The sequence below is a fragment of the Apium graveolens genome, chromosome 6 (assembly GCF_009905375.1).
Source record: "Apium graveolens cultivar Ventura chromosome 6, ASM990537v1, whole genome shotgun sequence".
NCBI classification, from domain to species: domain Eukaryota; kingdom Viridiplantae; phylum Streptophyta; class Magnoliopsida; order Apiales; family Apiaceae; genus Apium; species Apium graveolens.
Window position 1 is genome coordinate 301,520,182 of NC_133652.1, and position 144,179 is coordinate 301,664,360.

Sequence of the window (144,179 nt, forward strand, 5' to 3'; positions counted from 1 at the left end):
ACAACACTGTTTGCTAAAAGATTTCAACTGCTTTTGTTTCTTTGTTAAATCGCAAATTTTTGAGATTTCCTCTTTAACAATTCTTTGAGCAGAGGCTAAACTATACTCTGCTGGACCAGTAGCTTCTAGATTAAATCTTTGTAGAGCTTTTAATCCTACCAGTGGAATTTTGAGGAGATAATATTTTACATACTTCACATATTCCGCTTGGTCATCTAATTGGTATAGATATTTTTCATAATCACAGAAAAATTGATCTAGGAAACATATATCGCAAAGATGCATATTGGTGATCCTAGTTCTTGCCTTTTCTTTTATTCTTAATAACTCCTGCAGTTTATCAGAAGCTTGATTAATTCCTAAGAACATTGTATAGATGCCATCTAATACATTTTCAAAGGCTGTAACGGGACTCATGACTGGTTCCCAAGTGGTGTTTTTAATAAAATTATTAATGACACCTAGTCTTATGTTCGATCAATAATAAAACTGTGTTTTGATCGTCATAAGCGTCTTTGTTAGTCTGAATAATAAGACTAATTTCTTTTGCCCAAGTGTCTATGAGCTCTTTTCTGAATAATTTTATCCTGGTCATTTTGATATATTATATGATGAATTTGGAGTTCAATAACATGTTCAAATGTGTGTTTGATTCTCGAATTAAAGAAATTAGGGTTTATATAGGTTGAATAATCTTATTTGATTTTTAGGGGTTTTTATTCTGTTGATAATGGGTTGAATCGAATGAAATCATTGAATAGATCGTTTCACAAGCAAACGATTGATATAAGCGGGACGAACAGAGAGTCTGTAATTCGAGTTCGTCGGAAAACCGACGGCGACGGTGACGTGAAATTTTGGCTGGATTTTCAGGCTAAATCATTAATGTATTGTTGAATTTGTTGAATGAAATGAGTTCCTGGCATCGAGTACTACGATTCTGCAGCTTGGTGCGAAGCTCTGTGCAAGGGCACGGCGGCGGCTTCGCCGGCCGCCTCGCCGCCGCCGTTGTAGTCGCCGGTGTAGTTGCCGGGGATGGCTAAATTGCCTTTCAACCCCCGAAGTCTCTCCTGTTTTATAAAATAAATACTCTTGTTTTAAAAAAATTCAAAAATAGGACTTATGTTTCACATTTTTATAAAAACAGGATTTCTGTTTTTATAATTTTCAAAAATAGTATTCTAGTTTTATAATTAGTTTCAGAAATTGATTTGTATTATTTTAAATTTCAAAAAAATCAATATTTTTAATTCTGAAAATTATTTTAATTCGAAAAGAAATCTAAATTATTTAGTTAATTAATTTTAGTTGATAATTATTTATTTAATTAATCAATTAATTTAAATATTAATTGATTAATTGATCTAATTAGTTATTAATTAATTTTAATTGATTATTTAATTAGATTTAATTATTTAATCTCATTTAAAAATTCCGAAAAATAGTTTTAAGCTTTAAAATATTATTTAAAATTATTTTCAAAGCTTGATAATTATTATTTAATTATTTTAAAATCAGATTCGGATATTCGAACCCTGTTATTTAATTATAAAATGATTCGGAGACCCGTTTAATTCCGAAAAATGTTCAAAACTTCGTATTAAATACCTGAAAAATCATTTTAACCCCGAATCTTGTTTGACAAATTATTTTGATTGAATATCTTACGTGCTATGTGCTACGTGCTATCTGATTGATGTGTTATATGCCAATGTGGTTAGTGTTTGACTGTTTTTGTGACGATTGAGAATTTTTGCGACATAATTAAGTCAATAAAGTATATTTTATGTGATGAGATTTTAATTATGTGACTAAGTGCTGATTAATTGTCTTCTCTGTATATTAGAATATAGGAGCGTAAATAAAAATGTTCCAATTTAAAGAGTCAGCTTAGGGGTTAAGCTGTGTCATCGGGTCGTCAGGTAGAATGGAATCCGTCCCAATAAGGAGTTAAAGAATATAAAATGTGAATTATGTGTGATTGAATGAAAGGAGCGTTTAAATAGAGTATTTCGTCCTAAGTGACGTGTCGATTGGTAATGATAATGAGAAGCGTAATCGAAACGCTGAGCGTCGGGCCGTCAGGCTGAACGTGACCCGGTACGCGTAAAAAGGGATAAAGATTAAAGAAGAATAAATTAAGTCGTTATGTGACTGTATATGTGTGATTGCTTATCTGTGTGCATGACTATGTGCTCTGTGACATTTTTATGAATTTAATGAAATGATGTGATTTAAATAAAGGTTTATTTAACCTTCGCGCATTTTTATAAAATTATCTGAGTAAGATAAAAACATGGGAATTGTTTTGTTATCTTCGTAATAATCCTGTAGACTTTCTAAAAATGATGGATGGATTTATTTGGTGATCGTTGCATTTTAAATTGATTTTTATATGGAAAAGTGTTATTATTAGCACAAACTTGTAAAAATCATATAAATTAAACCGTTCGCTCAAAAATCTATTATGAGTAATGGTTGGAAAGCTAATTTCGAGATTTACATGATAAAGATTTTTATTCAAAACAAATTCATCTTTCCGAGAGAAGTATTTGCAGATCAACACTATTTTCTTTTAAGGATAAAAAGAGAATCAAAACATAGAATAACCTAATTACTATATTACCCTCCCTTGGTAATATAAAACCACCCCACCTCCTCCTTCTTTCTTTTTTTGTCCGAGCCCTCCCTTCTTTCTCTCTTTTCTCTCATTTCTTCCTCTCTCTCTCTCTCTCGGATTTTCTCTCTCTCTCTCTCTCTCTCTCTCTCTCTCTCTCCTCTCTCTCTCTCTCTCTCTCCTCTCTCTCTCTCTCTCTCTCTCTCTCTCCTCTCATCTCTCTCTCTCTCTCTCTCTCTCTCTCTCGGTACTCTCTCTCTCTCTCTTCACTCTCTCTCACTTGTTCTTCATTCATATTCAGGTATAGAACCTTGATTATATGAGAAATAGAGATATCTACTTGTATTCATACATGCATGTAGCTATTTTCAAGTTCTTGAGAAAAATCAAAGTTAGGATTGGTGGTTTTTGAGTTCGGTTTTCATGAAAATAAAAGGGTTTGTGTTTTGAGTGAAGATATGTGTTTGCATGTGTGTATTACTTGTGAAAATGGGTGGTTGATGGTTGGAAACCCCCGAATGGGGGCACCACCGAGATGCCACCGCCACCGGTGATGAACTCCGGTGAACCGGTGGTGAGCCATGATGTTAAAAAAAACTAAGCTTTAGAATCTTTGAATCAAATATTTGTGTTTGCATGTGATATTTTGATAAAAAGGTCGAATGATTTTGTGGATTATACGTTGATAAATTGATTCTTGTTGGTTGTAATGATAATTTAGTTTGATTAATAGGATTAAAGATGCAAAAGTCTAGAAGTTGAGCTTGCATGTGTCTTTTCTTGAGGAAGGCCGAATGGCCCTTGCCATTTTTAGAAAACCAAGTTGATTTTTTTGCTAAAATGAATGAGTTGTTGATTTGATATATGATTATGGGTTGATTTGTGAATTAAGGATTAAAAAGATCATTTGCATGTATTGTTTTTTTGAAAAACCCGAATGGGATCTTGGTTTCAAAAGATCAAAAATGATTTTTAATAATGATCATGACTTGTTAATGTTTATTCTTGGAAATTAATAAAGATTGGGTGATAAAATTTCTTAATGTTTGCATGTATCAAAAAGGGGTTAAGTTCTTTTTTGAATTAAGTATGCTAACTAAGTTTCTATGATAATTGGACTTGTACATTTGTTTAGATGCGAAATTTGGGAATGCATGGTGAAGGTTTTGGTTCGACCTTGTGTTAATTAAAAGAAGAAATTGATTTTTGTGACTTGATTTTGGTATAATTAAGGTTTAACTAGAAAGTAATAAGATTGCATGTTGACTTAAAATAGGAATTATTAATGCATGTTTTGGTTTGATTATGTTTGTGGTTAAGGCCGAATAGGCAAAAGAAATTCAAAGTCAAAAATCTGATTTTTGGTAGATGATAGAATGATTGAGTGTTTATGTGTGAAAATCTTTGAATTTTGCTTGTTGGATTATGTTTTTGGTTCGAATTATGGATAAAAGAAAAGGGAATTGAGTTAATTAATGTTAAAAGCTATAAGTAATAGCCGTGCATGTCATTGTGTGTTTGTACGAGTTATAAATATTTGACCCGAGTCAAGGATAAAATCGAGTTATCATATTGAGTGATCATTCCGGGAACAAGAGTTGAGAAACTGATTAAGGTTTTGGTTTTTATTGTAGATTCGGAGCGTGAGGGTATTCAGGCTAGGAAAGGAAATGATATACTAGATGGCAGTAGTTCAACCTTCAGGAAAGCAAATTTAGGCAAGTAACTCTGATTACTTGTGTAAATGGTTATAAAGAGAATGTTGTTCATACCATGTAGAGTATTGAACTGTTTAATTATGAAACCCTGATATTGATTTGAGATACCTTGCCTTTGATCTTGATAAACTGTTATTGATAAGCTTACTGATTCAACCCTTTGATAATTTGTCCTTTCTGTTCAAGTTATTTATCAAGCCCTGAATTGTATTGAACCCTAAAATTGTCCTTGTGAACCCTGTTTAATGATACCTTAATTCCTGATCACCCTATTGATCCCTAAACAGATGTTAATCCTTCTAACTTAAGTGCCTTGTTATCCTTGATACAGCATCCGTAAGAATTGTTTCTTGTTTATCCTTGAATCGCTCCCTGAAGTTTGTTTTCTTAAAATCTGATTTAAGAATGAGTTTCGACTCAAAAGAGTCTGAATGATTTAATATTATTGGTAATGATAAAATGGATTTTAGAAAACCTAATTGTTTTTCCAACTCAAGTTTTTCCAAACGAATTCCCGATGGATTGGATTGGACGTAAGAGGCTAGTGGGACTAGTCCAGTCATGGTAAGAGGCTAGCGGGGCTAGTCCAACGTAAGGCTGAAATTATGCCGATTGGTACCTTAAAGACCAGATGGAGGTTGATACGGGCTGATCACCCGTATTATAATGAAATGGAAAGATAAAGTGATCCAATCAAGGGTTCTAAATGATTATTTAAAAGGGAACTGAAACTTCCTGGTCAGTAAATTGATTCTTGAAAATGAAAATGGTTTATATTGTTTTGAAAAGAGTTGATTATGTTGATGTGAAGCTTAAAGCTTGAGAACCCTGATTCTTAAATCTGTTGATCATATGATTGATCCCATATCATGAAATACTATTGCTTTCCTCTTTTGAAAGATCTATTCTGATCCTTTAATGATTTGTGTTGAATGTCGGCTTTCGTCCTGCATTGAGCCTTGTTCCTTGAAAGCCCCACATTATCCTTCAAAACATTTCCTTAACCCTAAAGCTGGAAATCTGCCACCTAGAACAAGTAAAGTAGAATGCCCTGAGTTTGGTAAAGTATATTGTGATTTGATATCATAAAACTACTTTATAGTTACTTGTTGAGTTTTATACTCATACATTTTGTTTTAATATAACCATGGCAGTTAAGCAAGAAGATGGCCAGTCTTAGGCGCACTGCTCGTAAGAGCGTACCTGGTGGTCCCTACCGTGTTGAGGGCTTCCAGTTGTCAGAGGAGGTAGTGGTATTTTTGAGTGAGCCCGCGCCTAGAAGGAAATGTTTAAAGATACAATGGGTTATCTGTCGGTTCCCAGCCGGAATCGATATTGTTTATTTAATAATATTTTGGGGTTGTAAGTTATATTTTTTGATTGGTAGTTGTAATCTTGTCTCATACTTTATCCTGTTGATCCTGTTAGTAGTTAATTAGGATTTATGCTTATTTAATTATTAGATTAAAGGTGTGTGAGTCCTCATTTCCTAACCCCGAGATTGAGGGCGTCACAAGTTGGTATCAGAGCTACAGGATCTAGTTCCTGAGACAAGTTAGGAATAAAAAGGGGTATTTTGGGTATATATCTATATCATGAGAGAGTTCGACTCATATAGAGTTGAGTTAGACTATTAGGCATAGTCTAAGAAAAAGTGTATATCAGTTAGAGTGAAAACTAGAGTTAGGGGGTGTGAGTTAGCTGGAAGCTTTATTTAACCCTAACATTGTTTCTTGGTTGCTGTTTTTTGTTTTCTCTCAGGATCCTAGTAGTGGTAGTGACTCGGACTCAGAGATTAGTTTGACTGGTACCCCAGTGGACCCCATTCCACCCTCTCCAGAGGAGCCTGTGTATGTTAGTTCAGACCCAGAGGAGGACCCTTCTGAGAGTAGTGAGACCCCTGCCCCTGAGCCAGAGTCCGAGATGCCTAAGACTGTACCTGTCAGTGTTGGTGGCAAGTTAACCCAGGATCGAGACTTTGTGTACTCCCGCATTTCTGAGTTGGGAGCTTTGGTGGATAGGTTGATTCGAGATTCTAGGCAGAGGACTTCGGTAGTGATGGAGGAGTGGAGAGCTAGGATTTAGTTGGTGGAGCTGGTTGCCAGAAGGAGATTGGATGAGGGACCATCCACTAGTGATGCTGATGCTGAGGCCCAGAGGCTGCATAAGATCATTCGCTGGGTGTTGGTCGTGTTGAGAGAGATTCTAGATGATTAGATGGGACTATTGGTTGAGCCCGTAGATTGTTGTTTTTCAGCGCCGGTAGGCTTTGGGATACTTGGTCAGATGCCGGGATCCCTTTTTCATTTATCTTGTTGTATTTCAGAACTGTATCGTAGTAATAGTTGTTAGAAGTTAGGGGTAGATAGGGGGATATTTTCCAGTTTTTCCTCTGTTTAACCCTGCTATATTATTGTACCTTATTTTAAAACCTGTGATAGCCAGAATTATCTTTATGTACCCTTTGTTTAAATAAATCCATTGCCTTGTTTTCCATTGTGCACCTTAAATATCTCATAAACTGTTCTCAATATCATGTTTCTATACAACCATGTTTCCGTATAACCATGTTTAAAGATCGTGAAACCATACCTTGTGCCATGATAAAACAACACTGATATGAGAATTATGTAGTAATAGGATTGCATGTGCAATTGGGTAAAACTTAAAACCCACAAAAGAGATTTTATTGAAACTGTTGTTATATATATGCCATGCCATCGTATTGCTAAATAATTGCTCAATCAGGTTTGTAAGAAATGGCCAACTCACCAGATCACCAAGAAGAAGAAATTCCCACCCAAGACCCAGAAGTAAACCCAGAAACCACCATGATGAGCAGACTTGCTCAGCTTTTGCAACAACCTGTGGCCCCTAAAGTTGGAAATTTCAAACACTTTCAATCTGTTCATCCCCCAAAATTCTTAGGTTTGCCAGACCCGATTAAAGCTCAGTCGTGGTTGAGAGAGATGGAAAAAGCTTTTGAGTTAGCAGAAGTTAAGGACGACAAGAAAGCTCAGTATGCAAGTTATTATCTGAAAGATGAAGCAAGTTTCTGGTGGGAGTGTTCAAAGGTGTTGTTGGAAGGCAAAGACTTAACATGGGAGAAGTTCACTGAGATGTTTCTGGAGAAGTATTTGCCAAGCTATATGCAAGATCAGTTGGAAATGAAATTTCTGGATCTTAGACAGGAGGATATGTCAGTAGCGGAATATGAAGTGAAGTTTTCGGAATTTTCTAGATTCGTACCTGAGTACGTGAATACGGAAGCGAAGAAGGCTAAGAGGTTCCAACAGGGACTCAAGTCGTGGATTAGGAGTCAAATAGTAATGTTGGAGATCAAGAATTATACTGCTTTGGTTCAAAAAGCAATGATAGTGGAAGGTGAGCGAGAAGCTGCAAGAAGAGAAAATGAAGGAAGAAAAAGGAAGTTTGAAAGCTCTGAGCAAGAGCAAGGAAGCTCAAAGTTTAGAGGAAGGTTTGGAAAGAATGGTGGAGGTCAGAACCAAAAGTTCTAGGAGTTTAAACCCGGTAACAGAGCTCAGAAGAACCATTTCCAGAAAACAGGACAACCGGGGAAGGATAACAGACCCCAAATTCAAGAATGCAGGAATTGTGGAAAGAGACACTTGGGAAGGTGTAATAAGTTGGATGTAACATGTTTCAAGTGCAACCAAAAGGGGCATTACTCTTCAGAATGCCCAAGTGGAGCGAGGAAGCCTGATTTGGCTTGTTTCAAGTGTGGTAAAGTGGGCCATATGGCCAGGAATTGCAAGGAGCCTGTTCAGAAGGCTAATGTTCTTAGAATTGCTGGACCGCCGTCTCTCCCAGCACCATCAGCTCAACCCAGAGCTAGAACCTTTAACATGACAATGAAAGATGCGGTGCAAGATGTGGACGTGGTAGCATGTATGCTTGTTATTAACTCAGTAGAAGTAAAAGTATTGATGGATTCTGGAGCAACTAGATCTTTTATCTCTAAAAGCATTCTTGATAAGTTAAATTGTGTTGCGTACCCTCTAGATCCTAATTTGATTATAGAGGTAGCGAATCAAGAGAAAGTTATTGCTAGCAAGATTTATCCCGATTGTGATGTGACTATAGAAGGTCGGCACTTTTCTGCTGACTTAATTCCCTTTAAGTTAGGAGAATTTGAGGTCATACTAGGAATGGATTGGTTGTCAAACCATGAAGCGCAAATAGAATGTAAAAGTAAGAAGGTGAAATTAAGAACCAAGGATGGTGAAGAGGTGATATTTAAAGGAAAGAGGTAAAAGAAGAAATTCTTAACGGCTATTGAGGTGAGAAGATTAATACGTCAAGGATGCGAAGTCTATATGGCTCATGTCGTGGATGTGGAGAAAGAATCTGTGAAGGTCGAGGATATTTCGATAGTAAGAGATTTTCCGGATGTGTTTCCTGATGAATTGCCTGGACTACCTCCAGACAGAGAAATCAAGTTTACGATTGATTTGGCTCCTGGAACGGAACCAGTGTCAAAGGCTCCCTATCGCATGGCGCCGGTCGAGATGAAGGAATTGGTAGCTCAGTTGCAAGAACTGTTGGACAAAGGAGTGATCCGACCGAGTGTATCCCCGTGGGGCGCACCGGTATTTTTGTAAAGAAAAAAGATGGAAGTATGAGGTTGTGCATTGACTATCGCGAACTGAATAAATTGACGATCAAGAATAAGTACCCTCTACCGCGGATCGATGACTTGTTTGACAGTTAAAAGGAGCTTCATGTTTCTCCAAGATTGATTTAAGATCTGGGTATCATCAGTTAAAGATCAAAGCGGAAGATATACCCAAGACAGCGTTCCGAACGAGATATGGACACTATGAGTTTCTGGTAATGGCGTTTGGCTTGACGAATGCGCCAGCCACATTTATGGATCTTATGAACAGAGTGTTCAAGCAATATTTGGATAAGTTCATTATTGTGTTTATCGATGATATACTGATTTACTCCAAGACGAAAGAAGATCATAAGGAGCATTTGGGGATTTCTTTGGAAATTCTGAGAAAAGAGAAACTGTATGCTAAGTTTTCAAAGTACGAATTTTGGCTAAAGGAAGTACAATTTCTTGGTCATGTAGTTAATAAAGAAGGAATCAAAGTGGACCCAACCAAGATAGAAGCTATAATGAATTGGGAAAGACCCAAGACTCCTACGGAAGTCAGAAGTTTTCTGGGATTAGCCGGATATTACAGGAGATTTGTGCAAGATTTCTCTAAGATTGCCGTTCCGTTGACAAAGTTGATGAGAAAGAACGAGAAGTTTGTTTGGACAGAAAAGTGCGAGGAAAGTTTTCAAGAGTTAAAGAAGAGGTTGGTAACCGCTCCAGTGTTAGTGTTACCAGATGATAAAGGGGAATTTGTGATATTCAGTGATGCTTCATATAAAGGACTTGGATGCGTGTTAATGCAACACGGGAAGGTAATAGCATATGCGTCAAGGCAACTCAAGCCGCACGAGCAAAAGTATCCAACGCACGATTTGGAATTGGCAGCAATTGTGTTTGCCCTTAAGATTTGGAGGCATTATTTGTACGGGGAAAAGTGCGAGATTTATACGGATCATAAGAGTTTAAAGTATATCTTTACTCAGAAAGAATTGAATATGCGACAAAGAAGGTGGTTGGAATTGATCAAAGATTATGATTGTGCGATAAATTATCGTCCTGGAAAGGCAAATGTGGTAGCAGATGCTTTAAGTCGCAAGGAAAGGTTGAATATGTTAACGTCATCAGAAGAATTGATCAAGGACTTTGAAAAGATGGAAATAGAGGTGCAGACTCCAGAATTTGGAGGTGAAGCTATATATGCAATGTCGTTTCAACCTGAAATTTTGGAAAAGATTCGATGCTGTCAAGAGTAAGTGATGAATCGCGAAAAGGATAAGTTGACGGGAGAAGAAATTAAAGCTCAAAAGGATGGAAAAGGAATATACCGTGTTAACTCACGTATTTGGATACGTAATGTCGTGGAATTAAAGCACGAGATTTTGCAAGAAGCGCATAACTCGAGATTTTCAATTCACCCTGGAAGTACGAAAATGTACCAGGATTTAAAAGAAAGTTATTGGTGGCCAAACATGAAGAAGGAAATTGCAGAATGGATAAGTAGATGTTATACGTGCCAAAGAGTCAAAGCGGAACATCAAAGGCCGAGCGGATTGCTTCAGCCACTGGATATACCCGAATGGAAATGGGAACATATAGCGATGGATTTCGTGGTAGGATTACCTAAAACCAAGTCAAATCATGATGCGATTTGGGTGGTAATCGATCGGTTGACGAAGTCAGCACATTTCTTGCCGATAAATAAAAGGTTTTCATTGGAAAAGTTGGTCAAATTGTATTTGGATGAGATTGTGATGCGTCATGGAGTTCCTGTGTCTATCGTGTCTGATAGAGACCCAAGGTTTAACTCGATATTTTGGCGACAATTCCATGATCATTTGGAACTAAGTTGAAAATGAGTACGGCATATCATCCGCAGACAGACGGACAAAGTGAAAGGATAATTCAGACAATTGAAGATATGTTGCGAACCTGCGCAATAGATTTCAAAGGAAATTGGGACGATCATTTGCCCTTAATTGAGTTTTCCTACAACAACAGCTATCACGCAAGTATCGGCATGCCGCCTTATGGAGCGTTGTATGGAAGAAAGTGTAGGTCCCCTACTTATTGGGACGAAGTTGGTGAGCGCAAATTAATTGGCCCAGAGCTAGTTCAACAAACGAAGGAAAAGGTAGAGATGATTCGAAAGAGAATAATTGCAGCTCAAGATCGACAAGAAAAGTACGCAAATCAAGAACGGAAAGACATGCAATTCAAATCTGGAGACAAAGTCTTGTTGAAGATATCTCCTTGGAAAGGTTTAACCCGATTCGGAAAGAAAGGAAAGTTGAATCCTAGGTATATCGGACCATTTGAAGTATTGCGTCGAGTTGGGAAGGTGGCATATGAGTTGGCGCTACCTCCGCAAATGCAACATCTGCACAATGTATTTCATGTATCTCTTCTGAAGAAGTATAATGCTGATGCGAGTCATGTGATCGAGTTGGAGCCAGTGGAAATCCAACCAGATTTGTCTTATGTGGAACAACCAGTTCGAATTTTGAACCGAAAAGAGAGGACGCTTAGGAATAAAGTTGTACCTCTAGTTAGAGTGTTGTGGAGAAATCCATTAGTCAAAGAATCGACTTGGGAGTTAGAAAGTGAAATGAAAGAGAAGTATCCCCATCTATTTTCTTAGATTAGATTCCGGGGACAGAATCCTTTTAAGGAGGGTAAATAGTGACGACTGAGAATTTTTGCGACGTAATTAAGTCAATAAAGTATATTTTATGTGATTATAATTATGTGAATAAGTGCTGATTAATTGTCTTCTCTGTATATTTGAATATAGGAGCGTAAATAAAAACGTTCCAATTTAAAGAGTCAGCTTAGGGGTTAAGCTGTGTCGTCGGGCCGTCAGGTAGAACGGAACCCGTCCCAATAAGGAGTTAAAGAATATAAAATGTGAATTATGTGTGATTGAATGAAAGGAGTGTTTAAATAGAGTATTTCGTCCTAAGTGACGTGTCGATTGGTAATGATAATGAGAAGTGTAATCGAAATGCTTAGCGTCGGGCCGTCAGGCTGAACGTGACCCGGTACGCGTAAAAAAGGATAAAGATTAAAGAAGAATAAATTTTGTGATCAGACCTGAGTCGTTATATGACTGTATATGTGTGATTTCTTGTCTGTGTGCATGACAATGTGCTCTGTGATATTTTTATGAATGTAATGGAATTATGTGATTTAAATAAAGGTTTATTTAACCTTCGCGTATTTTTATAAAATTATCTGAGTAAGATAAAAACATTGGAATTGTTTTGTTATCTTCCTAATAATCCTGTAGACTTTCTAAAAATGATGGACGGATTTATTTGGTGATCGTTGCATTTTAAATTGATTTTTATATGGAAAAGTGTTATTACTAGCACAAACTTGTAAAAATCATATAAATTCAACCGTTCGCTCAAAAATCTATTATGAGTAATGGATGGAAAGCTAATTTCGAGATCTACGTGATAAAGATTTTTATTCAAAAAAATAAAAAATTCATCTTTCCGAGAGAAGTATTTGCAGATCAACTCTATTTTCTTTTAAGGATAAAAAGAGAATCAAAACATAGAATAACCTAATTACTATATTACCCTCCCTTCGTAATATAAAACCACCCCACCTCCTTCTTCTTTCTTTTTTTTGTTCCGAGCCCTCCCTTCTTTCTCTCTTTTCTCTCGTTTCTCTCGTTTCTTCCTCTCTCTCTCTCTCTCTCTCTCTCTCTCTCTCTCTTCTCTCTCTCTCTCTCTCTCTCTCTCTCTCTCTCTCTCTCTCTCTCTCTCTCTGTACTCTCTCTCACTTGTTCTTCATTCATTTTCGGGTATAGAACCTTAATTGTGTGAGAAATAGAGATATCTACTTGTATTTATACATGCATGTAGCTATTTTTAAGTTCTTGAGAAAAATCAAAGTTGGGATTGGTGGTTTTTGAGTTCGGTTTTCATGAAAACAAAAGGATTTGTGTTTTGAGTGAAGATATGTGTTTGCATGTGTGTATTACTTGTGAAAATGGGTGGTTGATGGTTGGAAACCCCCGAATGGGGGCACCACCGAGATGTCACCGCCACCGGTGATGAACTCCGGTGAACCGGTGGTGTGCCATGATGTTAAAAAAAACTGAGCTCTAGAATCTTTGAATCAAATATTTGTGTTTGCATGTGATATTTTGATAAAAAGGTCGAATGATTTTGTGGATTATAAGTTGATAAATTGATTCTTGTTGGTTGTAATGATAATTTAGTTTGATTAGTAGGATTAAAGATGCAAAAGTCTAGAAGTTGAGCTTGCATGTGTGTTTACTTGAGGAAGGCCGAATGGCCCTTGCCATTTTTAGAAAACCAAGTTGATTTTTTTTTCTAAAATGAATGAGTTGTTGATTTGATATATGATTATGGGTTGATTTGTGAATTAAGGATTAAAAAGATCATTTGCATGTGTTGTTTTTTTGAAAAACCCGAATGGGATCTTTGTTTCAAAAGATCAAAAATGATTTTTAGTAATGATCATGACTTGTTAATGTTTATTCTTGGAAATTAGTAAAGATTGGGTGATAAAATTTCTTAATGTTTGCATGTATCAAAAAGGGGTTAAGTTCTTTTTTGAATTAAGTATGCTAACTAAGATTCAATGATAATTGGACTTGTACATTTGTTTAGATGCGAAATTTGGGAATGCATGGTGAAGGTTTTGGTTCGACCTTGTTTTAATAAAAAGAAGAAATTGATTTTTGTGACTTGATTTTGGTATAATTAAGGTTTAACTAGAAAGTAATAAGATTGCATGTTGACTTAAAAGAGGAATTGTTAATGCATGTTTTGGTTTGATTATGTTTTTGGTTAAGGCCGAATAGGCCAAAGAAATTCAAAGTCAAAAATCTGATTTTTGGTAGATGATAGAATGATTGAGTGTTTATGTGTGAAAATCTTTGAATTTTGCTTGTTGGATTATGTTTTTTGTTCGAATTATGGATAAAAGAAAAGGGAATTGAGTTAATTAAGGTTAAAAGTTATAAGTAATAGCCGTGCATGTCATTGTGTGTTTGTACGAGTTATAAATATTTGATCTGGGAAAATAGTCAAGGATTAGCGAGTATATGCAAAGTGATATAAGGCTATGAGTAAAGAATGTGCTATGTGCTTATGTGTATAAGCTATATTCGTATACCCGAGTCAAGGATATAATCGAGTTATCATATTGAGTGATCGTTCCGGGAATGAGAGTTGAGAAACTGATTAAGGTTTTGGTTTTTATTGTAGATTCGGAGCGTGAGGGCATTCAGGCTAGGAAATGAAAGGATATACTAGGTGGCAGTAGTTCAACCTTCAGGAAAGCAAATTCAGGCAAGTAACTCTAATTACTTGTGTAAATGGTTATAAAGAGAATGTTGTTCATACCATGTAGAGTATTGAACTGTTTAATTGTGAAACCCTGATATTGATTTGAGATACCTTGCCTTTGATCTTGATAAACTGTTATTGATAAGCTTACTGATTCAACCCTTTGATAATCTGTCCTTTCTATTCAAGTTATTTATCAAGCCCTGAATTGTATTGAACCCTAAAATTGTCCTTGTGAACCCTGTTTAATGATACCTTAATTCCTGATCACCCTATTGATCCCTAAACATATGTTGATCCTTCTAACTTAAGTGCCTTGTTATCCTTGATCCAGAATCCTTAAGAATTGTTTCTTGTTTATCCTTGAATCGCTCCCTGAACTTTGTTTTCTTAAAATCGGATTTAAGAATGAGTTTCGACTCAAAAGAGTCTGAATGATTTCATATTCTTGGTAATGATAAAATGGATTATAGAAAACCTAATTGTTTTTTCAACTCAAGGTTTTCCAAACGAATTCATATATGTTTGTTGTCCATATATGTTTATAAAAAAGCACTTACCTAAGTTTCCTTTTCCAAAAAATCGGGGATATTAAAAAATTTTGATTCATCTATCATTATAGACGGTACTAACAAAGATAAAGTGACAGGCGTATAAAAACCAATTGATTCATCAGTTACCACATCTACCCATCCCGCGATTTCAATCAACCGATTCATTGAGCAACTCTTAGGGAAAACTTATGTAAACTAATAAAAAGAACTGGGCCGTGGAACTTCACTCAAAAATGAAACCTTTTTCATTTTTAAAATGATTACATTCTGTTTAAAATGATTACATTCTGGAAGATTGGATTGGATGTAAGAGGCTAGTAGGACTAGTCCAGTCATGGTAAGAGGCTAGCGGGGCTAGTCCAACGTAAGGCTGAAATTATGCCGATTGGTACCTTAAAGACCGGATGGAGGTCGGTACGGGCTGATCACCCGTATTATAATGAAATGGAAAGATAAAGTGATCCAATCAAGGGTTCTAAATGATTATTTAAAAGGGAACTGAAACTTTCTGTTCAGTAAATTGATTCTTGAAAATGAAAATGGTTTATATTGTTTTGAAAAGAATTGATTATGTTGATGTGAAGATTAAAGCTCGAGAACCCTGATTCTTAAATCTGTTGATCATATGATTGATCCCATATCATGAAATACTGTTGCTTTCCTCTTTTGAAAGATCTATTCTGATCCTTTAATGATTTGTGTTGAATGTCGGCTTTCGTCCTGCATTGAGCCTTGTTCCTTGAAAGCCCCACATTATCCTTCAAAACCTTTCCTTAACCCTAAAGCTGGAAATCTGCCACCTAGAACAAGTAAAGTAGAATGCCCTGAGTTTGGTAAAGTATATTGTGATTTGATATCATAGAACTTCTTTATAGTTACTTACTGAGTTTTATACTCATATGTTTTATTTTAATCTAACCATGGCAGTTAAGCAAGAAGATGGCCAGGCTTAGGCGCACTGCTCGTAAGAGCGTACCTGGTGGTCCCTACCGTGTTGAGGGCTTCCGGTTGCTAGAGTAGGTAGTGGTATTTTTGAGTGAGCCCGCGCCTAGAAGGAAATGTTTAAAAATACAATGGGTTATCTGTCGGTTCCCAGCCGAAATTGATATTGTTTATTTAATAATATTTTAGGGTTGTAAGTTATATTTTTTGATTGGTAGTTGTAATCTTGTCTCATACTTTATCCTGTTGATCCTGTTAGTAGTTAATCAGGGTTTATGCTTATTTAATTATTAGATTAAAGGTGTGTGAGTCCTCATTTCCTAACCCCGAGATTGAGGGCGTTACAGTTTTGGTCATAACTTTCCATCCGTAAATCGGATTTGGGTAAAACGAAGGGTAGATGGAAGCTGATGACGTCTATGTGACGATTACAATAATATGAGATTGAATATTAAAAGATACTTATGATGCCTAACAGAGTAAGTGAGGCATAGAAAAAGATAGTCAGTGATCCGTAAATAGAACTGAAGCGTAGAAAGAGGAGGCTAGTGATTGATGAATAGAAGAAAGAAATATAAAAAGAAGGAAAGTGAGTGATGAGTAGAACTGTTAGATGAGTACAAGTAAGGTTGGAAATCATCTATGATAAGGCAAGTACTTCTGAACCTTCTTCAAAATACATTGCAAATATTTTTGAACTTCCTCATAACATGTTGCTAGTATTCAAAATATGTCATGTTTTATATTGTAAGTGCTTTAAACTATTCAACCTTGAACCCTGATCATATCATTGAACTTGTGCTGTAAGCTTTATTTCTTGTAAACCACCAACGGTTGATTTTTCAGATACTAAACCATAAAAATACAATACTACTCTACAAATACATACACAACATAAACCAAGTATTGCAACAAAATCCCTTGAGCATACAGAAACTTATATACCTTGTATTATTATTAAATCATTGCTCATCAGATACTTGATTCTTTATTAGGCTTGCAGCAGTCCTTCATATTTACACCTTAATATACCCTGGTGATACCTATGAAATGTCTTATGCTCTGAGATAAATGCTTTATCAATGTTAATTATGATTCTGTTTTTACTGAATTATATTAATTATCATATTGAATCATTTTAGAACTGCATGGTTTTATAAATGTGGACCAGATTCGTGGTCATATTAGGCCAATGCGTGCCTTGGATCCAGTATAGAGAGCATTGCTGTGTGCCTTGTTCGGGGTTAGTGCGTGACTGATCAGCAACCTAACCTTGGTTTTTAAGAATGAAAGTGAATATCCAATTCTAATCATTGCTTATCCAGAAACTTGATTTTTCTGAATCACTTTAATTGGTCATTGTTTAACCTCAATTATTGCTACTATGACTTGCTGAGCTAGTTAGCTCACTCTTGCAAACCTTTTTATGTTTTCAACAGTTGAGAAAGGAAATTGTTGGTAACGAGGATTTTCAGTCTAGTGTGCGAGCTACGATTCCAGGTTAAGTTGGATCGAGCTAGCAGGAGATGTATATTGTAGATGAGTTATGCAAGATTATAAGAAGGACATCATTATCAGTTGTAAGTTGAACTAGTTGGGATTTGGTACGATGTAATAAAAGTTAAGGTTGTGGCTTGTTTTCAAACTTTAACCTGTTGCGATCCGTGGTTGTATAAAGAAGGGTCAATGCAAATAATATTTTATACACAGGTTTATATATATATATATATAGCGTGTGTGTGTATTATGAGCCCCAAACTTCTGACCCGGGTTTGGAGGGCGTCACAAGTAGTCTAAGGTTGAGCGAGATGGAGCGAAACACACTCGTTCAGAAAATTAATGAAAAAAATAGAAAAAAGAAAGAAAGAATATGTGTTATGCATAATTGATCACGAGTGGGCTCTTTAATACTCGAGTTATTATGTTCTAGGGGACTTTGTTCCTAGTGACCTATGGCTTTTATTGTTTGGGATCCGCTAACCTAACGCTCGCTACATGGGAATTATTGTATAAGTCTTTTGTGGAACTCACTGATTGCACGATCAAATAAGCATATTTGTGTTTGTTATGTGTTTTCAATAAAAGCATGGATCCTTGTATAACTCTGATAAAAAAGAAGTGTTCTCGGTCATTTTGAGTTTATCGTTTATTCTATTTATAACCTTGTGATTGCCTTAATGAGTGGTGAGTTATGATTACTGATCTAGTTGTGAGAGTATATCTGTTAAGCATTTGCACACACACACATTTCTAGCTTGTGAGTTGAGTTATGGGATTTGATTGAACTTTGTGTGAATAATTGCATTTGTTGAGATGTTGCTTTTGGTTGGTTTAGTTATTCTGAGGGGATCATTGCATTCATCTCTTTTTATTTCTTGTTCTTTGAGTTTATTTATGCTTGAGGACATGCATCGATTCAAGTTTGGGGGGGGGTGTTAAGTGGTATTTATATCCACTTAGAATGCTTCATAAAGACTCAAATTGGTGTTTTGTACTCAAGTTATTTATGTATTTGATGTGTTTTTGTAGTGTTTTACATTTCAGGGCATAATTAGAAGCAGGAATGGTTTTTCAATGATTTTATTCTAGAAGAGTGTTATGATGGAGCCTTGAATGATTACGCAAGATAAGCCAGTAGTTTAAGTCAAGAAAAGCAGAAAATTCCAGATTTTCAAGAAGCTCAGCGCGGTCGCGCTACACTTGGGAGCGGTCGCGCCATACTCAGAGCGGCCGCGCCGTATCCCAGGGCGGCTCCGCCGTGTCGGTTTTCCAGAATCCTGATTTGAATAGAAGATCGATTTGCTGGGCTTTTGGATGGTTTGGGATGCTATATAATAACTCTTTGGAGACGTTTTTCAGAACGGAGACTAAGGAGAAGACGGCGAGAAGACCTAAGAGCACAAATACAACGAAGGAGAAGAAAAGCTTGTTTTTACTTGTGATTCTTTGATTGAGTTGTAATCTTGGATGCTAGTTTTCTTGTTTGTTGAACCTATTACTCTTGATTACATACTTTGATTATTTATTCAGTTTATAAAGACTTGGTTTATTATACCATGATTTCATTGTAACCCACGGTGATGATGAGTTCGGTTATGAACTAATCGTTATCGTGGGGTTCTAACGGATTTACTTATGGATTTCAATAGTTAATTTGTTTCGATATCTTAGTGTGTGGTGATTATATGATATCCTAGTATTGGTTGTGCTTATTCGTCTTATGAGCGTCGCGAACTTATAAGATAGCGTGTTAATCTCTATTGAAGTGACAGTGAATATAGAGGTTTAGAACTTACCATGCTAGCATAGGTTCATGTATTTACTATGCATAATTCGTAGGTAATTTTAACCATCTTACTTGCCCTATGTAATCATGATAGATAACTTGTGCATTAAACCTGTATGTTGTCAAATTCTATAGACATATAGGGTCTCAATATATTTGGTGTCTATTCAGCTTCTATCTCTTTTGCGGATGTCTGGTAGTAGGGTATTCGTGCAACGAAAGTTGGCGTTATCAGTTTCGTGTTATCTGGTTAGTGTCATCACCATTGCATGCTAAGGTTAAGAACAAAAAGGCTTTGAATGAAGTATTTAATGAAGTTAGAATCCCATGTCTGTCTCATATAATAATTCAACCCTTTATTCTCTTATTTAATTGCATGTTATTTAATATCTTAGTTATAAACAATCTCAACTTGTTATTCGTCTTAGCATTGAATAATAACCATACCATTGTTGCATAAGTACATTAATTGAAGTTAACCTAAACCAGTCTCTGTGGGAACGAACTAGAAAGAATTCTATATTACTTGTGAACGCATATACTTGCGTGTAATTTTAGCGCGTGTTGTCGTCCTAACAGTTGTTCCTTGCTAGCATGGGGTAGTTCAAGCCCACGGATCCTTCCTTTGATTTCTGTGTGTCCATCCTCGGCATGTATTTGGGCATTCACAGATTTAATCAAAGCATGATACCACAATGTTGAGACTACTTAATCAATGAAAGGTGTTTATATAAAACTGGGAAAAAAGAAACGAGCTGATTACATTAGCTAATAACAGATGAATACAAAATACATATATAACTGAAAATCCTAGCTGGGTTAGTTCCTCAAAATCAACAACTTCCCTTATTTGTCTCCACAACCTCTACTGCAACGTTTACTCCCTAAAAACTAGTTCCAGCATATGACCAAGTCACACATAAAAAATAAAACACTACATCTATTTTATTTTAAGACATAAAAACAAGTTTGGATTAAAAATAAAACCAACAATTATTGAAGGGTGGGCAGAAACAAATATCTAAGAAGAATTTTTAAATCTTAAGCTTTCATTAAGGCGGTACTAACCAAACACAAGGAATGATAGAATAGCAACGACTTCATGAAGCAGAAAATTCCTTCTATGGCCCAGTTGTTCATGGTAATGGTCTACTTCCTCATGTAACTGATCAGATGCTTTAAAAAATACGTAGAAGATTTTTTTATTAGATATGCAGGAGGGGAGGATCTAGTAAGGGGCATCGGGGAACACATGTCCTCCATAAAATTAAATTTTGCATTTTTTCTTGATTAATATTTTTTGAAAATATTTAAAAGTGCCCCTCAAAATTCACGAAAATAAAGGCAATTTAATCAAAATTTGCTCGGTGTCCCCCTAAATGAAAATTCTTGGATTCGCCCTTGTATGCAGGTATTCCGACTGCAGTACAAGACAATCTAATGTTTCTTAAAAGATCATGGCCTAAATTATGATAACACATAGCACAAATAATCAGATATCTATTTGTAACAATATTTTGGGCCTCTAGCATTTTCCTTTACTATATGTACTGCATTGTTTTGTTAACAATATGCATGCATGATTATTAAGGCCAGCAAGGAATATTTCCAATTTCCTGTTTTTCCAATTTTCTGTTTTTTGATATTTATCCTCTAGCACCAATGTGTGAGGGTGTCCAGATAGTTTGTTATAATCTTTTATCCTCTACTACAGCTATATATGTGCTGTCAAGAACCTTGTACTTGTATGATTGCTGAGACACAATATATCAATATATTTTTCTGTGCTCATTCTATTTACATCTAGTGATAATCATTTAGCTATCATCTATCTTTTTGATGAAGTTATCATGGTATCAGAGTATTACTAAATGCAGATTTGATTTGCTGCACATCTAATTCTTATTTCACATCTCCAGCATCATCAGTCAACCTACAAAAGATTGACATCTTCTTCAAGTAGTTTCTCCGATCTACTTTTTCAAAGCCCTGTATCTTCAAAACCAAAAACCCCTTTTCAATCCTCAAAGATTACCATTTAAAATGACAATAGTTAGACTTACCTTTCAAGATATGACCAACCCTATGTTTCTACACCTATTAGATTGACCAAGCTCCGTCTAAATCGATAAACTTCAAGGGTCATCAGACTTTAGAGCATGGAAAAGATCCATGGAATTAGCTTATCAGCAAACGAAAGCTTGGATTTTGTACTGGAACTGTCAACAAGCTAACAGATGATGAAAACCTAGCAGAGCTCTTGGAGAACAAAAACAACATGGTGATTGTGTGGCTCACTGGTAATGTATCTCCCACCGTAAAGCGATCTATTATGTTTTTATCTACTACTAAAGATATCTGGTCAAATCTAGAAAAATGATTTTCACTAACTAATGGCTCTAGAAAGTACAAATTGAACAAACATCTGTTTGAAATTAAGCAGAATAATATGTCAATCAATGATTATTAAACTGCGATGAAGAGTTTTGGGAAAAACTTGAAGCTTTAAACACTCAACCTACAGTATCTAACCCCACAGAGGAAGTGTAAAAACTCCTTCATACCATAACTGTTTATGAAGAAGAATCTAGGTTGTTCCAATTTTTGAATGGTTTAGATGAAATTTACAACGCTCAAAGGAGCCAGCTGCTACTATCGGTCCCATTACCATCGATAAAAATAGCCTCAACGTCACTTCAAAAAGAAGAAGCCCAACGAGAAATGCTGAATCTCAGTAAGGTGGACCATGACATCTCTGCCATGTACCACAAAGCTCCACTGGAAAGAACACATATCTGCACAGCTTTTGGAGTTAAAGGCCATAAAAGTGAAAGATGTTGAACTGTTATAGGCTACCCAAGATGGCATCCAAAGAACCCTCAACAAAACCCTACAACATCTAGACCAAGACCTCAATACAACAACTTAAAATGGAGTTCTGGAGCCAAACACTCAAATAACAAGATGGATGCTGTAGCAGTCCAAGTATCAAGCCCTGTATCTGCATATAGTCTTTTCTCTCCACAACAACTGGAACAGCTAGTCAAACTTATGCCCCAATTAATGACTCAAGCTAGAGGATCAGATACCGATGAAGAAATTGATATACCCTTCTCAGGGATGATTTCAACCAAGAGCCTCAATACCTCAACGACTGCCTGGATCATAGATTCAGGGGCTTCTGATCACATGACCCTTCATGTTGAAATTCTCACCAATCAGGTGCTAATGCAAGGTCAATCAAGTATAAATGTACCAACATGAGATAAAGCTATCATCTCACATATTGGTCAAGCTCACTTGCCTAATGGCTTGATACTGGACAATATAATCTGTGTTTCTCACTTTAAACACAGTTTACTTTCAGTCCAAAAATTGATCAAAGACAACAATTGCCAGGTCCATTTCTTCCTATCTCACTGTATGATCAATGATAGTCTTACTCAGCAAACTAAAGGCATAGGCTACATCAAGAATGGTCTATACTATCTCCATACCAAGGATAATAAGAAAATCCCCCCAACATGCCTCACAGCTGCCACAGAAAATATAAGTTCAGACATGACACCTTTTGTCCTAGACCTGCAGAACAGCACTGATGTGTGGCACCACATATTGGGTCATGCTCCTATTGCAAAGCTCAGACAAATCAAAGAAGTAAAAAGGTAGCTGAACTCTCAGAATAAGGTGTATCTAACTTGTCCTTTAGATAAATTCAGGAAATTGCCTTTTTCCATTAGTGAGTCACATGCTAAAGAACTATTTGAATTGGTGCACATAGATATTTGGGGACCTTATAAAGTATGCACTAAAGGCAAATTTAGATTCTTTTTTACTATAGTTGATGATTATAGTCGAAATACTTGGGTGTACTTATTGCAACACAAATCTGATTCTTTAAAGACCTTAGAGGAATTTCTGCAGTATGTCAAAACTCACTTTAATAATTCAATTAAGTACTTGAGGTCAGATAATGCCTTAGAATTTGATGTTCATATCGTTCAAAGGTTCTTTTCTAATCAAGGAATAGTTTACCAAACCTCTTGTGTGAAAAGACCACAACAAAATGGTAAAGTTGAAAGGAAGTATATGCATATACTAGAAATAGCAAGGGCAGTTAGATTCCAATCAGGGCTACCTCTTGAGTTTTGGGGTGGTTGTGCGCTGATAGCTGTTCATGTAATTAACAGGCTCCCAACCCCTGTTCTAAACCAAAAAATCCCTATGAACTACTGTTTGAAGAGCCACCAACCTATGGTCACCTGAAAATTTTTGGATGTCTGGCATTTGCTTATAATCCGGATTTCCCAACTGACAAATTTCAACCAAGAGGGGTTCCCTGTGTACTGTTAGGATATCCTCATCTGAAGAAGGGATATAGACTTCTTAACCTATTAATAATGTAACCCTTTGTTTCAAGGGATGTCACCTTCCATGAATATATATTCCCTTTCAATTTCAAGTCATCTAATATTTACATGGAACCCAAACCTTTACCTCATCAGCCATCTCCATCTCCTAACCCAACAGATGACCTACTATTTGAGTACTCAACCTCACACACTGCTACTCCTATGCCCACACCATATACCTCACCTAATTCACAAATACATAATACATCTCCAAGTCCTATACTTGAACCTGCACCTCTAAGAAGATCATCAAGACTTCACCAAATTCCTGTCTGGCATCAGGATTATGTCACACAAAACCCAACACCTCACATTTCCAATTTAGCTGACACAAGTATTGCCCCTAAATTTCACTGTTTCCTGTCAACACTAGTCAAAAATTATGATCTAGTTCATTTCAAAGATCCAGTTAAATAACCTCATTGGGTCAAAGCTATGAATGATGAACTAACAGCTCTAGAGTCAAAAAACACTTGGGATATAACCACTTTACCTGTAGGAAAATCAGCCATTGGATGTAAATGGTTATTTAAAACCAAGTATAATCCATATGGGTTAATAGAGAGATTCAAGTCTAGACTAGTAGTGCTTGGCTGTCATTCGAAATTTGGTGATACTTATTCTGAAACATTTGCTCCAGTGGCCAAGATGACCATTGTGAGAGCTATTTTGGCAGTAGCAGCTATCCAACAGTGGCATGCTTATCAGATGGACATCACCAATGCATTTCTGCATGGTGACCTCCAAGAGACCATCTATATGAAACTTCCCAAAGGTTACACTGCTGTTGGCTCCAGAATTATCTACATGCCTGATCCTACTAAGATTCCAGTACCACCTTCCAACCTAGTGTGCAGACTTAGAAAGTCTCTTTATGTCCTGAAACAATCACTAAGAAATTGATTTCATAAACTTTCTCAGTCTCTTCTCAACCTACAATTCACTCAATCAAGAGCTGACTACACCTTATTTGATAACAATCTAAGCAGTCAGTACTTCTGATACTAATCTATGTGGATGACTTGCTCATTTGTGGCAATGATATGTCACAAATCACTCACTTCCAGTCAATGCTGTCACATATGTTTTATATGAAAAACCTAGGGCCAATGAGCTACTTTCTAGGCATTGAGATTAATAGATCTCAAGAGGGCTTTTTCTTGTCTCAAAAGAAATATACAACTGAGGTTCTGCAAGAATTTGGTATAGTGAATGTCAAGCCCCTACAACTACCAACGGATTATCATCTAAAACTTACTCCAGCTAAAGGAGATTTGCTACCTTCACCTACTACTTATCAAAGGCTACTAGGGAAACTGATATATCTAACAATAACTATACCTAATATAGTGTTTACAGTTCAGTTATTGTCTCAATTTATGCAGACCCCTACTACATATGTAGGTAGCAAAAAGATTACTGAGGTATCTAGCTGACACTACTTTTCAAGGACTCATGTTAGCTTCAACTTCTGCTACACAATTGACTGTCTATTGTGACAGTGACTGGGCAAGCTGCCCCATCACAGGAGATCCACCACTGGCTATTGCATATTCCTTGGTGACTCTCCCATTTCCTAGAAAACTAAGAAGCATTCAGTGGTTTCCAGATCATCGACAGAGGCCGAATATAGAGCAATGGCTCTAACCTCACGCGAAGTTACCTGGTTGTCAGCTCTACTCAAAGATCTTGGTATCAAAAATCTATCCCAGCTATTCTGAAATGTGATAACCAAGCTGCTCTAGCTATAGCCGCAAATCCTGTCCTACACGAGAAGACCAAACACATCGACATTGACTGTCACTTTGTGAGAGATAAAATCAAAGAAGGATCTATCATCACTTCACAAGTATCATCTTCTGACCAAGTTACATATATCATGACTATGATTCTACCTGTCAAGCTACACAATAGTCACAATGCCAAGTTTGGAAGTAACCCTCTCAAGTTTGTGAGGGAGTATTAAGGCCAGCAAGGAATATTTCCTGTTTTTCGTATTTTCTGATTTGTCATATTTATCCTCTAGCACCAATGTATCAAGGTGTCCAGATAGTTTGTTATAATCTTTTGTCCTTTACTGCAGCTATATATGTGCTATCAAGAACCTTGTACTAGTATGATTGCTGAGACACAATATCAATATATTTTTTTGTGCTTATTCTATTTGCATCTAGTGATAATCATTTATCTATCATCTATCTTTTTGATGAAGTTATCAATGATTTATACCCCATAGACCATATACAAAACTCCATAAGCTGATTGTAAGGTCCAACATGTAACAAAACTCTGCTATAATAATCTTTTTGTTGAACTAGTTTCATGAAAGGTTTCACGTCTAACTTCTTAGCTACTCAATTATATATAGGAAAAACTTCTAGCTACTCAACAACACATATTGAAGATAGAAATATACGGTGATCACATAAATTCTAAGCTGAACTAAGTTTTCGTACTAAGTTACACTTAAAAGAAAACGATACTTACATTGTGACCAATAATAATTAGTCCTCCAATAAGAGCGCTTAAGACGGTAAGAGTTCTTATTGCTTGTTTGCAGAGTTTTTTTTTGTCATGTTTGCAGAGTTCTTGGGAGGCACACAGGTCAGAGAGGAAGCTGATGAATTTATAAATCTATGTGCTATGTATTTTAATCCATTAATACATGCAGTTTTGCTTTAGTCACAGACTCGAGTTTAATGAGAATTTGGTGATTAGGCAAGGCTTGTTATTAATTCTACTAATCCTCCGTACAAAGTGCTTTTAATTATCTTCGGTCCTTGAATTCCTTCTGTAGATATGTCTCTTTCTTCATTTATGTGGATCCGAGCCTCATAGTTGCAAATTTCCAATTTCTGTTGCATTAGTTAAATCCTGAACTTGTGCATCAGGCTCTTCAGTTTGACTGGTTTTAATTATTGTATCACTCACTGTATCAAATTTAAAATAGAATACTGCATCAGTAATTACTGAAAGCCTTAGCACTGATGAATTTTACGTAAATCTGACTCATCTAGAAGTGTCCGACACAGATACGTGTCCAAGTAACAGACACGTCAACATTTTAAAAAACACACATGTTTCTAGCCTAAAATATGTGTCCATGTCCGAGTGTCCATTTCCGAGTGTCGAGTGTCTAACAACTGACTCGGGTATTTGAAGGTAAAATGAAGAGTCCGAGTAACATAACTGATGATTGCTTTAATTTTACTTGTGAAACGTGAGTAAATATAAATTAATTTAAGGCGAGACATGTTCTGAGAAACTAATGAATAAGATACTACAACAATGTCCCTTAGGCGAAGTTTACTAATCTTTTTCAGCTGAACATGGTAATCTTTTTAATTACTGTTATTCCTAGAGGACTAACAATGAGATTTACAGAAGGGGGGTTGAATGTAAATCTCAAAACTTTTTCAAGTTTTGAGAAGTTTATTAAAGCAGTGTGTTCTAGATGAATAGGTGTGTGAATTGCTATTGAGCTAATGCAGACAGATATATATTCAAACACAAAATGTAAAGAACACAACAAGCTTTAAAAACTTTTCTGGTGGATTTGTTGTTCCACCAGAGATGGTGTGTTAGAAAATCTGTGTTCAACAATGTTGATCACAGCTGCATCCTAGTACAAACTAGATGAATTCTCTCTCAAGATATTTCTAAACAGCTCTGGAAAAAATTTCTTCTAATTACTAGCTTCTTCTTGGTTTATATATTACCAAGTGTACAAGTGAAAAACAATATTAAAATTACAATAGTAAAATAAGTTTTCCACTTGCTTCTTTTCCTGTTCACTCAAGTACTTTGTTGACTATTGCATCTTTGTACTAAAGAAGAACGGCTGCTTTTTCTGTTGATCCGGATATACGGCTACCACATCTCAGTTTTCTCTATCAACCCATGTGCCTCTGTCTGTAGGTACAACTACCACTTATCAACGGCTAAATAGCAAAACATCCGTTGAAGCTTTCATCCGTTGATGACTTCATCCGTTGAAGGATGTTATCCGTTGAAGCTTTCATCCGTTGAAGGATGTTATCCGTTGATGCATTTATCCGTTGAAGCTTTAGAGACATCCGTTGAGGCTTAGCTTCTCATCCGTTGAAGGTCTTTAAGTCATCCGTTGATACCACTTCATTTATACAAAATTACAAGGCATGAAATATTTACAATTGGCCTTCCTATCTGCATATCATCTAGTAGTCAACATGACTCATAGTTTCTCTCAACTTCTAAGAATTACATTTTTAAATACAGAGACTGAAATATGCTGCAATACTAGACTTATTTCTAAGTAAAGCTACACCATCAACGGATAGCCAAAGTGGTCTTATCCGTTGAGGCTTCAGACACTAAATTTCTACTTAAGTGTTTTGTTAAACATATCATCAAACTAATGCACATATATTCCTAACAATCTCCCCCTATTTATGTCTATAAGAATTGTAGGCATAAATTCAGGGTTAACTTGATGATAACAAAACACTTAACAAATATTTGAATTGAAACTAAGTAGAAATATAAAAGTGCTGCAAAAGTGTATGTACTAGGAGGTAATTGAAGATTTACAGTATTTCCAAGGGTGCTCCTCTAGCCTGAGCAAATCATCATTTTCTTCTTTGTTCCCTGGTTTTCTTTCCTAGCCCTTTGTCATTTTCCTCAATTTGGAGTTGGAGTTGTCTGAAGAATTCAGCTTCATCTTCATCACTGATTTCCAACTTAGATTGCATTTCCTTGAGAGTTTCATTGCTGGCAATCTTGAGTTGGTCTTCAAGTCTGAAAAATCTTCTGACTCCTTTGTCATCTCTAAATTCCATCAACCAATGAGGTGATTTGTGAATTGTAGTTCCCCTTTCTTGTATGAGTAAGGTTCTGGGCAAAGCATTTGGTTCCCTCCAAGTCTTCCTTATGTTGGCAATCTTGTTGAGAATTTCAGTCTTGGCTGTTCTGGTAAAGCCAGAATCCTTTTTGATGGCTGAAAAGACTCTGATCAAGGTAGAGTAGCCTTCATTTAGAATCCTGTAGAGAGGCCATGTTCTTTCCCCAGCTCCCTTATATCTGAACACCAATCTCTCTGGTAGCTGTCTGTAGGCAGCTATTCCCCTTACTTCCTCCAGCTCATCCAGATAGAGATTAATGTCTAAAGTTTCTTTTATGTCACAGATGTGAACATAATCATCTTTAGAAATGGGTGGCTTAGGGTTAGGTTTTTGTTTTTGAGTGAATTTCTTAGAGGTTAGGGGAGGTGTAGATTTAGATTTTCTTTTCTGTTTCTTTGGTAGTGGTAGAGTGGTTAAAAAGGTAGGCAATGTGATGTTGTCCCAATCAATAGGTTCCTCTTTTGGAATGATTGGTTCACCATGGATATTTATAGAGGGATCAGCAACAAAAGGTTCAGGTATGGAAGGTAGTGGTTTAGGTATAGATTTTGTATCTTCAAGGTTATCTTCACTCCTTCTGTGTGCCTTGGCCTTTCTTCTGTTTCCCTTCTGCCATTCCTCTCTTTCCTCCATATTCTCACCAAATATGCTCCCAAGAACCTCATCTAAGTTAGCAATCTTTTCTTCACCCCTGACTTCAATTCCTTTCATTTCTTCAACTTGGCTTGACTTTAGCTGTTTTTCAAGCTTTGCTTGTGCTCTTTTGTCAGCCTTGAGTTTTGCAGCTTCTTTCTTCAACCTTCTGGTTTCTTCCCTTTTAGCCTTTAGAAATTTGGGATGTCCTTGCATCACACAGATACTCTTTCCCTCTCTATAGATAAGGGCCATGTTCATTCTCTCACCCTTGTCCTTGGTCTCCTTCTTCTTTATGATGCTTGCACTTAGAACTTTGTCTTCATCAGGTTTTGGAAGAGGAAAGTCTACTTCCTTTATCTGAGCAAAGTCTAGTGGATTCTTTGTGGAGTCCATACTGGATCTGGTGTTAGGCTTTAGAACCATAGGTTTTAAATTTTTGAAAGAAGTCTCTCCAACCTTATTTCTCCCTACTGGCTTGAGCTCCATGTTGATTGGTTCAATCTTTGTGCTAACTTTCACAGATGTTGATTTATCTTGTGTAGAACCAAACAACTGTTGCATCCTTTCATCAATTCTCCTCCTTTTCTCTTTTACTTGAATTTCAGCTGCTGCTAGCTGAATCAAGTCAATTCCATCAGGTTTTCCCTTGATTTGAATGATTGGAGAGGTAGTGATGGCAGGAACTAGCACTTTAGATATCTGAATCTTTGTAGAGGGCTCTCCTTCCCCTTCCCTTTTATTCTCCCCCTTTTTGTTATCATCAAGGAGAGGGGTCAAGCCTTGTGCTTTTGCCAGCTGCATTAGGAGATTGGTTTGAGATTGTTGGTTGAGAAGAAGGGTGGCCACAGAATCCTCAATTCCTTGAACTCTGTCTTCCAACTTGGCCAGCCTTTGTTCAGTAACTGATTCCTTCTTCAATCTCGAAACCAAGTCCTGCAAAGTACCATAGGGCATGACTGAATCCAATTTTTCTGAAGTGAAGGATTTCAAGTCAGCAATATCTTTCCTGAGATCATCCAGACTCATATTTTGCTTTACTTGCTGCAACTTGATGAGATGCAGTGAGTCCAGGTGAGCTTGGAGGATAGCCTTGATATTTGCATTTGAAGTGTTCTGAATGGCCTGTTGAATAGAGATGATTTGTTTGACCAAGTTGACATTGAATTCACCTGTTCTATGCTCCTTGGTCAAGGCCCATTCAGGTAGATTAGGAATGGAACTAGGGTCTTCATCTCCCCCTATGTTCATGCTTCCATCATCAGAAATAGAGTCATCATCATCAGAATTTACTCCAAATTCCTCAGATGGCTTTCCAGCTGTAGAAGGCATCCTGTCAATAGCAGCTTTATCCCTTTGAAGAGATTCTGTTGTGTGCACTAGATGAAGTGTCCTTTCTGCCTCCTCATTGCCCTGAACAGCCAACATTTGATAGGCTGTCACAGGATGAGTAAAAGTGTCTGCATCCAAGGAAATGTTATCAATTACAGCTTTGTAGTGTTGCTGTAATTGTCTTTCCTTTTCAGCATCATCCACAATCATTGACTCATGAGCAATGGCTGGTTCCACCCTTGTATCAACTGTACCTGCTTTTCTCTCTTTTTCTCTATGTTCTTGCATCAGGGGCTCCCCCTGGCTCACACATCTCACTCCCTCACCTTCACCTTCTAAGGTGGTACTCCACTCACTGACTTTTGCCATGCTGGAAGAAATAGCATGCATTTTTGTGCTCTCAATCTCTCCTTTTGCCTGGGAGCAACCCAGCCTCTCACTCAAATTTTCACTCCCTGCCCTCAATCCTAAAAGTGATTTCACAGTATTCATGTCTTCTACACTTGGAATCATTTCAGTTATATGTGTAGAGACTATCAACGGATGTGGAATATCCGTTGAAGGTGAAACTGTTGTTATCAACGGATAACTGCTGTTAAGCTTATCCGTTGAAGAGCAACCACTTGTCAACGGATGAGTGATATCCGTTGAAGAAGGGAAAGAAGATGAAATTGAAAGTGATATAACTGTTGAATCTGTATAGATTGATTTGATATGAGTTGATACAGATCCTTCAATTATAGCTGAAAGAATTTGCGGGTGATCCAACAAATCATCTAGAAGATGATGATCACCTGTATTTGAGTGGGGCTCCTCCCTGAGTTGTAAAGAGGGAGAATCAGGAATTGATGGGAATAACATATCCACATCCAGAGATGGTGAAGAAGTATTTGGTGATTGATGTGTAGTTATTGTGAGAGAATGGGGCTGTGACTCCACATTTATTGGAGTCACATCAAACTGAGTTTGAGAAGGCACAGAGACAAATGGATGAATCTGTGCAGTGTGTGCACCCTGTGTAGAAGATTGGGTTTTAGCCTTCTTTCTTCTAATAAAAGCTTTTGTAGGTGAGTGTTTGGCTGTAGTGTCCCTCCCTCTTTTGTTCTGTGTTCCTGGTTGGGAACTCTTTTCAATAGTAACATCCTTTTGGGAGGATGCTACTAGGGATGTGCTAGAAACCTTTTCAACCACCACAGCTTTTTGAGAAACTGGGGCTTGGCTAGCTTGGGAAGCACTCAACTCTCCTTCCTTATCCTGGGGGTTTCTTTGATGTTCACCCCTCCCCTCACCACTACCTCCCTGTTCACTTCCCTCAGGGTTAATGGTTGTTGTTACAACTGTTGTCTTTTGAGAAACAACAGAGGTGGTTTTCTTTGTCTTGGATTTAGAAAGTTTAGATTTGGTGACCTTGGTAGAAATCTGTTGGGGCATTGACACAGATTTCATGGCCACACTAGAAGATAAAGAAATAGAGGGGTTGGAAGAAGTAGGAGTTGTAGAAGCAATTACCTCACCTACCTGGGGTGCATTCATGATTGGTAAATATACCAATTGCACACTGCTGTTGAGATCCATTCTCAATAAGTCTGCAAGAACTCTTTTCTCTTGTGCCCAACACTTGAGTTTATTATTCTCATTGATAATGACTAAACCTTCAGCAACATGGTTAGCCAATAACATAAAGAATCTAGCATAATAGATGTTATTAGGTCTATTAGCTTTGTTACCTAATCTTGTACCTAATTCTAGCATCACATAGTTGCTAAAGTTAAAGTACCTATCAGAAACAAGCATATAGAACATATTAACAAGAGATGAAGTTATGGCATCAAAATTACTAATTTTCCCAGAGAAAACCTTTATGAAGGCATCCCCAAGAAAACTCCATTCTTTCCTAAGGCCTTTTCGTCTAATACCCCCTAAATTAGCAGAGTTAAGAGAGTAACCTATAGAATCTAACATGCTGGATACATCACTATCAGTGTGTGGTGTCATGGCATTGTTCTCAGGTAATTTAAAACATGCTTGTAAGTCATCACAGTTAATACAGTGATTTTTACCTTTGAGAGTGAAGGAGATAGTCATATCCATGGAGTTGAACTCAGCAGTTGTCCAAATCTCCTCAACTACTTCACAGAAAATCGTTGGGGCTTCCAGCATTGCATAGCTAAGTTTACAGTTTTTGATGAAGTCCATCATTTTGTGATAATCTGAGTGGGCTTCATTCTTTTCTACCAGAGCTATGAAATTGTTCTTCTCGTAGATGAACCCAGATTGAGACATAATCTTCACGACTGGTGCCATTGTTGTGAGTAGAAATTGAAGAGAATAACTTGAAGGTTTTGCAGAGAGAAAATGGTAAATGCTTGAAATTCTAAGAAAGCATAAAGTAATAATGAACAATCAGAAGGGCTTATATGCTTTCAAAGAAAAAAAATAAATAAAAGATTAATCAGTAAATAGGTGTTAGTGAATTTCAGCCGTTTAAGAATAAACTGTAAGTATTCTAATAACTACCTTTAAAACCAATACATACAGATGTATGTATGGTATCAACGGTTAAGAAAATAGAATCAACGGCTGTGAAACACCTCAAACGTCTGATGTGACATTTCAACGGATAATGTAAATTGTCATCCGTTGAAAGGTACTTCAGTTTTATCCGTTGACGGATAAAAGTTCCAGAAATATACTTGTCTTTCAACGGATAATGAATATCCGTTGATAGAGCAATTTTGACTTTCAACGGATAGGGAGCATCCGTTGATGAAATAAACTTTGTTAAAAGTCAAATTTGTTCTAGCAACTTATATACTTCAGGCTACACAACAAATTGCAAAGAAGACATGAATTTTAAGAGTAATTAAGCATACCTAGCTCACTCACCAATCTTGTGAATGTTGATTCATCAAGTGGCTTGGTAAATATGTCAGCAATTTGTTGTTCACTTGGAACAAAATGTAGTTCCACTGTACCATTCATGACATGCTCCCTGATGAAGTGGTACTTAATATCAATGTGCTTGGTCCTTGAGTGCTGCACAGGATTCTCTGTTATGGCTATGGCACTTGTGTTGTCACAAAAGATAGGTATTCTATCAACATGAAGTCCATAATCAAGGAGTTGATTCCTCATCCATAACATTTGAGAACAGCAACTTCCAGCAGCAATGTATTCAGCCTCAGCTGTTGAAGTAGAGACTGAATTTTGCTTTTTGCTAAACCATGATACAAGCTTATTTCCCAGGAATTGGCAGGAGCCTGTTGTACTTTTCCTGTCTATTTTGCAACCTGCATAGTCTGCATCTGAATAACCAATTAGATCAAAGCCAGATTCTCTAGGATACCAAATTCCTAAATTTGGTGTTCCCTTGAGATATCTGAAAATTCTCTTGATAGCAATTAAGTGAGACTCTCTAGGATCAGCTTGAAATCTAGCACACAGACATGTAGCAAACATAATATCTGGTCTGCTAGCAGTTAAATATAAAAGTGAACCAACCATGCCTCTATAACTTGTAATGTCCACAGACCTTTCAGTCTTATTTATTTCAAGTTTGGTGGCAGTGGCCATGGGAGTTTTTGCAGATGAACATTCCATTAAGTCAAACTTCTTTAAAAGATCATGAATATATTTAGTTTGACTAATGAAAATTCCATTACTAACTTGTTTAATTTGTAAACCAAGAAAATAGGTTAGTTCTCCCATTAGGCTCATTTCATAATTACTTTGCATTAGCTTAGCAAACTTTTTACAAAGTTTATCATCTTTAGAACCAAATATTATGTCATCTACATAAATTTGAACAAGTATACTAGAGCCATTAACATTTCTAAAGAAGAGAGTTTTATCAACAGTACCTCTAGTGAAGTGATTCTCCAAAAGAAATTTTGATAATGTTTCATACCAGGCTCTAGGTGCTTGCTTCAGTCCATAGAGTGCTTTCAACAGATAATACACATAGTCTGGAAAATTTGGATCTTCAAATCCTGGAGGTTGACTTACATAGACTTCTTCCTCTAATTTCCCATTTAGAAATGCACTCTTGACATCCATTTGATAGACTTTGAAATTGGCATGGGCTGCATAGGCTAGAAAGATTCTGATAGCTTCAAGTCTTGCAACAGGAGCATATGTCTCATCAAAATCTATTCCCTCTTGCTGAGAATAGCCTTTAGCAACCAATCTGGCTTTATTCCTTATGATAATGCCATTTTCATCCATCTTATTTCTGAATACCCATTTTGTATCAATAGGACTCTTGTTCTTTGGTTTGGGTACCAGCTTCCAAACTTGGTTTCTCTCAAATTGGTTTAGCTCTTCCTGCATAGCTAATATCCAATCTGGATCCAATAAGGCTTCTTCCACTTTCTTAGGTTCCTCCTTAGATAGAAAACTACTATACAGACATTCATCTTGAGTAGCTCTTCTTGTTTGCACTTTAGATGATGCATCACCAATGATCAGTTCAAAGGGATGATTCTTGGTCCATTTCCTTTGAGGTGGAAGATGAGCTCTAGATGAGGTGGCCTCAGTATTGTCATGATGTGAGACAGAGTGTTGACTTGTTGAAACTCCCCCTGAGTTGTTGGTCCTTTGCAGGGAACTTGGAGTTCTATCAACTAATGATGTAAATTGATTATCAGTTGATGAGCTATTATCAACGGATGCTTCATTAAGTACTTCAACGGATGATGCACAATGTCTTTCAACGGATGCTGAATTTTGTGCATTATCCAGGGGCATGTTTTGAGTCCCTTTTGAAGTGTCATCTCCATCAATCTCTTCTTCACTATCATCACAATATATTTCAATATTGTCAAATTTGAGTCTCTCATATTGTTCCTCATCTGTTAGTCCATCAATCTTTTTATCATCAAACACAACATGCACAGATTCCATAACAATGTTGGTTCTTAGATTGTAGACCCTATAGGATTTTCCAGCTGAATAACCAACAAATATTCCTTCATCAGCCTTTGCATCAAACTTCCCTTTATGGTCAGATTGATTTCTCAGTATAAAACATTTACATCCAAAGACATGAAGAAAGTTTAGAGTTGGTTTTCTTTTCTTGAACAACTGATAAGGAGTCATGCCTTTAGCTTGATTGATCAAAGAAATATTTTGAGTGAAACAGGCACAATTAACAGCTTCAGCCCAAAAATATGTTGGTAACTTTGATTCTTCAAGCATTGTTCTGGCAGCTTCAATTAAAGATCTATTCTTTCTTTCAACTACCCCATTTTGCTGAGGTGTTCTTGGAGCTGAGAACTCATGCATGATTCCATTTTCTTCACAGAACAGCCTTAATGTCAAATTCTTGAACTCAGTTCCATTGTCACTCCTGATGTTTCTTACCTTCAAGTCAGGATGATTATTGACTTGCCTAGTGTGATTGATAATGATTTCACTTGCTTCATCCTTTGATCCAAGAAAATAGACCCATGAGAACTTTGAGAAATCATCTACAATCACTAAGCAATATCTTTTTCTTGCTATTGACAATATATTGACTGGTCCAAACAAATCCATATGTAGCAGCTGTAAAGGTTCATCAATTGTTGTTTCAAGCTTCTTCTGAAATGATGCTTTCCTTTGTTTGCCTTTCTGACAAGCATCACACAGACCATCCCTTGAAAATTCAACAAGAGGAATTCCTCTTACTAAGTCCTTTTTGACTAGATCATTCATTGTCTTGAAATTCAAATGGGATAGCTTCTTGTGCCATAGCCAACTCTCAACTGAAGTTGCTTTGCTGAAGAGACAAGTAATAGATTCTGCATCTGTAGAGTTGAAGTCAGCTAAGTACACATTTCCTTTTCTAACTCCAGTTAGAACCACTTTGTTGTCTTTCTTACTAGTGACAACACAGGCTTCAGAATTGAAGGAAACTGTATTCCCTCTATCACATAGTTGACTGATGCTCAGTAAGTTGTGCTTGAGACCATCAACTAATGCAACTTCTTCAATGATGACATTCCTTGTTGAAATCAAGCCATATCCCATAGTAAACCCTTTGCTGTCATCTCCAAAGGTTATGCTTGGGCCAGCTCTCTCTTTAAACTCTGTGAGCAGGGAGAAATCTCCAGTCATGTGTCTTGAACAACCACTGTCCAAGTACCATAGATTTCTTCTATTTTCCTGCACACCACAAAATCAATCAATTTGATTTTGGTACCCAAGTTTCCTTGGGTCCAATCTTGTTAGCCTTTCTCCTAGACTTCATTCCTCCTGCATCTTTAGACTTAGGTGATTTTGAGTCAACCTTGGTTTTAGATGTGGTTGGTTGAGGTGTAGGGTTAGTCACAACATTATCCAGCACATTTATAGAATTATTAGGCATGGATTGTGCATACATGTTATTCCACATTGGCATATTGTATGGCATTTGAGGCATACTGAATGCAGCAAGATAAGGATTGTTAAAATATGGCATGTTTGCAAAATGTGCATAAGGATTTTGTTGAGACATAACAGGCATAGCATGTAGAGGTGTTACAGACATGTTAGGCATGGAAGAGGGTACAGTTATGGGAGATTTCTTAATAGATTTACAATTAGCAGATAGATGATTAACACTACTACAATGCACACAGCTTTTTCTAGGAGCATACTTATCAGGTGTGTAATTGTTATGTTTGTTAATTCCTACCTTCCCATTTCTGTTGGATTTCCTTTTGGATTCCTTTTTATCCTCAACCATCTTGAGCCTATTATTTAACTGTTCTAAGGTCATGTGCCCTACATTTACCTTTCTGACATCTTTGGATGTGCTTGCTTCTTCTTTGACAAAGTTCTTTGAAGTTGAACCAAACTTTTTGTTGAGTTTCTTTAGATTTTCTCTTTTAGAAACATCTGCCTGTTTTAATTGAGGAACCTTCAACGGATGTTCCTTTTCTTCCTTCAACGGATAACTTTCATCATCCGTTGATTCCACATCCGTTGACAGTCCATCAATTAATTCCAGTTTCTTTTTATTTTTATCCCAGGCATTTTCACAGAATGATTCAATTCCTTGGACTTTGGCAATTTGAGCACTAACATCCCTAGATGTTTTCCAGGCTTTAATCACCTCTTGCTCTTTCTCTAATTGATTGGAAAGTATTTCTACTTTCTTAATAGATTCAGCTAGTTCATTTTCAACAGATACACAATGCGGCTTAGTCTTTTCTAGGTCAATTAACTTATCTTCTAACACAGCATTTCTATTACTTAAAAACAGATTGTTCTCTTTAATCCTACTATTTTCTTTAGAAAGAGATTTAAGAGATACACGCAAATGATACAGTTCAGTAGACATATCATTAAAAGCATCATTGCACTCTTCTTTAGTAAGCTGTGTTATATCAGTAGTAATTACCTGGTTGCTTGATGAACTAACTTCATTCTCCTCAGAATCAGCCATGAGAGCCAAGTTAACATATTCCATGTCTTCATCCTCTTCTTCTCCATCAGCTGCCCAGTCTCTTTCTTGAGTAATGAAAGCCCTTTCCTTCTGTTTGAGCAGATCAAAATATTTCTTTTTGTAATCTACTTGTTCAAATTTCTTCTTTTCAGAGGTTGGCTTTCTGCACTCACTTGCAAAGTGTCCACTAATACCACAATTAAAACACTTGAACTTGGATTTGTCCACCATGTTCTTATAAGGTTTAGTGGCTCTAGTATTTTTCCTGAACTTCATCTTTGCAAATCTCCTGGACAGAAATGCAAGATGCTCATCAATACTATCAGAGTCATCTTGACTGGAGTTTTCTTCATTTTCAGCAACTTGCTCTTTACCCTTGTCTGATTCTGGATTTCTTACACCATCTTTGGAGCTTGATGTAGATCTCACAGTTTCTCTTCTGCATGCTTTCTCATTTTCAGCTACCAATGCAACTGAACCTCCTTTCTTTCTCCCCCTCTCCAATACCTCATCCTGTTCCAACTCTAGTTCATAAGTCTTCAAGATTCCATATAATCTTTCAAGAGTAAAGTCCTTATAATCCTGAGAGTTTCTTAAGGAAACAGTCATGGGTTTCCATTCCTTTGGTAAGGATCTCAATAATTTAAGATTTGAATCCTTCACCTGGTACACTCTACCATACAGCTTCAGTCCATTCAACAGCTTTTGAAATCTATTGAATGTGTCACTTAAAGATTCATTCTCTTCAAAATGAAAGTATTCATACTGTTGAATGAGAAGCTGCATTTTGTTCTCTTTTACTTGTTCTGTACCTTCACACAGCAGCTGAACTGTGTCCCAAACCTCTTTGGCAGTTGAACAATTTATCACATTATCAAACATATCCTTGTCAAGACCATTAAACAAAATGTTCATAGCCTTCTTATCCTTGTGGACTTCTTCTGTGTCTTCCATTGTCCATTCTGCTCTAGGTTTTGGAATGGATTGACCAACAGCAATTGTGGCCGTAGCAACTGTGGCTACTTTGTGGGGAATGTGAGGACCATTCACAATGCAGTTGACATAACCTTCATCTTGGGAGAGTAGATGAAGGTGCATTTTCACCTTCCAGTGGTGATAACTGTCTTTGTCAAGAACTGGGATCTTTACTCCAATATCCTTCTTACTCATCTTTGTTAGATTCCAAGATCTTTAAACTCTTTGTGTGTCAAGAGCTAGCTCTGATACCAATTGTTATTCCTAGAGGACTAACAATGAGATTTACAGAAGGGGGGTTGAATGTAAATCTCAAAAATTTTTCAAGTTTTGAGAAGTTTATTAAAGCAGTGTGTTCTAGATGAACAGGTGTGTGAATTGCTATTGAGCTAATGCAGACAGATATATATTCAAACACAAAATGTAAAGAACACAACAAGCTTTAAAAACTTTTTTGGTGGATTTGTTGTTCCACCAGAGATGGTGTGTTAGAAAATCTGTGTTCAACAATGTTGATCACAGCTGCATCCTAGTACAAACTAGATGAATTCTCTCTCAAGATATTTCTAAACAGCTCTGGAAAAAATTTCTTCTAATTACTAGCTTCTTCTTGGTTTATATATTACCAAGTGTACAAGTGAAAAACAATATTAAAATTACAATAGTAAAATAAGTTTTCCACTTGCTTCTTTTCCTGTTCACTCAAGTACTTTGTTGACTATTGCATCTTTGTACTAAAGAAGAACGGCTGCTTTTTCTGTTGATCCGGATATACGGCTACCACATCTCAGTTTTCTCTATCAACCCATGTGCCTCTGTCTGTAGGTACAACTACCACTTATCAACGGCTAAATAGCAAAACATCCGTTGAAGCTTTCATCCGTTGATGACTTCATCCGTTGAAGGATGTTATCCGTTGAAGCTTTCATCCGTTGATGACTTCATCCGTTGAAGGATGTTATCCGTTGATGCATTTATCCGTTGAAGCTTTAGAGACATCCGTTGAGGCTTAGAGCCACCTTTGACGGGCTTTTAATTTGGATTCTAGCGGCAAGGATGAGCGAAGCGATGATGGCTTGAATGGAAACAATGAGGTGAAGCCGAGGTTGAATCCGCAACCGGTCTTGCCGGAAAGTCAGTAGTTTTAGGGACAGGGAGCACCCACCGGTAAAGCCATTCTTCTCATCTGTTGAAGGTCTTTAAGTCATCCGTTGATACCACTTCATTTATACAAAATTACAAGGCATGAAATATTTACAATTGGCCTTCCTATCTGCATATCATCTAGTAGTCAACATGACTCATAGTTTCTCTCAACTTCTAAGAATTACATTTTTAAATACAGAGACTGAAATATGCTGCAATACTAGACTTATTTCTAAGTAAAGCTACACCATCAACGGATAGCCAAAGTGGTCTTATCCGTTGAGGCTTCAGACACTAAATTTCTACTTAAGTGTTTTGTTAAACATATCATCAAACTAATGCACATATATTCCTAACAATTACCCATTCTACTATTCAGCAGGATAAAACAACATTGACTAATGCAACTGCTGTGTAGGTTGTTCAATCTGTAAAAACACAAAATTTCAACCCACAAACCTTCATCATTTGTTGTGTTAGAGTTTAAGTATTAACCCCTCCTTCTCTATCTCCAGCCCTTCTTTCTGGTAGATGTCCATTTATAGAGTAATATCTCCTTATAAGCTTTGCAGGTGGGCCTTTATCTTCCTTAGGTCCCGGCCCAACATTAGTCATCCGCTTAGTTAACAGTATCTTTAGATCTGTTCTTGTAGTGTTGATATTGTTTTTGACTATTTTTCTCTTTATTACTTTTAACAAAGTGTTTAGAAAAGAGACTTCATCGAGGAAAGTCACCCTGTGGTGCTTATTCATCTTTGTAACGAGGTGAATGAGCTAAAGAGCTTCGAAGAAGAGGTGGATAAAGAAATTTATGAGATGATTGAACTGAATATGTCATTTGCCAAGAAGTTAATCAACATTATTGGCTAAAAATTTGGAGCTAATTCTTGAAAGGGAATCCTTAAGCGCAGATGCTAAAGTTTGTGTATCCCTGGTTTGAAGAAGCAAAAAAGAACATTGATAAGGCTGTGGGATGTTTGGCCATCGAGAATGATGCACTTCAAGGAGCTTATTCGTTTTTTCTCAAGGACATGCGAGGTCTTTTAAGGAGATTTTGTGATGCGTGATAGCTCATTGAAGCTTCGAGGAGGTGGCGTCTCTGAAGCTTTTATGAAGTTTTTTTAGGAGATTTGTGAGGCGTGATAGATTATTGAAGTTTCGAGGAGATGATGTCTGTGAAGCTTAGAGCTTGTTCATTTATCAAGGAGAATATGTGAGGTCATTTTTAGGAGATTTTATGAGGACTGATTGTGACTCACTCCAAACCCGGGTCAAAAGTTTGGGGTTCACAACACACACAAAATATATAAACCTGTATATAAAATATTATATGCATTGACCCTTCTTTACACAACCACGGATCGTAACAGGTTAAAGTATGAAAACAAGCCACAACCTTAACTTTTATTACATCGTACCAAATCCCAACTAGTTCAACTTACAACTGATAATGATATCGTTATTATAATCTTACATAACTCATCTACAATATAAAGCTCCTTCTAGCTAGATCCAACTTAACCTGGAATCCTAGCTCGCACACTGGACAAGAAGTCCTTGTTACCAATAATTTCCTTTTCCACTGTTAAAAGCATAAAAAAATTTGCAAGAGTGAGCTAACTAGCTCAGTAAGTCATAATAGAAATAACTAAGGTTAAACAATGATCAATTGAAATGACTCAGAAGAATCAAGTTTCTGGATAAGCAATGATTAGAATTGGATATTCACTTTCATTTTTAAAAAAAACAAGGTTAGGCTGCTGATCAGTCACGCACTAACCCCAAGCAAGGCACACAACTCTGCTATCTATACTGGATCCAAGGCACACATTGGCCTAATATGACCACGAACCTGGTCTGACCACGAATCTAGTCCATATTTATAAAACCATCCAATTCTAAAACAATTCAATATGATAATCATTATAATTCGATAAAACAGAATCATAATTAACATTGATAAAGCATTTATCTCAGAGCATAAACCATTTCATAGGTATCACCAGGGTATATCAAGGTGTAAATATGGAGAACGGCTTCAAGCATGATGAAGAATCAAGTATCGGATGAACAATGGTTCAATGATAAAACAAGGTATAGATCTTTAATGTCATAGGGTGTTCCAGGGTATATAAGTTTCTTTATGCTCAAGAAATTCTATTGCAATACTTGGTTTATGGTGTGTATATATTTGTGGAGTAGTATTGTATTTGTATGGTTTAGTATCTGGAAAATCAACTGTTGGTGGTTTACAAGAAATAAGGCTTATAACACAAGTTCAATGATATGTTCAGGGCTCAAGGTTGAATAGTTTAAAGTGCTTGCAATATGAAACATGACTTATTTTGAATACTAGCAACATGTTATGAGAAAGTTCGAAAATATTTGTAATATATCTTGAAGAAGGTTCATAAGTACTTGGCTTATCACAGATGATTTCCAACCTTACTTGTACTCATCTACAGTTTTACTCATCAATCATTTTCCTTCTTTTTCTATGCCTTGCTTCTATTCATCAATCACTTGTCTTCTCTTTCTACGCTTAAGTTCTATTCACTGATCACTGGCTTTCTTTTCTATGCCTCGCTTACTCTTTTAAGCATCACAAGTATATATTAATACTCAATCTCATATCATTCTAATCATCACATAGACATAAGCTTTTATCTACCATTCGTTTTACCCAAATCCAATTTACGGATTGAAAGTTACAGCAAAAACCGTCAGACAATAACCACATAGGCATATAACACATCAATCAGATAGCACGTAGCACATAGCACGCAAGATATTCAATCAAAATAATTTTTCAAAGAAGATTCGGGGTCAAAATGATTTTCCAGATATTTAATACGATTTTTTAAACATTTTTCGGAATTAAAACGGGTCTCCGAATCATTTTATAATTAAATAACAGGGTTCGAATATCCGAATCTGATTTTAAAATAATTAAATAATAATTATCGAGTTTTGAAAATAATTTTAATAATATTTTAAAGCTCGAAAATAATGTAATATTATCTCGTCTTTTGAGAATACGGGTTTTGTTGATTTATCAAAACGGTTATCGTATTAAAATTGTACGCCAGGACGCGTACGAGTCAAACCGTAATCCAGATTGAAAAAGTTAAAACATGGAAAATGTTCAGAATAAACAGATTAGGTTTGGAAGGAGTTTTCCGAAGAGTTTCGGGTTGTAAAAACATAAAAACGGTTAGAGTTGGACGATTCCCGGTTTTATAAAATAGTTTTGTAATTATTCTGAAAATAATTATTAATTCTATACATCATTTATAAAATCATATAACGATCCAAAAATTACCAGAAAAATATCATAATTACCTATATTTTATTCTGGACATATTAAAATTAACATACTCACATTTTATCACATATATACATCTATTTACAACTATCAATCAATAGATAATTCACCTGAAATCATATAATAATCATTTATTGATAAAATAATTACACGCGATATCCCGGATATTACATCCTCCCCCCTTAAAAGGATCCTGTCCTCAGAATCACACTAAGGATTAGATAAGGATACTTTTAAGTATCTCACTTCCATTTTCCCAGGTTGATTCCTTAACCTTACAACCTGTCATAAACTTTAACTCGCAACATCAATCATTACTCAACAGCCTCTTGTTGACATCTTATTCTATTAGTTGCTCATAAAACTCAATTCAAGTCTCCATTATATATATAATGGCGTTAAATTACTCTTCCTGAGTATACATATATAAACACCCTATGAACCTGCTACACGTGTGGCGGTGAAGCCAACTCACTTACACTTATCATGCCTATTTTACAGTCTCAAAAGGATCAGCATAATGCTTATTAATTCTCTTTTCTTTCTAATTCTAGTAATTTGTGCTCAGGAACGTTTCCAATAGTTACTGGTTATTGAACCTCATTCCCCCATGATTCTTTGTTCAATTAAACTAGTTTGTAATCGCTTCCAATCGCCTTTGAGGCTCTTTAACCGTTCCCTTAATCTTCTTGTCCATCTGCGAATGATACATTGGGACCATGGCGTATTCGATTTCTGACGTTCTCAAAATTACTTTGGAATTAAGAATCAACGAGAAAATCTTGACTGAATATGATTAAAGCACAAACTTATCACCATATCTTATTTTCCTTGAATCACAATCGAGTATATTTACCGAGCGAAAATCTCTTACTATTTAGAAGAAAATATACTAACCTGGAGGCATCACCAGCAAATTCTAAGCCATATTATCATTATTTTGGTTCTAAAAAGTTCTCATACGAAACTGAATGTAATGCTTTTTTTGACATCTAGTCACATATAACGTTTATTCTTTCTTTATGCCATACTATCAGAAAGTCTTTTTTGACATCTAGGTCTTGTATCATATTCTCAGAGTAGCTTGAATCTCTTGATTTATCAAGATTTAATCAAATTCCTATCTTTTAGTTTTGTCTTACCTGATGTTCATTCATCTAGGAGCGGTATATACTATTCTGGTTTGACATAATTCATCGTATTCTGAATACTCCTGTCAATCTCAGATCAAATAATATTGATCATTTACAATCCATATCCGGATCTGATGACATACCACCATTTTTTCAAGCAGCAACTAACCACTTATTGGACAAACTATTTATTAATAAAAGAGGATGATTAGGTTTGGATAACGTATCGATAATGATGCAGTTAATGCTTTCCTCACCTTTGGTTCTCAGGTGACTTTACTACGACGTCTCTTGGCAAAATGTATCCATCTAGTCTTTGATGTCCCGCCTTAACTCTTGGGTAGGTATAACATTTATTTACATGTTTCCCCCAATTTTCTCTTCATGTCTGGTCACTATGTGATGACTGAGAATTTCGTGTCGTAATTAAGTGAATAAAGTATGATTCTGTGGATTAATTATGATTTATGTGATTTAATAGAGGGATTAAATGATTTTGATGGTTAATTTTCTTTATTGTATATTAGTAACTGGGAACGTAAAATGACGCGTTCCAGTTTGATGAGTCAGCTTAGGGGATAAGCTGTGTTGTTGGGCCGTCAGGTAGAACGGGACCCATTTTAAAAGAGAATAAAAGTATTTAAATGTGAACTATATGTTGTTATATGAAATGGAAATGTTTAATTAAGTCCTTCAGTGACGTGTCAGTTGGTATAAAGGATTAATTGTGAAGCGTAAAGGAAACGCTCAGCATCGGGCCGTCAAGCAGAACGCAACCCGTTAAACAAAAAGGGGAAATAATAATAAAAAGGGAAATTTTGTGAATTATATGAGTTGTGATGTGTGAATATGTAACGCCCCCAAATCCGTGGTCAGAGGATTTGGTCGTCACTATAAAACTTCAATCCAAATCAACCTGTTTAATCAATAAATAAATGTCAGCGGAAGATATTTATCATTTATGACCCCAAACTAATCCAAGATCTTTTAAGATTACAGTTCTAGAAACAAGATATCCAAATTCCACAAATAAATTTTCACTTTCTTTTAAAACTCTTTTCAACAAATTCCAACTCTAAACTAAACTCACTAGTATAACTTCGAAATGAAGTATACTAGGCCCAAATAAAATACAAAACTATAATATAATATAATATAAACAACTTTATACAATAAAACTTACACTAGCCCGCAAACCCTGGACCGACCACCTTCCAAGAGCTTCTTCTTTGCTTCCGCGAATTACGCAGCTAAACAGCGCAAGCTAATCCTCACTGGAGGTTAAATTTAAAAACAGGCAAGTATGAGCGGAAGAAATGCTCAGCAAGATCATTATGACATATATAGGGTCTTTTGATATAAAACCGACATCTACATTAGAGCAGAACATTTAAAATCATAATTGCTGAATCATAAAACTTTAGTTGAGGAATCCCAGAATTGATTCCTTAATTGTATTCAAAACCATTTTGATATTTTTGAGCGAAATGCTTCAGCAATACTTTGAATCTTGACGAGAATAAAACTCGTAAAACAGTGTTTACGGAAATATCGTAAACAACAATAACATGAAATAATGATTATGGATTGAATCATAAACTTTACTCAAAACTGAACTCTGGAAATTAATACTTATTTTACTGTCATATCAAATTAGATATCAATACAAACTTTGATGCTCACAACATCCCATACTGAAGTCAACATCAATCATCTATACTAATACCACCTTTGATATTTAACAACAATATAAGTATCAGCATAAATCAAAATCTGAATCAAAACTGCAATTTACCATTATTCCAAAACAGAAACAGTTAATAAATCATTTATTCTATGAATATAAAAAATGATATGATAATTTAGATTAGGATCATCCTCCGACGGACGTACTATCACATGCTGATCAGCCCGTGTGATAGCACAAGGTCATGATTCATAGCAACGTGACCCCAAAAACACGAGTACTCAAACAAAAAGGCAATATACCTGCCTGTGGCAAAAGTTGTGTTATAATATTTCATTTGGCACTTAGAAATAGCCCTCCGCTGGACCGTCCGTCCCGGTCACTTACCCAATTATGATCCAATCTTAAAACCTTTTATTGAAATGGGGTCATAATAATCGACACCCGAAATAATTTTATTCCCCCAATTCTTGGGTAGAAATATTCGCAACCAAATCACTTTTCTCAAAATCCAAAACATTTATAAATCCGATAATTGGATAAGTAAAATCACTTGACTATTCTGAACATAGAATAACAGAGGGTACTTGCCTAAACAGAATCATTTAATTCAGCGATATGTAAAACATTTACCGATTCTAAACTGAGAATAGGGAAAGCAATACTTGCATGATACGATTCAAAATAAATATCACTTGAACAATAAGTGATGATAGAAATACTTGCATAATATGATTCAAAATATACGTCACTTGAACGATAAGTGAAGTCAGGGGTACTTGCCTTTGGGTTTTAGCAGTTAGTCACACTAGCAAGGACGCATCTAATCTGACATTCTGTCTTAAAACATCACCGTCCTTCTTTTTAACACTTGACTGATATGCTGCTCCTGCGATTGCTAGAAGCCAGATACTCAATACCATTCTATCTCATTCTTTATCCAACGTCTTGTCCCAATGAACTCGAGAGATCCGCATCTATAATTAAAAGATATAGCTTTAATTATCTAAATGATAATCACTCGACGAACTGCGTGTCAAAAACCTATCGTCTACCCATACGATAGCCCACATATAATTAAAACAGATAAACACAGGACTCTTGATTCATATATGCACATAATTCACATAGCACGTAAGCACATAATCCACGTATCATATAATTCATATCATATATGACTCAATTCGTCAAAAGGTTCGACTCGATACGTTTAAAACTGAAATCAGGTCAAAAATATGATTTATCTATGAATAATCGACTCAGAATCATTCGTAAAACAAGCGACCTTTCGAAACAAAAGGATTTGGGTCTCGAAAGTATTTTTATTGAAAGCGGAATATTTTTCTGAGTCTAGAGGCGTTCGTTTCGTGTTAAACAGACAAACGGTTGATTTATTATGAATTTTTGAACATTTTTCGGAATTAAAACGGGTCTCCGAATCATTTTATAATTAAATAGTAGGGCTCAAACACCTGAAAATAATTTTATAAGAATTATCAAGCCTGAAAAATAATTTAAAATAATATTTTAAAGCTCGAAACTATTTTTCAGAATTTTTAAATCAATAATAAATAATTAAATCTAATTAAATAATCAATTAAAATTAATTAATAACTAATTAAATTAATTAATCAATTAATAATTAAATTAATTGACTAATTAAATAATTAATTATCAACTAACATTAATTAACTAAATAATTTGGATTTATTTTTAAATTAATAATAAATTTTCAGAATTAAAATAATGAATTTCAAAATGAAAATGAATTTTCAGAAATTAAAAATAGGATTTTTGAATTAATAAAATAAAAGAATTTTCAGAAACAGGTTTCAAAACAGAAATCTGGAATTTAGAGGATCAAACCCGGGTTTTGTATCGGGTTGAAACTGGGTCTGTGGGTCGGAAAATGGGTCAAGTCGTCCATCAAGAACTCAGCCGGATAACTGCCAGAATCCGGCGAGGTCAGAAATCCGGTGACGTTCCGGCGAGCTCTAAAACAGTCCAAAACACATGGCTTTTGAACGGAATAAATCCAGAATCAATTCAGCAATTCATTACGACCAAGAACAGTCAGAAACAATAAAGTTTGATCGATTCCGATCAAAACTCGAACATCACCGGTGGACTAAATCGGAAAAATCCGATTATATGCAAAACTAAACCAAATTCGACGATATACCCATGAAAACGAAGCTCCAGACACGTACAATCTAATCATATCATCACAAACAATCAAAAACCTCTAAATTATAAACCCCCAAAATTCGAATATAAAACCTAAATTACAAATTTATAAATTACCCATCGTTTGAATGATTTGATGGCATAAACAGAAAGAGCATGAAAATATGAACATTTTAGTTACTCAAACTTCAAAAACTGAGATCTGCATCACCCTCAAATTTGGGTTTGATTCTCAGAACTTTTCAAGAACACCAAGAACACATATTCAATTAATTTTCAGAAAATCAAACTTCAATTTCTATATGATATCGAACTCTATTTTTGAAGTATAATATACCAAATCGACCAGAAAAACATGCTTTACAACATGGAAGCATCAAACCACATCAACAACATCAAGAACAAATTTTCATAATTTAATTATCAAATAATTCGAATATAAATAAAATTACCATGATTTCTGGGCAGAAACTGATGATTGATTCAGAAAGAAGATTTCGAGAGCTTCGTTTTGATATGCTGCACGCCCGAATCGGAGTTCGATAACGCCTTCGTTCGTGTGTTTGATTCTCGGGAACGTATCGGTTTCTCGGGTTTTTCTCTGTATTTACGGTATTTTAACTGGTTGTAGATGAATAAACGGAATAAACGAAATAAGAAATAGACTATTTATATTTATGGAATATTGGATCGTTCTGGATCATTTTGGATCGTTAAATTAGTTGCTTAGCCGCTAAGTAACTATAAAAACGATACAATTCAATACCAGAATTGGATAATTATCAAAACCGAGCTTTTTATAAAACACCATATACGAAAATAATGTAAAAATATCCCGTCTCTCGAGAATACGGGTTTTGTTGATTTATCGAAATGGTTATTGTATCGAAAATATTGCGCTGGGCCGCGCACGGGTCAAACCGTAATCCGAATCGAAAAAGTCAAAACACGGAAAATGTCCGGAATTACCAGATTAGGTTGGAAAGGAGTTTTCGGAAGAGTTTCGGGTTATAAAAACGCAAAAACAGTTGAGGTTGGACGATTCCCGGCTTTATAAAATAATTTTGTAATTATTCAGAAAATAATTAATAGATACATAAATCAATATAAAATAATATAACACTCCAAAAATTACCAGAAAAGTATCACAATTATCTATATTTTATTCTAAACATATAAAAATTAGAACACTCAAGGAATATCACATATAAACACCCAAACATCAATTCCACTTATCATATAATTCACAAAATTCACATAAAAAATCACATAATAATTCAAAATAATTATAATAATAATTTTTGAAAATATGGGATATTATAATCTACCCCCTTATAAGGATTCCGTCCTCGGAATCAGCAGAAGAAAGCACTAAGGGTTTTCTAACCAACTTTCCATTTCCAAATAACCTTAATTTTCCATAATCTCAAATGAATCTTGTATTCCTTGTATAATTAAACTTTTACAGGAGCTTCGCTGCGCACCATTGTTCCATTCACATCCTTTGACCAATTCTTCGATAAAATCACTTTTACTGATCGCCAGAAAGAAAAATAGAGAGAAAAATAAAGAGAAAGAAAAGAAAGAGAGAGATAGATTGAGAGAGAGAAATAAAGAAATAGATCGACTTCGTTATACGCCACTGATATTCTAATCGCATCGCAGTCCACTGTTGCTCTTGGTAATTCCATCACATAACTCTGCTTTGATTTGACCAAGATAACTCAGCTTAACTTGATTGGCATACCTTTGAATATTTGAGATGATAAAATCATAGAATTTCAAAGAGAAAAGAATTTCATATTATAACAGGATAGAATCTGAATTTGAGAAAAAGTATTGTTGAAATGAAAGAATAACTGAGAGATCAATATGATCAAATGAACTTGGTATTGCGTGTCCAAATTAAGACACTACTAAAGGTGGTTAACCTTCATGTATTCACAATGCACACAAGTGATGGCGTCCCATCCAACTCCTATCACACAGACATGTATACCTTGTGTCCCCTATAGTTAGGGTTGTTCATCTCAGTCAGAATTAAAGAATATGAAAGGAATTGAAAATCAAATGGATAAAGCTGAAAAGATTTTAAAGCTGATATTTCTGAAGGAAATGAAATCCAGAGAACAAAATTATGTCACCAAATGAGCAAATGGTGTCACATCATCAAGAAACTATCCACCAAATAAGAAAAGTGGAATTAATTATCATAACTTGACAGAGCTATCAAAACCTGAAAAATAGGCTTCATGACAGCCTCTGGCACATTTAAAACACAGATAGGATTGAAAATGAGTGTTAGGGAATATATCCTCTAACAATCACTTCTTTTGAGAGAGGCCAAAAGAAATTATAGAAAGAGAAGGTATTGCCAAAGTCTTAATATTTATCTTCAATTTGAACTCTCCAGTTGAATCGTCACCCACTTCTAGACACTTCTTCACGTTCCAAGGATATCGATAATCTCCATCGTCGTCAAATCGTAGTAGCCTCAGAAAATTCCACCATAGAAGTTTGCAGCTTCCCGAAGTTTCATCCAGCTCAGCACAACCATCTCGAACGAATGCACCTATCTTAACTTATTCGTTGGTACTATATCCAATAGTTCAACAAGAACTCGATAGGAGCTCAAGCGTCCTCACATAGCTATACACACTCCTACACACTCTCGTTTCTAGTTTACTATAACCTCAGCTCTGATACCAACCTGTAACGCCCCCAAATCCGGGGTCAGAGGATTTGGTCGTCACTATAAAACTTCAATCCAAATCAACCTGTTTAATCAATAAATAAATGCCAGCGGAAGATATTTATCATTTATGACCCCAAACTAATCCAAGATCTTTTAAGATTACAGTTCTAGAAACAAGATATCCAAATTCCACAAATAAATTTTCACTTTCTTTTAAAACTCTTTTCAACAAATTCCAACTCTAAACTAAACTCACTAGTATAACTTCGAAATGAAGTATACTAGGCCCAAATAAAATACAAAACTATAATATAATATAATATAAACAACTTTATACAATAAAACTTACACTAGCCCGCAAACCCTGGACCAACCACCTTCCAAGAGCTTCTTCTTTGCTTCCGCGAATTACGCAGCTAAACAGCGCAAGCTAATCCTCACTGGAGGTTAAATTTAAAAACAGGCAAGTATGAGCGGAAGAAATGTTCAGCAAGATCATTATGACATATATAGGGTCTTTTGATATAAAATCGACATCTGCATTAGAGCAGAACATTTAAAATCATTATTGCTGAATCATAAAACTTTAGTTGAGGAATCCCAGAATTGATTCCTTAATTGTATTCAAAACCATTTTGATATTTTTGAGCGAAATGCTTCAGCAATACTTTGAATCTTGACGAGAATAAAACTCGTAAAACAGTGTTTATGGAAATACCGTAAACAACAATAACATGAAATAATGATTATGGATTGAATCATAAACTTTACTCAAAACCGAACTCTGGAAATTAATACTTATTTTGCTGTCATATCAAATTAGATATCAATACGAACTTTGATGCTCACAACATCCCATACTGAAGTCAACATCAATCATCTATACTAATACCACCTTTGATATTTAACAACAACGTAAGTATCAGCATAAATCAAAATCTGAATCAAAACTGCATTTTACCATTATTCCAAAACAGAAACAGTTGATAAATCATTTATTCTATGAATATCAAAAACGATATGATAATTTAGATTAGGATCATCCTCCGACGGACGTACTATCACATGCTGAGCAGCCCGTGTGATAGCACAAGGTCATGATTCATAGAAACGTGACCCCAAAAACACGAGTACTCAAACAAAAAGGCAATATACCTGCCTGTGGCAAAAGTTGTGTCATAATATTTCATATGGCACTTAGAAATAGCCCTTCGCTGGACCGTCCGTCCCGGTCACTTACGCAATTATGATCCAATCTTAAAACCTTTTATTGAAATGGGGTCATAATAATCGACACCCGAAATAATTTTATTCCCCCAATTCTTGGGTAGAAATATTCGCAACCAAATCACTTTTCTCAAAATCTAAAATATTTATAAATCCGATAATTGGATAAGTAAAATCACTTGACTATTCTGAACATAGAATAACAGAGGGTACTTGCGTAAACAGAATCATTTAATTCAGCAATATGTAAAATATTTATCGATTCTAAACTGAGAATAGGGAAAGCAATACTTGCATGATACGATTCAAAATTAATATCACTTGAACAATAAGTGATGATAGAAATATTTGCATAATATGATTCGAAATATACGTCACTTGAACGATAAGTGAAGTCAGGGGTACTTGCCTTTGGGTTTTAGCAGTTAGTCACACTCGCAAAGACGCATCTAATCTGACATTTTATCTTAAAACATCACCGTCCTTCTTTTCAACACTTGACTGATATGCTGCTCCTGCGATTGCTAGAAGCCAGATACCCAGTACCATTCCATCTCATTCTTTATCCAACGTCTTATCCCGATCAACTCGAGAGATCCACATCTATAATTAAAAGATATAGCTTTAATTATCTAAACGATAATCACTCGACGAACTGCGCGTCAAAAGCCTATCGTCTACCCATACGATAACCCACATATAATTAAAACAGATAAACACAGGACTCTTGATTCACATATGCACATAATTCACATAGCACGTAAGCACATAATCCACGTATCATATAATTCATATCACATATGACTCAATTCATCAAAAGGTTCGACTCGATACGTTTAAAACTGAAATCAGGTCAAAAATATGATTTATCTATGAATAATCGACTCAGAATCATTCGTAAAACAAGCGACCTTTCGAAACAAAAGGATTTGGGTCTCGAAAGTATTTTTATTGAAAGCGGAATATTTTTCTGAGTCTAGAGGCGTTCGTTTCGTATTAAACAGACGAACGGTTGATTTATTATGAATTTTCGAACATTTTTCGGAATTAAAACGGGTCTCTGAATAATTTTATAATTAAATAGTAGCGCTCGAACACCTGAAAATAATTTTATAAGAATTATCGAGCATGGAAAATAATTTAAAATAATATTTTAAAGCTCGAAACTATTTTTCGGAATTTTTAAATCAATAATAAATAATTAAATCTAATTAAATAATCAATTAAAATTAATTAATAACTAATTAAATTAATTAATCAATTAATAATTTATTTAATTGACTAATTAAATAATTAATTATCAACTAACATTAATTACCTAAATAATTTGGATTTATTTTTAAATTAAAAATAAATTTTCAGAATTAAAATAATGAATTTCAAAATGAAAATAAATTTTCAGAAATTAAAAATAGAATTTTTGAATTAATATAATAAAAGAATTTTCAGAAACAGGTTTCAAAACAGAAATCTGGAATTTAGAGGATCAAACCCGGGTTTTGTATCGGGTTGAAACTGGGTCTGTGGGTCGGAAAACGGGTCAAGTCGTCCATCAAGAACTCGGCCAGATAATTTCCAGAATCCGGCGAGGCCAGAAATTCGGCGACGCTCCGGCGAGCTTTAAAACAGTCCGAAACACATGGCTTTTGAACGGAATAAATCCAGAATCAACTCAGCAATTCATTACGACCAAGAACAGTCAGAAACAATAAAGTTTGATCGATTCCGATCAAAACTCGAACATCACCGGCAGACTAAATCGGAAAAATCCGATTATATGCAAAACTAAACCAAATTCGACGATATACCCATGAAAACGAAGCTCCAGACACGTACAATCAAATCATATCATCACAGACAATCAAAAACCTCTAAATTATAAACCCCCAAAATTCGAATATAAACCCTAAATTACGAATTTATAAATTACCCATCGTTTGAATGATTTGATGGCATAAACAGAAAGAGCATGAAAATCTGAACATTTTGGTTACTCATACTTCAAAAACTGAGATCTGCATCACCCTCAAATTTGGGTTTGATACTCAGAACTTTTCAAGAACACCAAGAACACATATTCAATTAATTATCAGAAAATCAAACTTCAATTTCTATATGATATCGAACTCTATTTTTGAAGTATAATATACCAAATCGACCAGAAAAACATGCTCTACAACATGGAAGCATCAAATCTAATCAACAACATCAAGAATAAATTTTCATAATTTAATTATCAAATAATTCGAATATAAATAAAATTACCATGATTTCTGGGCAGAAACTGATGATTGATTCAGAAAGAAGATTTCGAGAGCTTCGTTTTGATATGCTGCACGCCCGAATCAGAGTTCGATAACGCCTTCGTTCGTGTGTTTGATTCTCGGGAACGTATCTGTTTCTCGAGTTTTTCTCTGTATTTACGGTATTTTAACTGGTTGCAGATGAATAAACGGAATAAACGAAATAAGTAATAAACTATTTATATTTATGGAATATTGGATCGTTCTGGATCGTTTTGGATCGTTAAATTAGTTGCTTAGCCTCTAAGTAACTATAAAAACGATACAATTCAATACCAGAATTAGATAATTATCAAAACCGAGCTTTTTATAAAACACCATATACGAAAATAATGTAAAAATATCCCGTCTCTCGAAAATACGGGTTTTGTTGATTTATCGAAATGGTTATCGTATCGAAAATATTGCGCCGGGCCGCGCACGGGTCAAACCGTAATCCGGATCGAAAAAGTCAAAACACGGAAAATGTCCGGAATTACCAGATTAGGTTAGGAAGGAGTTTTCGGAAGAGTTTCGGGTTATTAAAACGCAAAAACAGTTGAGGTTGGACGATTCCCGGCTTTATAAAATGATTTTGTAATTATTCAGAAAATAATTAATAAATACATAAATCAATATAAAATAATATAACACTCCAAAAATTACCAGAAAAGTATCACAATTATCTATATTTTATTCTGAACATATAAAAATTAGAACACTTAAGGAATATCACATATAAACACCCAAACATCAATTCCACTTATCATATAATTCACAAAATTCACATAAAAAATCACATAATAATTCCAAATATTTATAATAATAATATTTGAAAATATGGGATATTACAGAATATATGTGTTTGCATGTCTGTATGCATGATTACGTGATCTGTTGATTTTCTTTAAGTGATTTAAGGGATTTATTTGATTTAAAATGAGGTTTATTGAAGCTTTATATATTTTTATAGAATTATCCGAGTATGGTCAATGCGTGAAATTTGTTTTGTTATCTTCAAAATAGTCCTAGAGGCTTTCTAGAAATGATAGACGGATTTATCTCGTGATCGGTGTATTTTTAAAATGATTCTATGAAGTTGAAATGCTATTTTCAGCATAATCTTGTAAAATCCGTATCAAATCAACCGTACGCTCAAAAATTATTTTAAAAATATTGCTGAAAAGCTAATTTCGAGATCAACGTTCTAAAATTCTTATTCCTTGCATTCCCATCTTTTCTGAGAGAGTTATTCATTATTTAGAATTCGTTTTTAGATTAAGAATAAAAGAAAAGAGAAAAAGAGAATCAAAGTATGGTGCAATGACCATATTACCCTTGCCAATTCTATATATACTCTCTCCCCTCCCCTTTCTTTTTCTTTCACCCGGCTCTACTCTCTCTCTTCTCTCACTTTCTCTCATCTCACTCTCTTTTTCTCTCTCACTCTCGAAGCTCTCTCTCTCTCTCTCTCTCTCTCTCTCTCTCTCTCTCTCTCTCTCTCTCTCTCTCTCTCTCTCTTCTTTTCTCTCGGTACAACCCTCTTCTCTCATTGATTTCTGGATTCATCCATAAAACTTCGTGCTTATTCCATATATATACTTTAAATCATGTACATGTGAGTGTAGGTGCTTGCATGCAAGAGTGTGTGTGTGTGTGTTTGGATTCGGTGATGAACCGAAGGCCGAATTCTTGGTTTCTTTTGAATGATCAACTTGAATTTCTATAATTTCAGTGATGATTGTGTATTGCATGTGTTAGTTGTGTGTTTTTTAGGCGAAAATTGGAGGTTCAAGGTTGGAAACCCCCGAATGGGAGCACCACCGTGAAACCACCGCCACCGGTGATGAACTCCGCTGAACTGGTGGTGAGTAATGATGGACAAACTGAACTCTAGATTCTTAAAACTTGATTTTCAAAAGTTGCATGTGATGTTTCTTTTAAAACCCGAATGGTTCTTGATTTTAAAGGATTAAGTTGAAATTTTGGTGATAAGAATGGTTTGTGGTTGATTGATTTTAGAGATTAGATTGAGATGTGGTACAAAGACTTAAAATGATGCATGCATGTGGTATCTTGATAATTGTGGTAGTTGTCACTAGATATCATGATGTAGTTAATAGATAGATGGAATAAAGATCAAATTGATGTTTGCATGTGATGTTTTTGGGGAATTCGGATAGTATAATTCGAGTGTATAAGAAATTAAGATGATTTATATGCCCAAGGTGTTGCTCATATGTTTCCATGAGTTATAATGTTGAATTGAGGTCAAAAGTTGAATAAATAGTGGATGCATGTTAAGGAATGGTGTTGTATTTGGTAAAATTAAGATTTAAAAGAATCGTTTGATTACTTGCTTGTGTTTTATGATAAAGCCGAATGGTTTTAAGTATAAAAGTGATTGATTTGATTTCAATACCTTGCCAAGTGATTGCATGTGAGGTTTCTAAGAGTTATGTGATTTATTTATTTGTTTTGGTTCGAATTAAATGAAATAAAAGGAAGGATTGAGTCGTTTTGATACGAGATTGTATAATTGTTATTATAACTCAAGTATAGAGTTTGAATACAAGGATTATATGCTATGTGTTGTATTTACATCGCAATATGTGATTCGATGACTATTTGGTTAAATTATACAAGTTTTGGTATAAACGTGCTATATGTTTATAATTGAGTATTTATATATACTTTTGGGGTTTCTTGATAAGGGTTAATTGTTAAACGTTCTGGGAACGTCGAGTGAGAATCTGATTAGGGTTTTGATTGTTGGATTGTAGATTCGGAGCGTGAAAGCATTCGGGCTAGGAAAGGGAAAAGTGTACTAGGTGGCAGTAGTTCAACCCTTGTGAAACAGGAAAGCGAATTCAGGCAAGTAACTCTGCTTACTTGTGTAAATTATTTATAGAGAGGATATTGTTCATGCCATGATAGAGTATTGAACTTTTATAGCACTTGTGAACCTGTTATTGTTCTTGTGAACCTATTATTGATTTGATTATTGTTCAAACCGTTATAGTAACCTTTTTATTCATATCTTGATCACCTGTTGATACCTTGAACTCTTGTGAACCCTATAAGAACCTTTATAACTCCCTTGCTTAATGATCTTTCATTCCTTTGTTTATCTTATTTCATGATGATCCTTGGAACTGTTTTGATTCCCTAACTTGTATACATTACGATCATTTGATCAAGATCCTTAGTGTTGAACCTTGCTTATCTTTGATTCATTCATTTCTTTGAATTCTTGAAATTGAACTTAAGAATGAGTTTCAACTTGAAAGAGTCTGAATGCTTTCATATTCTTGGTAATGTTAAAATGAACTTAGTGAAACCTTTCTTTTCCAATAAAAGGTTTTCCAAATGAATTCCTGATGGATTGGATTGAGACGTAAGAGACTAGTGGGACTAGTCCAGTCATATAAGAGACTAGCGGGGCTAGTCCAATTTAAGGCTGAAATTATGCCATAGGTACCTTAAACACCAGATGGAGGTCGGTACAGGCTGATCACCCGTATTATTTATAAAAGTAAATGTAGTCCAATCATGGGTTCCCTATCATTTAATAAAGAGAATTAAATGCTTTTATTTAGCAATTGCTTCTTTGAAAATGAAATGGTTTAAAATGATTTGTGATGAGTTGATTGAGATATTGTTTATTATACACCTTTGAGAACCCTGATTCTATTCTGATTTTGTTATCAATCATATAATTGATATCCAGAGTAGTTATTCCGATTCAGAGATTAGTTTGACCGGTACCCTAGTAGACCCCATTCCACCCTCTTCAGAGGGGCCTGTGTATGTTAGTTCAGATCCAGAGTGTAATATCCGGGATATGACGTGTAATTGTTTTTGTTAGTAATAAATATTATGTGATTATTATATGAATTTTGGTAATTATCTGTGAAGTGGTATCTGTGTTTGGATATGTAAATATGATATAATGTGAGTATTTTAATTTTTATATGTCCAAAATAAAATATAGATAAATGTCATATCTTCCTATTTATTTTATGATGATTTATGATTTTATTGGACATTTGTGGATTTTATAATTTCTTTTTTTTCGAGTAATTACAAACTATTTTATATAATCGGGAACCAGCCGACCTCAACCGTTTTTACGTTTTTATAACCCGAAACTCTTCCGAAAACCCCTTCCTAACCTAATTGCAATATTCCGAGCATTTTCCATGTTTTGACTTTTTAGATCCGACGTACGGTTTTTCCCGTGCGGGTCCCGGCGCAATATTTTCGATACAATATTCGTTTCGGTAAATCGATAAAACTCGTATTTTTGATAAACGGGATCTTTTTATTAAACTATTATAATTATCACCTCGTAATACGTGTAATCAGGCGCTGAGACCAAGACCGCAGTACAAATTGTACAGATTTGGATAATTATCCCGAAAACCTGTACCGTTTGGATCCGTCTTTATAAATAAACGTACAATTTTATATCCGGAATGATCCAACGGGATATTAATTTCCGTAATTTTAAATAGCCTTTACCGTATTTTATTTCGTATAGAAAATCATTTGCAAACAGTATTTACATAATTTCTACAGGGAAAATACTATAATTATATTTCGTTCTTCATAATCAAACTCAAATCCGGAGGCATTATCAATATCCGATTTTGGCGTACATATACTCAAAACAAAGCTACTGAAATCTAGAATCAAAATCTTTCATCAATATCAACCCAGAAATATCAGGTGATTTTCTATTTAATTATTTGTATTTGAATTATTAAGGATTAAAATTATGAATTTTTGTTCGAGAGGTTGTTTGTATGATTTGATGATTGCACGTTGTAGAGCTCGTCTTCCTGATGATTTTGATATATTATATGTGTGATTTGGAGTTCAATAACGTGTTCAATTTGGTGTTTGATTTTCGAAATTGAAAATTAGGGTTTATGAATATTATGAATGTTTCCAATTGATTTTTAGGCTTTTATTCGTTAGGGGTTATTAGATCAAACAGTTTACATCAATAGATAGATACGTGACTAACAGAGGATAACTATATGTGGCTCGTCTGAAAATTATTCAAACCGGCGGCGGGATTTTTCGTTTAAGATTCCGGCTGTTTCGTTAAGTGGTTGTCAATCCTAATCATATATTCGTGTTTCTGGAGGTTTTAACTTCATTTGCTATGACTCTGGTTGATTTCTAGGTTATCGGGGTGTCACCGGAAAAGCTCGGGGTCGCCGTTAATGGCGACCGCGGCGACCGCCGGCGACAGGGTGGGGACGATGGAAAAATTGCCATTTGACCCCCTTGAGTTTGTGATACTTGTAATTTAGTCCCTGACGTTTTAAAAATTTATAAAAATTTGATTTCTGTTTTATTTATTTTCAAAAACAGGATTTCTTTTTTATAAAATGATATTAAAAATAGTTTTAATTATTTTAAATTCCAAAAATCATTTATTTTATTTCTAAAATTCGTCTTTAATTTTAAAATAAATCTAAATTACTTAATTAATTAATTTTAATTAATAATTAATTAACTAATTGATCAATTAATTTAAATATTAATTGATTAATTAGTTACATTATTTATTAATTGTTTTTAATTGATTATTTAATTGGATTTAATTATTTTTAAATGATTTAAAAGTTTCGAAAAAATAGTTTCGAGTTTTAAAATATTATTTTAAATTATTTTCAAGACTCGATAATTATTATAAAATTATTTTGAAGCCAGATTTGGCCAACCGAACCCTGTTTATTGCTTTAAAATTGATCCAACGACCTATTTTGACTCCGAAAAATGTTTTACAAATCATATTAAATACCCGAAAGACTGTTTATGACCCGAGACTTCCTTATAAATGAAATTTGATTGATTGTTTGACGTGTTATGTGTTATATGTGACTTGTTTGTTTGATTGTCGGACTATGTGATCAGTGTTTACTTGTTTTTAGTATAACTTTTAATCCGTTAATCGGATTTGGGTGAAACGAAGGGTAGATGAAACCCTATGACGTTCATGTGATGATTAGAATAATGTGAGATGAGTATTGATAAATACTTATGATGCCTAGCATAGTAGACAAGGCGTAGATAAAGGGAAGCAGGTGATCAGGAAATGGAATCGATGCGTAGAAAATACAGCAGGTGATCAGTGAATAGAAGCAAGGCATAGAAAAGTAGATGAGTGGTTGTTGAATAAAGTCATTAGACAAGTACAAGTGAAGTTGGAATCGATTGTAATAAGGCAAGTACTTCTAAGCCTTTCTCGAAATATAATGCAAACATTTTTAAATTCTCTCGTGACATATTGTCAAGTATTCAAAATAGCTCTGTTTTATACTGTAAGTACTTTGAATCCTTCAACTTTGAACCTGAGCCACATCATTTGATCTTTGAGCCTTAAGCGTTATTCTTTGTGAACCATTTCTTGTTGGTTTACCAGACACTAAACTACATAAATACGATACTACTCCATAAATATATACCCATCATATACCAAACACTGGAACAGAATTATTCGAACATACATAAACTTCTATACTTAACCATACCTTGTGACATCAAAGAACTAAACCTTATAAAATCATTGTTCCTCTAATACCCGATTCTCCTACAGGCTGAAGACCATTTCTTTTATACACTTTGACACACCCTCGTGGTACCCACGAATTTTCACCATGCTCTTATACAAATATTTTATTGCTGTTAATTATGATCTTGTTTTATTGAGTTATATTGTTTATCATATTGAACTGCTTTAGAATTGGATAGTTTTCTTTATGTGGACCAGATTCGTGGTCAGACCAGATTTGTGGTCGAATTAGGCCAATATGTGTGCCTTGGATCCAGTTCGTAGAGCAGAGCTGTGTGCCTTGCTCGGGGTTAGTGCGTGACTGATCAGCAGCCTAACCTTGGTTTTAAAATTTAAAATGAATATCCAATTCTAATGATTGTTTAAAAAGAAACTTGATTCCTCTGAATTATCTCGTTTGATCATTGATTAACCTCAGTTATTGTTATTGTGACTTGCTGAGCTAGTTAGCTCACTCTTGCGAATCTTTTTATGTATTCTATAGTTAAGAAGGATATGGTTGATAGCGAGGTTTCCCAGTTTAATGTACAAGCTAGGATTCTAGATTGAGTTGGATCGAGCTAGCAGGAGCTTACTACGGTAGTGAGATAGTAATTTTGTAAGAGTAATTTCATTATCAGTTGTAAGTTAAATTAGTTGGAATGTGGTACGTTGTAATGAAAGTTTAGGTTGTGGCTTGTCTTCATACTTTAACCTGTTGTGATCCGTGATTATATAAAGCAGGGTCATTGCAAATAATATCTCATATACAGGTTTATATTGTGTATGTGTTGTGGACCCCAAACTTCTGACCTGGGTAACCAATGGTATCACTGTGATTGTCTCATCCTAGTCCTCAATAATACATCGTATATTCCTTTTTAATTCCTAGAAATGTATGAACTTCTTTTCTTAATAAATTTTTTCTGATGATATCAAAAAGGAGGATGTTGCATTCCTTTCAAGTTTAATTGTTCCCCTCAAGTTTTGCTCTCTGATTGGGACAAACAGTGTTATGGTGAGACACTTTGTCGGAATGACGAAGAGTCGGGTGGAACTCCACCTAATCATATGTTGTATTCCATATGGTACGAAAGACTGGCTGTGACAGCCTTAACCCCGGGGTCAGGAGTTGATGTCACTAACAACAATACTAATAAACAATATAACCCAAATTATTACTTAAACATAATTCCGACCCCTTTACCAAGACCTTTTCCAGGTTTAAGTATGACTTAGGTTACAACCATCACAAAACCAATTTAGTAAGGACAATTCAAATAATACTATCTTTATTCAGCAACTCAACAGACCCGCTTGGGTCCAACACAACTACCTCAGAGTAGCCTGACACGGAAGGAACTGGAACTCTGCCCCGACTACCACTGAAGAATCTCCTAAATATCTGCAATACATATATAAAACATTTTGCAAGGGTGAGCAATCAATTGCTCAGCAGTACCACTATATGAATAATAATCAAAAACAGTTTATGATAAACAATTATAGGAACAGAAATCATAACTTGCCAGAAACATGTAAAACAGGTATAAACTGGATATCAAACCGGCATGCTCTGTAAAACCAAAATTAACAGTCGTGTGCTGTGTATAAATACCAGAGTTAAATTTTAGCATGCTATTTTCATTTTCAAACCTTCTGTTCCATTATAGGAACCATAAAACCACTTGTCCCGCTACGGGGACCCAAAACTATTTGTTCCGTTACGGGAACCATAAAACTTGTCCCTTTCCGGGAACCTCAAAATCGCTTGCTCAGATATAAAAGCATTGGATGATTCCTGGTGAGACAGCTGATCAGGCTATCATATGAAACTTGTTCCGGAACTCAGAGACTAGCTAGGTCTCTATCACGCTGGGCTGGTGGTTATAATAGGGTGCGCAACCACTTCGCCTCTTACGCTAACTTCCAGGCCGTTACGGGCCTTCTGCGCACACTCATCCAATTATCTGATCATTTTTATCCAGTTTATTTCCACATCACTTACCTATCTCTTGTCAAAACAATTATAACACAACACATTTTCCAAAAAAATTTCCATTTTATTCAAAACTTAGAGATAGGTATTTTCAGAAGTTACTTTTCCCTCAAAACACAAGTTAGTAAAATAATTTGAAACATAGGGGATACGTAACTTAAATCACTCCATTCCAGTACGAGTATAAAACAACATTATATTCATATATACTGAACCATAAAGATATGGTCGGGGGTACTTGCCTTGCAAAGCTTTACAACTATTATTGATTGACCTTGAGCCGACACGGACGCTCAGACTTTAACGTCTAACCACTAGATTACCCTGGATTCGACTCCAACACTCAGGCCCTTCCATTGGAACCTTACTGAGCTCGTCGACTGTCCACTAGGCTATCCAGCGCCAACTCTTGAGCTTTCCGACTAGCACCTACAAAGTCGAAATACCCTAACTTAGACCTTCGATTATGCTTGACATATCCTCGCTAACAATCTACCCGAACGTTAACAAAACCCGACTCGTAATACTTCATATAATCATACACGTATCAATTAGGGTTCACGTCTTCGAAAGTTGGTTCGGTGTTCATTTTCGAAAAATACGCATACTCGTCCTTTTACGAAATTAGGGTTATTGAGTTTTGGAAAAATATTCACCACAACATACAATCAAGTTTCGCACAAAATATATGTATATACTTATTTATACTCGCTCGACGTTCCGACAATTACAGGGTATATCTTGAATTTCCAAATTTAATTTCTAAAAAAAAATTCAGGCAGTACCTCCTCTGTTTATCAGCCTACCCGTCGAATGACTCGACGTCAAATCACAACAATTCCACAATTAATCCAAATACGATTCCCAACCACCAATTACAGCCATCAATATCAGTCCCAAAATTCACAATTATCAATTAAATACAATTACTAATGATTAGTCATGTTTTATAATTTTAATCGCATTTTATAGTTTTATTCACAACTCACATTTTAAATCGTATTTTTTTATTTTAAATTGTAGGACTCAGAACAACGTCATCACCGTCCATCGTCGGCTCGCCGAAGCTCATCGCCGACGGCGGTAGAATTCGTCGGTACCCGATAAATTTCGGGTTTCCTTACGGATTCTACCGATTTGTAAAAATTTAATTCTGTATACACCGAATAGTTTCATCAGGAATAACCAACAAAAGAAATCAGGAGTTATTCAACTCAGGCCACGCGCGTACACGCGTCGGCAAAGAAAAATCAGGCAACAAAGTAACTGGAAACGAAGCATAAGCCGGAAAGCACCGCGGAAGGAGAACAGAGCAGTACGCTCAGGAGCTCAGAAAAACTAACCAGAAAATAACTCAACCAACACAACACGAATCACCCACAGATAATACACACACACACCACGATTAACACACACACGCACGCAATCACACACACGCATACGCAATATTCACACCCACAGTAACGCCTACATCACACACCACCACCCCTCGCCGGAGAAGCAAGGAGGGCGGCGCCGAAAAATGAAAGGCGGCACAGCCACTTACCAGTACAGGGGGAATCGAGGGGAAATAAGAATGGAGAACATGAGAGATTTGAGTGTTAGAGAAGAAGAGAGTCGAAGGAGAGATTGGAGAAGAGGACGGGTTATACCCGAATGGAACAGCCCCCCTTTTGTTTTATTTATTTATTTCTTCTTTATCAAATAAACCCCGCAACAAAATTTATCTGACCCGCATTTTAGCTGTAACGAACAATCACGGGTAACTAAAACCCAAGCATTAATATAATATTTTATAAAATATCACAAATAACTAAAAGTTAATAATAATAGAATTTTCAAAATTTTAAAATATTTTTTTTTTTTGAAACACAATAGATACTCGTTTTTAACGAATAAACGAAACAACGCGCATGTGATTTTTATCCCAAAAATTACCAAAATAATTTTAAAATTCTCGGGATATTCCAAACTTGAATAAATATAAGTTTCATAATTTCTGAAACTTTTATGGATTTAATATGGATTTTACAAATAAATACAATCAGAAAATCATTTAAGGGTAAATAATCAATAAAATATTGATTTCTAAATTTTAAAAACCCCTAAAAATAATTAATAAAATTATGAAGCCATAAAATGATTTTAGGGATAACCTAAGGATCTATGGAAATAAATTCTGAATAAAATCACCTTTAAATACAAAAGTGACAACACAGCTTCACAACGAATTATACAATTAATACACGAACACCAACGATCACGCATAATTAATTAAAATATTAACAAAAATAATATCCAGCTGACAGAACCCACAAAACTATTTTATTTATGTAATTATTTAATAATTGCACATTTAAACAATATAAATATATACGAGTCGTTATACTGGCCATCTTAAGTATCAATGTGATTGTCTCATTCATATCCAAATCATTAATTCTTCTTTCTTTTCAACTCTAAGTTTGTTAAAATTGTAAATCCTTCTAGTTATTTTGTCGTAATGTTGTTCTTTGCAAAAGTTTTTCAAACAAAAGCCAACATATATGAATCAAGCGGGCAAAGTTCCATCTACCTCTCACACATGGAAAGAAAACAAGGGCATATAGTAAGAATTGCAAATCGCTAGCCCTAGCCAGGGATGCACTAGGAGTCAAGGGAATCTACTCCAATAAGAAATACATCTCCAAGAACGAGAGTTTATGATTTGTCTGTGAAATATGTTATTCAGAATACCTTATGCATTAAAGTATTGAAAGGTGTGGGAGCAACTTAATTGTTTATCTCTCAAGATTTTGTTGATGAATTACCTTGTTGAATTGATAAGACTATGACTAAAGGACTAGAAAATCAAGAACGTATAATTGTTAAGTAAGTAAGTACCAATGCGGGAATTGAGTTTTCTGGCAATAAGTTTGTGAGGATTGGATATCACTTAAGATAGGAGAATTTGACATTATTCTAAGAAATGGAATAACTATTTAAGCGTGATGCCAGATAGACCATCGTGATGAAAAGATAGTTCTGAAGACGCCAAATGAGAATATGAAGAGGTTTAGAGGACGAAGGAAGGTAAAGAATTTGTTAACAATGATTTAAGTTAAAAGGTTACAGTGACCAAAATGTAAGCGCTATGGCGATTATAAATAAAAGTCAGGAGCAAACAGAATTTGAAGATTTTATAATCTCAAGATATGTTTCCAGACGAGTTACTAATATCTCCTTCAGATAGAGAAAGTGAGTTTATGATTGACTTAGCACTTGAAACGAAGCCAGTGTCCAAAGCCCCACACAGAATGGCGCCAGACAAAATAAATGAGTTACTAGAGCAAACGAAGGAGATGATTAAAAGAGAAAGCAACTGGACCTAACGTACCCCCCTAAGATGCACCGGCATGATTTTTTAATCAGGAAAAATGGAATTATGAGATTATGTATCGACTAGCGGAAGCTCAACAAGTTTACTCTCAAGAGCACATATCTGTTACCTCGAGCCAATGATTTGTTTGATCAAATGAAAGAAGTAAAGTATTTTTATAAGATTGATTTAAGACTGGGTATATTACCCATTTAAGATGGAACCTATGGACATATCAAAGATAATTTTCAGAACTAAGTACTGTTGTTATAAAATTCTAGAACTGTCATTTGGATTAACCGCTATACCAGTAATATTTAAACTTGATGACCAAAATCTTGAAGGAAGATCTGAATAGGTTGTATTTATGTTACTTAAAGTCAAAGGAGAACTATGCAAAGTATTTGATGATAGATGGGAAGTCGAAGAAGAAAAAAGTTGTATGAAAAGTTTGCAAGGTGAAAGCTTTAATGGCAGGAAGTATAATTCTTAGAATAAACAGTCAGTGAGGAGGAGACCAAAGGGGATTCAGAAGAAATTAAAGTTATTATGAATAAAGAAAGACCAAAAGCACCAACAAAAGTAAGAAGTTTTGTGGCGCCCTCCAAACCCGGGTCAGAAGTTTGGGGTCCACACTCACACCTTATTTATAACCTGCTTATAACAATAATAAAGATAATAACAATATATACAGTGACCCTACTTACCAACCATCACGGACCGCAACAGGTTAAAGTATGCACACAAGCCAAACACACTAATATATTACAAACCATTCAAATCCCAACTATTCCAAACTCAAACTGAGTATTAAACATTATTACAACCTTTTACAAACTTAAATTATTCCAAAAGAAGCCTACTAGCTCAGCTTCCTCAACCTGAACCCCTAGCTCTTGCGCTGAACTAGGGATCCTCGTTACCAACTGGTTCCTTTTTAACTGGAAAGAATATAAACAACATCGCACAAATGAGCTAACTAGCTCAGCAAGTCATAATGATAAAACTGAGAATAATGATCATCAGGTGAACATGATTATGATATCAAGTGAATGGATTACGATTTAGAATTGGATATTATACTTTTAATTTAAAAACCAAGGTTAGGCTGCTGATCAGTCACGCACTAACCCCAAGCAAGGCACACAGCATTGCTCTATCTACTGGATCCAAGGCACACATTGGCCTAACTTGACCATTATATGGTCTTACCACGAATCTGGTCCACAATTTTATAAAAACAATCCAATTCTAACATAATAACAGAATATGCAATAATAAACAATAACCAGAATCCTTAACAATAATGAGTGTTTAACAATGAAAGGATTTCAATCTTTGTAAGGATCAATATGGTAATTTAAAAGCTTGGATGCTGGGTAATGAAAGAATTGGATAACAAAGGAATCAACATTTCAGGGTTTCAAAGATTTGGGCTTTCAAAGCATAAAATACAATGGTTTGAAGGTATAAGCAATCTGGTTCCGTGTTTTATATTTAATGTGTATGTATTTGTGGAGTAGTATTGTATACTTGAGGTTCGTGTTTGGGTATACAACAATCAATGGTCTAGAAAGAATAAGGTTCATGGCTCAAGAACAATAATTGGAATCAGGGTTTGGGTTTCAGTGCTTTAAGCACTTGCAATATCAACAAGACTATCAAGTACTACAATATCTCGAGAAAGATCAGAACACTTGCCTGGTATTAGCTTACTACACTGCACTCGCTTCCAATCACAACCGTCTTACTCCTCAACTATCTGTTTCCCTTTCCTACGTCTTGCCTCTTCTGCTCACATATCATAAGCATCTATCAATAATCGACTTGTAGAGTTCTATTCAACACATACTTCTATCTACTGCTCGTTTTACCAAAATCCGATTAACGGATTGAAAGTTACGCAATAAACAGTAAACATCGAATATACAAACCGAAAGTCAACCAACATATCACATATAACACATAATACGTCACATAATCAATGACATATCATTTATAAAGACATTTCGGGTCATAAATAGGCTTTCTGGTATTTAAAATAATTTTTAAAACATTTTTCGGAATTAAAACGGGTCGTTGAATCAATTTCGGATTAATAAACAGGGTTCGGTTGGCCAATTCTGGCTCCGAAATAATTTTAGAATAATTATCGAGCCTTGGAAATAATTTAGAATAATATTTTAAAGCTCGAAACTATTTTTCGGAATTTTTAAATCATTTTTAAATAATTAAATCTAATTAAATAATTAAATAAAATCAATTAATAATTAATTAAATCAATTAATCAATTAATTTTTGAATTAATTGACCAATTAATCAATTAAAATTAACTGAAATTAATTAACTAATTAATTCAGATTTATTTGTGAATTAAAAATAATTTTCGGAATTAAAATAATAATATTTAGAATTTTCAGAAATTAAAAATGAATTTTTATAATAAAAATAAATAGGAAATATGATTTTTAAACATTTTATAAACAGGAATCCTATTTTTGAAAACTTTGCAAACTACAGGGACTAAACTTCACCATCTTCAAAAATACAGGGACTAAACTGCAATTTTGCAGTTCCAGTCGCCGAAAAATCGGGGGTGGCCGGAGAACTCACCTCCGGCATCCTCCCACCACCATCACCTCCAGAATTAAACTACAGATTACCAGGAACATATCCATGCAAACAAATCATTCTAATCATCCCTGTTATGGCCGGAAATTGGCCAAGAACATCGTCGGTTTTCGGCGAACATCAGGAATTTTAAAAACACAACTCCCTACGATTCAAGCATCCTCTATTAACGAGCTATATATCAATCGATTGCAAATTTCATAAGGAACACAACCCACTATAAATCAACAGTTAATAACCCCTGAATCAAAAACCCCCAAATTTCAATTGAAAACATTCATACGGGTTATAAACCCTAATTTTGAAATTCGAAAATTAAACCCACTTTTGAGCATGTTATTGAACTCCAAATCAGACGTATGACATATGAAAATCATCAGGAAAACAAGCTCTACAACATGCAATCATCAAATCATACAAACAATCATCCGAACAAAATTTATATTTTTAATAAAATAAATTCGAAAATAAATAAATTTTCAGAAAATAAACCTTTGATTCTGCAGGTATATGGATTACAGATTCTGATAGAGCTTTTCAAGACCTTCAAATCCAGTACTCGAGCTTTTCAAACAAAGATCACTAACACCTTCAAAAGTTGGTTTGATTCTTGGAACAGTTTATGAATATATGATTTTTCTCTGTAAAATTATATAATTATCTGTCTGCAAATGATTTTAATACAAAATAAAATACGGTAAAAGGCTATTTATATTTACGGAAAATTAGTATCCCGTTGGATCATTCCGGATATAAAACAGTACGTTTATTTATAAAAACTGATCCAAACGGTATCGGTTTTCGGGATAATTATCCAAATCAGTACAATTTATACTGCGGTCTTGGTCTCAGCGCCTGGTTACACGTACTACGAAGTGATAATTGGGATAGTTTAATAAAAAGCTCCCGTTTATCGAAAATACGGGTTTTATTGATTTACCGAAACGAATATTGTATCGAAAATGTTGCGCCGGGACCCGCGCAGAACAAACCGTACGCCGGATCGAAAAAGTCGAAACATGGAATATGCTCGGAATATTACAATTAGGTTAGGAAAGAGTTTTCGGAAGAGTTTCGGGTTCCAAAAACGTAACAACGGGTGACGTCGGTTGGTTCCCGTTTTTATAAAATAGATTTTAATTACCCGGAAAAAGATTTTAGAAATTTCATATGATTATTATAAATCCATAAATCAACATAAAAATAATTAGGAAGATATGAAAATTATTTATATTTTATTTTGGACATATAAAAATTAAAATACTCAATTAATATTATTTTTGAATATCCAAGTACAGATAACACTTAACAATTAACTCACAGAATAGACACTGAACACACATAATAATTATTTAATATCAAAAATAATTACACGATATATCCCGGATATTACATCTTTCCCCCCTTAAAAGGATTCTGTCCTCAGAATCTTCTAAGAAAACAAATGAGGGTACTTTTCTCTCATATCACTTTCTAATTCCCAGGTTGACTCTTCAACCTTTGGGTTTCTCCACAATACTCTTACTAACTTTACCACTTTATTTTTCAATACTTTCTCTCTTTCCTCTAAAATCTCTATCGGACTCTCTACATATGATAAATCTGCCTGAAGCTCTATTGGCTCATATTCTATTACATGCCTGGAGTCTGGATTATATTTCTTGAGCATAGATACGTGAAAAACATTGTGAATGTGCTCCAGGTGCGGAGGTAACGCCAATTCGTAAGCTACTTTTCCAACGCGCTTTAGGGTTTCAAAAGGTCCGACATATCTTGGGCTTAGCTTCCCTTTCTTCCCAAACCTCGTTAGTCCTTTCCACGGTGATACTTTCAATAATACCAAGCTTCCTTCTTCAAATTCCATGTCTTTCCTTGACTGGTCTGCATATTTCCTCTGACGATCTTGTGCGGCTATTAATCTTTTCTGGATCAGTTCAATAACTTCCTTTGTCTGCTGTACCAGTTCAGGTCCAAGTATCTTGCGTTCTCCTACTTCGTCCCAATATACTGGAGATCTACATTTACGTCCATAAAGGGCTTCATAGGGTGGCATTCCAATGCTGGCATGATAACTGTTGTTGTAAGCAAACTCTACCAGAGGTAAATGTTCGTCCCAACTTCCTTTGAAATCAATAGCACAAACATGTAACATGTCCTCGATTGTCTGGATCATTCTTTCACTTTGGCCATTTGTCTGGGGGTGATAGGCCGTACTCATATTTAGTCTTGTTCCCAAACATTCTTGAAAACTCTTCCAAAATCTTGAATTAAACCTTGGATCTCGATCAGATACAATAGACACAGGAACTCCATGATGAACTACGATCTCTCTCAAGTATATATGGACTAACTTGTCGAGCGAAAATCTTTCATTTATAGGCAGAAAATGAGCTGACTTGGTAAGTCTATCCACTATAACCCAAATGGCATCATGATTAGCCCTTGTCCTTGGTAATCCAACTATGAAATCCATGGTAATATGTTCCCACTTCCACTCTGGAATCTCCAATGGCTGTAGCAATCCGCTTGGTCTCTGATGCTCTGCTTTAACTCTCTGACAGGTATAACATTTGCTAACCCATTCCGCAATTTCGCTCTTCATATCTGGCCACCAATAATTCTTCTTTAAATCTCTGTACATTTTGGTACTCCCTGGATGGATGGAATATCTTGAACTATTTGCTTCTTGTAAAATTTCATTCTTTAACTCCGTCACCGGTGGAATCCAGATTCTAGATGAAAATCTCAAAATGCCCTGATCATCCTTCTGCGTGCATAATTCTTCACCTACCAAACGATTTATATCTTGATCCATTACATCTTCCAGACATTTCTTTATTTTCTCTAACAACTCCGGCTGGAAAGTCATACTGTACACTTTCGCTTCCTCAGGTTTGCAAACTCTAATTTCTATTTCCAATTTCTGAAATTCCTTATATATATCTTCAGGTACTGATAACTCATTTAACCTTTCCTTCCGACTTAACGCGTCTGCCACCACGTTCGCCTTACCGGGATGATAATTAATCAAGCAATCATAGTCTTTGATCAACTCTAACCATCTCATTTGCCTCATATTAAGTTCCTTTTGTGTGAATATGTACTTTAAGCTTTTGTGATCCGTGAAAATCTCGCACTTTTCTCCATACAAATAATGTCTCCAAATTTTCAAAGCGAAAACTATGGCTGCTAGCTCCAAGTCATGAGTAGGATACTTCTGTTCGTGTAGTTTCAATTGCCTTGACGCATACGCAATCACCTTTTTGTGCTGCATTAAAACACATCCTAGTCCTTTGTGAGAAGCATCGCTATAAATTACGAAATTCCCTTGATCATCTAGAAGTGACAAAACAGGTGCCGTGATTAATCTCCGCTTCAATTCCTGAAAACTTTCTTCACACTTGTCATTCCATATAAACTTTTCATTCTTTCGTGTAAGCTTTGTCAATGGTGTTGCAATCCTTGAGAAATTCTGAACGAATCGTCGATAATATCCTGCCAATCCCAAGAAACTTCTTACCTTAATGGGTGTTCTCGGTCTCTCCCAATTCGTAATTGCTTCAATCTTTGCCGGGTCCACTTTGATCCCTTCGTTACTGACTATGTGTCCTAAGAATTGAACTTCCTGTAGCCAAAACTCACACTTTGAGAACTTAGCATATAACTTCTTTTTCCTTAAAATCTTCAAAGCCGTTCTCACATGTTCTGCATGATCCTCTTCTGTCTTTGAATAGATTAAAATATCGTCTATAAACACAATAACAAACTTATCCAAATACTCCTTGAAAATTCTGTTCATCAGGTCCATAAACCCTGCCGGGGCATTGGTCAATCCAAAAGACATCACTAAAAACTCGTAATGTCCAAACCTTGTTCTGAAAACTGTCTTTGGTATATCTTACGGCTAGATCTTCAGTTGATGATATCCCGATCTTAAATCAATTTTGGAGAAGTACTTGGCTCCCTTCAACTGGTCAAACAGATCGTCAATTCTGGGTAACGAATACTTATTCTCGATTGTAAGCTTGTTGAGCTCCCTATAGTCGATACACAGTCTCATGCTTCCATCTTTCTTCTTAACAAATAATACCGGGGCTCCCCACGGGGATACGCTGGGTCTGATTACTCCTTTTTCTAACAATTCCTGCAATTGCTTCGCTAGCTCTTTCATCTCAACAGGCACCATTCTGTACGGGGCCTTGGATACTGGTTCTGTTCCAGGTGCTAAGTCGATCGCAAATTCAATTTCTCTATCTGGAGGAAGTCCTGGTAATTCATCGGGAAATACGTCTGGAAATTCATTTACAACTGGAATATCTTCAAGTTTTGCTGACTCCTGACTTCTGTCGATCACATATGCTACGAAATGCTCACATCCTTGTCTTAGTAACTTCTTGGCTTGAATCATCGTTAAGAACTTCTTTACTTGTTTCTAACCTTTGAACGTTACTATTCTTTTGTCTGGCGTTTTCACCATTACTTTCTTATTTCGACAATCTATCTGAGCATCATGCTTAGATAACCAATCCATCCCTAATATAACATCAAATTCTCCTAACTTAAATGGTATCAAATCTACACAAAATTTACTACCAGAGATCTCAATCTCACAATTCCCACAAACTTGGTTAACAGTTACTCGTTCTTGATTTGCTAATTCCACAGTCATTATTTCATTTAAACACTCAACTGGACAATTTATCTTACTAACAAAATCTTGTGAAACAAACGATCGAGTTGCTCCCGAATCTATTAACACTTTGGCACATAAAGAATTCATATTAAGCGTACCTGCCACGACATCCATATCCTGGATCGCATCCTTCACCGACATGTCAAAAACTCTAGCCCTTGGAGTCTCATTCACTGTTGGGGTAGATCCCATAATCCTCAATGCATTACTGATTAGGGCTGGTGTCTTGCAATCCCTGACCATATGTCCTGGCTTCCCACATTTAAAGCATGTAAATCCAATGGCTAGAACCTTCACTGCTGGATTCCGGATAGGCTGATCCTTATTTGCTGGCTCTCTTGCTGGCTGATTTCGGCACTCCCTCGAATAGTGCCCTTTCTGGTTGCATTTAAAACATACCACATTCAACTTGTTACAAACTCCTCCATGCTTCTTTCCACATACTTGACAATCTGGAAAAGTTAGTCTCAACTGACTTGGCTAATTTGTATTAACTGGACGGTTGCTCTGGCCTCCGTCTCCTGCATTCTGTTTCCTGAAATTAAAATTTCTCCCTGACTGAAACTTGCCCTTCTTAAAATTTGGAAACTTCCCTGTTTGTGACTGACCCTCACTTCCCTCAACTTTCCTTTTCTTGCTTTCCTTTTCCTTCTGGAACATCTCATCTCTGTCTCTGCGATCATAGCCTTCTATACTACTCCTGCATAGGTATCCAATTCAAAAATGGCTACCTTCCCTCTGATCCATGGTTTAAAACCTTGATGAAATCTTTTAGCTTTCTTCTTGTCAGTATCCACATACGACGGTACATACCTTGACAATTCCTCAAACTTACCCTCATAATCTGTTACCGAAATATTTCCTTGCTTTAATTCTAAAAACTTCAGCTCCATTTGATCCTGAACAAACTGAGGAAAATACTTTTCTAAAAACAATTCCTTAAACCTTTCCCAAGTAATAGCATCTGTGCCTTCCAATGTCTTCACCATTTCCCACCAATAGGTGGCTTCATTCTTCAGATAGTAACTTGCAAACTCAACCTTCTGTTCTTCCTTTACTTTCACTAAGGAAAATGCCTTCTCATTTCCTTTAACCAAACATTTACTTCAATTGGCTCTAAGGAACCCTTGAATTCTGGTGGGTTTACTGCCTGAAAAGTTTTAAAAGTTACCTGGGGGTTGGTCTGTCTTTATTGTTGTTGTGCCAGGTGAAATGTTTGTTGGGCCAAGATTTGAAGAATCTGGGCTATTGCTGGGTTCATGGGTCCTGAGTTCACATTCGGGTTTGTATCATCTTGGTTGTTATTGTTGTTGGTTTCTTCATTCTGGGTGTTAGTGCGGGTATTTCTTCTGGGAGGCATTTTCTGTAAAGAATCAATCAACTTATTTAGCTTTTGAATCAATCTTTTGCATAAAAGAATAGTTTTGCAAAACAGAAATATCTCTTTTTGAAAACAGTTGTAACTAAGTAAATTGCATGCTTCTTTACAGAATATAAACAGTTATGGAAAACAGGGTACATGGTATCACAGGGGTATAACTGATGCAATAAATAAGGTAAGGTAAAACAGGTGCAATAAAGTAAATGACAGTAATGGAACGGAAAAAGGTACTGATATATATAGATCAAAAGTTTTAGGTAGTACAAGCGTAAAGACGCTTCGAAAGTAAAAGCAAAAAGGGTACAACAACCTACTCGCTAGTCAGCATAGTTAGTCTATAAATACAACTCAAAAGTCTACTAATACACACTACACACTACTGTACATACTACATAACCATAACAACACTGCTCAGAATCTCCATCTCTGAATCTCTAACTCAGCTACAAGGAAACTCTGGTCCTGCCAGCCCCTCAAAGTCCTCCATCACCTCACTAGCCCAGCCCATCAGTGCATCAGGGCCTCTGCCAGGTAGTGTAGTTCCATGTAGCCTAGCCTCAAGAACCCTCCGTGTCACATGAATCTCCTCTCGAAGCTCCCTCACACCACGATCAACATCTGTAGTCCTGATGATATGCTGTAGCTCTCTGATCTGAGCCAACAAGGAATCACGCTCCAATAGAAGAGCCTCATACCGGTAATAAGGAACTGGGGGCAATGTAGAATAGAATAGAGCACTTGCAACTGAATGCCCAGTGGAATCTGAATCAGCTGATGAGGGTCCTCTGATAGGTGGCCTCATGCCTGGAGGTGGAATAGCCTGCAATGGTACGGGCTGCAACACAGGCGGAGGTAATATAGCGAACACTGGTGGAACAACATGACGTGGATCCGAAGACGGCACTCCAACTGAAGGCTCTGAGTGATCAGCTGATACGGGAATAAAAGAGTCGGCCATCACTGCTATCTGAAATCATATCGCAATATAAGAATCTCGTACCATAACGCGAATTACACTAATACGTGATATACCGAACCACTCAACCTCTCGATGTTCTATCTTTCTATTCCTTACTTCTAATCCTAACCCTCTACCCATTCCCGTCAACCTAGGCTTGTGTCAGTGACTTATAACCTGTAGCTCTGATACCAAACCTGTGGCGCCCTCCAAACCCGGGTCAGAAGTTTGGGGTCCACACTCACACCTTATTTATAACCTGCTTATAACAATAATAAAGATAATAATAATATATACAGTGACCCTACTTACCAACCACCACGGACCGCAACAGGTTAAAGTATGCAAACAAGCCAAACACACTAATATATTACAAACCGTTCAAATCCCAACTATTCCAAACTCAAACTGAGTATTAAACATTATTACAACCTTTTATAGACTTAAATTATTCCAAAAGAAGCCTACTAGCTCAGCTTCCTCAACCTGAACCCCTAGCTCTCGCGCTGGACTGGGGATCCTCGTTACCAACTGGTTCCTTTTTAACTGGAAAGAATATAAACAACATCGCACAAATGAGCTAACTAGCTCAGCAAGTCACAATGACAAAACTGAGAATAATGATCATCAGGTGAACATGATTATGATATCAAGTGAACAATGGATTACGATTTAGAATTGGATATTATACTTTTAATTTAAAAACCAAGGTTAGGCTGCTGATCAGTCACGCACTAACCCCGAACAAGACACACATCATTGCTCTATCTACTGGATCCAAGGCACACATTGGCCTAACTTGACCATTATATGGTCTGACCACGAATCTGTCCACAATTTTATAAAAACAATCCAATTCTAACATAATAACAGAATATGCAATAATAAACAATAACCAGAATCCTTAACAACAATGAGTGTTTAACAATGAAAGGATTTCAATCTTTGTAAGGATCAATATGGTAATTTAAAAGCTTGGATGCTGGGTAATGAAAGAATTGGATAACAAAGGAATCAACATTTCAGGGTTTCAAAGATTTGGGCTTTCAAAGCATAAAATACAATGGTTTGAAGGTATAAGCAATCTGGTTCCATGTTTTATATTTAATGTGTATGTATTTGTGGAGTAGTATTGTATACTTGAGGTTTGTGTTTGGGTATACAACAATCAATGGTCTAGAAAGAATAAGGTTCATGGCTCAAGAACAATAACTGGAATCAGGGTTTGGGTTTCAGTGCTTCAAGCACTTGCAATATCAGCAAGACTATCAAGTACTACAATATCTCGAGAAAGATCAAAACACTTGCCTGGTATTAGCTTACTACACTGCACTCGCTTCCAATCACAACCGTCTTACTCCTCAACTATCTGTTTCCCTTTCCTACGTCTTGCCTCTTCTGCTCACATATCATAAGCATCTATCAATAATCGACTTGTAGAGTTCTATTCAACACATACTTCTATCTACCCTTCGTTTGACCCAAATCCAATTAACGGATTGAAAGTTACGCAATAAACAGTAAACATCGAATATACAAACCGACAGTCAACCAACATATCACATATAACAGATAATACGTCACATAATCAATGACATATCATTTATAAAGACATTTCGGGTCATAAATAGGCTTTCTGGTATTTAAAATGATTTTTAAAATATTTTTCGGAATTAAAACGGGTCGTGGGATCAATTTCGGATTAATAAATAGGGTTCGGTTGGCCAATTCTGACTCCGAAATAATTTTAGAATAATTATCGAGTCTTGGCAATAATTTAGAATAATATTTTAAAGCTCGAAACTATTTTTCGGAATTTTTAAATCATTTTTAAATAATTAAATCTAATTAAATAATTAAATAAAATCAATTAATAATTAATTAAATCAATTAATCAATTAATTTTCGAATTAATTGACAAATTAATCAATTAAAATTAACTGAAATTAATTAACTAATTAATTCAGATTTATTTGTGAATTAAAAATAATTTTCGGAATTAAAATAATAATTTTTAGAATTTTCAGAAATTAAAAATGAATTTTTATAATAAAAATAAATAGGAAATATGATTTTTAAACATTTTATAAACAGGAATCCTATTTTTGAAAACTTTGCAAACTACAGGGACTAAACTTCACCATCTTCAAAAATACAGGGACTAAACTGCAATTTTGCAGTTCCAGTCGCCGGAAAATCGGGGGTGGCCGGAGAACTCACCTCCGGCATCCTCCCACCACCATCACCTCCAGAATTAAACTACAGATTACCAGGAACATATCCATGCAAACAAATCATTCTAATCATCCATGTTCTGGCCGGAAATTGGCCAAGAACATCGCCGGTTTCCGGCGAACATCTGGAATTTTAAAAACACAACTCCCTACGATTCAAGCATCCTCTGTTAACGAGCTATATATCAATCGATTGCAAATTTCATAAGGAACACAACCCACTATAAATCAACATTTAATAACCCCTAAATCAAAAACCCCCAAATTTCAATTGAAAACATTCATACGGGTTATAAACCCTAATTTTGAAATTCCAAAAATAAACCCACTTTTGAGCATGTTATTGAACTCCAAATCAGATGTATGACATATGAAAATCATCAGGAAAACAAGCTCTACAACATGCAATCATCAAATCATACAAACAATCATCCGAACAAAATTCATATTTTTAATAAAATAAATTCAAAAATAAATAAATTTTCAGAAAATAAACCTTTGATTCTGCAGGTATATGGATTACAGATTCTGATAGAGCTTTTCAAGACCTTCAAATCCAGTACTCGAGCTTTTCAAACAAAGATCACTAACACCTTCAAAAGTTGGTTTGATTCTTGGAACAGTTTATGAATATGTGATTTTTCTCTGTAAAATTATATAATTATCTGTCTGCAAATGATTTTGATACAAAATAAAATACGGTAAAAGGCTATTTATATTTACGGAAAATTAGTATCCAGTTGGATCATTCCGGATATAAAACGGTACGATTATTTATAAAAACTGATCCAAACGGTATCGGTTTTCGGGATAATTATCCAAATCAGTATAATTTATACTGCGGTCTTGGTCTAAGCGCCTGGTTACACGTACTACGAAGTGATAATTGGGATAGTTTAATAAAAAGCTCCCGTTTATCGAAAATACGGGTTTTATTGATTTACCGAAACGAATATTATATCGAAAATGTTGCGCCGGGACCCGCGCAGAACAAACCGTACGCCGGATCGAAAAAGTCGAAACATGGAATATGCTCGAAATATTACAATTGGGTTAGGAAGGAGTTTTCGGAAGAGTTTCGGATTCCAAAAACGTAACAACGGGTGACGTCGGTTGGTTCCTGTTTTTATAAAATAGATTTTAATTACCTGGAAAAAGATTTTAGAAATTTCATATGATTATTATAAATCCATAAATCAACATAAAAATAATTAGGAAGATATGACAATTATTTATATTTTATTTTGGACATATAAAAATTAAAATACTCAATTAATATTATTTTTGAATATCCAAGTACAGATAACACTTAACAATTAACTCACAGAATAGATACTGAACACACATAATAATTATTTAATATCAAAAATTATTACACGATATATCCCGGATATTACAAGTTTTATTATTAACCGGTTATTATCGGAAATTTGTTCAAAATTTCTTGAATGTTGCAATACCTTTGACGAAGCTAACCAGAAAAAGCAAGAAGTTTATATGAAATGGAGAAAGGTGAAGGAAGTTTTACGGAGTTAAAGGAAAGAATGGTTACAACACCTGTTTTATCACTTTGAAAGTATCAAGGAGATTTGGTAGTTTATAGTGATACTTCTCGTAAGGGAATAAGATGTGTGTTGATGCAGCACAATAAAGTTATTGCATATGCATCCAAACAACCGAAACCTTATGAGCAGAAGTACCCTACTCATAACTGGGAATTAACAGCAACAATAATATTCGCTTTGAAAGATTGGGAAATATTATATGTATGGAGAAAGATGTGAGATATATACGGACCATAAGAGTTTGAAAGTATGTATTCACGAGGAAGAGCAAATATAGTGGCAAGCGATAAGCAAAAAGGAGAGAACGAACATGGAGACCGCACCGGAAGGATTATCCATGGAATTTTAGAAGTTGGAATTGGAAGTCAGGGTTCATGATCCAAAAGGAGCAAGAATGGATAGTATGATCTTTCAGTCGAAGTTGTTAAGAGAAGATAAAAAGATATCAAAAGAAGATGATGGATCAGGATGTTAACAGTTAGCAAGAGAAGATAATGGATCACGATATTAACAGTTTAATGAGAGGAAATTTATGCACTTAAAAGAATGATCACGGTATCCTCAGATTTCTTTCAGAACTTGGATGCTACAAGTGGCAGAATTAAGGAATGAAATCCTAAAGGGAATTCACAATCCTAAGTATTTAATCCGATCAAGAAATACCAAAATATCCAGAAGTTTAAAGAAGAATATGGATAGCCGAGTACGAAAAGGAAATTCCACAATGGATTAGGAGGTTTTAGGAATATTAAATAAGTAAGGGAAGTGTTAGAGGCCTAGTGGATTATTGCAACCATTAGAAATACGGAATTGAAATAGCAATGTATCACTCTAGATTTTATAGTCAGATTACCAAGAACGGAAACAAACTACGATGCTAATTAAGTTATGGTGAGCGAGTTGGCTAAATCAGCTCATTTCTTTCCCATTAATGAAAGATATTCACTAGATAAGTTGGTTCGCATGTATTTGAAGGAAATAGTAATTTGTCATGGGGTCCCTGCGTCTATTGTATAAAGTCAGGATCCACGATTCAATTCAGGATTTTGCAAAGGTTTTCCAGAATGTTTGGCACCAAGTCAAATATGAGTACAGCTTATCGTCCGCATATTGACGGCCAAGAGCGAGAAAATGATCCAAACAATTGAAGACATGTTACGTGTTTATGCCATTGATTTCAAAGGAAATTGAGGCGAACATTGTCCTTAATAGAATTTGCTTACAACAACAGCTATTGTGTCAGTACTGGGATGCCGCCATACGAAACTCTTTATGAACATAAATGTCGATCACCAGTATATTGAGATTATTGAGAGAATGATAAGTGCCACGCAGGATTGTTATAGAAAATGTGTAGATCAAGTTAAAAAGAGTACAGAATTTAAAGAAGAAGATTTAATATTGTTAGCAGTGTTACCGTGAAAATGGAACATCCAGGATCGAAAAAGAAAAGAAAGTTGAGTCCGAGATACGTTGGACCTCTGGAAATTGCAAAATGTATCGGTGAAATCGCATACGAATTAGCGTTACCCAGCATGGGTAGCATATGAAAGAGATATGTCCTAAGTCCAATCATGTATGAGGATTTAGGAATAACTTTTATGTAATCTGTTTTGATTTCATTGATATTAATAAAAGACTTATTTTGTTTTTAATACGGGCTCTATCTATTTAAATGTTTAAATAAGATATACCATAGTTTAGAGTAAAGCTTTTTATGGATTGTGATGAGATCATAATAATGAGACCTAAAAGATGATAACTCTAAACTTAAATAGTTCCTGGTCGTAGGATTACTAAATGGCAATTAATAATCCGCAAAGATCGGTACATACTATACTTGCTTCATTATGAAGGATGTCTGTTCTCATAGACATTTGTGTGGTGACACTATAGCTAGTATGTAGGTGCTTATTATAGAATAAGTTCACTGAACATGACTCACACAGCTGAACAACTGATGGAGTTCACTCACGTGTCAGCAGTTGTTCATATAGTGATAGTTGTACAAGTATCCTTAGACTTAAGGTCATCATAGTCATCTTGTATACACTGAACTATGCTTTGGTTTAGTTCTTAGTCTCAAGGGACAATTATAAGGGCTCTGCTGGGTATAGGAATTTGTACACAAAGATAGTGTATGATCTATAAAGGATCTACCCCTTCCAGTGTAGGAAGAGAATGTTCAATGCTGATCCACTTATGTTAGTTCAGGAATCTCTGGCCAGAGTGAATGAAATTAGAAAGGAGTTTCTAATTTACATTAAATAGATTTAAGCATAGTGAATGGGAAATCAAGTGATTAAATAAGATAGGCTTGACACAAGTTCCATACCTTGTATTTAATCGTGACATTGCAGGATAGAAGGAATTAATTGTACGGTAACTACTCACTGAATAGGTTCTTGGTATTCTAAGCAGTGAATTCGTTTTATCCGGATAGTCGCGATATGCTGAGAAGTATCCCTCACGATGTAGAATAAATATGATTAATTAATTAATCATATTTAATGAATTAGAGAATTTATATAAATAATGATAAAATAGTTTTATTATTATTTATTTCCACTACCGGCTTAATATTGAACCTACAGGGTCACACCATAAAAGAGAATGATTTAATGGTGGAGGAATTAATTAATAATGGCTGATAATTATTTATTTATGAAATAAATAATTAATTGGCAAATTTAACAATTGATTAAATGAGATTTAATTGATTATAAATTAATTAAGAAAAGGTTCTTAATATTATTAATTAAGAATTTAATTTTTGGAAATTAAATCAAGAGAGAGAATTATTTCTAAAGTGTTTAGAAAAAGGATTAATAATTAAAAGGTGTTTTAATTATTAATGAGAATAATAAAGGGTTAATAATAATAATATTTTATGGGAAAATTTTCAGCTGAAAATTTTGCCTATAAATATACTATTATAAACCTTATTTTTGCCTCAACCAAAAAGATTTACAAAACCCCAATTCTCTCCACCTCTTCCTCATTCATTACATCATTTTCTTGGTGGATACCGGTGGAGTGCTTCACACTTGAGGAGCAACTGCTAAGGATCTCCGTTCATCATTTTTGGATCGCCATTAAAGACCTCCATCTTTCCATTAACGTAAAGCTTCTTAAGGTAAACATACTGAACTACGAATTAAATATTATTTTTCGCATGGATCCTGTGGAGGGTTTCAGTTTTTTTTAAGATTTAAGTTTACGTTTTCGCTGCGTTTATGTGCTAAAAACCCTTCAGCATATTCATAATGTTTCTATATGACAAGGCAATTATTTTTGTTAGTAATAAATATTATGTGATTATTATATGAATTTTGGTAATTATCTGTGAAGTGGTATCTGTGTTTGGATATGTAAATATGATATAATTTGAGTATTTTAATTTTTATATGTCCAAAATAAAATATAAATAAATGTCATATCTTCCTATTTATTTTATGATGATTTATGATTTTATTGGACATTTATGGATTTTATAATTTTTTTTCCGAGTAATTACAAACTATTTTCTATAATCGGGAATCAGCCGACCTCAACCGTTTTTACGTTTTTATAACCCGAAACTCTTCCGAAAACCCCTTCCTAACCTAATTGCAGTATTCCGAGCATTTTCCATGTTTTGACTTTTTCGATCCGGCGTACGGTTTTTCCCGGGCGGGTCCCGACGTAATATTTTCGATACAATATTCGTTTCGGTAAATCGATAAAACTCGTATTTTTGATAAACGAGATCTTTTTATTAAACTATTATAATTATCACCTCGTAATACGTGGAACCAGGCGCTGAGACCAAGACCGCAGTACAAATTGTACAGATTTGGATAATTATCCCGAAAACCGGTACCGTTTGGATCCGTTTTTATAAATAAACGTACTATTTTATATCTGGAATGATCCAACGGGATACTAATTTCCGTAAATATAAATAGACTTTACCGTATTTTATTTTGTACAGAAAATCATTTGCAAACAGTATTTACATAATTTCTACAGAGAAAATACTATAATTATATTTCGTTCTTCATAATCAAACTCAAATCTGGAGGCGTTATCGATATCCGATTTTGGCGTATGTATACTCAAAACGAGACTAATGAAATCTAGAATCAAAATCTTTCATCAATATCAACCCAGAAACATCAGGTGATTTTCTATTTAATTATTTATATTCGAATTATTAAGGATTAAAATTATAAATTTTTGTTCGAGAGGTTGTTTGTATGATTTGATGATTGCATGTTATAGAGCTCGTCTTCCTGATGATTTTGATATATTATATGTGTGATTTGGAGTTCAATAACGTGTTCAATTTGGTGTTTGACTTTTGAAATTATAAATTAGGGTTTATGAATATTATGAATGTTTCCAATTGATTTTTAGGCGTTTATTCGTTAGGGGTTATTAGATCAAACGGTTTACATCAATAGATAGATCGTGGAACAAGGATTTGTTTGGTATATACGTGACTAACGGAGGATAACTAAATGTGGCTCGTCTGAAAATTATTCAAACCGGCCCGTAAGGGTTGGCTCAACTGGTTAAAGAGGGGATAACTATCCTCTTGGTCACAGGTTCGAATCCCACGGGAGGAGAATTTATGATTATGCCTCTTGAGTCAGAGTCTGTCGCTTAAATGCGGTTTACCTGGTTCACGTGGTTTGCAGGCTATTACGTGAGCCCGTAGGGTTTACCCAGTGCGCACCCGAAGGGTAGCGGCTGCGGGTTACCTACGATAAAAAAAAAAATTATTCAAACCGACGGCGGAATTTTCCGATTAAGATTCCGGCCGTTTCGTTAAGTGTTTGTCAATCCTGATCATATATTCGTGTTCATGGAGGTTTTAACTTCATTTGCTGTGGATCTGGTTGATTTCTGGGTTGTCGGGGTGTCACTGGAAAAGCTCGGGGTCACCGTTAATGGCGACCGCCGGCGACAGGGCGGGGACGATGGCAAAATTGCCATTTGACCCCCTGAGTTTGTGATACTTGCAATTTAGTCCCTGACGTTTTAATAATTTATAAAAATTTAATTTCGGTTTTATTTATTTTCAAAAATAGGATTTCTTTTTTATAAAATGATTTTAAAAATAGTTTTAATTATTTTAAATTCCAAAAATCATTTATTTTATTTCTAAAATTCGTCTTTAATTTTAAAATAAATCTAAATTACTTAAATAATTAATTTTAATTAATAATTAATTAATTAAACAATTAATTTAAATATTAATTGATTAATTAGTTTAATTATTTATTAATTGATTTTAATTGATTATTTAATTGGATTTAATTATTTTTAAATGATTTAAAAGTTTCGAAAAAATTGTTTCGAGCTTTAAAATATTATTTTAAATTATTTTCAAGGCTCCATAATTATTATAAAATTATTTTGAAGCCAGATTTGGGCAACTGAACCCTGTTTATTGCTTTAAAATTGATCCAATGACCCATTTTGACTCCGAAAAATGTTTTAAAAATCATATTAAATACCCAAAAGATTGTTTTTGAACCGAGACTTCCTTATAAATGAAATTTCATTGATTTTTTGATGTGTTATGTATTATATGTGACTTGTTTGTTTGATTGTCGGACTATGTGATCAGTGTTTACTTGTTTTTAGTATAACTTTTAATCCGTTAATCGGATTTGGGTGAAACGAAGTGTAGATGAAACCTTATGACATCCATGTGACGATTAGAATAACATGAGATGAATATTGATAGATACTTATGATGCCTAGCAGAGTAGACAAGGTGTATGTAAAGGGAAGCAGGTGATCAGGAAATTGAATCGATGCGTAGAAAATACAGTAGGTGATCAGTGAATAGAAGCAAGGCATAGAAAAGTAGACGAGTGGTTTTTGAATAAAGTCATTAGACAAGTACAAGTGAAGTTGGAATTGATTATAATAAGGCAAGTACTTCTAAGCCTTTCTCGAAATATAATGCAAATATTTCTAAATTCTCTCGTGACATACTGTTAAGTATTCAAAATAGCTCTATTTTATATTGTAAGTACTTTGAATCCTTCAGCCTTGAACCTGAGCCACATCATTTGATCTTTGAGCCCCTTATTCTTTGTGAACCATTTCTTGTTGGTTTACCAGACACTAAACTACACAAATACGATACTACTCCACAAATATATACCCATCATAACTGGAACAGAATTGTTCGAACATACATAAACTTCTATACTTAACCATACCTTGTGACATCAAAGAACTAAACCTTATAAAATCATTATTCCTCTAATACCCGATTCTCCTACAGGCTGAAGGCCATTTCTTTTATACACTTTGACACACCCTCGTGGTACCCACGAATTTTCACCATGCTCTTATACAAATATTTTATTGCCATTAATTATGATCTTGTTTTATTGAGTTATATTGTTTATCATATTGAACTGCTTTAGAATTGGATAGTTTTCTTTATGTGGACCAGATTCGTGGTCGAATTAGGCCAATGTGTGTGCCTTGGATCCATATCGTAGAGCAGAGCTGTGTGTCTTGCTTGGGGTTAGTGCGTGACTGATCAACAACCTAACCTTGTTTTTAAAATTTAAAATGAATATCCAATTCTAATGATTGTTTAACAAGAAACTTGATTCCTCTGAATTATCTCGTTTGATCATTGATTAACCGCAGTTATTGTTATTGTGACTTGCTGAGCTAGTTAGCTCACTCTTGCGAATCTTTTAATATATTCTACAGTTAAGAAAGATACGGTCGATAGCGAGGTTTCCCAGTTCAATGTACAAGCTAGGATTCCAGATTGAGTTGGATCGAGCTAGCAGGAGCTTACTACGGTAGTGGGATAGTAAGATTGTAAGAGTAATTTCATTATCAGTTGTAACTTAAATTAGTTGGGATTTGGTACGTTGTAATGAAAGTTAAGGTTGTGGCTTGTCTTCATACTTTAACCTGTTGCGATTCGTGGTTATGTAAAGCAGGGTCATTGCAAATAATATCTCATATACAGGTTTATATTGTGTATGTGTTGTGGACCCCAAACTTCTGACCCGAGTTTGGAGGGCGCCACACATAGGAGGATCCATCTGAGAGTAGTGAGATTCCTATGAAGATATCACCCTTGAGGCCGGAGTCAGAGACCCCAGCCCCTGAGCCAGAGTCTGAGATGCCTAAGATTGTGCCTGTTAGTGTTGGTGGCAAGTTAGCCCAAGATCAAGACTTTGTTTACTCCTGCATTTCTGAGTTGGGAGCTTTGGTGGATAGGCTAGCTCGAGAGTCTAGGTAGAGCACTTCAGTTATGGATGATGAGCGGAGAATCCAGACTAAGATGGTGGAGCAGGGAGCCCGGAGGAGATTGGATGAGGACCATCCACTGGTGATGCTGATGCTGAGGCCCAGAGGCTGCATAAGATTATTCGCTAGATGTTGGTTGTGTTGAGAGAGATTCTGGATGATTAGATGATAGAGTTGTTCAGGCAGGACATCTGGTGGAGCCCGTAGTTGTTGTTGTTTCCTTTCAGCGCCAGTAGGCTTGGGATACTTGGTCAGATGTTGGGATCCCTTTTCATTTATTATGTTGTATTTCAGGAATGGGTATTGTAGTAGTAGTTGTTAGAAGTTAGGGGTAGATAGGGGGATGTTTTCCAGTTTTTCCTCTGTTTAACCCTGCTGTATTATTGTATCTTATTTTCAGAACTTGATGTAATCAAACCCTTTTATTTACGTAACTTTGGCTTGTTAAATCCATCACATATCTTGTTTCTTATTGTGCACCCTGAGAATCTTTATAACTGTTTTGCATACCATGTTTCTACACCATCGTGATTAATCTTTTCATAAGAACTTAACTCTATGCCATGTGAAAACACAATTGATAAGAGAAATTATGTAGCAATAGGATTGCATGTGCAAAATTGGGTAAAAGCTTAAAACCCGTAAAAGATATTTCGAAAGTAAAATGTTATTATCATATATTAATGCCATGTTATCGTATTGCTAAATAATTGCTCAATCAGGTTTGTAAGAAATGGCCAATTCACCAGATCACCAAGAAGAAATTCAAACCCAAGACCCAGAACTGAACCAAGATACCACTATGATGAGCCGACTTGCTCAGCTTTTGTAACAACCCACAGCCTCTAAAGTTGGAAACTTCAAACACTTTCAATCCGTTCATCCCCCAGAGTTCTTAGGTTTGCCAGACCCGATAAAAGCTCAGTCATGGTTAAAAGAAATGGAGAAAGCATTTGAGTTAGCGGAAGTAAAGAATGAAAAGAAAGCACAGTATGCGAGTTATTATCTTAAAGACGAGGTGAGTTTATGGTGGGAATCTTCTAAAGCTTTGCTTGAAGGAAAGGACTTATCGTGGGAGAAGTTCACTGAAATATTTCTGGAGAAGTATTTGCCAAGCTATATGCAAGATCAGTTGGAGATGAAGTTTTTGGATCTTAAATAAGAGGATATGACGGTGGCAGAATATGAAGTAAAATTTTCGGAGTTATCTAGGTTTGTACCTGAGTATGTGAATATGGAGGCGAAGAAGGACAAAAGGTTCCAACAGGGACTTAGGCCATGGATACGAAGTCAAGTGGCACTATTGGAAATCAAGAACTATGCCGCCCTGGTGCAGAAGGCAATGATAGTGGAAGGTGAGCGTGAAGCTGCAAAAAGAGAAAATGAAAGTCGGAAAAGGAAGTTTGAAAGCTCGGAGCAAGAGCAAAGAAGTTCGAAGTTTAGAGGGAAGTTTGGAAAGAATGGTGGAGGTTAGAATCAAAAGTTTTAGAAGTTCAAACCCGATAATGGAGCTCAGAAGAACCGTTTCCAGAAGGCAGGACAACCGGGAAAGGATAGTAGACCTCAGATTCAAGAGTGTAAAGTTTGTGGGAAGAGACACCCGGGAAGGTGCAACAAGTTGGATGTAACCTGTTTTAAGTACAATCAGAAAGGGCATTATTCTTCAGAGTGCCCAAATGGAGCAAAGAAGCCTGACTTAACCTGTTTCAAGTGTGGAAAAGTGGGCCATATGGCCATAAACTGCAAGGAGCTTGTTCAAAAGGCCAATATTCTTAGGATTGCTGGAACGCCGCCTCTCCCAGCACCAACAGCTCAACCCCGAGCTAGAACCTTCAACATGACAATGAAAGATGTTGTGCAAGATGTGGATGTGGTGGCAGGTATGCTTGTTATTAACTCAGTAGAAGTAAAAGTATTAATGGATTCTGGAGCAACTAGATCTTTTATTGCTGAAAGTATTCTTGATAGATTAAAATGTGTTGCGTACCCTCTGGAACCCAATTTGATTATAGAAGTAGCAAACCAAGAGAAAGTCACTGCTAATAGGATTTGTCCTAATTGCGATTTGTTTATAGAAGGTCGGCGCTTTTCTGCTGACTTAATTCCTTTTAAGTTAGGAGAATTCGATGTTATATTAGGAATGGATTGGTTGTCAAACCATGAGGCGCAAATAGAGTGTAAAAGCAAGAAGGTGAAGTTAAAGACCATGGATGGTGCTGAAGTGATACTCAAGGGGAAAAGACAAGAGAAGAATTTTTTTCATGGCTATTCAAACAAATAGATTGTTACGACAAGGATGCGAAGCTTATTTGGCTCACGTCAAAGATGTAGAGCAAGAACCCATAAAGATTGAGGATATTCCGATAGTAAGAGATTTTCCTGATGTGTTTTCAAACGAATTACCTGGACTACCTCCAGATAGAGGGAGTGAGTTTATGATTGATTTGGCTCCTAGAACGGAACCAGTATCGAAAGCTCCCTATCGAATGGCGCCAGTCGAGATGAAAGAATTAACAACGCAATTGCAGGAATTGTTGGATAAAGGAGTTATACGCCCGAGTGTATCCCCGTGGGGTGCACCGGTGTTATTTGTAAAGAAGAAAGATGGAAGTATGAGGTTGTGCATTGATTATCGTGAATTGAATAAATTGACAATTAAAAATAAGTATCCTCTACCGTGAATGAATGACTTGTTCGATCAGTTAAAAGGAGCTACTTATTTTTCCAAGATCGATTTAAGATCTGGGTATCATCAGCTAAAGATTAAAGCGGAAGATATACCCAAGACAACATTCCGAACGAGATATGGACACTATGAGTTTTTGGTAATGGCGTTTGGTTTGACGAACGCGCCAACCGCATTTATGGATCTTATGAACAGAGTGTTTAAGCAATATTTGGATAAGTTCGTTATAGTGTTTATCGATGATATATTGATATATTCCAAGACAGATGGAGACCATATGGAGCATTTGAGGATTTCCTTAGAAATCCTGAGAAGAGAAAAGTTATATATTCATAATGTTTCCATATGACAAGGTTAGAAAAGTACGGTATAAAATTTTGGACATGCGATAGGAGGTGAGCCGATAGAACTTCAGGCATAATTGTCCTGTATTGAGAATTTAATAAAGACTGTAGAAAAGAAAGAGAAAGTATTAAGAAAGAAAGTTATAAAGTTAGTAAGATTGTTGTGGAAACCAAAGGGTTGAAAGGATAACCAAAGGTTCAAAAAGTGATATGTGTGAAATAGTGCCCTGAGTTATTGGTTAAGTGATTCTGAGGACAGAATCCTTTTAAGGAGGGAAGATGTAATATCCGGGATATGACGTGTAATTATTTTTGTTAGTAATAAATATTATGTTATTATTATATGAATTTTGGTAATTATCTATGAAGTGGTATCTATGTTTGGATATGTAAATATGATATAATTTGAGTATTTTAATTTTTATATGTCCAAAATAAAATATAGATAAATGTCATATCTTCCTATTTATTTTATGATGATTTATGATTTTATTGGACATTTATAGATTTTATAATTTATTTTTTTTCCGAGTATTTAAAAACTATTTAATTCAATCGGGAACCAACCAGCGTCATCCGTTTTTACGTTTTTATAGCCCGAAACTCTTTCGAGAACTCCTTCCTAACCTAATTGCAATATTCCGAGCATTTTCCATGTTTCGACTTTTTGATCTGGCGTACGGTTTGTCCTGCGCGGGTCCCGGCGCAACATTTTCGATACATTATTCGTTTCGGTAAATCGTTAAAACTCGTATTTTCAATAAACAAGATCTTTTTATTAAACTATCACAATTATCACCTCGTAATACGTGTAACCAGGCGCTAAGACCAAGAACGCAATACAAATTGTATTGATTTGGATAATTATCCCGAAAACCTGTACCGTTTGGATCAGTGTTTATAAATAAATGTACCATTTTGTATCTGGAATGATCCAACAGGATACTAATTTTCCTTAATTATAAATAGCCTTTACCGTATTTTATTTCGTACCAGAAATCATTTGCAAACAGTATTTACAGAGAAAATACTATAATTATAAACTATTCTTCGTAATCAAACACAAATTCAGAGGCGTTACCGATATCGGATTAAGGCGTGCATATACTCGAATCGAAGCTTAAAAATTTCCTATCTGATTCAGCCATCAATTTCAACCCAGAATCAAAAGGTAATTTCCTATAAACTTATTTATATTCGAATTATTAAGAATTAAAAGTATGAATTTTTGTTCCAGCTATTGTTTGGATGATTTGATGCCTGCATGTTGTAGATCTTTTCTTCCTGATCATTTTGGTATGTCATATGATCGATTTGGAGTTCAATAACATGTTCAAATTAGGGTTTGATTCTCGAATTGTATAATTAGGGTTTATATTCGTTTGAATGTTCTTGATTGAATTTGGGGGTTTCTTATTTAGGGATTATTAGATGTTCTAAAGGGGTGGGTTTTGTTCCCCTTGAAATTTCCAATCTATTCATATATAGCACATTATCAGAAGATTCCTGGATCGAACGGAGTTGTCGTTTGAAGTTTCGCCGGATTTTATATAAACTCGCCGGCGGCGAGTTTTCCTCGGGTTATTACGATCGATTTACAGCTTGTTTGATGGAATAAATTACATGAATAAGTTCCTAAGGTTGTAATCTACGTTTCCCCGTTTGTTTGGTCGTGTTCTGGACTGTTATTAGACTCGCCGGAAAGCTTCGAGTCACCTGCAATGGCTGCGCCGGCGATGTGGTGAAGGGGATGGCAAAAATGCCGAAAGGTCCCTGACATTTCTGTGTTATTGCAAAGTAGTCCATGTGTTTTAAAAAGTTTTTAAAAACAAGATTTCTGCTTACAAAACTGGTAAAAATAGCATTTATATTTTATTAATTTTCAAAAATAGGATTTCTTTTATAAAAATTATTTTAAAAATTGTTTTTAATTTCCAAAAATTTTGAAAATGATTATTTTAATTCCAAAAATGATTATTTTAATTCTAAAAATTATTTTTAATTTAGAAATAAATCTGAATTAATTAGTTAATTAATTTCAGTTAATATTTAATTGATTAATTGGTCAATTAATTCAAAAATTAATTGATTAATTGATTTAATTAATTATTAATTGATTCTAATTAATTATTTAATTAGATTTAATTATTTAAAAATGATTTAAAAATTCCGAAAAATAGTTTCAAGCTTTAAATATTATTTTAAATTGGTTTCAAGGCTCGATAATTATTATAAAATTGTTTTGAATCCAGAATTAGCCAACCGTACCCTGTTTATTACTTTAAAATTTATCCAACGACCCGTTTTAATTCCGAAAAATGTTTTAAAAATCATTTTAAATACCCGAAAGCTTGTTTACAACCCAAGACTACTTTATAAATGGAATTTCATTGATTATTTGACGTGTTACGTGTTATATGTGACTTTTTTGTTGGATTGTCGGTCTATGTGATTAGTATTTACTTATTTATAGCATAATTTTCAATCCGTTAATCGGATTTGGGTCAAACAAATGGTAGATAGAAGTGTATACCGAATAAAATCGTATGAGTTGAGTATTGATAGATGCTTATGATATGTGAGCAGAAGAGGCAAGGCATAGGAAAGGGAAGCAGATAGTCGAGGAGTAGACGATTGTGATTGAAAGTTAGTGAAGTATAACAAGCTAGTACCAAGTAAGTATTATGAACTTTCTCGTGATATATTGTTGATGATTGATAATCCTGTTTTATATTGCAATTGCTTTGAAGCATTAAACCCTAAACCCTTATTCTTTCTAAACCATTGATTGTGTATACCCAAATACAAACCACAATACGATACTACTCCACAAATACATACAAACTAAATATCAAACACTGAATCGAATTACTTGCATATTCCAAACCATTGTACTTTATGCTTTGAAAGACCAGATCCTTGTAACCCTGAAATATTGATTCCTTTGTGATCCAATTATTTCATTACCTAACAGACAAGCTTTGAAATTGCCATATGAATCCTTTGTGAAGATTGAAACCATTTCATTATCAGACATCCAATGTTGTTTATGATTCCGTTTATTGCTTTACGTTGTTTATTCTGTTATTATGTTAGAATTGGATTGCTTTTATAAAATTGTGGACCAGATTCGTGGTTAGACCAGATTGGTGGTCAAGTTAGGCCAATGTGTGCCTTGGATCCAGTAATTAGAGCAGAGCTGTGTGCCTTGCTTGGGGTTAGTGCGTGACTGATCAGCAGCCTAACCTTGGTTTTTAAAATGAAAATATAATATCCAATTCTAAATCATTAATCATTGTTCATTTGATACCTTAATCCTTTTCACTTGATGATCATTATTCTCAGTCTTGTCATTGTGACTTGCTGAGCTAGTTAGCTCATTTTTGCGATGTTATTTATGTTCTTTTCCAGTTAAGAAGGAACCAGTTGGTAGCAAGGATCCCCAATCCAGTGCGAGAGCTAGGGGTCCAGGTTGATCGAGTTAAGCTAGCAGACATCTTTTGGGATAATTTAAGTTTGTTAAAGTTTATAATAATATTTGATACTCAGTTTTGAGTTTGAATAGTTGGGATTTGGACGTTTGTAATATAAAGTGTGTGTGTGGCTTGTGTACATACTTTAACCTGTTGCGGTCCGTGGTAGTTGGTAAGTAGGGTCACAACATATTATTATTATCATTACCATTGTTATAAGCAGGTTATAAATATGGTGTGTGTGTGTGGACCCTAAACTTCTGACCCGGGTTTGGAGGGTGCCACAGGTTTGGTATCAGAGCTACAGGTTATAAGTCACTGACACAAGCCTAGGTTAACGGGAATGGGTAGAGGGTTAGGATTAGAAGTAAGAAATAGAAAGATAGAACGTCGAGAGGTTGAGTGTTACGGTATAACATGTATTAGTATAATTCGCGTCGTGGTTCGAGATTCTTATATTGCGATATGATTTCAGATAGCAGCAATGGCCGACTCTTTCATCACCGTACTAGCTAATCACTCAGAGCCCTTAGTTGGAGGACCATCTACAGATCCACGTCCTGTTGTTCCACCAGTGTTGGCTATTTTACCTCCACCTGTGTTGCAGTCCGTACCACTACAGGCTATTCCACCCCCAGGCATGAGGCCACCTATCATAGGACCCCCACCTGCTGATTCAGGATCTACCGGTCACTCGGTTACAGGTGTACCTTTCCAGTTCTCTTCTTATCCTGTCCCCTATCATCAGTTTGAGGCTTGCCTTATGGAGCAGCGATTTCTACAGGGCCAGATTCAGGAGTTATTACATATCATGCGTACTAGAGAGGTTAGGAGTGATGAGAGGCGACTTAGAGAGAGGGTCCAGGTGTTTCGTAGAGCAGCTGCTGTGAGAATTGCTGAGGCTACTCATGAGGACATCACCCCTGATTTTCTAGTGGAGTGGGCTAAGTGGGTTCTAGAGGAGCATGAGGAGATTGGAGGTCCAGACTTGCCATGAGTCGGAGATCCAGAGATGGAGATGCTGAGCAGTGTTGTTATGGTTGTGTAGTATGTACAGTAGTGTGTAGTATGTATCAGTAGACTTTTGGGTTGTATTTATAGACTAGATCTGCTGACTAGTGAGTAGGTTGTTATACCCTTTTGCTTTTACTTCCGAAGCGTCTTTACGCTTGTACTACCTAAAACTTTTGATCTATATATATTAGTACCTTTTCCTTTCCAGCATTGTCATTTATTTTACTGCATCTGTTTTACTTTACTTTATTTATTGCACCAGTTATACCCCTGTGATACCATGTACCCTATTCTCTTAACTGTTTATATTCTGTAAAGAAGCATGCAATTTACTTAGCTCAACTGTTACAACTGTTTTCAAAAAGAGATTTTTGTTTTACAAAACTTTTCTTTTATGCACAGGATTTGATTTAAAAGCTAAATAAGTTGTTTGATTCTCTACAGAAAATGCCTCGCAGAAGAAATACCCGCACCAACACCCAGAATGAAGAAACCAATAACAACAATAACAACCAAGATGATACAAACCAGAATACAAACCCAGGACCCATAGACCCAGCACTAGCCCAGATTTTTCAAATCTTGGCCCAACACACAGTTCACCTGACACAACAACAACAAAGACGGACTAATCCCCAAGTAACTTTCAAAACTTTTCAGGCGGTAAACCCACCAGAATTCAAAGGTTCCTTAGATCCGATTGAAGCAAATGTTTGGTTAAAGGAAATAGAGAAGTCGTTTGCTTTAGTTAAAGTGAAGGAAGAACAGAAGGTGGAATTTGCAAGTTATAATTTGAAGAATGAGGCCACCTATTGGTGGGAGACTGTGAAGACATTGGAAGGTATAGATGTTATTACTTGGGAGAGGTTTAAGGAATTGTTTTTAGAAAAATATTTTCTCCAGTTTGTTCAGGATCAAATGGAGCTTAAGTTTTTAGAGTTAAAGCAAGGAAATATGTCGGTGGCAGATTATGAAAGTAAGTTTGAAGAGTTGTCAAGGTATGTGCCGTCATATGTGGATACTGACAGGAAGAAGGCCAAAAGATTCCAGCAAGGTCTGAAGCCATGGATCAGAGGGAAGGTAGCCATTTTTGAATTGGATACCTATGCATGAGTTGTACAGAAGGCCATGATTGCAGAGAAAGAGAGTGAGATGTCATAGAAGGAAAAAGAAAGTAAGAAAAGGAAATTTGAAGGGAATGAAGGTCAGTCGCAACCAGGGAAGTTTCCAAATTTTAAGAAGGGCAAGTTTCAACCGGGAAGGAATTTTAATTTCAAGAGACAAAATGCAGGCAACGGAGGCCAGGGCAACCGTCCAGTCAATGTGAATCAACCAAATCAGTGGAGGCAAACTTTTCCAGATTGCCAGGTATGTGGGAAGAAGCACGGAGGAGTTTGTATTAAGTTGAACGTGGTTTATTTCAAGTGTAATAAAAAAGGTCACTATTCAAGGGAGTGCCGTAATCAGCCAGCGAGAGAACCAGCAAACAAGGATCAGTCTACCCAGAATCCAGCGATTAAGGTTCCAGCTATTGGATTTACATGCTTTAAATGTGGGAAGCCAGGACACATAGCCTGGGATTGCAAGACACCAGCCCCAGTCAGTAATGCATTAAGAATTATGGGATCTACTCCAGCAGTAAATGAGACTCCAAGGGCTAGAGTTTTTGATATATCTGTGAAGGACGCTATCCAGGATACTGATGTCGTGGCAGGTACACTTAGTGTGAATTCTTTATGTGCCAAAGTGTTAATAGATTCAGGAGCAACTCGATTGTTTGTTTCTCAAGATTTTGTTAGTAAGTTAAATTGTCCAGTTGAGTATCTAAATGAAATAATGACTACGGAATTAGCAAATCAAGAGCGTGTATCTGTTAATTAAGTTTGTGGGAATTGTGAGATTGAGATTTCTGGTAATAAGTTTTATGTAGATTTGATACCATTTAAGCTAGGAGAGTTTGACGTTATCTTAGGAATGGATTGGTTATCTAAGCATGATGCCCAGATAGATTGTCGAAATAAGAAGGTAATGGTAAAGACGCCAGACGAGAGAATGGTAACGTTTAAGGGTCATAAACAAGCAAAGAAGTTCTTAACAATGATTCAAGCTAAAAAGTTACTACGACAAGGATGCGAGCATTTCGTTGCTTATGTGATTAGCTAGCAAAACTTGAAGATATTCCAGTAGTTAATGAATTTCCAGACGTATTTCCCGATGAGTTACCAGGACTTCCTCCAGACAGAGAAATTGAGTTTGCGATCGACTTAGCACCTGGAACATAACCAATATCCAAAGCCCCATATAGAATGACGCTTGTTGAGATGAAGGAACTAGCGAAGCAATTGCAAGAGTTGTTAGAAAAAAGAGTAATCAGACCCAGTGTATCCCCGTGAGGTGCACCGGTATTATTTGTCAAGAAGAAGGATGGAAGCATGAGACTGTGCATTGATTATCGGGAGCTCAACAAGCTTACAATCAAAAACAAGTATCCGTTACCTAGAATTGATGATTTGTTTGACCAATTGAAGGGAGCCAAGTACTTCTCCAAGATCGACTTAAGATCGGGATATCATCAACTAAAGATTAAGCCAGAAGATATACCAAAGACAGCTTTTAGGATGAGGTATGGACATTATGAATTTTTAGTGATGTCTTTTGGATTAACCAATGCCCCGACATCGTTTATGGACCTGATGAACAGAATTTTTTAAGGAATATTTGGACAAGTTTGTTATTGTGTTTATAGATGACATTTTGATTTATTCAAAGACAGAAGAAGATCATGCAGCACATTTAAGAACAGCTTTGGAGATTTTAAGGAAAAAGAAGTTATATGCTAAATTCTCGAAGTGTGAATTTTGGCTACAGGAGGTTCAGTTCTTAGGACACATAGTCAGTAATGAAGGGATCAAAGTGGACCCAGCGAAGATTGAAGCAATTACAAATTGGGAAAGACTGAGAACACCAACAGAGATAAGAAGTTTCTTGGGATTAGCGGGATATTATCGTCGATTCGTTCAAAATTTCTCAAGTATTGCAACACCATTGGTGAAGCTTACACGGAAGAATGAAAAGTTTATATGGACCGATAAATGTGAAGAAAGTTTTCAGGAATTGAAGCGAAGATTAATTACGGCACCTGTTTTGTCACTTCCAGATGATCAAGGAAATTTCGTAATATATAGTGATGCTTCTCATAAAGGACTCGGATGTGTTCTATTGCAGCATGATAAAGTGATTGCGTATGCGTCAAGGAAACTGAAACCACACGAAGAGAAATATCCTACTCATGATTTGGAGCTAGCAGCCATAGTTTTCGCTTTGAAAATTTGGAGACATTATCTATATGGAGAAAAATGCGAGATTTACACGGATCATAAAAGCTTGAAGTACATATTCACACAGAAGGAGCTTAATATGAGGCAGAGGAGATGGTCAGAATTGATTAAGGATTACGACTGCACGATTAACTATCATCCTGGTAAAGCAAACATTGTAGCGGACGCGTTAAATCAGAAAGAAAAGTTAAGTGTATTATCAGTACCGAAGAGATATATAAGGAATTTCGGAAATTGGAATTGGAGATTAGAGTTTGCAAGCCTGATGAAGTAAAAGTGTATAGTATGACTTTCCAGCCGGAGTTGTTAGAGAAGATAAAGAAGTGTCAAGAAGAAGTAATGGATCAGGACATAAATCATTTGGTAGGTGAAGAATTGTGCACGCAAAAGGACGATCAAGGTATTCTTAGGTTTTCTTCACGTATCGATGCTTAAGAAGTATAATCCAGACTCCAGGCATGTAATAGAAATCGAGCCACTAGAACTTCAAGTAGATTTGTCGTATGTAGAGAGTCCGATAGAGATTCTAGAGGGAAGAGAGAAAGTGTTAAGAAATAAAGTGGTAAAGTTAGTAAGAGTATTGTGGAGAAACCCAAAGGTTGAATAGTCAACCTGGGAATTGGAAAGTGATATGAGAGAAAAGTACCCTCAATTATTTTTTAGGAGATTTTGAGGACAGAATCCTTTTAAGGGGGGAAGGATGTAATATCTGGGATATATCGTGTAATTATTTTTGCTAATAGATAATTATTATGTATGTTCAGTATCTATTCTGTGAATTATTTGTTAAGTGTTATATGTATTTGGATGTTTAAAAATAATATCAATTAAGTATTTTAATTTTATATGTCCAAAATAAAATATAGATAATTGTCATATCTTCCTAATTATTTTTATATTGATTTATGATTTTATAGGAAATATATGGATTTTATAAAATCTTTTTCCGAGTATTTAAAAACTATTTTATACAATCGGGAACCATCCGACGTCATCCTTTTTTACGTTTTTATAGCCCGAAACTCTTCTGAGAACTCCTTTCTAACCTAATTACAATATTCCGAGCATTTTCCATGTTTCGACTTTTTCGATCCGGCGTACGGTTTGTCCTGCGCGGGTTCATGCGCATTATTTTCGATACATTATTCGTTTCGGTAAATCGTTAAAACTCGTTTTTTTGATAAACGGGATCTTTTTATTAAACTATCACAATTATCACCTCGTAATACGTGTAACCAGGCGCTGAGAGCAAGACCGCAGTACAAATTGTATTGATTTGGATAATTATCCCGAAAACCGGTACCGTTTGGATCAGTTTTTATAAATAAACATACCATTTTGTATCTGGAATGATACAACAGGATACTAATTTTCCGTAATTATAAATAGCCTTTACCGTATTTTATTTCGTACCATAAATCATTTGCAAACAGTATTTACAGAGTTTTTACAGAGAAAATACTATAATATAAACTGTTCTTCGTAATCAAACACAAATTCGGAGGCGTTACCGATATCGGATTAAGGCGTGCATATACTCAAATCGAAGCTTGAAAATTTTCCTATATGATTCTGCCATCAATTTCAATCCAGAATCAAAGGGTAATTTCTTATAAACTGATTTATATTCGAATTATTAAGAATTAAAAGTATGAATTTTTGTTCCAGCTATTATTTGGATGATTTGATGCTTGCATGTTGTAGACCTTTTCTTCCTTATTATTTTGGTATGTCATATGATCGATTTGGAGTTCAATAACATGTTCAAATTAGGGTTTGATTCTCGAATTGTATAATTAGGGTTTATATTCGTTTGAATGTTCTTGATTGAATTTGGGGGTTTCTTATTTAGGGATTATTAGATGTTCTAAAGGGGTGGGTTTTGTTCCCCTTGAAATTTCCAATCTATTCATATATAGCACATTATCAGAAGATTCCTGGATCGAACGGAGTTGTCGTTCGAAGTTTCGCCGGATTTTATATAAACTCGCCGGCGGCGAGTTTTCCTCGGGTTATTACGATCGATTTACAGCTTGTTTGATGGAATAAACTACATGAATAAGTTCCTAAGGTTGTAATCTACGTTTCCCCGTTTGTTTGGTCGTGTTCTGGACTGTTATTAGACTCGCCGGAAAGCTTCGAGTTGCCGGCAATGGCTGTGCCGGCGAAGTGGTGAAGGGGATGGCAAAAATGCAGAAAGGTCCCTGACTTTTCTGTGTTATTGAAAAGTAGTCCCTGTGTTTTAAAAAGTTTTTAAAAACAAGATTTCATTTACAAAACTGGTAAAAATAGCATTTATGTTTTATTAATTTTCAAAAATAGAATTTGTTTTATAAAAATCATTTTAAAAATTGTTTTTAATTTCCAATAATTCTGAAAATGATTATTTTAATTCCAAAAATTATTTTTAATTCAAAAATAAATCTGAATTAATTAGTTAATTAATTTCAGTTAATATTTAATTGATTAATTGGTCAATTAATTCGAAAATTAATTGATTAATTGATTTAATTAATTATAAATTGATTTTAATTAATTTTTTAATTAGATTTAATTATTTAAAAATTTTGAAAAATAGTTTCGAGCTTTAAAATATTATTTTAAATTGGTTTCAAGGCTCGATAATTATTATAAAATTGTTTTGAAACCAGAATTTGTCAGCCTTACCCTGTTTATTACTCTAAAATTTATCAAACGACCTGTTTTAATTCCGAAAAATGTTTTAAAAATCATTTTAAATATCCGAAAGCCTGTTTACAACCCGAGACTTCTTTATAAATGGAATTTCATTGATTATTTGATGTGTTACGTGTTATATGTGACTTGTTTGTTGGATTGTCGGTCTATGTGATTAGTATTTACTTGTTTATAGCATAGCTTTCAATCCGTTAACCGGATTTGGGTAAAACGAAGGGTAGATACAAGTGTATACCGAATAGAATCGTATGAGTTGAGTATTGATAGATGCTTATGATATGTGAGCAGAAGAGGCAAGGCATAGAAAAGGGAAGCAGATAGTCGTGGAGTAGACGGTTATGATTGAAAGTTAGTGAAGTATTACAAGCTAGTACCAAGCAAGTATTCTGAACTTTCTCGTGATATATTGTTGATGATTGATAATCCTGTTTTATATTACAAGTGCTTTGAAGCACTGAACCCTAAATCTTGATTCCAATTGTTGATCTTTGAGCCGTAACCCTTATTATTTCTAAACCATTGATTGTGTATACCCAAATACAAACCTTAAATATACGATACTACTCCAAAAATATATACAAACTAAATATCAAACGCTGAATCGAATTACTTGCATATTCCAAACCATTGTACCTTATGCTTTGAAAGACCAGATCCTTGTAACCCTGAAATATTGATTCATTTGTGATCCAATTCTTTCATTACCTAACATCCAAGCTTTGAAATTGCCATATGAATCCTTTGTGAAGATTGAAATCATTTCATTATCGGACATCCAATGTTGTTTATGATTCTGTTTATTGCTTTACATTGTTTATTCTGTTATTATGTTAGAATTGGATTGCTTTTATAAAATCTTGGACCAGATTTGTGGTCAGACCAGATTGGTGGTCAAGTTAGGCCAATGTGTGCCTTGGATCCAGTAAATAGAGCAGAGCTGTGTGCCTTGCTCGGGGTTAGTGCGTGACTGATCAGCAACCTAACCTTGGTTTTTAAAATGAAAATATAATATCCAATTCTAAATCATTAATCATTGTTAATTTGATACCTTAATCCTTTTGACTTGATGATCATTATTCTTAGTCTTGTCATTGTGACTTGCTGAGCTAGTTAGCTCATTTGTGCGATATTGTTTATGTTCTTTTCCAGTTAAGAAGGAACTAGTTGGTAGCAAGGATCCCCAATCCAGTGCGAGAGCTAGGGGTCCAGGTTGACCGAGTTAAGCTAGCAGACATCTTTTGGGATAATTTAAGTTTATTAAAGTTTATAATAATGTTTGATACTCAGTTCTGAGTTTGAATAGTTGGGATTTGGACGTTTGTAATATAAAGTGTGTGTGTGGCTTGTGTACATACTTTAACCTGTTGAGGTCCGTGGTAGTTGGTAAGTAGGGTCACAACCTATTATTATTGTTACCATTGTTATAAGCAGGTTATAAATATGGTGTGTGTGTGTATGGACCCCAAACTTCTGACCCGGGTTTGGAGGGCGCCACAGTAGTTCTAGCAATTTTAGGTTCTATTATCTCCAAAGGATCATCTGATAGATTTTCAAATTCTAGAGATTCAGAATCCTTTTCTCTTCACGGGCTTGCCAACTTGGTGTCATCGAATGTTACATTAAGGCTTTCAATTAGAGAATGGATTCTCCAAGTGAAAAAAAAGCTTTAGATTCCAGAGAATAGCCAAGGAATATGCCTTCTTCTGCCTTAATATCAAACTTTCCTAGATGCTCATTTCCTTCCTTCAGTACAAAGCATTTAGCACCAAATATATGAAAGTATTTCAGTGTTGATTTCTTGTCAGCCATTATCTCATAAGGAGTCTTGTCATGATCTTTATTAATCAGGGTACGATTTTGAGTGTAACACGCTGTGTTGACAGCTTCAGCCCAGAAGTAAGTAGGAAGTCTTGATTCACTTAGCATAGTCCTTGCTGCTTCAACCAAGGTATGATTCTTCCTTTCTACCACCCCATTTTATTGTGGGGTTCTTGGTGCTGAATATTTTCTCGAAATACCTTTCTCTATACAGAATTCATTTAGAGATGCATTCTTGAATTCTGTCCCATTATCTGATCTGATCTTCCTGACAGGTAGTTTTGCTTCCATCTCAATCTTCTTTATATGATCCACTATCAGCTGAGGTGCTTCATCCTTTGATTATAAAAACAACACCCATGTGTATTTGGAGAAGTCATCAACCATCACTAAAGCATATCTTTTCTTTGATAGTGACAATACATTCACTGGACCAAATAAATCCATGTGAATCAACTGAACAGGTTCAGTTATGCTTGTCATTTCCTTGGTTTTGTGTGATGCTTTCATTGATTTCCCTTTTTCACATGCTTCACAGAGTCCTTCTTGACAGAATTCCATCTGTGGTAGTCCTCTCACTAGTTCTCTCTTGATCAGAGAGTTCATTATCTTGAAGTTCAAGTGCGAGAGCTTCTTGTGCCATAGCCAACTTAGTTCTGATGAAGCTTTGTTGTAGAAACATCTGATTCCTCCATCACATGAAACTTCAAGTCAGCTACATACAAATTACCTTTCCTTACTCCCTGTAAAGCAAGCTTCTCATCTTTCCTGTGAGAGATCAAACATCTTTCTGATCTGAAATCAACATTGTATCCCTTGTCATAAAACTGACTTATGCTCAGAAAATTATGCTTCAATCCTTCCACATGAGAGATGTTTTCAATGTCGACATTGCCAATTTCCAAATTACCATATCCCTTAGTAAATCCTTTGTTGTCATCCCCAAAGGTAACTATAGGGCCAGCTTTCTCAACCACACCTATGAGTAAGGACTTTTCTCCTGTCATGTGCCTAGAACACCCACTGTCCAGAATCCACATAATCTTTTCCTTTCTTACCTTACCCTGCAAACACATATTGATTAAGAAGACTTTGGTACCCAAGCTTTCTTGGGACCTGAAGGTTTAGGAGTAGAAACAGAATCAACAAATGAAACCTTAACAGGCTTAGCTTACACTTTGATTGGCTCCTTCTCAGTGTTAGTCTCAACATAGTTGTCAGGCTTAGAAACAGGAGTAACAGTCTTGTCCTGTGTATGCTTATTACTCATGCTTGTCTTAGTGTTGATGCAAGTGCTAGCAGTTACATGAAAGGCTTTAAAATATTCAGACATGGTAACAAATGCACATGGCATACATCCAACTACACCACAAGGTTCATGAAAACTAGGCATGTTAGGCATGGTAGGCATACTGGAAGTTGCAACAGATTATACTTTATCTTTAGTGCATGCATGTGTAAGGTGTGCAGTATAATTGCAAATATTACAAAGCTTCCTAGATGCAGATAAGGAAGATGCAAAATTAGATTTCTTATTTACACCTACCTTGCCATTCATGTTCTTCTTAGTCTTAACCTTAGCACTCTCACCAGTCTTAGGGTTGACTATGGGTTCTGGTTTCTTAAGTGTATCAGGTTCCTTTCTATCCACCTTATTACCTAGGTCAGCTATGGATTTGGCTTTACTAGCTGGAGCCTTAGGAGTCTTAGAGGATTCCTCTTCCTTCTCTCTATCTTCAGTAATCAATTCCTCATTGATTAGTAAACTTACTTCATCCAAAGGTTCTGAAACAGACTCAGTGAATAACGGAGATACAACATCCTTAATTACATATGGAACCTTTTCTGAGACAAACATGTTTATCTCAGATGTACCATTATGTTTCTTACTGTTCAGCTTAAAATAGTCAAGTCCTATTAAAGTCTTGGATTTAAATCTTTGACTATCTACGATCTCCTTCTGAGTCAAAGCTGCATTCTTAAACGCCTGTAACTTCTTTTCTAAGTCAGCAATTTGGGTTCTAAGAATGGCTTCTATGTCTGCATTATACTTAACCTTATTCTCTAGATATTCATTCTTTTGCTTAAGGTCTTCTAGTCCAACTACAAGCAATTCTAGTTCTTCATTCCTAGAGGTTAAACTCTTAGATTTAAAAACTAACTTATCATTTTTCATTTTATATTCAAGCATGCTTGTATGAACATTATACAATTCTAAAGTAAGTTCATGCACAGTAGATTTGTATTCAGAGACGGTCATATCTATAGTGGTAAGTTCAGGAACCTGAGATGATTGCAATGATTCCTCTACAGAGTCTGCCATAAGAGCCAAATTCACGTACTCTTCCTCTTCCTCCGAATCAGTATCATCCCAGCTTTTTTCCTTCAGCAATGTATGCTCTTCCCTTTTCCTTTACCACATAAGCATTCAGCTCCTATTTCATCTTCTCATTCTTCCTTTTCAAATCTTCATAAGTTTCCTTCTTTTCATATGAGTCATTTGATTTTGCTACCTTGGGTTTTCTGTAGTCAGATGCAAAGTGCCCTAACTCATTGCAGTTGTAGCATCTTGTTTTGCTCATGTCTATCCACCTTGACTTGTAGCATCCTCTGGAGCTTGACCCTGAAGAGTAGCTTCCTTTCTGAAATCTCCCTGATGAACCCCTTGGTTTGTAGTTGGGCTTTCTTATGAATCTAACATGACTAAATTTTGCAGCCATGTATGCCATAGATTTGTCCTCCAACTGTTCAAGTTCTTCTTGAGTATAAAATTCACTTTCATCCTTTGGCTTACCATGAGCAATTTCAGCTATGACAATTTCTTTAATTGTTGAGGAGGGTGCAACCTTATTTTCTTGAGTTTCAGGTTCACGAACTACAAGTGCAGTGGTTTTTGCAAGTGTCGTACTCTTACTGTCAAGAGAACCAGGTCTATAGATAATAGCTCTCTGCTCTTGCTCTAGCTCATGTGTTCTCGGCTTTCCATAGATCACATCTAGAGACATAGTAATAAAATCTGCTCTTTCCCTGATTGATGTATTCTTTTGTTCCAGGTGAACTGGGAGCGTTAGTATAAACTTTCTGTTGGACTCACGTATAGGATAAACTTTCCCTTGCAACTTTAATTCACTTAAAAGTCTTGTTTATCTCTCAAAGGGTGAAGACAGTGCTTCTTCGGGTAGAAGTTTGAATGCCTCATACCGAGTCGTCAGAATATCCATCCTGTTTTCTTTGACTTCTTCTGTACCTTCCATTAAAAGCTCAATGGTTTCCCACATATCTTTCACACCGTTACTTCCTAGAAGTTGATGACTCGTATCTTTATCGATCGATTCCACAATTATGAGTTGAAGGCTTGTGTCCAGATTTATCAACTCCTTGTCAGTTTCCATATATTTAGACGAATCCCTGGGAGTGGATGAGGAAGGAATTCTTACACCAGCTGTGGTTGTGGATTTAGTAACTACTTCCATCGGAACATAAGGGTCATTCAATAATATCCCAATGTAAAGTGGATTCGGGGCTTTCATAAACAACATCATCTTTTTCTTCCATAGGTTGTAATTAACTCTATCAAATGGGGGAACCTTTATACTTCCAATTCTTTGGTTGTTCATCATCTTGGCGGAATTAAATTATTTAAAGTTCAAAAATTTCAAGAATTGAGAATTTATGAAAATTAAAAAATTCAAGAAATTTTTCAAAAACTTGTTTCTTTCTCTGGATCTTGATTTGTATGTAAATCAACAAGCTCTGATACCAATTGTTAGCCCCAAAGTATTGTAGAAGGGGGGGTTGAATACGATACCTATAATCTTTTCGATTCGTTAACAAGTTCTTCGTTAAAAGTATGGAATCAAATAAGACACAAAACAATTCGAGGAATATATTGTTTTATTAATATAATCCTTAAGGTTGCTACAATCTAATCAATAAATTGATTAGCTATAATAAATTCAGCAGCATAACAATATGTTTACAAGCTTAATAAATGAGGGGCTTTAATGGAGCTCTCGTAAACAAAATTGTGTTGCTGGAGAAGATGACTGATAATGAATTGCATTCATTCAGCTTCGGTTGTAGACTTTCAAATTCAATGGACAGGTGGCAGTCAAGTGTCCACATATTCCATTTAAATTTGCTGCAATTAAAATCAATGAATACACAACTCTTCTATGGCGACTTGAGCAAGCTTCTATGGCGACCAGTGTCTCTGTAGAGCTCTATGGGGACTGCAGATGTTCTATGGCGACCAAGTGATCTTCTATGGCGACTGCAGATGTTCTATGGTGACCAGGTGATTTTCTATGGCGACCAAATGAACTTCTATGGCGACCAAGTGATCACTTGAAGTTCTGTGATCAGCTAAGGCTCTATGGCGACCAGGTAGCTACTGAGGCTTCTTCTGTGGCGACTAGTATCTATGGCGACCACTGGTGCCTTAGAGAATCTCTATGGCGACCACTATGGTGCCTTAGAGAAATTCTATATGGAGATCAGTTCTGTGGCGACCATAGTCTTTGTACACTTCTATGGTGACCTATGAGAAGACTGTCATGACTTAGAATGTTCTTGCTTTTGTCAAACCATTCTTCATTGTATCAATATTTTCTTCTGTAACTGAATCAAAATTCTTTCTTGAACACTGATGTTTGGTGCACTGGTCTGGTTCACAAACAACTAGCATTGAGAGAATCCTAATTCAGTTTGTCTTGTGTTTCTGAGCTGATACAGATTGATGTTTATCCATTGCTTCTTTCACTGAACCCTTGATCTATAACACTTGAAATCAATTCATGTAACTGATGCTTAAAGTCCCCTATTGTCTTATTCTTCATGTCTACTTGAACATGACAATGAACTTCTTCCCATGATCTGTTAGAGGACTTAAAGAGTTAATTGTATCATTTGGTTCTTTGTGTTTATCCTGTCTTCATCTATAGGGTTCCTGTGCTTCACAGTTTAATATTGTTTATCTATTTCTATTTTCATGTTGAGTTATAAATCCTCGATTACATGTTATATTACATTATGCTTTACAGATTACTTCAACCACTGGACATACCAGAACGGAAATGGGAACATATCGCGATGGATTTTGTTAGGTCACACAATACTGTAGAAGGGGGTTGAATACAGTGTTTACACAATCAAATCGATTTCAACACAAGTATGTAACAAAGATCAAGTATATTCAATAAACCCTATTACAATATGAACTGTTGTTCTCTCTCAGTGACAAACAAATATCACTAAGAGCTGCTAGGTTACCATGTATAATCTTCTCGATAATGATAACACATATAGTGTAAACCCTAAGTCTGTGTTTATATAGTACACAGTTACAAGATATATTCTAATTGATATGGAATACAATTCTGTCTTCTAAAATATATCAATCAGATATCTTCTACAAGTCTTCTGGTCCTCTAACTCTTTCCATGCATATTTTCCATTATTTTAGTCCAGATCTTCTCTCCTGTAAATCAGCCGCATTCCTTAACTGAAAGTCTTCCGGCACTTAAGTTATGATATGACCTTAAGTTCTGATATTAAGTTCTGACTTCCAGTAAGTCCTAATTTCAGTAAGTCCTGATATGTCCTATTGTTAAGTTCTGAAAACTAAACACAAATCATATTAGACATGACATCTCAAATATATCTAACAATCTCTCCCAACTTGTAAATTATGCAAAATATACAAGTTAATAGATCTGATGATGTCAAAAACATTTAAGTACAAATGCCATAAGAGTTTAACTAGATAACTAACTACAACTTACAGTCCTTATAGCTTTTACCAATCTCACTGAGTCAATCTGAATCCAAAATGATTCTTGACAAAGTTTGATATCAGCTTTTCTTCTTTATTCCTCAGGACTTGAGATAGTGTAGTCTTGACTTGCTTCATCTCTTCATTCTGACTTCCAATCTGGTATATTGCAGTCCTTAAAGCAGAGATATGGTTTCTTTCTAAACCATCACCCAGTCTTATTACCTTTGGATGAGAAGAATCTTCATTGTAGCATAGAAATTTCTCTTTCAGAATCACTTCAAGCTTAGCATAATTCTTCTTCATTTGAATTTCACTTCCATCATCTTCAACTATATTAGGAATGAATTTTGTAACTCTTGAACCAGAAATTCTTTCTTTATCTTTTATGGTCTTCAATATGAAATTTGACCATCTCTTGGTAATATCAGACTTTTCCTCTAAAAGGTAATAAAAGAATTGAAGTTCTTTCAGTGATTTGTTTAACACATTTCATTCTGACATTTGATATGTCCTTCCATCTTCAAGAAATAGAATCATATTTTCTTTGATATTATGCTTGTCATGAGCATCCAGTACCACTTGAACAGAGATAACCTTATCAAGGTGTTTCTGTGTAACATCTTCAAGAGGTCTGTCAGTCAATAGAAATGGATCTCTAGTAGCAACTTCAACTTCTGTCTTGATCTTAGCTTCATCAGAACCTAGCCCAGCCCTGTCTCTTGGTTCTCTAGCATTTAACCCAATAGTCATGAAATCAGACATCAATTGGCTTTTTTTTGGATCTGATGGTTTGACATTCTTCCATAGGAGTTTCTTTTTGTCAGTTACTTCCATCTTGTCTAAATTAACTTGAGCACTGTTAGAGGTTGATGTCTTGATGACTTTATCAGAACTTGTTGTTTCTGCTGTAGCTTGCTGTTTTTCACTCTGAACAACTTGAGCCTTGTCAGAGATTGTCTTGGATTCTTCAGTTATCTTCCTTCTTTTCAGAGTTTGAACATCTTCATCTTCAGCAAGAGTATCATCATGAACTTGAACCAGTTTGCACACAGGTTTTATCAGGATTTGAGAAATTTTCATCTCCTGTGGCTTTATTGGTTCATCAATTTTTCCCTTTATTTTATATTTGGGATCAATCTCAGTCTGTGATCTTATTTTGGGCTTTGATGCCTCAGTATTTGACTTCTCCTTGATCACAATGCCTTTCTCCTTAGGCCTTGGAGGTTTATTTGCAACAGAAATTTTTGGCTTTAGATTTGTCTTTTCAGCTTTAAATCTAGCTTCTTCCTCCTTGAGATTTTGTAAATCCATTCTAGGATTATGTTTCAGAAATAATCTTCTAGCAATCTCTTCATCCAGTGTCTGAATCTTAGGATCTTTGTAGTAGACAGTTGTCTGCTTTCCTTTGAGCTTCAGAGTTTGCAGAAACTTCTGTGAGTCTTGACTTCCACCTTGAATCAGAACATCAGGACTTAAGATCAGATTTTGAGTATCAGTACTTGCTATCAGATTTTGAGTTTGAGCAGCTTCATAACTTGTCTTCTTCTGTAAAGAAAATTTTCCAGCATCAGAAATTACTTTCTGCGAAGATTTTCCTGGAACTTTTTCTTGACCTCTACTCTTATCAGAGTTTCCCTGGTCATCACTTTTGTCATCCTTCTTCTTCAGTATTTGAGTAGGTGAGCATTTGGACTTAACTATCTTCTCCCCCTTTGGCATCATCAGGTAGTAGGAGAGAGAAAGAGAAGAAGTTCAACTGAAGATTGGATTTCATCCAATTGAGCTTTTTGAGAAGCTAAATTCTGTAGAAACTCAATAATTTGGGCCTGTTGCTTCTCTTGAGCTTTTTTAATTGCTTTAACTTTTTCAGAAATAGGTCTGATAAACCTCTTTTTATCAAGCCTGGTCTCCATATCCAGCTTTTCAGCTTACTCAAGAAGTTTATCAACCTTAGCATGAGTTTGAGAGTGTAGACCTTGAAGATTTTTGGTAGATAGAGCTGTGACTTTGAGTTGTGTCTTGAAATCAGAATTTGTGAGCAACTCATTAACTTTTCCAATATGGTCTTTCAGTACTTTGGAGCTTGGAATAAAATATGATTCATTCCACTCCTTGGTCTACTCCACACCTCTGTGAGTATCTTTCCAAGGAATATGAGTAGCTTGCTTAACAAACTTTTCAATAAGTGCCTCCTTTCCTAGAGTAGGAGCTGGAGTATGTGAGGCAACTGGAGATTCAGGTACAGCTTCATCTAAATTCTGATCATCAGAATTTTTCTCCAGGATTGGTGTTGTTGGTATCTCAGCATTTAAGATTGGAGAGTTGACTGTAGATGGATGAGCTGCTGTTGTTGGAGCTTCCAGATAAAGAACAGTTGGTATATTCATATTGTGAATCTCTATTTCAGAACTTGCAGCTTGTTCTTCAACATTATCTGTAGCTTTGTCATGAATAGCAGAGACAGGAGGTGTGAGCACAGTATCTTGAGCAGTGTCTTGAGCTTGAGTTGGAGATGGCAAAGCTTCAAGTACAATTGCCTGTGAGATCAGAGATTCCTGATCCCCTTCCTCAGCTTCTTCAGTATTCTCTGATGGAGGCTTAGCTATGTGCCTTCCTTTCCTCATTTTTTTTAATCTCCTTGATAGAGATGGAGTTGCCTTTGCAGCATCAGAACTTATAGTTCTCTTTCTCTTCAAAGTATTAGAACCCTCAGCTTCAGCATTTATCTGAGAAGTTTCCTTTTTAGCTGCTATTTCTTTCTGAAAATTGACATTTTCAGCTTCAACAGTCACAGGTTTCGATGCATGAACCTGTGCTTCTTCATCATTCTCAGATTCATCCCTGAGAATCATCTTTCTTCTCCTTGGAGAAGATTTAGGAGCAGACTTTGCTCTCTTTGGCCTGGAAGATGAAGGTCTAATGGTAGGGGCTGATGGTTGTTGTTGTGAGGATTGAGCTGGTTGGAAATATGTTCTGATGGTAGGTTGAGTTGGTTGAGGTTGAGAGGTGGTTGGAGGCACTGATAAAGATTGGGATGGTTAGACATCAGGGTATCTGGTAGTATAGGTGGTTGGATCAGAATTTACCAAAAATTGTTTGACTGATAGTGGAATTTAGAGGGGTCTCAAAACAGTTTTCTTATTATCAGTAGATAATAAGTCAGTAAATGCTCTCTTAGCAAGTTTAAATGGTGAAATTAACTCACTTGCTAGTTGGGGTGCATCAGAGTTACAAAAGCTGTAAATAAGTTGACAAAATCTAGCAAAATATATAGTATTTCTATCTTTTGTCATCCTATCCCCTATGAATCCTAGTACAGCAGTAGCATAATCAAAATGAGATTGAGTAATCAGAGCATACCCAATTTGCTGACTTAGGATAGGAATTGTATCAAAGTTTGAACATTTGTTTGCAAAAGTTCTAGTGATAGAGTCAAAGAAGAAACTCCATTCCCTCCTTATGTGGGGTCTCTTCAACTGTCCAAGCTTTACCAAAGTCTTTTCATAGCCCAGTTTGGCCATTAGCTGTTGAAGAGATGGCTCCTCAGCTGTTGAATAAGTGCAGTTTTCTGGTAGATGTAGAGCTTGGCGAACTGTAGCCACAGTCACCACATGTTCATACTCCCATGTTATGAATATAATACTAGGGGACCCATTTACTCCACCATCATCATACACACCACTCCTCCAAAACTCCAGCACTTGAGTTCTTGAGAGTGTGTCTGGTTGGGTCATTACATAGCCTATTTCACTTCGAGACAAAAAGTCTTGGATGAAGTGAAGTTCTGATGGAGCTTCATCCTTGCTGAGAATAGCTAAGTAGTTGTTAGGAACAAACTTAGCTCCATTGAAAACAATGTCTTTTGGTGCCATTTCTGTAAGAAATAAGTCAGAAAATAGAGTGTACACAAGGTGTTCGATATAAGGCCTGTGAGAAAATAGAGCTTCAGAGAATATTAGTGGGTGAGAGAAAATAAGAGAGATGAGAGAATGAGAAAAGTAGGTAAAAGATTAGAAAATATTTTAACTTTCTTATTTATATAACCCACATGATAACAGCTCTTTTTGGAATTAAAATAGACACTTTACTCCTGTCAGCCAGTAAATAGTTAAAGCAGTAGTTAGTGGGCACGAGAAATAAGCAGTAATTATTGTGCACATATAGTTTTTCAAGATAAACACATTTTCCACTAACCAAATGATTATGACTGTTTTTATCTCACTTGAATATATTCTGATAAAATATAACCGTTACAGTATTTACCACAGATAAGTCAAGTAAATAACTAATGCCACGTAAGTATCAGAGTTTCCATCAAGAACTATTATCAGATTTTAACGGTCATCAGACTATGGCTTCTGCACTTAAAAAGTGAATGTCTGTTTCCGTGATTCTTCATACAAATACTGACTTGTTTCTTCAGAATTTAATCATCAGAACTTCCATCAGAACTTGTCCTCAGAATTTATGCAAATGACACTTAACTGTTTATCAAAAACAACTTAATCACCACAGTAATTTTCATCATTCATATGGAGTGAAAGTGTGTGCATTAGTAAAAAATATCAGATAAAGATTAAAGTCTGATAAACTTCAGTATATCTTAAAAATAAGGCATAACTAAGAAAAGTGCTTAAAATCTGTCACTAATTATGAAGTCTACTATAGAACAAATTTATGCAAGAGTCCACCTCAACTGTTTGTGCTCATTTTATGCATCTTTTGAAATTCCTTTTTACAGTGGCTTCTCAGTATAAGTGAGTCACAACTGCTATCAGAATTTATGCTATTATCAGAGTATTTTTCCAGTAATCAGAGAATGTGAAAAGTCACCAAGAAAAATTTATTTGCTTTTCTAATGCATATTACTTAATACCAGCAATGCACTTGGGTCTTTCCTTCCACATATTTACTCTAGATCTCAAAGGAGTACCTGACTTCAATTTTCTTTTTTTCTTTTTTTATAGATAAGTGAGGTTTATCAAGCATGTGGTTCATCCTTAAGATTTACTGACATCAGAATTTGACAGATAAGAAGCAAGAATCTAGTTTGTGACTTAGTAATAAAATACACAAAGTAAATTTGACTAAGCTCAAAATTAGAATTTGCTTGTGTTAAAGAGTTTCCACTTAAACAACTAATTCAAACATGGGATTTCTAGTATGTTAAAGACTACTAGGTCAGCATCTAGCACAATAATCCTAATTGGATTGAATAGTCACAGAACATTCAAAACACTATCAGAGTATATATATCCACATCAGATAACAATCAGTATTTAATGTATTACAGTTTTGAGCACATATTACATAGAGAGAAGACAATCTGCAAACACTGATCATAAAGTCTGATGCATGAGAACAAAAACTAAACAGATTTTGAGAAAGAACCTGAAACCATTCCAAGTTCATTTACCAACCTTGTAAAAGTAGCTTCACATAGTGGTTTTGTGAAGATATCTGCTAGTTGTTGGTCTATTGGAACAAAATGCAATTCCACTGTACCTTCCAACACATGTTCCCTTATGAAATGATACCTAATGCTGATGTGCTTTGTCATTGAGTGTTGAACTGGATTACCTGTCATAGAAATAGCACTTTGATTATCACAGTAAATGGGTATTTTAGAAAATTCTAACCCATAGTCCAGTAACTGATTCTTCATCCAAAGAATGTGTGCACAACATCTTCCTGCAGCAATATATTCTCCTTCTGCAGTTGATATGGAAATTGATTTATGTTTCTTGCTAAACCAAGAAACCAATCTGCCTCCAAGAAATTGACAGCTTCCACTAGTGTTTTTCCTGTCTATTTTGCATCCTGCAAAATCTGCATCTGAGTAACCAGTTAGCTTAAAATCTGATTCCCTAGGATACCACAATCCTAGATCAGCTGTACCCTTGAGGTATTTGAAAATTCTTTTCACAACTATTAGATGAGGTTCTGTAACACCCCCAAATCCGGGGTCGGGGATCCGGGTTGTCACGAGTTCCATTTCCCGTAATAATACCCAATCTTAATAAACAACCAACTACTGCGTACTATGACCCCACAATAAACACACACACCATAAGTTATAGTCTCAGAGATAAATATCCAAAAATAACACAAGTCATTTTATTCCATAATTATGAGCCATTACACCTCAAAAAGGTTTCTGAATAAAGTTACATATTCTTTGCCATTATTATAATTCATAAATATACATAAGTCTGATACATCAACAGTTGAAAACCTGGCCTATTAGTAATTCCTACCTCAGCTACAGCGTCATCAACGCCTTCAGGAAACTGCGGAACATTTCCTATCCGCTTGCAAATTGTGAGCTTAGTACTGTTCATTTTTTTGTCTATCTTTTGTTGTGTGATGAAAGAAGAAAGCAAGGGTGAGCAACAAGCCCACCAAAATAATATGTATAATGATTAACAATATATGAGCATTCTCATAGTACTCATGAAAGTCTTGGTCAAGCAGATATGAACCAAGTTTGATATCTTAATGCGACCACGTCGCAAAATATTCAGTATATATGTATATATACTTTTCAAAATCTTGGAAGTCCTCTTCCATGCGTAATATACATAGAGTTCTAGTTTATAACTGTATAAAAATATCGTTGCAAGGTGATCTCATATATCTAACCTTGTCTCAACGTTTTTCTGAAAGTCTTTGTCATGCATAAGATAATCATCTACTATATATAAGTTTAAAAGATGAAGTTACAAGATACTCCAATATACTTATATCTTTTCCGAATACGACTTGAACTACCACCGTTCAAGGTATAATCAGTTTCAAAATTTCATCATATAGATGAGACTACAAGATAAGACTTGAATAGATTCAATCTTTGAAATATCATTGGATGAAATGAAGTTATGAGATACTTCATTAAGTCCCGATATATATATCCATATATATATATATATATATCTCATACATTCTTCTGCTATGATAAGTATAAGCAGAATTTCCATTTCCAAGAATTTTGGAAGGAAGAAACTTTGGCATAAACCTGACATCTTGCTGATCAGGCAAAGATACCAATTAAGTAACCTTTTCTACTAGTAGATGGATGAATCCCCCACTGGTCATCACCCTGGCCGCGTTAGGACCTTATACTGGACTGCCACTCAGCCACTTACGCATTGATGGACTCTCACTGAGCCACTTACACTTTCATGGACGCCCACTGAGCCCATGTTGCTTATGCCGACTCAAATAGATGGACTTATTTCCCGAACGTTGGGCAAGTATTCAAAATGTTTTCTCAAAACAGCAACCTCGTTGCGAATATAAAATACACCACAGAGCCGGATCCCTTAGATTTTTTGAGCGAGTATTCAAGTCCCCTTCAAAAAGGAAGATCTTAAAATTATTTTGAAGACTCGAAAATATTTTTAAGGATGTTTGGAGTAATGCTAATTTAATAAAATAAATCAGTCCTGATATATTAGAAAATATCTGAATATTATTATTTTAAATAATATTCCCATAAGGATAATCCTTATAAAAATAATTGAAGTAGAAGTTTTAAAACTTATACTTGAAATGAATAATAAATAACCAAAGATATACTTATACGAAAGTACGACCTTTATTTAAATAATAAAAAATAAGTTTCATTATCGAAACATTATTCTTTAATAAAATAAAGAATATTATTTAATAAAATAAGCGGAGTCATAAGTCCTCGAATGAATATTCAAAATAATATTAATTAAATAAAATAAGCGGAGTAATAAGTCCTCGAATGAATATTCAAGATAATATTCATTAAATAAAATAAAGTTATCGAATAAACCTTATTCGATTAATAGTTTTGAAAACTACATCTATATATATATAAATATAAATATATATATATATATATATATATATATATATATATATATATATATATATATATATATATATATATATATTATACTCGGGAACATCGACTCCCGGTTTAGAAAAATGTTCACCTTTGATACTAAGGGTATACACAACTACTGCTTACCTCTAGCATAGGTATTATGCAATTTATAAGCAATTGAATCAACAATTAGATATCAAGATTATGAAACAGACATGCATATATACCATATCACATGCTCCAATATATCGCAAGATTTGCTAATAACAATCATGCACTTATCAGAAGATAATGCATATACATATATACATTACAACAACAGTATAACGGGTAGAAAACTTGCCTGAGCGGCCGGGGGTGGTAAAAGACCTGGGGCGAGTGTGGTAACCTATAAACAACATATAAGTTGGAATTAAACCATAGTCGCTTAAGAAACTAGTCTTTAACCAATTAGACTCTAACGTTCGCTTTTGCGCTTAACGATTCACATAAGTCGCTCGAGTACCCTCGACTCCAGCATTTTTAATAAATTAACCGTTACGAATTTTAAGGCGACGCTTTCACGAATACCCCACCAACTGACCCTTTAACCTAACATAATTATTTCATACTCCAAATAGTCATTTAAGGACCTTAACCAAGGTTTCAAAATAAGGCGAGGGGAAATGGTTCGTTCGCGAAACGCCGTTACTTAAAACGGTCGTTTCTCCTAAACCGTACTTCGGATTCAAGCGAACCACATATCAAAACAAAGCTCATAACATGAACTATCTAAACATGGCAATGGTCAGAATCTTACAGTGAGTTCACGGGTCCTGAAGTGAAGAACAAAAACAGTCTAAGGTAAATCGGGCATTATGACGGCTATGTTTATGCGATTACCAAAGTTTATACTACTCCAAATCAATCACAAACTAACTTAAAACCGGCATTACAACCAAAATCCATCCAAAATTCATTAAATCAGTCCCAACATCTCAAGATTTTCCAATTTATACTACCCCAAACATGAACTAATAGCTATACTTAAGTTCATTAATCAATAATCAAGATTTACAACTCAAACTCATTACAAATCCAACCAAACTCTAAATATACATGAATAATGCTTCTCAAGAACTTTACCAATCATAAGAAGCTCTAAATATTCATAAGTAAGGCTAGGGTATGAGATTATACCTTCCTTGGTGAGTAGAAGTAACTAAGGAGCTTGAAACCACCCTTGAGAATCCTTACAAAAGCTATATCTAAACAAAAACACAAGATCAAAATTTTCAAGTTCTTGAAAACACTATTCACTCTCTTCTTCAATGATTTCTTGAAAGAGATTGTGAAGGAAATGGAAGCTTAGATTCCTAGGATAGCCATATCTAAGTATAAGGGACCTTGGATAATTACCTCACAAATTAACAAGGCTCGGATCTTGGTTTTTTGGAATTTTTCTCCTTGAAAAGATGAAGAGCCGAGAGCTTGATGTTCTTGAAATGAAAAGTCAATTTCAAATTTTGTGTTATGATATTTGTTGATTGGTTGCTTCCTTTGTTTTTTAATTAATTGTTACCATGGTAAAAAATGTGTGGCTCACAATCAACCAATCAATCCTTCCCACTTGTCATGCTTATGTCATCAAGCTTAGGTCATCTTCTTACACTTGTCTTCTTCTTGTTGGTGTGATGACATCATCACCCACTAACCTCTTTGATTAACCCCTAATTACTTGGCTAATGACCGCTTATCTGAAATACGGTTCGCTTAACTTTCATTCTCCTTTATTGTTTGAGGGATCATACCCGGGATCTTATTACTTAGGTTCCCTTAAACCTTTCTCAATATTTTATATTCCTCTTATGATCCTCTCTTATAATCCTTGAATTTAAATCCTTTTAATCACGTTACCTTATACTCAATTCTTTCGGTATCTGGTGGATTTTCGGGAAAAATCAAAGTGTTCGAATTTGGATTCTGACGATCTTTACATACACTTATATACCATATAGAGTACTAATAAGATCTCAGAATATCAATAAAAGAACTACTACATAGTGTGGCATGAAAAGTTTTCTTATTCAGCATAATCAGCAAAATCACTATTTATAAGGGTTACAAAAAGTCCAAAGTTTTTGGGGTTATTACAGTCTCCCCTCCTTAAAAGGATTCCGTCCCGGAATCAGATAAAAATGAATAGGGAAGCTTTCTTAGCATTGCACTTTCTAACTCTCAAGTCAATTTTCCCACATTGTGGTTCTACCACCAACTCTGACTAGTTTAATAACCCTTCTCCTAAGCACTTGTCCATTTTCAATCTATAACCCTTCCTGGTTGCTCCATATAGGTTACGTCTGGTTGCATGTCTATGCGCTCATACGCCCCTATTTATCTGGCATCCGAATTACACTTCTTTAACATTGATACGTGGAACACGTTATGAACTTGCTACATGTTCGGGGGTAGGGCTAGCTCATATGCTAACTTCCCAATACGTCTTAATATATCCAAGGGTCCAACAATTTATGGGCTTAGCTTTCCTTTCTTTCCGAACCTCATCCATCCTTTCCAAGGGAATACCTATAACAACACTAGGTCCCCTACTTCCTATTCTTTGTCCTTTCGTGTCAAATCAACATACTTCTTATGTCCATCTTGGGCCACTACCAGCCGTCCTCTGATTAGATCTATTATATCCTTGGTCCTTTGGACCACTGCTGGTCCGAGTATCTTGCGCTCTGCAACATCATCCTAACATAAGGGAGATCGACATTATGTTCCCTCAAGGATCTCATAAGGCGACATCTCGATACTGACATACAGCCTATTATCGTAAGAAAACTCAATCCATGTTCAGTGATCATTCCAAATTCTTTTAATTCTATTGCACAGACTCTCATCATAGCTTCTAGCATTATAGATTTTTGCTTCTCAATACCCACTCTTTTCTAGTTCATAATCGTTACTATCTTCCCTTCATAATTCCATTATGCCTATACTGTTACTCTCTAGCATTCTATAACCTTCTAATAATTTCGTCGACCTTAGTACTACGAACGCGTTAGAATCAGAATACCACCGTACTAGTACCACTTCATCTCTAGCTGCCTCAATCTTTGAAAGCCTTGTCCTTCATATAGAATTAAAGAATTTATTGAGAGATCACTATGATCATGAACACTTGTTCTATTGCATAGTTATTACAGAAGGTGGCCATCCTTTAGTACTTGACAAGCAATTAAACAACATGTGGTATCCTACTAGGCTTCTATCACACAGATAGATAGTCATTCGGCAATACCTCCCCTTCTGGAAGGGTTGTTCTTTTCAGCTTATACAAAATGAAAAGGAAAGAAAAGAATGAATTGAAGAGAATTGTATATATATATATATAAAATACTTCCACAAAATATCTGGTTTGGAATCTACCTCTGAACTATAGAGGTTTGTCATAGGAGAACAAAACATATGCGTATATATATCAACATCAAGTATTATGGCATCGTATTTCACATGCCTAAATATTTTTGCTATTATGTCCATCATTCTATGGACACATGCTCTTGCTCGAGCTTAAAAAAACAATCATCTTTGAAACTCCCTCGACATTGAAAACCGAATCTGGGATTTCATTCTAGACATCATCGTTACTAGAACCCATTATTACACCGTAACCTTCTTCGTATATTAATACTAATCTCTATCGATAAGAAAGAATAAATATATCATAGGTAAATGATCGCCTTAGTTAGTCTAACGATGATTACTTATTTATCACCATGACCCGATTAGAGGTACTCAATCTCAACGCTCATTACATTACAACTCTCACAATTGTCATCGTCTAAATATTCATAAAATCGTTGATGCATTACTATAGTCCACCACGGACCTACGGTAGTCATTTGTTTTCCTCGGAATCTTAATATCTAATCATACGGAGTCCATATCTTCCGTATAAAAATCTTTTAAGGAGTTAACAAAATCACCATTCACGATTCATGAAGAACACTCCAGATCCTGACGTACATTCATGACATGAAGCAGATAAAATTGCAGAAGTGTTTCAATCAAAGCAACGATAGCAGGTTAATACCATTCTTAATCATATGCCTTCAATAGAAGACTTAACTCAAGGGTTTGTTTAGTCCTTTTTGAAACATGGTTCTGGCTTATTCTCAAGATAGGACCTTCTAAGATAGATAGCCCGCTCACGGCGATTACATGAATTAATCTTTACCAAACTACTATTACGGTTGAGTATCGCACAGTCATCAGAAGGAATGTCAATCTTTCACACCATAATACAACCTTCACGGATTTAACATCATCACTATATTCCTTGGAACGAGCGCCTATAATTGTCCTCTTACACTTAAAGTGTCGGCCACCTCTTAGGCCTTTCCTGATAGTAAAATTTCCTTGCAATCAATGTCATTTTAACCACCTCCGACTAAATTTTCTACCTCATTTCAATCACTGCTTATGTGAAAATGCTTTTCTCAAGTCCTGGTGAGAAGAAGAAAAAAATCACCATTTTTCCATAAGTTATTTCCTCGATCTTTAGAGGTTAACATTGTCACGACTGACTCTCGATCATACTTAGGACGTCTCTTATCTTGGGTCCTTCTTGTTTTCACCAATCTCGACCTTCATTGGGCCGATCCATACTTTCTTATGGCTCATCACGTGCCCACCTGGCATTATTATAATTACGTCATATTTCTTTTATCAAAATTTCTATTATTCCCTTTCTCCTTGTAAGATCTCTAAGGTTATCCTTAAACCCTTCATCAGGTACACCCTAGGTACAGGGCATATCAAGATACCATTTACTAATACTAGAACCATTATCTATATAGTTCTGAAAACTTTCTCCACTGATCTTTAAAGGTTGTCGTTGCCTTAGTCCTTCCTTCCATACTACCCAAACTCATAATGTCCCTATTAGGGTAAAATGCCAACCCTTATACATTCCCCTAGGGTTCATCTCAAGTTATCGGGGTTTTATCCTTAATTCCACCTTTAAAAGATACTTACACTCTTCCATGGATAAATCAAGTCATATATCCTTGATAGATTATCTTATTCAATCATTCTCACCTCGATAGTCTATGCCTAATTTCATAATAATATCATTATCCAAAATGAGGTCAATTCATATGGCCTCCAAAAGATAACAACGGTTATCCACTTTTCTTTCCTGATTTGGTAATGATCACATGGATGTTCTGGAAGATATTGGCCGTGTTCAACATGAACTTCTTCTTAATAAGTCCTTATTTACTTTTGTTATTTATCTCAACCATCTCAATATTGGGATATCTTTCATACCTGGTGTCTCCCTTTCTGGGTATCATGCCCCCGGTCCTACACTTCACATTCTTGAAGGTCACTTCCTTCATCCAATTTTCCTAATTTCTTACTTTCTTGTCTCCTTAGTCTATCCGCGTCTCATTGTTTATCCTTCGAACTATCTCAAGGTTTCCTCGAATCCTCCCAACTTAAAGGGGATAAAATATATGTATCTCCCATGCCTTCATCCATCAGCTTTAACTCATGGTGAATCACTCTCATCCTGACAATTACATACTATTCTATTTCTATTGCTACGAGTCTTTAGGGTTTCCTCATATCCAACTCCCTTATCATTCCTCCAACTCTATTGCCTTTATATTCCTTTCCACTTCAGTTTCTTTTTATCTACCTCTCTCTTGCAATCATTTCACGAACCCACTAATCATTGACTTCAAACATCACGTCGTTCTGGGATTCTAGTCCTCAGAACAAATCTTGACAACTTTTACAATCTTAGATTCATAATTTATCATACTCGTCCGCCTTTGTTTCGGCTCTAAAGCTTTTCCACTATCTCCATAACCTTGGGAAGTACTTTCCTGAAACAATTGACTAAACTTTAATCAGTTTATTATAACCTCTGGCTCCGTGCCTTTCTTTGTCTTTCACCAGCGGGTGGCCTCTCTCTTAGGAAGGTAAGTGATAAAAAAAGTCTTTTACGCTTCATCAATCATTTAGAATCTCAATGATTCCTCTATTTCCTTTAGCCAGGCTCTTGCCTCGACTAGGTCAACTTGTTCCTTGGAACTCTGAGAGCTTTAGCGACTTAAAGGTCCTGAAATAATTTCACACCATATTGTTTCCTCAGGGTGGTGTTTGGGGTAAAAGTATTAGTTTTGTTTAGGAAGATCCATGAATTGCCTCATAGGAGTACCGTCTTGGTGCTCCCTTCCTTGCTCGAGTTCTGTTTTTTTTTCGTCTAAATATTTCTTCCTGCTCCCCATAATCGGGGTCATCTTATATTTTAAAATTCTCATTTTCCACTTCATTATGTTTTGGGTTCCTTATATCTTAATTGCGACCTCCCTGATTATCAAATTCAGGGTTTGCCCCAAATCTTATTCTTCGTGGGGGCATAATGCTTGGAAAATTTTTGAGTATCTCTTATATTTTTCTTACTTACTTTTCTTAATTCTTTCCCTCGTTCAGTCCTTACATGATCGTAAATTATGAATTCTCTAGTTTTATAACTTCATGACACTCTTAAGTGTTAATGGTGCAATTAACAATATGAACTTATTCACAAACAAACTGATCTGAACTGAAAGGAATGAATATATACATAACCATTTGTTCGAGGGTACAACAACTAAACACATGAAAGAGAATTACATCATTTGACCTGATCGCTTCTATCCCAAAAGTACTACCACAGATAATCATCTAGTCATTAAAAACTAATCATTCATAACTTAGGCTAATCCTCCAAAAGCGGTGTTGCATGAAAATCCTTGTCTGATCGCTCTGGCTCTGCACACTACTATGGATCAAGAAATGCGGGCACGCACACATCCCTAACCTGCTTCATCAAAGAGGTGATGAGGTCTAAGATAGTCGCAAGTAGGGCTGGATCAATCTGACCCTCAAGATGGCCTCTAGCTGTAATTCGGGTGGTAGCCTCAATCCTTTCCATGCTATATGTTAATCCTGCCGGAAGTACCACGCCCTCAATCCTTGGTGCAGTAAGTCGATCCAATAGATCACTCCTAACATTACGGGCTTCAGACAGGCCACCCAGAGTCATCTGATAATCAGCGATAAGAGAAGCCTGAACGGTAGCATCTAGTATTCCATGGGATGCAGGAGGTGTAGACCCAGGAGATCCAAATGGATAACCAAGCACGGTATCAGGTGACAATGGTGCAGGAGATAAATGTGGTATTTCCTTAGTAGGTGCTGGGCTCTGTATGGGGGATGGAACAGGAATTGGTGGAACCTCATGAACGTCTACAAGAACCTCTGGGAGAGGGTCTGCTACTGGTATAATTGGTGTTGTGGAAGGCCCCACTCCTTCTACCCTCACTATCCTCTATTCCCTTGGTAACTCTTCATCCTCTAGTGCCACCCTCGCGGCCATCCTAGCTCTGGTAGTCGCCCTGACTACGGTCATCAATTCCTCAGCGGTCCTCTCCTTATTCTCGTCAGGATCCTCCTCAGCAGCAATCCCTTCTGGGATAACATCCTCAACCGCAACATTCTCAGTATGAATCTCATCCGGTCCCTCGTTAGGGTACTCTATCGGATTCACAATCTGATCTCCAACATGTAATAAAACATCCTCATACTGATGCTCCTGAACCTCAGGGTTCGGTGCCCCGCTGCCCTATACGATAACGAACTATGTTACTATCATAATATTTATAAGGGTTCCCATAACGGTTTTAACTGTCAGTACTATGTTAGGTAGCCCGCCTATGAACTTGGAAAGAGTTCTTATAATCTTAGTGAACTTATTATTTTAACGTCACATCATCTCTGAGGTTTATAACGCTTAGCTCTCATACCATTTCTGTAACACCCCTAAATCCGGGGTAGGGGATCCGGGTTGTCACGAGTTCCATTTCCCTTAATAACACCCAATCTTAATAAATAACCAACTACTGCGTATTGTGACCCCACAATAAACACACACACCACAAGTTATAGTCTCAGAGATGAATATCCAAAAATAACACAAGTCATTTTATTCCACAATTATGAGCCATTACACCTCAAAAAGGTTTCTGAATAAAGTTACATATTCTTTGCCATTATTACAATTCATAAATATACATAAGTCTGATACATCAACAGTTGAAAACCTGGCTTATTAGTAATTCCTACCTCAGCTATAGCGTCATCAACGCCTTCTGGAAACTACAGAATGTTTCCTATCCGCTTGCGAATTGGGAGCTTAGTCCTGTTCATTTTTTTGTCTATCTTTTGTTGTGTTATGAAAGAAGAAAGTAAGAGTGAGTAATAAGCCCCCCAAAATAATATGTATAATTATTAACAATATATGAGCATTCTCAGAGTACTCATGAAAGTCTTGGTCAAACAGATATGAACCAAGTTTGATATCTTAACGCGACCAAGTCGCAAAATATTCAGTATATATGTATATATACTTTTCAAAATCTTGGAAGTCCTCTTCCATGCATAATATACACAGAGTTCCAGTTTATAACTGTATAAAAATATCGTTGCAAGGTGATCTCATATATCTAACCTTGTCTCAACGTTTTTCTGAAAGTCTTTGTCATGCATAAGATAATCATTTACTAGATATAAGTTTAAAAGATAAAGTTAGAAGATACTCCAATATACTTATATCTTTGCCGCATTAGGACCTTATACTGGACTGCCACTCAACCACTTACGCATTGATGGACTCCCACTTAGCCACTTACACTTCCATGGACGCCCACTGAGCCCATGTTGCTTATGCCGACTCAAATAGGATGACTTACTTCCCGAACGTTGGGCAAGTAAACAAAATGTTTTCTCAAAACAGCAACCTCGTTGCGAATATAAAATATACCACAGAGCCGGATCCCTTAGATTTTTTGAGCGAGTATTCAAGTCCCCTTCAAAAAGGAAGATCTGAAATTTCGAAAACGAGTTTTGGGACCCGCTCTAACTTTTAAAATCATTTTGAAGACTTGAAAACATTTTTAAGGATGTTTGGAGTAATGCTGATTTAATAAAATAAATCAGTCCCGATATATTAGAAAATATCTGAATATTATTACTTTAAATAATATTCCCATAAGGATAATCCTTATAAAAATAATTGAAGTAGAAGTTTTAAAACTTATACTTGAAATGAATAATAAATAACCAAATATATTCTTATACGAAAGTGAAAGAGATGTGTCCTAAGTCCAATCATGTATGATGATTTAGGAATAACTTTTATGTAATCTGTTTTGATTTCATTGATATTAATAAAAGACTTGTTTTGGTTTTATTGCGGGCTTTATCTATTTAAGTGTTTAAATAAGATATACCATAATTTACAGTAAAGCTTTTTATGGATTATGATGAGATCATAATTATGAGACCTAAAAATATGATAACTCTGAACTTAAATAGTTCCCGGTCATATGATTACTGACTGGTAATTAATAATCTGCAAAGATCGGTACATACTATGCTTGCTTCATTATGAAGGATGTCTGTTCTCATAGACATTTGTATGGTGACACTATAGCTAGTATGTAGGTGCTTATTATAGAATAAGTTCACTGAACATGACTCACACAGCTGAACAACTGATGGAGTTCACTCACGTGTCAGCAGTTGTTCACATAGCGATAGTTGTACAAGTATCCTTAGACTTGAGGTCATCATAGTCATCTTGTGTACACTGAACTATGGTTTGGTTTAGTTCTTAGTCTCCAGGGACAATTATAAGGGCTCTTCTAGGTATAGGAATTTATACACGAAGATAGTGTATGACCAATAAAGGATCTACCCCTTCCAGTGAAGAAAGAGAATGTTCAATACTGATTCACTTATGCTAGTTCAGGAATCTCTGGCCAGAGTGAATGAAATTAGAAAGGAGTTTCTAATTTACATTAAATAGAACTAAGCATAGTGAATGGGAAAGCAAGTGATTAAATAAGATAGGCTTGACACAAGTTCCATGCCTTGTATTTAATCGTGACATTGCAGGGTAGAAGGAATTGATTGTACGGTAATTACTCACTGAATAGGTTCTTGGTATTCTAAGCAGTGAATTCGTATTATCCGGATAGTCGCGATATGCTGAGAAGTATCCCTCACGATGTAAAATAAATATGATTAATTAATTAATCATATTTAATGAATTAGATAATTTATATAAATAATGATAAAATAGTTTTATTATTATTTATTTCTACTACCGGCTTAATATTGAACCTACTGGGTCACACCATAAAAGAGAATGATTTAATGGTGGAGGAATTAATTAATAATGGCTGGTAATTATTTATTTGTGAAATAAATAATTAATTAGCAGATTTAATAATTGATTAAATGAGATTTAATTAATTCTTAATATTATTAATTAAGAATTTAATTTTGGAAATTAAATCAAGTGAGAGAATTATTTTTCTAAAGTGTTTAGAAAAGGGATTAATGATTAAAAGGTGTTTTAATTATTAGTTAATTGGTTAATAAGAATAATCAATTAAAGGGTTAATAATAATAATATTTTATGGAAAATTTTCAGCTGAAAATTTTGCCTATAAATATACTATTATAAACCCTATTTGCCTTAACACAAATAATTAACCTTAATTCTAAAGTAGAACAAGAGGGAGACAATTAATTCTCTCAACCTCTTACTCCTCCATCACATTGATCTCTTGGTGGATACCGGTGGAGTGCTTCACACTTGAGGAGCAGCTGCTAGGGATCTCCGCTCATCGTTCTTGGATCGCTATTAAAGACCTCCATCTTTCCATTAACGTAAAGCTTCTTAAGATAAACATACTGAACTACGAATTAAATATTATTTTTCGCATGGATCCTGCGGAGGGTTTCGTTTTTTTAAGATTTAAATTTACGTTTTCGTTGCATTTATGTGCTAAAAACCCTTCAATGGCATCAGAGCTACTTGCGAAAAGTTTTTAATTCGTTTATGTGTTTAATTGTTTTCGATATATGAGTATGTACGTGAGTCTCCATGATTTGATGTTGATATAATATGCTTATATATGTATGGTTTTGAATATATGATATTCATGTGAGTTGTATAATCATAAGATGATTATGTAATCTGTATATATACTGATATATACATGATTTATGTTTGTTCTAATTATGAGAATCATATTAGATACGGATTCTGAATTGGCTGCTGCAGATTTGCTGAAATCTGGGTCTAGTATCCGACTTACGCAAACGAATACCCTATTCCATAGGTAAACGAGCATCTAAACAAAACTGATAGCCAATGCTATCAACGACTCGTCTGTAAGGCGTTTGACGTTGTTTACTGCACGTAAATAGTGATTCTTGTTTTTCTGATTTGATTCTGATTTTTCTGATTTTTGTCATATTTTTTTATAATTAGATCATGAATAATATGATATGTTAAGATCAGATTATGTGTTTTAACATGCTTTTATGTGTTGTATGAGCATGGTAGATGGTTATGGCCTTTTGACCTTAGTGTAATGGTTTTGGTTTTGGTTTTAAATACGACTTGCATGTCGTCAATCTTTGTAATCATAAATCTCGAATGTAACTCGAGTTATTCTTGTAAGTTCATTAGATTAGTTTTACTTTCAATCATGTAATGTAATTGAAGACTCAAGAAGGCTATCCAATAGAGGTGATACAAAGAAGATGACGAGGCATGCAAGAAGTCTAAACAAAGAAGAAGACTTATGTAATAAGTAGTTGTATTTATTTCCATCACCATATTAGATTGACCTTGATCTTTATCATGAGCTTGATAAAGATCACATAGGATGGGGCCATAACCAAACACATTTAATTTATTGCACTTTACATTTACTTGTTTATTTAATTTTATATATGATATATATGTCTATGTTTACCATGCGATGATAGATTTTGGTGAACTTAAATCAATATAAGGCATGCTCTAGAAAATCTAGAATAAGAATCGTTTCTTGCCTTAACAATAATATTATGAATACAATCATGAGATTCTTGTGTTTATGAAACACGTAATTGAATATGAATTTTCAATATTGAGAGGAAGGATGATTCTGTCAACAACAGATTTCTATCTGTATGAAAGGGTTATTAAGTGACGCCTCTTGAAAATGCTCCACCCGATCTGAGAATCATCTGATTATCGATTATTGATTTGAAATATTTAATTTAAAAGGAAGAATCTCTTTATAATATGATTATGATTGTAACATAATATAATCCCTCTAAAATTAAATAATATCAAGTAGTAATTGGCCAATGACACAACGGGCTTGTGTCGGTCATAGCCTTCCAACATGGTAGAAAGTGGTTCTTATTTTTAAATCATTGTCGTTTCGTGCTACAGCCGAGGGCTTTGATTTCGAAATAAGAAATACTTTTCTATTACATAGAGATGTGTACATTGAATTAGAATCTAAAGGTCGGTACGTGCTACAGCCGTGGGCCGTTTGAGACTGATTCAATTGTACGAAATGTTGGGTTAGACTTGACTTAGAATATTGAGTTTGTCGTACCACAGCCGTGACTCAATTATTAAAGAGGCTAAAGTTATATTAGGGAATAACATAAGATGTAATTGACAAGAGTTGTCTGCCTATTGAACATCACATGACATTTCGTGCTACAGCCGAGGTTGTGTGATGGAATGTAGGATCCCTATTCCCTCTAGCATTATGAATGCTTAATTTTCACTTAGGGGTTGAATAAATTAGACTAACTAGTGGGAGACACTTATTTTTAGGCCACACACACTGTAGAAGGGGGTTGAATATAGTGTATAGCACAATCAAATCGAATTCTAATAACACAAGTAACAGAAAACAGACTTTATTCAAAGTAATAAACTCTGTTACAATATGGAACTGTCCTCTCTCAGTGATGAACAAATATCAAGAGAGCTGCTAGGGTTACAATGAATAACATTCTCGATAATGATAACACTTATAGTGTAAACCCTATGTCTGTGTTTATATACTACACAGTTACAAGATAATCGCTAATTGATATGGAATATATTTCTGCTTCCTAAAATATATCAATCAGATATCTTTTCTTCCAAGTATTCTATTCTTCGTAGAATTCCTTCTTCATGCATATCTCTTCTTACGTTTGTCTCGATCTTCTCTTCCTTCAATCAGCTGCCTTCCTTATCTGAATGTTTCCTTTAAGTCCTGATATTATCTCCTGATAAATATCTCCTGAACCTTAAGTACCGATGACTTAAGTTCTGACTTCAGTATAAGTGCTGATTTCAGTTAACTACTGATTTGTCCTGTTTAAGGAAGATCTGAAAACTAAACATAAATCATATTAGCCATGACATTATCAAATAAATCTAACAATCTCCCCCAACTTGTAAATTAGCATAATATACAAGTTTAACAGATATTTGATGATGTCAAAAACATTAAGTATAAATGCATGAGAATTTAACTAGATAACCTTAAAGCTTTACCAACTTTAACTTCTGATAACAACTTCAGTCTGTATACATATCAGAATTTGAGCAATTGTAGATCTAACTTGGCTTCACCTTCTGATCTCTCTAATGTCAAGAGTTGTTCTGAGATAGTTCTTCAACAAATATCTCTCAGCATATCTGAGTTCATCAATCATCCTCCTTTTAGCATCTTTAAGCTCTGCAGAATCTTCACCAGTTTGGAAGATAGCGGCCCTGAGATCATTTATTCTAGCTTTCCTTATATCCTGATCCAGTCTGATCAAATATGCCTTGTCAAACTCAAGATTGAATTCTACAGCCTTATAACCCAGAAAGGTAGTTATAATCTTAACAGAGTTAGGCTTCATCTCAACAATATAACCCTTATGATCTCTGTACTTTGGAAGATATGTGCTGTCAGACTTTACAGAATAAAGTTTTCTCTGTCTCTGAATTTGAGTCTTCAAATAGTTTGCAGCACTTTCTGTTATTCTGTCATTCATTTGAAGTAAGAACAAAACATGTTCCAGTTCTTCAAAATACTTCAGTGGACTAGCATTTTCCCTTATATGGTAAACCCTACCATCTGTCATGAAATATAACAAGATGTGTTCTTTCAGGTAAGTATGGTAAACCATTTGTACAGATTCTAGTTGATTCAATCTTTCAGGAGTTGCTCCAACACCTGGTTCACTTAAGGAAGTTGGATCATTGGTTGTGTTCTGTATTCTTCTTTCATCAGCACTACCCAATCCAGATTTATCTCTTGCTTCCTTTCCAGTAACCACTCTTTCTTCAAAACCACTTGCAGTAGTCTTCAAAGGTTGAGTCTGTTTGGCTTTGGTGAAACCTGGTAGGGGTATCTTTGAAGGTTTAACATGAGCAATGTCAGAGGTTTCCTTTGATTTTTCTTCTGATATCAAGTCAACTTGAGCTATGTCAGAGGTTACTTGCTTCTTTGTAATATCAGAACTAACTATCTCTTGACTCTGAACAACTTGAGCCATGTCAGAGGTTGTCTTAGAAATTTTTCTTGAAGTCAGAGCAAGATCAGCATCTTCAACAGTAATTTCTTCATCCACAGGAGGCACATAAACCTTTATAGGTTCACCAACTTTTTCTTTGCCCTTGGACCTTGGATCTATCTGAAATTATGATTTAGCCTTGGTTGCTTCAGGATTTGTCCTTTCTTTTATCACAATGCCTTTGGCCTTAGGAAGTCTCTTTTTACCAACAGAAGCTTCAGATTTAGAATTGACTTTTTCTGACTTAAGTCTAGCTTCTTCTTCCATCAGACTCTCCAAGTCCATTCCTGGATTTTCTTTCAGAAATAACTGTCTTGATATTTCTTCATCAAGATCCAAAAGTTCATCAGAACTTATCCTTTTACCAGTATCAGAAGTAATTCTTTTTCCAGCATCAGAACTTGTCCTGTGACTTGTATTTTCAGCTCTTCTTGATGAGAAACTTCTACCTTGACCATGACCTCCACCCATTCCAGAGTTTCCCTGGTCATCTTTTTCATCATCCTTCCCCTTCAGTGTCTTAACAGTTTTGTATTTGGACTTAATTACCTTCTCCCCCTTTTTGGCATCAGCAGGTAAGAGAAGAAAGACAGGCAATTCCACTGAGGATTGGATTTCATCGAGTTGAGATTGCTGAGAAGCTTGATTTTTCAAAATTTCATCAATCTGAGAGTGTTGCTTCTCTTGGGTCTTCTCAATGTAAGCAACTCTGTCAAAGGTAGGTTGAAAGAAAGTTTTCTTGTCAATTTTCTTAGTCATGTCTTGCTTGAGCAATTCTTCCTGAATTTTATGCAGCTCTGCATGAGTTGTGGAATGTAGACCTTGAAGATGTCTAGTACTCAATGCAGTAAGTCGAAGTTGTGTCTTGAAATCAGAATTAATGAACAACTCATCAGCTTTTGCTAAGTGCTCAGCAAGAATTGATTGAGAAGGAACAAAAGTAACTTGGTTCCATTCCTTAGTCCACTCCCCTCCTCTAGGAGTTTCACTCCAAGGGACTGGTGCATCTCCTCGAACAAACTTTTTGACTAGTTCAGATTTAGAAACAGTTTGTTGAGGTGCATGTCCTGAAGGACCAGCTGTATCAGCATCTGTATTTGGAGCAGCATCACCAGTATCATCAGCATTTGCAGCATCAGAACTTATAGAATCAGCATCTTCTGATAAAATAACAGTATGAGAAGCTATTGAGACTTCAACATCATCCTTTAAGTGCTGATTTGCTTCCAAGTTCTGATCAACATCCATAGTCTGATGCTCACCTATATTCTGATCATCAACATCTAGATGCATAGAAGGTGTTGTAGACAATTCTGGAGTTTCATTAGCATCAGGAAGTGGTGTTGTTGATGGATGAATTGTAGTTGTTGGAGCTTCTAAGTAGAGAACCTCAGGCACAATTAGGTTGTGAATATCAATCTCAACACTTGTACCTGGGTCTGCAGTAGATACTGGGTCATGTACAGAAGATACAGGTGGTGTAGTGGCTTTATCTGTAGCAGCTTCCTGAGGTGGTGACAATGGAGATGGAGAAGCAGAAGCTTTAGCAAATTCTGATTCTTTTGAGATCAGAGATTCCTGATCTCCTTCCTTAGCTTCTTCATCCTCATCCTCTGAAACTGGCCTGTGAGCTCTCTGTTTCTTTCTTTTCTTTGAAGAAGGAGTGTCCTCGGGAGTTTCAGCATAAGACATTCTTCTAAGCCTTTTGAGAAGCTTAGATCCCCCAATACCAGTATCCTTCTGAGAAGAGACCTTCTCAGCTTCTTCCATGACAGGTTCTGATACAGGAACCTGTTCCTCACTGTCTGATTCATCTCTCAGAACAATCCTCCTTCTCTTCTGTGCTGTTTGAGGTACAGTCTTTGTCATCTTGGGCTTGGAAGATGAAGGCTTCACAGTATGTGCTGATGTTGAAGGTTGAGGTATCTGTGAAGTTTTGAGATGTGTTCTGACAGAAGGTTGAGTAGAGTGAGTTTGAGGAATTTAGAGATGTGCTGGCTGGAGAGAAGTGTTGGTTTATATAGGCAATGGAATGCCAGGAGACGCAAGGAAAATTTAATGCTGACAGGTAAAAATAATTCTACCTCGTCTCCCTAGACTTAGGAGAATAAAAACAGCCATTGGAAGTGTAAAACAGGGTTTACTGCGCACAAGAAACAAGTAAACATTACTGTGCAAAGACGTGTACCACTAACCCTATTTGAATTGACTGTTAATATTTCATCCGAACATATTCTGATTTAAAATAAGACTGTTTCAGATTTTAACCACAAATAAGTCAAGTAAAGGATCAGAATTTAATATCAGCACTTAGACTTATATCAGAACCTAACAGTCATCAGAACATGATTTCTTAACTCGAAAAGTGAATGCCTAACTCTGTAATTCTTCACACAAATTCTGATTTTGGTTCTTCAGAACTTAATCATCAGAACTATCATCAGAACTTGTCCTCATAATGTATGCAATCTGACACATAAACTGTTCATCCAAAACAACATTGATCACCACAGTAATTTTCATCATTCATATGGAGTGAAAGTGTGTGCATTTAAGATAAATATCATATAAAGATTAAAGTCTGATTCACTTCAGTACATTTTGGAAATAAGGAATTTTACTTAAAATCTGTCAAAATTCTGAAGTCTACTTTAGAATGAGTTTATGCATGAGTCCACCTTAACTGTTTTGTGCTCATTTTATGCATCTTTTGAAATTCTATTTTACAGTGGCTTCTCAGTGTAAGTGAGTCACGACTGCTTATCAGAATTTATGCTATTATCAGAGTATTTCTCCAGTAATCATAGAGTGTGAAAAGTCACCAAGAAAAATATTTATTTGCTTTTCTGATGCATATTACTTAATACCAGCAATGCACTTGGGTCGTCCCTTTCACATTTTTACTCTAGATCTCAAAGGAGTACCTGATTTTTATTCCTTGTTCTTTTCCTTTTTCTTTTGATAAGTGAGGTTTATCAGCACTTAGTACATTCACCAGATTTACTAACATCAGAACTTAACAGATGAGAAGCATTATTCTAGTTTTTGACTTAGTAATAAGATAGACAAAGTAAACTTAACTCAGATCAATATCAGAATTTGCTTGTGTCAATAGATTTCCACATAAATAATTACTTCAAACATGGGATCTTTAGAATATTAAAGACTACTAGGTCAGCATCTAGCATATTTATCCTCATTGGATCTGCTTGAAATATTGCACAAAGACAGGTGGCATACATGATATCAGGTCTACTAGCAGTTAGATAGAGTAAAGAGCCAATCATACCTCTGTAATCAGTAATATCTACTGATTTACTAGTATCCTTATCCAGTTTTGTTGCAGTGGCCATTGAAGTGGATGCACTTGAACAATCCTGCATACCAAATTTCTTCAGCAAATTTCTGGTGTACTTGGTTTGACAAATAAAAGTGTCTTCTTCATTCTGCTTGACTTGAAGGCCCAGAAAATAGCTAAGTTCCCCCACCATACTCATTTGATATCTTGACTGCATCAGCTTGGCAAACTTTTTGCAAAGTCTGTCATTTGTAGAACCAAAGATGATATCATCAACATATATCTAAATCAGAAGTAAGTCCTTTCCATGGTTGAGGTAGAACAGTGTTTTGTCTATAGTTCCTCTGTTAAATCCACTTTCCAGAAGAAACTGAGCTAAAGTCTCATACCATGCTCTTGGAGCTTGCTTAAGGCCATAAAGTGCTTTATCAAGCCTGTAGACATGATTTGGATATTTGGGATCTACAAAGCCTAGAGGTTGTTCAATATATACTTCCTCCTCTAATTCTCCATTGAGAAAAGCACTTTTCACATCGATTTAAAAGACAGTAAACCTTTTGTGAGCAGCATAAGCCAAAAATATCCTTATGGCTTCCAATCTAGCAACTGGTGCAAATGTTTCATCATAATCAATTCTCTCCTGTTGAGAATATCCTTTTGCAACCAACCTTGCTTTATTCCTTGTAATTATGCCATCACTATCAGTTTTGTTTCTGAACACCCACTTTGTACCAACAACAGATCTGTTCTTTGGTCTTGGCACTAGGGTTCAGACTTTGTTTCTTTCAAATTCATTTAACTCTTCCTGTATTGCTTGCACCCAATCAGCATCTTGAAGAGCTTCTTCCACTTTCTTTGGTTCAGTCTGAGAAAGAAAAGAATTGTAAAGACATTCACTTGAAGTAGCTGTTCTAGTTCTGACACCTGCATCAGGATTTCCAATTATCAAATCAGGTGTATGTGATTTAGTCCACTTCCTTGCAGATGGAAGGTTTTTTCTAGAACTGGATGCTCCCCCATGATCCATGCTATCTTCATCAACATTTTCTGATGCTCCCCCTGAAACTATGCTCTCTGAGTTGGATCCTACAGAATTTAGGGATTCAGAACTATCAGAACTTGGCTTATCAGAACTTGATGAATCAGAACTTGAAGAGCCAGTTATATGTTCTGATGCTTCTTGAGATATGGTTGTATCTTCAGTATGCTCCCCCTGCACAGGTGCATCTTCCTTTGGTGTAGTCACCATGGTTTCAATGACATCAGAGTTTAATCCATCAGAGTTTGTAGTATCAGGACTTAGTCTGTCAGAGTTTTCAGCATCAGAATTTAATTCTTCATTTTTGAATCTCAGCTGATCATGATCATTAAAATCTTCAAGTCCAGTAATCTTCTTATCATCAAAAGAGACATTGATAGATTCCATGACCACCCTTGTTCTCAAGTTGTAGACTCTGAAGGCTTTTGTGGAAAGTGGATATCCAACAAAGATTCCTTCATCAGCTTTTAGATCAAATTTGGATAGCTGTTCAGGATGAGTCTTAAGAACAAAACACTTGCATCCAAATACATGAAAATACTTCAAATTTGGCTTCTTTTTCTTCACCATCTCATATGGTGTCTTTCCATGCTTGTTAATGAGTGTTGCATTCTGAGTAAAACAAGCAGTCTGCACAGCTTCAGCCCAAAAATAGGTTGGAAGCTTTGCTTCATCAAGCATAGTACGTGCAGCTTCAATGAGATTTCTATTCTTTCTTTCAACAACTCCATTTTGCTGTGAAGTTCCAGGAGCAGCAAATTCCTGCTTGATTCCATGGTTTTTGCAGAACTCTTCCATTGTCAAATTCTTGAATCCAGTGCCATTATCACTTCTTATTATCTTCACAGAATCTTTGACCAACTTATCCAGTTTCTTGACATGATCAATCAAGATAAATGCAGTTTCACTTTTGTGTGCAAAAAATACACCCATGTGTATCTGGTGAACTCATCCACTATGACCATAGCATATTTCTTCTTTCCAATAGACATGACATTCACTGGACCAAATAGATCAACATGTAGTAGGTGATAGGGCTCAAGAATTGATGATTCAGTCTTGCTCTTGAATGAAGATTTCATTTGTTTAGCCTTCTAACAAGAATCACAAAGCCCATCAGGAGCAAATACTAACTTTGGCAGTCCTCTCACAAGATCTTTCTTGACTAGTTCATTTATATTGTTGAAATTTAAATGAGAGAGTTTCTTGTGCCAGTTCCAGCTTTCTTCAATTGATGCTATACTCATCAGACAGATTGCAGAACCATCAGTATTTGTTGAAAGCTTGGCTTCATAAATGTTACCACGCCTGTATCCTTGCTGAACAACTTTGCCTGTAGATTTACTTACAACTTCACAGTGTTCTTCAAAGAAATCCACATGATAACCTCTGTCACAAATTTGATTAACACTCAACAGATTGTGTTTAAGTCCTGAGACTAGAGCTACTTCTTTAATTATGACATTCCCAAGATTGATATTTCCGTATCCCAAGGTTTTTCCAATATTGCCATCTCCATAAGAAACACTTGGACCAGCCTTCTCCACAAAGTCTGAAAGCAGGGCTTTATTTCCAGTCATATATCCTGAACATCCACTGTCCAGAACTAGGATGTTTTTCCTGTTGCCCTGCAATCACAAAGACCACTAATGATTAGTGTTATTCCCAAGGAACGAACAATGAGATTTACAGAAGGGGGGTTGAATGTAAATCTCAAAACTTTTTCAAGTTTTGAGCAGTTTCAAAAGCTAAGTGTTTGATGAACAATTGTCTGTGAATTACTTTGAGCAGGTGAAGACAAATATATATTCAAAACACAAAAGTAAAGAACACAAAGGCTTCAAAAACTTTTCTGGTGGATTTGTTGTTCCACCAGAGATGTGTATTTAGAAAATCTGTGATTCAAAAGAATTGTTCACAGCTGCCTCCTAGTACAAACTAGATGATTTTCTCTCTATGTTTTTCTAAACAGCACTGGAAAATTCACCCTCTAATTACTAGCTGCAACTTGGTTTATATACCACCAAGTTTACAAGTGAAGACAGAAATTAAAATACAATTTAAAAAGTTCTTCACATGTTTCTTCTTCATTTCTCTATCCAATACAATCTAAGATAATCTTAGAATCTTTGAATACTTCTTTGTTTGCACCAGAATAGAAATGCTGCATTTTCTTGATTCTTCCAAGAGGCTACCACATTCCAATTGTCCCTGTCAACCCATGTGCCTCTGTCAGCTTATGAATTGTCACTGTCAACTGCTATGGGATTGAACATCAGTTGAAGCTTTTATCCGTTGATGCTTCATCAGTTGATGTTCTTATCCGTTGATGCATTTATCCATTGATGCATTTATCCGTTGATGCTTTAGAGACATCCGTTGATGCTTTAGCAGTTGAAGCTTTATCCGTTGATGGATGTTATCCGTTGAAGCTTTAGAGACATCCGTTAATGCTTTAGCAATTGAAGCTTTATCCGTTGATAGATGTTATCCGTTGAAGCTTTAGAGACATCCGTTGATGCTTTAGCAGTTGAAGCTTTATCCGTTGAAGGCCTTTAATCTAACATTTGATACTACTTCATTTATACGAAATTACAAGGCATGAAATATTTACAATTAGCCCACCTATTTCCATATCCACTAGTAGTCAACATGACTTATAATTTCCCACAACTTATACGAATTACAACTTAAATACAGAGACTGAAATGTGCTACAATACTAACCTTATTTCTAAGTAAAGCTACTCCATTAACAGATAGCCAAAGTGGTCTTATCCGTTGAGGCTACAGATACTAAATTTCTACTTAAGTGTTTTGTTTAATCTTATCATCAAACTAATACACATATTCCTAACAATCTCCCCTATTTATGTTCACTAGAATTTTGGACATAAATTCAGGGTTAACGTGATGATAACAAAACACTTAACAGATATATGAGTTGAAACAAGTAGAAATTCAAAAGTGCTGCAAAAGTGTATGTACTGAGATAGAATTGAAGAATTACATTAGTTCCAAGGGTGCTCCTTTAGTCTGAGCAAATCATTTTCTTTTCCTTTGTTCCCTTGTTTTCTTCCCTAGCCTCCTGTCATTTTCCTCTACTTGGAGTTGGAGTTGTCTGTAGAATTCAGCTTCATCTTCATCACTGATATCCAACTTAGATTGCATGTCCTTGAGAGTTTCATTACTGGCAATCTTGAGCTGGTCTTAAAGTCTGAAAAATCTTCTGACTCCTTTATTATCTCTGAACTCCATCAACCAATGAGGCGACTTATGAATTTTAGTTCCATGCTCAGGGATGAGTAACATTCTAGGCAGAGAATTAGGCTCCCTCCAAGTCTTCCTTATGCTGGAAATCTTGTTGAGAATCTCAGTTTTGGCAGTCCTGGTAAAACTAGTATCCCTTTTGATAGCTGAGTAGACTCTAATCAAGGTAGAGTAACCTTCATTCAGAATTCTGTAAAGGGGCCAAGTCCTTTCCCCATTTCCTTTGTACTTGAACTCTAATCTTTCTGGTAGCTGTCTGTAGGCATCTATTCCCCTTACTTCCTCCAGCTCATCCAGGTAAAGTTCAATGTCTGTTTGTTCCTTTATGTCACAAATGTGAACATAATCATCCTTTGATTGTGTCTTAGGATTAAGTTTCTGAGTGAATTTTCTTGAGGTTAGGGGAGGTGTTGATTTGGATTTTCTTTTCTGTTTCTTTGGTGGTGGAGAAGTAGTTAAGAAGGTGGGCAATTTGATGGTGTCCCAATTAATGGGTTCTTCCTTAGGAGTGATTGTTTCACTATGGATATTTATGTAGGGATCAGGCACAATAGGTTCAGGAATAGAAGGTAGTGGTTTGGATTTTGATTGGATTTCCTCAGTGTTATCTACAATCTTCCTTTTTGCATTGGCCTTCCTTCTGTTCCCTTTCTGCCCTTTCTTTCCTCACTCCTTTCTTCCACATCCTCACTAAACATGTTCCCCATACCTTCATCTTCACCCTTGTCTTCAATTTCTTTCATCTCTTCAAATTGACTTGACTTTAGCTATTTTTCAAGCTTTGCTTGTGCTCTTTTGTCAGCCCTTAGCTTTTCAGCTTCTTCCTTCAGCCTTTTGGTCTCTTCCCTCTTGGATTTTGAGAATTTGGGATGTCCTTGCATCACACATATGCTCTTTCCCTCTCTATAGATGATAGACATTAACATTCATTCCACTACATCCTTGGTCTCTTTGTGCCTTTTTATGTTTTCACCCAAAACTTTGTCTTCATCAGGTTTTGGAAGAGGAAAGTCCACTTCTTTCAATTGAGCAAAGTTGAGGGGGTTCTTTGTAGAGTCCTTGTCAAGTCTAGTGTTGGGCTTGAGTACCACAGGCTTTAAGTTCTTGAAGGAAGTTTCTCCAAACTTATTCCTCCTTACTGGCTTGTTTTCCATAGTGATTGGCTCAACCTTTGTGCTATGTTTCACAGATAAGGATTTTGTTGTAGTAGAGCCAAACACTTGTTGCATCCTTCATCAATTCTCCTTCTTTGCTCTTTCACCTGCATCTCAGCTGCTGCTAGCTGGATTAGATCAATCCCATCAAGCTTTCCTTTGATTTGAAGTGTAGGAGAAGTAGTGATGGCAGGAACTAGCACTTTGGATATTTGAATGTTTAAAGATGGCTCTCCTTCCCATTCCCCTTTATTCTCCCCCTTTTTGTTATCGTCAAGGAGAGGGATCAAGCCTTGTGCTTTAGCCAGCTGCATGAGAAGATTAGTCTGAGACTGTTGATTCTGAAGAATGGTGATCATAGAGTTTTCAATTACTTGAACTCTTTCCTCCAATTTGGCCATCTTCTTATCAGCATCTGATTCTTTTCTTAGTCTCAGTAGTAATTCCTGCATGGTACCAAAAGGCATGATTGAGTCCAGCTTCTCAGAGTTGTGGGACTTCAAGTCAGCTATATCCTTTTTGAGTTCATCCACACTTAGATTCTGTCTGAGTTGTTGCAGCTTTATGAGATGTAGAAAACTAGGTGGGCTTGAAGAATAGCCTTGGTACCAGCATCTGAAGTTTCCTGAAGTGCCTTTTGAATAGCCATTACTTGTTTGACCAAGGATACATTGAACTGTCCTGGTGTAGATTCCTTGGTCAAGGCCCATTCAGGTAAATCTGGAATTGAACTAGGGCCTTCATCTCCCCCTAAGTTCATGCTTCCATCAAATGAGGCAGAGTCATCATCATCAGAATTTACTCCAAATTCTTCAGATGGCTCACTAGCTTGAGAAGGCATCCTATTTATAGCAGCTTTATCCCTTTGTAGAGATTCTGAAGTGTGTACTAGGTGCAAAGTCTTTTCTGCCTCCACATTGCCCTGAGTAGCCAATAGTTGATAGGCTGACACAGGATGAGTAAAAGTGTCAGCATCCAAGGAAATGTTATCAATTACAGCTTTGTAGTGTTGCTGAAATTGTCTTTCCTTTTCTGCATCATTGACTCACTAGTAATGGCAGGATCCACCCTTATACCTTCTGTACCTGCTTTTCTCTCAATTTCTCTATATTCTTGCATCAGGGGCTTCCCCTGGCTCACACTCCTCACACCCTCACCCTCACCTACTAAGAAGGCACTCCTCTCACTTTCTTTTGCCATGCTGGAAGAAATAGCATGCATATTTAGACTCTCAAGCTCTCCTTTTCCCTGGGAGCAACCCAGCCTCTCACTCAAAATTTCACTCCCTTCCCTCAATCCTAGAAGTGATTGTACAGTAACTATGTCTTCTACACTTGGATTTGACTCATTGATTGGTGTAGAGACCATCAACGGATAGGGAGTATCCGTTGAAGTAGAAACTGATGGTATCAACGGATAACGGCTGTTAAGCTTATCCATCGAAGAACAACCACTTGTCAATGGATGAGGGATATCCATTGAAGAAGGAAAAGAAGTGGAAATTGAAAGTGACGTAATTGTTGAATCTGTGTGGATTGATTATAATTTAGGTGACACAGATTCTTCAACTAAGTTTGAAAGAATTGGCTGGTGATCCAATAAATCATCTAAAAGATGATGATCACCAGTGTTTGAGTGGGGCTCCTCCCTGAGTTGTAAAGAGGGAGGATCAGGAATTGATGTGAATATCATGTCCACATCCAAAGATGGTGAGGGAGAATTTGGTGATTGATGTGTATCAATTTTGAGAGAATGGGGCTGTGACTCCACATTTGTTGGAGTCACATCAAACTGAGTTTGAGAAGGCATAGATACAGGTGGTTGTATCTGTGCTGTGTGTGCACCCTGTGTGGAAACTAGGGTTTTGACCTTCTTCCTTCTTGAAAAGGATTTTATAGGTGAGTGTGTGGCTTCAGTGTCCCTCCCTCTTTTGTTCTGTGTCCCTGGTTGGGGATTATTTTCAATAGCTGCACCCTTTTGGGAGGATACAACTAGGGATGAGTTTGAGTCCTTTTCAACCACCGCAGTCTTTTGAGAAACTGTGGCTTGACTGGATGGGGTTCCACTTACCTCTCCTACCTTATCCTGGGGGTTTTCTTGATGTTCACCCCTCCCCTCACCACTCATACCCTGTTCACTCCCCTCAGGGTTTATGGTAGTTGTTACAACTGTTGTCTTTTGAGAAACAAAAGAGGTGGCTTTCTTTGACTTTGGCTTTGAAACTCTAGGTTTGGTGGCCTTGGTAGGAATCTGTTGGGACAAAGACACAGATTCCATGGCCACACTTGAAGGCAAAGAAATTATGGGGTTGGAAGTAGTAGGAGTTGAAGAAGTAATTACCTCACTTACCTGAGGTGCATTCATGATTGGTAAGTATACCAGTGGCACCTGATTGTTGAGGTTAATTCTCAAAAGGTCTGCAAGGACCCTTTTCTCTTGTGCCCAGCATTTGAGTTTATTATTCTCATTTGTTATGACCAAATCTTCAGCAACATGGTTAGCCAATAACATAAAGAATCTAGCATAGTAGATGTTATGAGGTCTATTTGCCTTGTTACCTAATCTAGTACCCAATTCTCGCATTACATAATTACTGAAATTAAAGTACCTATCAGAAACTAGCATATAGAGCATATTAACCAGAGATGAAGTTATTGCATCAAAATTACTAATTTTCCCAGAGAAAACCTTAATAAAGGCATCACCAAGAAAACTCCATTCTTTCCTAAGGCCTTTTCTTCTAATACTACCTAGACTAGCAGAATCAAAGGAATAGCCTATGGAATCTAACATGCTAGATACATCACTATCAGTGTGTGGGGTCATGGCATTGTTCTCAGGTAATTTGAAACAAGACTGTATATCATCACAGTTAATACAGTAATCCTTACCTTTGAGAGAGAAGGTGATGGTCATATCAGTGGGGTTGAACTCTGCAGTTGTCCAAATCTCCTCAATTACCTCACAGTAAAGTGTTGGGGCTTCCAGCATTGCATAGCTTAGTTTGCAGTTTTTGATGAAGTCCATCATCTTGTGATAATCTGAGTGGGCATCATTCTTTTCCACAAAAGCTACGAAGTTGTTTTTCTCATAGACAAATCCAGACTGGGACATTAACTTTACTACTGGTGCCATTAGAGTGAGTAGAAGTTGCAGAGAGAAGTTGAGAATTTTGGGAGAGAAAGAGGGTAAAAGACTTTTGATAATTCAAGAAAGCGTAAAAGTAAAAATAAGAATTCAAGGGGGCTTTTATACTTTCTCAAATTAAAACGTAAAGAGAATAATTAAACACTGTTTTAAGTGAATTACAGCCGTTTGAGAATAAAAGAAAATTGTAAGTATTCTGAAAACTGCCTTTAATACATACAACTGTTATATATGTATGTATCAACGGTTAAGAAAATAGAATCAACGGCTGTGACTCACTCGAAACGACTGATGTGACACTTCAACGGATGAGGTAAAGAGCTATCCGTTGAAGATGAACACAATTTTATCCGTTAAAGGATAAAATTACCAGAAATGTATTTGTCTTTCAACGGATAATGGACATCCGTTGATAGAACAATTTTGGCTTTTAACGGATAGGGAATATCCATTGATAGAATAACCTTTACTTAAAGCCAACTTTGTTCTTGCAGCAAATCCATTTCAGGCTACAAGGTAAATTACAGTTAGAAAAAGAATTTAGGAGTAATTAAGCATACCTAGCTCACTTACCAATCTTGTGAATGTTGATTCATCAAGTGGCTTGGTAAATATGTCTGCAATTTTCTTTTCACTTGGAACAAAATGAAGTTCCACTGTACCCTTCATCACATGTTCCCTGATAAAGTGATACTTGATGTCAATGTGCTTGGTTCTTGAATGCTGCACTGGATTTTCAGTAATGGCAATGGCACTTGTGTTATCACAGAATATTGGAATTTTGTCAACATTTAGTCCATAGTCAAATAGTTGATTCCTCATCCATAATATCTGTGCACAGCAACTGCCAGCAGTAATGTACTCAGCTTCAGCTATTGATGTAGAAACAAAATTTTGCTTCTTGTTGAACCATGACACAAGCTTATTCCCTAGAAATTGATAGGTGCCAGTTGTACTTTTCCTGTCTAATTTGCAACCTGCATAATCTGCATCTGAGTAGCCAATTAGATCAAAATTAGATTCTCTAGGGTACCAAATTCCTAGATTTGGAGTCCCTTTGAGATACCTGAAAATTCTTTTAATAGCAAATAGATGAGATTCTCTAGGATCAGCTTAAAATCTAGCACAAAGACATGTAGAAAACATTATATCAGGTCTACTGGCAGTTAAATATAGAAGTGAGCCAACCATGCCTCTATAGCTTGTAATGTCCACAGACTTTTCAGCCTTATTTAATTCAAGCTTAGTGGCAGTGGTCATGGGAGTTTTTGCAGATGAACATTCCATTAAGTCAAACTTCTTTAAAAGATCATAAATATATTTAGTTTGGCTAATGAAAATTCCACCACTAACTTGTTTAACTTGTAATCCAAGAAAATAAGTTAGTTCTCCCATCATGCTCATTTCATATTTACTTTGCATTAATTTAGCAAACTTTTTACAAAGTTTATCATCTGTAGAGCCAAATATAATATCATCTACATAGATTTGAACAAGTATTGTAGAGCCATTAACATTTCTAAAGAAAAGAGTTTTGTCAACAGTACCTCTTGTGAAGTAGTTATCTAGGAGAAATTTTGACAAAGTCTCATACCAGGCTCTAGGTGCTTGCTTTAGTCCATAGAGTGCTTTCAATAGATAGTACACATAATCTGGAAAATTTGGATCTTCAAATCCTGGAGGTTGGCTCACATAGACTTCTTCCTCCAATTCTCCATTCAGAAAGGCACTCTTGACATCCATT